General features: G+C 44.4%; 3 protein-coding genes, 1 long non-coding RNA gene and 2 pseudogenes across 10 annotated transcripts; 4 read left to right on the plus strand and 2 right to left on the minus strand.

Moving 5' to 3' along the window:
- Positions 1-12,422: 12,422 nt before the first annotated feature.
- Positions 12,423-54,209, plus strand: CYP2E1 (cytochrome P450 family 2 subfamily E member 1). Of its 3 annotated transcripts, XM_034951455.3 has the most exons (11): positions 12,423-12,468; positions 41,422-41,499; positions 41,984-42,200; positions 43,109-43,268; positions 46,213-46,362; positions 46,752-46,912; positions 47,320-47,496; positions 48,384-48,525; positions 52,178-52,365; positions 52,865-53,006; positions 53,891-54,209. In XM_034951455.3, the coding sequence occupies exons 3-11, from the start codon at positions 42,024-42,026 to the stop codon at positions 54,073-54,075; spliced, it is 1,482 nt and encodes a 493-aa protein (XP_034807346.1). In that variant the 5' UTR covers positions 12,423-12,468; positions 41,422-41,499; positions 41,984-42,023; the 3' UTR covers positions 54,076-54,209. The 3 variants fall into 3 exon arrangements, with proteins under 3 accessions (XP_034807346.1, XP_063463992.1, XP_054949502.1); XM_063607922.1 differs by lacking the exon at positions 12,423-12,468 and having other exon boundaries at positions 40,871-41,891; XM_055093527.1 differs by lacking the exons at positions 12,423-12,468; positions 46,213-46,362 and having other exon boundaries at positions 40,872-42,200.
- Positions 38,764-38,812, plus strand: LOC112441069 (U7 small nuclear RNA; annotated as a pseudogene).
- A 2,000-nt stretch (positions 54,210-56,209) lies between the features above and the next one.
- LOC117978635 (uncharacterized) lies at positions 56,210-75,981 on the plus strand. Of its 2 annotated transcripts, XM_034951457.3 has the most exons (3): positions 56,210-60,474; positions 73,735-73,787; positions 75,531-75,981. In XM_034951457.3, exons 1-2 carry the CDS (start codon positions 59,619-59,621, stop codon positions 73,758-73,760), a joined length of 882 nt encoding a protein of 293 aa, XP_034807348.2. In that variant the 5' UTR covers positions 56,210-59,618; the 3' UTR covers positions 73,761-73,787; positions 75,531-75,981. The 2 variants fall into 2 exon arrangements, with proteins under 2 accessions (XP_034807348.2, XP_034807347.2); XM_034951456.3 differs by lacking the exons at positions 73,735-73,787; positions 75,531-75,981 and adding an exon at positions 60,998-63,108 and having other exon boundaries at positions 56,214-60,474.
- Positions 63,133-86,999, minus strand: SYCE1 (synaptonemal complex central element protein 1). 4 transcript variants are annotated; one of them, XM_003805536.8, is made up of 13 exons: positions 84,525-86,999; positions 79,181-79,243; positions 78,389-78,448; positions 77,965-78,039; positions 77,254-77,301; positions 76,951-77,005; positions 76,154-76,243; positions 75,844-75,907; positions 75,065-75,131; positions 74,864-74,987; positions 74,680-74,790; positions 74,434-74,521; positions 63,133-73,401 (listed from the first exon to the last, which is right to left on the minus strand). In XM_003805536.8, the coding sequence occupies exons 1-13, from the start codon at positions 85,324-85,326 to the stop codon at positions 73,363-73,365; spliced, it is 1,686 nt and encodes a 561-aa protein (XP_003805584.3). In that variant the 5' UTR covers positions 85,327-86,999; the 3' UTR covers positions 63,133-73,362. The 4 variants fall into 4 exon arrangements, with proteins under 4 accessions (XP_003805584.3, XP_024786302.2, XP_024786303.2 ...); XM_024930534.5 differs by having other exon boundaries at positions 84,522-86,999; XM_024930535.4 differs by lacking the exon at positions 63,133-73,401 and adding an exon at positions 73,921-74,212.
- Positions 87,000-87,145: 146 nt separating this feature from the next.
- LOC100982888 (shadow of prion protein-like) lies at positions 87,146-87,534 on the minus strand (annotated as a pseudogene).
- Positions 87,535-88,874: 1,340 nt separating this feature from the next.
- LOC134731156 (uncharacterized) lies at positions 88,875-108,347 on the plus strand. The gene is made up of 2 exons (XR_010113287.1): positions 88,875-89,014; positions 90,919-108,347. It is a non-coding gene; the product is annotated as an uncharacterized LOC134731156 (long non-coding RNA).
- The last annotated feature ends 35,832 nt before the right edge of the window (positions 108,348-144,179 follow it).

A 144,179-nucleotide genomic window follows, 5' to 3' on the forward strand; every position in this document is an offset into this window, starting at 1 on the left:
ATGTTAGTCTAGGTAATGGTTTATCAACTTTTTCTTTTCAAAAACCCAACTTTTCATTTTTTATTATTTTGTATTGTGTTTCTGTTTAATTTTATTTCTGCTCTGATCTTTACTATTTCTTTTCTTCTACTAATTTTGGGTTTGGTTTGTTCTTGCTTTCCTAGTTCCTTGAGGTGCATTATTAAGTCATTTATTTTCTTTCTAGTCTTTTTTTAATGTAGGCATTTATTGCCGTAAACTTGCCTCTTAATACTGCTTTTCCGTTGTGTTTCTATTTTCATTTGTTTCAAGAAGTATTAAAATTTCATTCTTAATTTCTTCCTTCACCCATTGTTTGTTCAGGATTATGCTGCTTAATTTCCATGTATTTTCATAGTTTTGAATGTTTTTCTTGTTATTGATTTCTAGTTTTATTCCATTGTGATCAGATAAGATATTTGATATAATTTTGATTTAAAACATTTGTTGAGACCTGTTTTGTATCCTAGTATATGACCAGTCCTGGAGAATGCTCCATGTAGTGATGAAAAGAATGTGTTTTATGTAGCTGTTGGGTGAACTGTTCTGTAAAGGTTTATTAGACCCATTTGTTCTATGGTGCAATTTAGAGCCAATGTTTCTTTGTTGATTTTCTGTCTAGATGATCTGTCCAGTGCAGAGAGTGGGGTGCTGAAGTCCCCAACTATTATTGTAGTGGGGTCTACCTCTCCCTTTAGATCCAATGATATTTGCTCTATATATCTGGGTGCTCTAGTGTTGGGTGCATATATATTTAAAATTGTTATGTTCTCTTGCTGAGCTGATCCCTTTATTATTATATAATGTCCTTTTTTGTCTCTTTTTACAGTTTTTAGCTTGAAATCTGTACTTTCTGATATAAATACAGGTACTCCTGCTTGTTTTTTTTTGTTGTTTGTTTGTTTGTTTTTTGTTTTGACGGAGCCTCATTCTGTTGCCCAGGCTGGAGTGCAGAGGCACTCTCTCGGCTCACTGCAACCTCTGCCTCCCAGGTTCAACTGATTCTTCTGCCTCAGCCTCCTGAGTAGCTGGGATTACAGGTGTGTGCCACCATGCCCAGCTAATTTTTATTTTTGTATTTTCAGTAGAGATGGGGTTTCACCATATTGGCCAGGCTGGTCTGGAACTCCTAACCTCGTGATCTGCCTGCCTCGGCCTCCCAGAGTGCTGGATATATGGATGTGAGCCACCGTCTCTGGCACTTTTGGTTTTCATTTGCATGAAATATCTTTTTCCATTCCATTCTTCACTTTCAGTCTTTGTGTGTCTTTATAGGTAAGGCAGCGCATATAGTTGGGCCTTTTTTTTTTTTGTCCTTCAGCCAGTCTCTAGCTTTTAAATGGGCAATTTAATCTATTTACATTCAAAGTTATTACTGATAGGTGGCAACTTACTCCTGTTATTTTACTGATTGCTTTCTGGTTGCTTTGTATATTCTTTGGTCCTTGCTTCATCTGTTATTATTTATTTTTGCAGTTGGGTGGTTTTCTGTAGTGATAAGGCTTGATTCCTTTATCTTTCCCCTTTGTTATATCAGTTAGTTTTATAGTTTTGCATGTTTTCATGATGGGTTATTGTCTTTTCACTTCCAAATGTAAGGCTCCCTTGAGCATTTCCTGTAAGACTGCTTTAGTGGTGATGAATTCCCTCAATTTTTCCTTCCCAAGAAAAATTGTTTCTCCTCCATTCTTGAAGGATAGATTTGCTTTATATAATATTCTTGGTTGACAGGTTTTTTAAAAATTTATTTCAGTACCTTGAATATATCATCTCATTCTCTTCTGACCTGTAAGGTTTCTGCTGAGAAATCTGCTGTTAATCAAACTGGGATTCCCTTATATCTGATTTGATGCTTTTCTCCTGCTACTTTAAAAATTCTTTATGTTTGACTTTTGACAGTTTGACTATAATGTGCCTTGGAGAGGACCTGTTTGGGTTGAATCTATTTGGGGTTCTTGGAGCTTCCTGGGCTTGGACATTCATCCCTCTCCCAAGATTTGGGATTTTTCTGCTGTTATTTCATTAAATGTGTTTTCCATTTCCCTTCTTTTCTCCTCCTGGAATGCCCAGAATATTTGTTTGCTTAATGGTGTCCCATAAATCCTGCAGGCTTTCTTTATTCCTTTAAATTATTTTTTGTCTGCCTGTATTATTTCAAAAGACCTACCTTCAAGTACAGAAGTTCTTTCTTCTCCTTTGTTTAATCTGTTGTTGAAGTGCTTGATTGTATATTTTAATTTCATTCATTGAATTCATCAGCTGAGGATTTCCATTTGGCTCTTTTTAATGATATCTACCATTTAGTTAAATTTCTTATTCAAATCATAAATTATTTTCTAATTTCATTGAATGTTGTATCTGTATTCTCTTGTAACTCACTGAGTTTCCTTAAGATTATTATTTTGAATTCTTTTTCTGGCATTTTATATATTTCCTTATGATTGAGATCTGTCATAGGAGAATTATTATTTTTCTTTGGAGGTGACATGTTTCCTTGCGTTTTCAAGGTTAATGTGTTGAGGTGTCTCTATGTTGATTTCTATACATCTGGTGGGAAAAAAAAATCACCTCTTTTGCTTGTATGGAGTAAGTTTTGAAGCGAAAGACTCATTCATGTGAATGGGCCCCAGGGCATCAGTTCAGTGGGGTGCATTGCCCTGGGCTCTAGATGGATGCAGTAATGTAGTCTCTGTGTAGTCTTTTCAGCTGTAATCTACATTAGTGGTGTTTCAAGTTTCTCAGTGGCCTAGTCTGAGAGAGTCTGTGGCACTGGTGGTGCAGCTTTCCCTCTCCTTTTTAAAGAGCTTGTGCACTTAGGTCAGGCTTACCAGGCTGTTTCTCAGGTTGGGATGTGTGTGCATATGCACAATGGGCTGGTCAACTTGAGGTCTGGCTCCCTGGGGTTGGGGCCACTGGGCTGTTACTCTGGCCAGGAGCATGAGCATAGATATTTGGCCAGCTTATGGGCATGCTCACCATGGGTGGCTGACAGGGCTGTTTCTCAGGCCTGGTATGCAGGCACAGGGCTGCTTGACTGGCCTGGGGGTGTGTCTGCTGCAGGCAGCCCATGGGACTATTTCTCAGACCCAGGACACAGCTGCATGACTGCTCAGCTGGCCTGAGTGTGTGTCTGCTGGGGGTGGGCCACCAGGCTGTTTCTTGGACCTGGGATGTGGGTGTGCATCTGCTCAGCTGGACTGGGGATTTGCCCACCAGGGTTGGCCAGCTGAGCTGCTTTTCAGTCCCAGGGCACACAACTGCTTGGTTGTTCTGGGGGTGTTTTGCAAATGGCAGCCCCTAGAGCAGTTTCTCAGCCACTGATTGTGGACATAGGGCCATTGGACAAGTCAGGGCCTTGTCTGCAGGGAATAGGGCACCTCAAAACTGTTACTCAGGCCCTGAATATAGGCACATAGCCACTCCACTGGCCTGGAAGTGTGTCAGCTACTCAGAGGCTTGAGGGCCTCTCCGACTTGGAGGAGGGCATGCAGCAGTGTGGCTGGCTCAAGGGCAGTTTTGCCCTGGGTGGGACTGCCAGACTTTTCCTCTGTCTGGAAGTGAGGGTGGTAGGAGTTGGTTTTTCTGCTCTCCAGGGTCACAGCCAATCCTGGGCCCAGGCTTCATGCTGCTAGCATTGTGGTGCTCGGCCACCAGTGTGGGCTTGGTGGAACAAAGACAGAGCTCCAGTGCTGGAAAGGTGCAGTGGATACTGGCCTCCAGAATAGGGTGCACTCCAGACATGACTCTGGTCTCAAGATGGTGCCCTGCTGCAGCAGACTGGCTTACAGGGGATAGTTGGGGGATGGGGAGTGCACATATTGTGCTCCTAATCTAGGGCAATGGAGCTGTGTGAATGCCCTGCAGCTCTCCAAACTGGGTGACGGTGGGATTCTCCTGTTGTAAGGACTTTAGGTGTTTGCAGTGGCAATCAGGGATGGTGGGGATCTTTTGTTTATCCGCAATAAGTGACTCCTGACATTAGGCAGTTCTGATCTGGATGAGGGACAAGGGGTTGCAGAGGCCAAGTGCTTCCACACTGCCCTCCTGGACTTCTAATCACCACAGGTGCATTTCCACTCCTCTTTTGCATACCAGCACTCTTCCTTCAACACTCCAGTCAACACTGAGCTGTTTATTTTTTGCTTTGGTTCCTTTTTGTCTGGGGTGGCGGGTGGGGAGGAGATGAATACCAGGCATCTCTAGTCAGCTATCTTATTCCCAAGCTTAGAGGCTCTCTAATGCTAGGTCACATAGGCCTCCTTTGTGGCTCTAGGTGGTACCTTAAAAACAAGCTCCCCTTGGCTCTAGTAAATGGTGAGAGCACTGCTCTTCTCGAGTTAGAGGTGGGGAAGTCCCAGAGGGATATCCCAGTAGTGTGGGAAGGCTGGCTAGGGCTTTGTACCCAGAGGACCTGTGGGATGAAACTCCTACAGCTGCTGAACATCCACTGTAATTCGCATCTCCTGTGGCTGAGCTTCAGAGCAGAGTTTCCAGGGCTGGAGGTGGTCGTCCCACCTCCCCACTTTGTCTCTGCCTGTCTTCAGGGATACTTCTTGATGCTTCCCATGGGCTAAGGTAGGGACAGTTCTCCTGCCAGGGAACCCAAAATGGTGGGGAAGCTGTTTGTCTCCTCTATTTTGCTTTTCTCAGTGTAGAAACAATGAGTTGGGGAAATTTTTCAACACATGTGGTGCCAGGCAGAATGGGGGAGGGGGCATTGCAAATGTGGGTGTCTAGTTCTCTTACCAACTACTCAGAGTGTTTTCACTTCTCTGTGGGCCTGGAAGTGGTCTCATCTTTTTATTTGAGTTCTGGGATATTTCTGGTGATAATCTTTGTTTTTGGTTTTCTGTGGGAGAGAGTGAAACCAGTTTGCTTCTATTCTACATTGCCTTTTGAAACTAGAAAAAAAAACTCTCTTTTTTAAAGAGCTTGTGGGCTTAGGTCAGGCTTACCAGGAAAATCTCACTGTCTTAAGGTTAACTATGCCATGTAATGTAACATAATCACATGTATGTTAAAAGTGCTACTTGAATTAATGAGTTTACCAAGGTCACATAAAGTAAAACATACAAAAATAAATAGTGTTCTATGTACTAATAACAAGGATTGGAAATTGCAATCAAATAAACACCATTTGCAATTGCATCAAAGGCATGAAATAAGGATAAATTTAGCAAAATGTGTTTAAGACTTAAGTACTATGATCACAGCATTGTTGATAAAACTCAAGGAAGATAAAAATAAGTGGAGATACACGCTATGATTGCAGAGTCAATATTGATATTTCAGTTCTTCCAAAATTGAACTAGTACCTAGAAATTGACATTTGATTTTAAATTTTACATGGTTATTCAAATGTCATATAGTATTTTACACAATTTTGAAGAACAAGAAAGAACAGAATTAGGGAAATAAAATCACTTGATTTGAACATTTACTTTAAAGCTATTTTGGTAAAGACAGTCTGCTATTGATATAAGGATAAATATGTAAGGATAACTATTCAGAAATGAATAAACCTATACCTAAATGGTCAATTATCTTTAACAAAGGATCAATACAGTTTAATCTAATCAGGGAAAAGATAGTCTTTTTTTTTTTTTTAATGGAGTCTTGCTCTGTCACCTAGGTTGAAGTACAGTGGTGTGATCTCAGCTCACGGCAACCTCTGTCTCCCAGGTTCAAGCAATTCTTATGCCTCAGCCTCCAGAGTAGCTAGGATTACAGGTATGTATCACCATGCCCAGCTAATTTTTGTATTTGTAGTAGAGACAGGGTTTCACATGTTGGCCACGCTGGTCTTGAACTCCTGACCTCATGTGATCTGCCCACCTCGGCCTCCCAAAGTGCTGGGTTTACAGGCATGAGCCTCCATGCCCAGCCAAAAGATAATCTTTTCAAAAATGGTGTTGAAACAACTGGTTACTTATACATAGAAAAGAAATAACTGGTTATGTATATAGAAAAGAATGAACCATAATCCCTATCTCAAACCATATATGAACATTAAACAGATCATATACCAAAACAGTAAAGCTAAACTAAAAGCTACTAGAAAAAATATGCAACTTTTGGGTATACAAAAATTTTGTAGGTAGTACACACACAAAAAGCACAAACCACCAAAGAAAATAATTTACAAAGTAGGCTTTATAAAAATTAGAAACCTCTGCTTTTTGAAAGACATAGATAAGAAAATGAAAAGGCAAACCACAAACCTGGAGAAAATATTCATAACATATATATTAGACAAAAGTTGTATTTCCATATTATATAAATAATTCTAAAAATTCAATAATAGGGAGACAATCAACCTAATTGTTTTTTAAAATGGTCAACTGATACAAACAGACCCTACATAAAAGAACTTATATGCATAGCCAATCAGCATGTGAAAAGATGTTCAACGTCATTAGTCATCAAGGAACTAGAAATTATAAGCAAAATGGGATACCATTAGAGACCCACTAACATTAAAGAAACTGAGAATTTCAAGTGTTGGAAACAATGTAGAACAACTGCAACAACCGTAAATTTCTGGTGGAAATGTAAAATGGCAAAACTACTTTGGGGAAAAAATGACTTTTTTTAGAAAGTTGAATGTATACTCCTAGGGATTTATATAAGAGCTTGAAAAACATATATCAACACAAAGGCCTATGTATTTATGCTTACCCCAACTTTATCCAAATTAATCTAAAGCTAAAATTAAGACAAATATCCATCAATAGATGATGGACAAAACAATTGTGATATATCTATATAATGGAATAGGATTTAGCAATCTATATAATGGAATATAATTATATAAATGTGATACATCTATATAATGGAATAGGACTTAGCATGCATTCATCCATGCACCAACATGGATGAATCTGAAAAGTGTTTAGATTAGCAAAAGAAGATAGATACAAAATAAGTTCATATTGTATAATTCCATTTATATAAAACTGCACAATAAGAGAACTAATGTAAAGTGAGAGAAAAAATAGTGATTGCTTGGGGCTGAGATGAAGGATTTGTATCAAAAGGGCAGAGAAGAGCTTGTTAGGGTAATTGAAATGTTCTGTATCATGATGTGGAGGTGTTTACATGGGTGTATAAACTTTTGAGAACTTATCAAATTATACACAAATATGTATATTTTATTATATGGAAATTATATCTCATTAAAGTTGATACAAAACAAGAATCCAGAACTCTATTTTGACATCTGGTGGACATCGCTCCAATCATGATTCCATGTCTTTCTGCATATACAGAAAGAAAGCTAAATCGTGTATAGCTAGAGAACTGCTAAATCGTGTATAGCTAGAGAACTGCTTAGATTAGGTTGAAAGATAAAGTTTTATGAGAATATCATATATGTTTTAAAAGCAAGTTTTAGCTATATTTACTAATAAAAAGAAAGGAAACTGATGAAGCTAAAGAAGTTCAGGAAAATATTTCTTATAAAGATTAGTTTCCAAGAAACTACATTACTACATATCCTCACCCTGTGAGGGCACAAAACGCCCTGACAAACCTCATTTCAGTTTTTCCTTCTTGGAGATTAGTCTGTTATTCTTAAATCAGGGGCTTATCAGGGTCTCTGTGTTTCTTCCCAGGGAAAGAGTGGGCATCTAGAATGTGGGAGGTAATACATAATACCTCCAAATCTCCAGGGCATATTTATTTCTTCAGACATCATGCTTACTGCCCCCCACTTTTTTTTTTTAGAAAGAAAGAAAGAACCAAAAGAAGAGAAGGAGAGTAAATTCTTGTTTCCAAGTTAGACAAGAGAGTTATGATTAAATGCCACCTTGGGTCCACAAGTCTTCCATAAGAAAAACAATGAAAGGATTTCTGGATGATTCTACTATGACATCACAACTTGCAGCAGAGGCAGATGTAATGAGGCAATACTTGACATTGTTTTCAGGGCATTTGGTAGGTTCAATGGGAAACAAAACTCTTAAAACCCATATCTGCTGGCTGGTGCTTAAAGTTTCTATCTCAATTGTCTTAGTCCACTTAGTGTTGCTATAAAGGAATAGCTGGGGCTGGGTAATTTGTAAAGAAAAGAGGTTTATTTAGCTCATGGTTCTGCAGGCTGTACAGGAATCATGGTGCCAGCATTTGCAAAGGATGATGGCACAGGCTGCTTTCATGCATGGTGGAGGGTGAAGTGGAGCTGGCGTGCAGGGATCACATGGCAAGGCAAGAGGGGGAGTGAGTGAGTGAGCAAGACAGAGAGAGAGGGGAAGTGTATTAGTCCATTTTCACGCTGCTGATAAAGACATACCTGAGACTAGGCAATTTACAAAAGAAAGAGGTTTAACTGGACTTACAGTTCCACGTGGCTGGGGAAGGTCTCAGAATCATGGTGGAGGGCGAAAGGCACTTCTTACATGGCAGTGGCAAGAGAGAATGAGGAGGGAGCAAAAGCAGAAACCCGTGATAAACCCATCAGATCTTGTGAGACTTTTTCACTACCATGAGAATAGCACAGGAAAGACCAGCCCCTATGATCCAATTACCTCCCACTGGGTCCCTCCCACAAAACATGGGAATTCTGGGAGATATAATTCAAGTTGAGATTTGGGTGGGGGCACAGGCAAACCATATCATTCCACTCCTGGCCCCTCCCAAATCTCATGTTCTCACATTTCATAATCACTCATGCCTTCCCAACAGTCCCCCAAAGCCTTAACTCATTTCAGCATTAACTCAAAAGTCCACAGTCTAATGTCTCATCTGAGACAAGAAAACTCCCTTCTGCTTATGACCCTGTAAAATCAAAAGCAAGTTAGTTACTTCCTAGATACAATGTGGGTACAGGCATTGGGCAAAAACAGCCATTCCAAATGGGAGAAATTGGCCAAAACAAAGGGGCTACAGGCCCCATGCAAGTCCAAAATCCATCAGGGCAGTCAAATCTTAAAGTTCCAAAATTATTTCCTTTGACTCCACGTCTCGCATCCAGGTCACACTGATGCAAGAAGTGGGTTCCCATGGTCTTGGGCAGCTCCGCCCCTTGGCTTTGCAGGATACAGCCTCCCTCCCGGCTGTTTTTATGGGCTGGTGTTGAGTGTCTGTGGCTTTTCCAGGCACACAGTGCAAGCTATCAGTGGATCTATCATCCTGGGGTCTGGAGGATGGTGGCCCTCTTCTCACAGCTCCAATAGGTGGTTACCCCATTAGGGATTCTGTTTGGGGGCTCTGACCCCACATTTCCCTTTTGCACTGCTGTAGCAGAGGTTCTCTATGAAGGCCTTGCCCTTGCAGCAAACTTTTGCCTGGGCATCCAGGCATTTCCATACATCTTCTGAAATCTAGGCGGAGGTGCCCAAACCTCAGTTCTTGACTTCTGTGTACCCACAGGCTCAACACCATGTGGAAGGTGCTAAGGCTTAGGGCTTGCACCCTCTGAAGCCATGGCTGGAGCTTTACCTTGGTCCATTTTAGTCATGGCTAGGGGCAGCTGGGACACAGGACACCAAGTCCCTTGGCTGTACACAGCATGGGGACCCTGGGCCTATCCCAGGAAACCATTTTTATCTTGTACACCTCCAGGCCTGTGATGAGAAGGGCTGCTGTGAAGACCTCTGACATGCCCTGGAGAGGCATGTCTTTTCCCCATTGTCTTGTGAGTTAACATTCTGCTCCTTGTTACTCATGCAAATTTCTGCAGCTGGCTTAAATTTCTCCCCAGAAAATGGGATTTTCTTTTTCTATTGCATTGTCAGGCTGCAAATTTCCCAAACTTCTATGCTGTGCTTTCCTTATAAAATGGGATGCCTTTAACAGCACCTGAATCACCTCTTGAATGTTTGCTGCTTAGAAATTTCTTCCACCTGATACCCTAAATCATCTCTCTCCGGTTCAAAGTTCCACAGGTCTCTAGGGCAGGGGAAAAATGCTGCCAGTCCATTTGTTAAACATAACAAGAGTCATCTTTGCTCCACTTCCCAACAAGTTCCTCATTTCCATTTGAGACCACCTCAGCCTGGACTTTATTGTCCATATTGCTATCAGCATTTTGGGCAAAGTCTCTAGGAAGTTCCAAACTTTCCCACATTTTCTTATCTTCTTCTGAGCCCTCCAAATTGTTCCAACCTCTGCCTGTTACCCAATTCCAAAGTCAATTCCACATTTTTGGGTATCTTTTCAGCAACACAACACCCCACTCCTGGTACCAAAATCTGTATTAGTCAGGGTTCTCTAGAGGGACAGAACTAATAGGATAAATATTATATGTGTATATATATATATGTATATATGTAAATGGGAGTTTATTAAATATTAACTAACATGATCATGAGGTCCCCACAATAGGCTGTCTGCAAGCTGAGGAGCAAGGAGAGCCAGTCCAATTCCCAAAACTGAAGAACTTGGAGTCTGATGTTCGAGGGCAGGAAGCATCCAGCATGGGAGAAAAATGTAGGCTGGAAGGCTAAGCCAGTCTTGCCTTTTCATGTTTTTCTGCCTGCTTTATATTTGCTGGAAGCTCATTAGATGGTGTCCACCTGATTAAGGGTGGGTCTGCCTTCCCCAGCCCACTGACTCAAATCTCCTTTGGCAACACCCACACAGACTCACCTAGGATTAATACTTTTTACAGTCCTTATTTCTGCAGCTGGTCATGTGGTCGTAGCTGGTATTGATGACTACCTTCTTCTGTCGCCCACTGTGTATTCCCTTTGCCTTCTGCAAGCACCTCATCAGATCAAGGTTTTTTTCCTGGTGGAGTGACTTAAACCTTCATTCCTGAAGGGTCTGGACCATTTGTAGTCCTCCCTGGATTGGGCTGTTGTAGTTTCTCATTGACCTTAATCACAGGGCATGGTAATACTAAGTGACGTCCTAATGGATCTCCTGTATTCCATGCATGCTCCTCCTTACCTCTGTTATGGAGTAGTAGACTGATTTCATCTTGATAGTCTGGGTCAATCAACCTAGCCAACACTGTAACTCCCTTCTTAGCCTGTTTACTTAAAGGTAGGAGGAACCTGAAGTGTCCAGGTGACAATCTTAACTTTCAGTTTAATGGAATTGTTGTTGTGTCTCCTGGTGGCAGTGTTACTCCCTCTGGAACTAAGATCTCTAGGCTAGCAGAACGTAATGTTGCAGGAACAGGAAGCAAAAATTTTGCTACTGGATCATTAGGGGTGATGGTGAGTGGTGCCACTTCCACTTCCACCCCTTGATTCCTGGACCCGTGAATCCTGGCTATGGGAGAAACAGTACCATATATCAGATGCTGATTCAGTGCATACACAGCCTTCTAGAGTACTTTGCCCCAGCCCTGCAAAGTATTGTCACCTAATTGACATGGTAATTGTAGGGTCCAGCCCCACAGGAGAAAATGTTGGTGCATTTTCTCCTTCTGTGTGGAGACAAGAGAGCGTAGAAATAAAGACACAAGACAGATAAAAGAAAAGACAGCTGGGCCTGGGGGACCACTACCACCAAGACGCGGAGACTGGTAGTGGCCCCGAATGCCAGGCTGCACTGATATTTATTGGACACAAGACAGAGGGGCAGGATAAGGAGTGTGGGCCATCTCCAATGATAGGGAAGGCCACATGGATCACGTGTCCCCTGGACAGGGGGCCCTTTCCTGCCTGGCAGCCGAGGCAGAGAGAGAGAGGAGAAAGAGAAACAGCTTACACCATTATTTCTGCTTATCAGAGACTTTTAGTACTTTCACTAATTTGCTACTGTTAACTAAACGGCAGAACCAGGTGTACAAGTTGGAACATGAAGGCAGACTAGGAGTGTGATCACTGAAGCACAGCATCACAGGGAGACGGTTAGGCCTCCGAATAACTGTGTGTGGGCCTGACTAATGTCACGCCTTCCACAAGAGGTGGAGGAGTAGAGTCTTCTCTAAACTCCCCTGGGGAAAGGGAGACTCTCTTTCCCGGTCTGCTAAGTAGCGGGTGTTTTTCCTTGACACTAACGCTACTGCTAGACCACGGTCTGCTTGGCAATGGGCGTCTTCCCAGATGCTGGCGTTACCGCTAGACCAAGGAGCCCTCTGGTGGCCCTGTCTGGGCATAACAGAAGGCTCAGACTCTTGTCTTCTGGTCACTTCTCACTATGTCCCTTCAGCTCCTATCTCTGTATGGCCTGGTTTTTCCTAGTTTATGATTATAGAGCTAGGATTATTATAATATTGGAATAAAGAGTAATTGCTACTAATGATTAATGTATATATAATCATATCTAAGATCTATCTCTGGTATAACTATTCTTATTTTATATTTTATTATACTGGAACAGCTCGTGTCCTCGGTCTCTTGCCTTGGCACCTGGGTGGCTTGCCACTCACAGCAATTGTGACTTTGAAAGGCCATTCCACCGTTCTATCAATCCAGCTGCTTCAGGATGATGGGCAACGTGGTAAGACCAGTGAATTCCACGAACATGAGCCCACTGCTGCACTTCTATGGCCGTAAAGTGAGTACCTTGGTCAGAGGCAATACTGTGTGGAACACCATGATGGTGGATAAGGCATTCCCTGAGTCCACAGATGGTAGTCTTGGTAGAAGCATCATGTGCAGGATAGGCAAACTGATATCCAGAGTAAGTATCTATTCCAGTGAGGACAAATCTCTGCCCTTTCCATGATGGAAGAGGTTCAATATAATCAACCTGCCACCAGGTAGCTGGCTGACCACCCTGAGAAATGGTGCCATATCAAGGAATCAGTGTTGGTCTCTGCTGCTGGCAAATTGGGCACTCAGCAGTGGCCATAGCCAGATCAGCCTTGGTGAGTGGAAGCTCATATTGCTGAGCCCATTCATAACCTCCATCCCTGCCACCATGGCCACTTTGTTCACGGGTCCATTGGGCAATGACAGAGGTGCTTGGGAAAGAGGCTGAATGGTGTCCACAGAAGTGGTCATCCTATCCACTTGATTATTAAAATCCTCCTCTGCTGAGGTCACCCATTGGTGAGCACTCACATGGGATACAAATATCTTCACAGTTTTTGACCACTCAGAGAGGTCCATCCACATACCTCTTCCCCACATTTCTTTGTCACAATTTCCAATCATTCTTCTTTCAAGTCCCTGACCATCCAACCAAACCATTAACTACGGCCCATGAATCAGTATATAATCGCACATCTGGCCATTTCTCCTTCCATGCAAAGTGCACAACCAGGTTCACTGCTCTTAGTTCTGCCCACTGGGAAGATTTTCCTTCCCTACTGTCCTTCAGGGATGTCCTAGAAAGGGGCTGTAGTGCTGCAGCTCTCCACTTTTGGGTGGTGCCTGCATATCGTGCAGAACCATCCACGAACCAGGCCCAACTAATTAAAGGGAACTTCCCATGAGGCCATCGGGGCAGGCTCGGGGAGAGAAGGCAGGGTGGCAGGAGTGGAGACCATGGGCATTTGAACCACTTCCTCATGTAACTTACTTGTGCCTTCAGGACCTGCTGGAACCTGATCACATATATACCACTTCCATCCTGTGGTCATTTCCCTAGTGCCACTTCCATTTGATGACGGAATGCTGCTGTGCACAACCCACTTAATGGCTAGATGGGTCAGAAAGCACCCAGTTTATGATAGGCAGTTCAGGTCGCATGGTGACTTGGTGACCTACAGTCAAACGTTCAGTTTCCACCAAAGCCCAGTAACAGGCTAAGAGCTATCTCTCAAAAGGAGAGTAGTTATCTGCAGAAGATGGCAGGGCCTTGCTCCAAAATCCTAGAGGCCTCCACTGTGATTCACCTATGGGAGCCTGCCAAAGGCTCCAAACAGCATGCCTATCTGCCACTGACACCTCAAGCACCATTGGATATGCTGGGCCATATGGCCCAAGTGGCAGAGCAGCTTGCACAGCAGCCTGGACCTGCTGCAGAGCCTTCTCTTGTTCTGGACTCCACTCAAAACTGACAGCTTTTCAGGTCACTCAATAAATGGGCTGGAGTAGCACACCCAAATGAGGAATGTGTTGCCTCCAAAATCCAAATAGGCCCACTAGGCATTGTGCCTCTTTCTTGGTTGTAGGAGGGGCCAAATGCAGCAATTTATCCTTCACCTTAGTCAGAATATCTCTACAGGCCCCATACCACTGGACCCTTAGAAATTTTACTGAGGTAGAAGGTCCCTGAATTTTAGGCAGATATACTTCCCATCCTCTGGCATGCAAATGTTTCACCAATAAGTCCAGTGTTTGCTACTTCTTGCTCACTGGATCCAATCCGCATAATGTCATCAATGTAATGGACCAGTGTGATATCTTTTGGAGGCAAAAAGCGATCAAGTTCTCTCTGAATAAGATTATGACACAAAGCCAGATAATTCATATACCCCTGAGGTAGGACATTAAAGGTATATTGCTGGCCTTGACAGCTGAAGGCAAATTGTTTCTGGTGGGCCTTATGGACAGGAATGGAGAAAAAGGCATTTGCCAAGTCAATGGTTGCACACAAAGTACCAGGAGATGTGTTAATTTGCTCAAATAATGAAACCACATCTGGTACAGCAGCTGCAATTGGAATCATCACTTGGTTAAGCTTATGGTAATCCACTGTCATTCTCCAAGATCCATCTGTCTTCTGCACAGGCCAAATGGGAGAGTTGAATGGGAATGTGGTGGGAATCACCACCCCTGAGTCTTTCAAGTCCTTGATAGTGGCACTAATCTCTGCAATCCCTCCAGGGACACAATATTGTTTTTGATTTACTATTTTTCTAGGTAGAGGCAGCTCTAATGGCTTTCATTTGGCCTTTCTCACCACAGTAGCCGTCACCCTACCAGTCAGGGAGCCAATGTGAAGGTTCTGCCAGCTGCTAAGTATGTCTATGCCAATTATGCATTCTGGCACTAGGGAAATGACCACAGGATGAGTCCAGAGACCCACTGGACCCACTGTAAGTCAGACCTGAGCTAAAACTTCATTAATTACCTGACTCCCATAAGCCCCTACTTTAACTGGAGGACCACAATGACGTTTTGGGTCCCCTGGAATCAATGTCAGCTCAGAGCCAGTGTCCAGTAGTCCCTGAAATGTCTGATCATTTCCCTTTCCCCAGTGCACAGTTATCCTGGTAAAAGGCCAGAGGTCTCCTTGGGGAAGGATGGGAGAAAGATTCACTGCATAAATTGCTGGTAATGTAGTAGGGTCCTTCCTAATGGGAACTTGGCTTTCCCTTCATTCAAGTGGTTCTGGATCTGTAAACTGGCTCAAGTCTGGAAATTGATTAAGAGGCCATGATTCCATGTTTTTATAATTCAAATTAGTCTTTTATCCATTCGACCTAGAAGTTTTCTGCTTGTATAAATTAAGTAGGAATGCAGTAGGCTTTCTATCAATTTCACTTCTAGGAACACCATGATTAATTAGCCAATGCCAGAGCTCTACACGAGTCAGACTATTCTGATTGCCGCTTTGCCTCTGCTGTCCATTATGATAGCTATGCTCACCTTGCTTTGGATAGCTGAGTGCCACCACTTGGCCCCTGCCGCCTCAGGATCCAATTGTTACCATTGTATTTAAGTTTTGTATTTGAGTGACTGTGGCTCCCACCATTAGATCTGACATACAGAGAAAAGCAATTGCAAGCCTCTTCAAAGATTCAGGTGTTGCCCTCACAAATCTATTTTGCAAGGCGTTGGTCAAGGGTGTATCTTCTGGACCCTCCCAGCTGGGATGAGTAGGTCTAAAGTGACTAATCCACTCCACCATCCCAATCTCCCTAAGCCTTTGGATCCCTTCCTCTACATTAAACCAAGGGAGATCAGGCATTTCCACCTCGCTCACAATGAGCCATCTTTTAATCCATATTTCAGCAAACCAATCAAACAAACTATTAGAACCTTTTTTAATTCCCCAAGCTGCAACATTAAAAGCAGAGTTCCTACTTAGTGGGCCCAAATCAATAAATTCAGCCTGATCCAACTCTATATTCCTTCCCCATTATCCTATACCCTTGATATCCATTCCCATGCCTGTTCTCCAGATTGCTGTTTATATAAATTAGAGAACTGAAGCAGATCTTTTTGAGTGTAGTGCACCTCCTCATGGGTCACACTCTCAACCTCACCTCTAGGGGCCCACCAGGACTTTAATCTAGTTACAGGTCTAGAAGCAAACAGAGGTGTTGGAGGGTAGCTCCTGAGGAGAATCAACATTATCTTGCCTGGCATCTGCCTCAGGGGAGGCCATCACTGTTGTCTCAGGCAGCACAGGGTTTATCTCTTCAGACAAAGGTGGAAAGACTGATGGCAGCATGGGTCGGGGAGGGGATGTTGCCACTACTGGGGATGGGGAAGCTGTTTCTTCTGGCCAAAAAAGTTCATCAGCATTTATGAACTCAAGTGTCTCCAGCTTCATCAGGGTCCTCCCACACGTCCCCATTCCAAGTTTCAGGGTCTCATTTTTTTCCAGTCAATGCACTCACTTTAACAGTAGACACCTGGTGAGGCTGTGCATGCATCTTTCATTGCAGGTCAGCCACTCAAATGATAAGAGCTTGCATCTGTTTTTCCACAATTTCAGCTCTTTACTGAAAGAGATGAGACTCTCATTCAGGGCAACCTTAGCAGATTTGAGGCTCAGTATCTGCCTCTGAAGCCAGGAGACAGAATCCCTGAGTTCATCATTTGCTTTCATCACTTTGTCCACTGAACTTAGGAGCAACTAACCAGTTTCATTATGTTTCTTGGTTCTCCACATACGGTCAAAGGTATTATGTACAGAGTGACTAACTCCTTGCCTCTCACACGCGGTGAATCAGGAGTGTCAAATGCATTTATTTTGCATAACTTACTAAACAGTTTATGCCAAGGACTATCAGTGTTTTACATACTATTAGAAGTATAGGCCTTAGCATTTTTGCACCTAATCATATTAAGCAGCCAAATCCAGAAACCCAAAAACCAATGAAAGAACTCCATCCTTAATATTCTGTTCCTCTAGAACCAATCCTGGTACCAAAATCTGTATTAATCAGGGTTCTCTAGAGTATATATACAGACTATATATACATATAAAGGGAAGTTTATTAAGATTAATTTACATGATCACAAAGTCCCACAATGGGCTATCTGCAAGCTAAGGAGCAAGGAGAGCCAGTCTGAGTCCCAAAACTGGAGAACTTGGAGTCTGATGTTCGAGGGCAGGAAGCATCCAGCATGGGAGAAAGATATAGCCTGGGAGGCTAGGCCAGTCTCACCTTCTCATGGTTTTCTGCCTGCTTTATATTCGCTGGAAGCTCATTAGATGGTACCCACCAGATTAAGGGTGGGTCTGCCTTCCCGGCCCACTGACTCAAATGTGAATCTCCTTTGGCAACACCCTCACAGACACACCCAGGATTAATGCTTTGAATCCTTCAATCCAATCAAATTGACACTCAGTATTAACCATCATGGGCAGGCTCTTTTCAACAGCCATCTCTTGGGCGAACTAATAAAGTGAGAAGTCACTACACCAGGGCATTAATGTATTCATGAGGGATCCACCTCCACAACCCAAACACCTCCCATTAAGCTCCACTTCCAACACAGGGGATCACATTTCAACATGAGGTCTGGAAGGTCTAATATCTAAACTATAGCATAAATATATCTCAAAAGAAATAAAATATGGCCATTGACTTAGGCAAGGAGCTCCCTGATTGTTGCTGCGTCCTAGAACATACACTGAAGTTTACAAAAACATTGAAGAGTAGTTGTATCTAAACAGATTTTAATTTTAGACAACATGAACGCATTCCTTGCCATGAAAAATGAGGAGGTGGCTGCCTATGTTATCTTGTCAGAATTCATATCATTTACAGTCTATGCCAAAATTGTTTACTCTCATATTGTATAAATATAGTGGCTACCAGTATATATGATCAGAAACCTCTGATCCTAGCTTCTTTATTTCTAAGTTTTATTTATTTTATTATTATTATTATTTTTTAATTTTTAATTTTTTTATTTTTTAGTATACTTTAAGTTTTAGGGTACATGTGCACATTGTGCAGGTTAGTTACATATGTATACATGTGCCATGCTGGTGCGCTGCACCCACTAACTCGTCATCTAGCATTAGGTATATCTCCCAGTGCTATCCCTCCCCCCTCCCCCCATCCCACAACAGTCCCCAGAGTGTGATATTCCCCTTCCTGTGTCCATGTGATCTCATTGTTCAATTCCCACCTATGAGTGAGAATATGCGGTGTTTGGTTTTTTGTTCTTGTGATAGTTTACTGAGAATGATGATTTCCAATTTCATCCATGTCCCTACAAAGGACATGAACTCATCATTTTTTACGGCTGCATAGTATTCCATGGTGTATATGTGCCACATTTTCTTAATCCAGTCTATCATTATTGGACATTTGGGTTGGTTCCAAGTCTTTGCTATTGTGAATAATGCCGCAATAAACATACGTGTGCATGTGTCTTTATAGCAGCATGATTTATAGTCCTTTGGGTATATACCCAGTAATGGGATGGCTGGGTCAAATGGTATTTCTAGTTGTAGATCCCTGAGGAATCGCCACACTGACTTCCACAATGGTTGAACTAGTTTACAGTCCCACCAACAGTGTAAAAGTGTTCCTATTTCTCCACATCCTCTCCAGCACCTGTTGTTTCCTGACTTTTTAATGATCACCATTCTAACTGGTGTGAGATGGTATCTCATTGTGGTTTTGATTTGCATTTCTCTGATGGCCAGTGATGATGAGCATTTTTTCATGTGTTTTTTGGCTGCATAAATGTCTTCTTTTGAGAAGTGTCTGTTCATGTCCTTCACCCACTTTTTGATGGGGTTGTTTGTTTTTTTCTTGTAAATTTGTTTGAGTTCATTGTAGATTCTGGATATTAGCCCTTTGTCAGATGAGTAGGTTGCGAAAATTTTCTCCCATTTTGTAGGTTGCCTGTTCACTCTGATGGTAGTTTCTTTTGCTGTGCAGAAGCTCTTTAGTTTAATTAGATCCCATTTGTCAATTTTGGCTTTTGTTGCCATTGCTTTTGGTGTTTTAGACATGAAGTCCTTGCCCATGCTTATGTCCTGAATGGTAATGCCTAGGTTTTCTTCTAGGGTTTTTATGGTTTTAGGTCTAATGTTTAAGTCTTTAATCCATCTTGAATTGATTTTTGTATAAGGTGTAAGGAAGGGATCCAGTTTCAGCTTTCTACATATGGCTAGCCAGTTTTCCCAGCACCATTTATTAAATAGGGAATCCTTTCCCCATTGCTTGTTTTTCTCAGGTTTGTCAAAGATCAGATAGTTGTAGATATGCAGCATTATTTCTGAGGGCTCTGTTCTGTTCCATTGATCTATATCTCTGTTTTGGTACCAGTACCATGCTGTTTTGGTTACTGTAGCCTTGTAGTATAGTTTGAAGTCAGGTGGTGTGATGCCTCCAGCTTTGTTCTTTTGGCTTAGGATTGACTTGGCGATGCGGGCTCTTTTTTGGTTCCATATGAACTTTAAAGTAGTTTTTTCCAATTCTGTGAAGAAAGGCATTGGTAGCTTGATGGGGATGGCATTGAATCTGTAAATTACCTTGGGCAGTATGGCCATTTTCACGATATTGATTCTTCCTACCCGTGAGCATGGAATGTTCTTCCATTTCTTTGTATCCTCTTTTATTTCCTTGAGCAGTGGTTTGTAGTTCTCCTTGAAGAGGTCCTTCACATCCCTTGTAAGTTGGATTCCTAAGTATTTTATTCTCTTTGAAGCAATTGTGAATGGGAGTTCACTCATGATTTGGCTCTCTCTTTGTCTGTTGTTGGTGTATATGAATGCTCGTGATTTTTGTACATTGATTTTGTATCCTGAGACTTTGCTGAAGTTGCTTATCAGCTTAACTAGAAAATCTAGAAGAAATGGATAAATTCCTCGACACATATACTCTCCCAAGACTAAACCAGGAAGAAATTGAATCTCTGAATAGACCAATAACAGGATCTGAAATTGTGGCAATAATCAATAGCTTACCAACCAAAAAGAGTCCAGGACCAGATGGATTCACAGCCGAATTCTACCAGAGGTACAAGGAGGAACTGGTACCATTCCTTCTGAAACTATTCCAATCAATAGAAAAAGAGGGAATCCTCCCTAACTCATTTTATGAGGCCAGCATCACTCTGATACCAAAGCCGGGCAGAGACACAACCAAAAAAGAGAATTTTAGACCAATATCCTTGATGAACATTGATGCAAAAATCCTCAATAAAGTACTGGCAAAACGAATCCAGCAGCACATCAAAAAGCTTATCCACCATGATCAAGTGGGCTTCATCCCTGGGATGCAAGGCTGGTTCAATATACGCAAATCAATAAATGTAATTCAGCATATAAACAGAGCCAAAGACAAAAACCACATGATTATCTCAATAGATGCAGAAAAAGCCTTCGACAAAATTCAACAACCCTTCATGCTAAAAACTCTCAATAAATTAGGTATTGATGGGACGTATTTCAAAATAATAAGAGCTATCTATGACAAACCCACAGCCAATATCATACTGAATGGGCAAAAACTGGAAGCATTCCCTTTGAAAACTGGCACAAGACAGGGATGCCCTCTCTCACCACTCCTATTCAACATAGTGTTGGAAGTTCTGGCCAGGGCAATTAGGCAGGAGAAGGAAATAAAGGGTATTCAATTAGGAAAAGAGGAAATCAAATTGTCCCTGTTTGCAGATGACATGATTGTATATCTAGAAAACCCCATTGTCTAAGTTTTATTTTGATTCACTTCTTGTTGTTCTAGGCTTTATGGTCAAGTAATTTGTTTTAGAAAACTTTACTGGGAGGTGACATCAGCAACATGGTGGCACAGGAGACTTCCACCTCTCCCTCCACCCATGGACACGTGGAATAAACACCTACACATGGATAAATTTTCTTTGAGAGAAAGTCAGAAAAAGTTGAGAGTGTCTTACACAGCATACAACTGAGAAAATATTCACATCAAGCAGGTAGGAAAAGCTGAGGCACACGCAGGCACAAATATCACCCTGGGTACTGCACCATAAACCAGGAAAAACTCCCAACACATAACTTCTCCCTAAGGAGAGAAGGGTATGGACCACATGTATATGACCCTAGCTCCAAGGTTCCCATGGTTTGACTTTTAATTCACCTAGCTCTGGTAGTGGAAGGGACTAGGCATACACAAGTCTCCCTAGACCACAGAACAAAGTGGCAAAACCCTAAAAGGAGTTTGTCGGTATACTCCTCCAACTTCTGCTAACAGCAGAGCTTCTAACTAGCCTGAATTAGGGAGTTAACCGGGCTGACAAACTGCAATATTCCTCTGTTATTGATGGTTTTTCTTTCCAAAGTTTCAGTTAACTATGGCCAACTGCAGTCTGAAAATATTAAATGGAAAATTCCAGAAATAGAGAGTTTGTAAGTTTTAAATAACTGTTGTCACCATATGTTGTTATAATTGTTCTATTTTATAATTAGTTATTATGTTTCCTTCATTATTGTGCCTAATTTATAAATGAAACTTCATCATAGGTATGTATAGGAAACAAAGCATAGTATATACAGGGTTTGGTGCCATAGTCAGCTGCAGGAATCTGCAGAATGTCTTGGACTGTATCACCCACGGATAAGGGGGACTAGTATATAGCCCTCCGGGAGGCTAAGCAGTAGCTCAGCACATCTTAAGCCTTCTCCTCTCCTGTGGTTCACCTGTGATATATCCAGATCTACCCATTCTTTCTGGAAGAGGTTTGTCCACACACTGACTGCCCCAACTTTTACAGCTCCCACCCAAAAGACTGCATCCTAAACTGTCTAACTCTGGGAATGAAAGCGTCTTGGCATTTGCTAGTCTCCCTAGATTACGGTACAAAGAGGTAGTTTTAAATGGGCATGCAAGGTTGGGCACGGTAACACTTTGGGAGGCCAAGGTAGGTGGATCACCTGAGGTCAGGAATTCGAGAACAGCTTTGCCAACATGGTGAAACCCTGTCTCTACTAAATATACAAAAATTAGCCGGGTGTGGTGGCGGATGCCTGTAATCCTAGCTACTCGGGAGGCTGAGGCAAGAGAATCATTTGAACCCAGGAGGCGGAGGTTGCAGTGAGCCGAGATTGCACCACTGCACTCCAGCCTAGGCGGCAGAGTGAGACTCCGTCTCAAAAAATAAAAAATAAAAATAAGAAAGAAAAAAAATGGGCATGCAAGCACTTATAGGAGTTACACCCGCAAGGACCAATGCAGACAAGAGGTTAAATACACGCCTTCCAGTTTCTCCCTGGAAGGGGTTAGTCTGCACAATTTTCCAGTTACTGCTTAAGGATCAGGCTCCTATCTAGCCTGCATCTGGGAGCCAACAGGGCCGACAAACGATAGACCTCCAGGATTCTGAATGAGAGTTCAGGCACTTCCCAAGCCTTTCCCTCCTCCTCACCCCAGTGATAAAACCAGCTCTGTAGATTCCTTTTAGAAGTAGTTTGTGCACCAAGTGCCACAACTTCTACAGCTCCCACCCAGAGGAGTGCCTCCTTAACCACCTAACTTTGGGAATTGGTGGGTCTCTGCATTTCTGAGTCTCCCTGGACGACAGAAAATAAAGAAGTGTACATTCAACAATCCAACTTCTAGTGACTATCAGAGGGTGCATTCTGCATGAAAATGCAGACACTTGTCACAGATCCTTCTTCTGACATAGTGCATAGAGAGTGGGAGATAAACTCTTGCTCTTAGCTTCACCCTGAGCAAAGAAGAAACTGGAACATATATTTAACACTCCAATCTTTCCAACTGCATCTAGTTTCTATCTTACCTATCTCAAGGCACTGACAGGACTTGGCACATTGTAAAATTCTATGGTGGGAAGTCGGGGGGCACTAAAATCAGAGACAGTGGTTTGGACAAACCAGGATTTAAGAGGCACCTCAGAATCTCTGGACCAATTGGTGAGGGCCTTCTCCTACACTGACAGAACTGGAAGTCTCACAGTCTGACAGAACTGGGAGAGGCTGTTGTCTTATGTAATGCACGGACACTAATACAGAGAATCAAAGGAAATAGAAAAACAGGGAAATGGGTTCCAAATAAAAGATCAAGATAAATCTGCAGAAACCAACCCTAGTGAAGTGGAGATGTATGATCTACCCAATGAGGAATTCAAAATAATGGTCATAAAGATGTTCACTAAGGTCAGGAGAAAAATGCATAAACAATTTCAAAAAAGAGATAGAAAGTATTTCAAAAGCAGCCAATAGAAATTATAAAACTGAAGAATATAATAACTGAACTGAAAAATTCAATAGAGGTGTTCAACAGCAGACCAGATTAAGTGAAAGAGAGAACGAGTGAGATTAAAGACATGTCATTGGAAATAATCCAATCCTAGAAGTAAAAAGAATGAAAAAGATAGCTTACAGGACTTCAACAAGCAGAACAATATATTCAGAACTGGTAGACCAGGAGGAAGAGAGGGAGAAAGGGACACAAAACATATTCAAAGAAATGATGGGGAAAAAACCTCCCAAGCTTAGGGAAATAAATTGAAATCAAGATTCAGGAAACTCAGATGACACCAAATAGGAAAAATCCAGAGACACACATTTGAGACATATTATAATCAAATTGTTAAAAATTTAGACAAAGAGAGAATTTTGAAAGCAACAAGGGACAGCAACTAGTTACACAAAAGGGATGCCCACTGTGTAAGATATCCATGGATTTTCTTTTTCCAGAAACTTTATAGGCCAGGAAGGAGCTGGATGATATATTCAAAATCCTAAAAGAAAAAAAAATTACTGCCCAAGGATACCATACCTAGTAATACTATCTTTCAAAAATGAAGGCAAGAATAAGACTTTCTCAAACAAACAAAAGTCGAGGAAGGATATCACCATTAGATGTGCCTTACAAGAAATTCTAGGAATTCTTCAAGCTGGATAAAAAGGATACTAATTGATACGATAAAAATACAAAAATAAAAAACTTACTGGTAAAAGTAAGTACATTGTCAGATTCAAACTACTAATCAGGCAATGGTCCTCTGTAAAACAATTCTATCTCTAGTATGAAGGTTAAAAGATAAAACAATTAAAAACAACCATAGCTGCAATAATCTGTTGAGAGATACAAATGATGAAATGATATAAATTGTGACATCAAAAGCATAAAATATGAGGTGGGGGAGTAGAAATGTAGAGTTTATTTATGCAATCAAAATTAAGCTTTTATCAGCTTAAAAATAGCTGGTTATAAACATAAGATGTTTTCTGCAAGCCTCAAGTAACCACAAAGCAAAAATCTGTAGTAGATACACAAAAGATAAGAAGAAAATAGTCAAAGGATATCACTATAGACAAGCGTCAAACCATCTAAGATCAAGAATAAGACAAGGATGCCCACTCTCACCACTTCCATTCAACGTAGTACTACTGTCAGTCTTAGCTAGAGTAATTAGGCAAGAGCAAGAAATAAAAGGCATCCAGATTGGAAAGGAGGAAATAAAACGGTCCCTGTTTGCAGATGACATGATATGACATACAGAAAACCATAAAGACTACATCAAAACTACTAGAACTGGTAAATAATTGCATTGAGGGAATTGTTTTGTACCCGTTTATGATGGGAGTTACATAAAATATAATATATACTACAATAAATATAAATATACTGTATATTATAATAAATATACTGTATATTATAATAAATATAATATATATAATACATATAATAGCATTATATTTCATAGATCTGTACACCAAAGGAAAATCAGTCTATTTTACATATGATGATTTTGAAAAATAAAAGAACGGAAAGTAGTATGGAGACTTCCGTTTAATGATAGTAGATGCGTGTCATTTTTATTATACTCTCCTCTTTTGAAACTAGCCAAGAATAACAATGGAACAAAAAAGAAAATTCCAAAATTAGTGCAGCAGGGAAATTGCCATGAGCACCATCACATCCTGAATCTTAGCTTTGAACAACTTGTCTGCAACAAATGAAGAGAATGCAGAGACCCCAGATATGCCTTTCGAGGCCTTTGGTAGGTCACAGATTTCTCCAAATTCATTTCAGACCCAACAGTGCATGATTAAAACAGTGAGCAACCAATGCAAGGAGGTGTCTGAGAAGGTGCTCCTGCCAGGGTCATGAGGACACATGTGTCAGCTCCTCAACTGTTCCAAAAAGCATGAGAGATGTGAAGCAGAGCCACACAAGACCTGCAGGAAGGCAGGACCACTCCACCCACCCCACCTGCAACAGGCCACTCATCCCAGCCCAGTCTGGATTCGGAGAGAGTTCTGGGAGTTTCCTTGCACAGAAATAACTGATACCATGTTTATGAATTAGAGCAGTCATTGTTGCAACATATCCGTTCTCCACAAATTGATCTATAGATTGAGTGCGATTCCAGACATTTCAGCAGTTTTTGGTAGAAATGGACAAGATGACTTTAAAATGTAGGTAGAAATGCAAAGGGCCAAGAATATCCCCTAGGAGAGGAACAAAGTTGGAAGAGTTACACTATCAGATATCAAGAGTAATTTTTAAAATGTTCTAAATAAGACCGTGTGGGATTGGTGCAAGGAGGGACAAATAAACCAATGGAGCCACACAAAGTGCAGACTCACACATGCATAGAAGCTTGACTTATGACTTGTGCTTACCTTACGTTATAGCAATTTCACTTTTAGATATATAAACAATAGAGGTAAGCAACACATGTGCATTAAAAGGCAGGCACTGAAATTTCATGACAGCATTATTTGCATAGCGAAAAAGTAGAAAAAACAGTATTGTTTGGGATATAATTGATGCATCATGCTATACTCACAGAGTGGAATAATATATAGCAGTGAAAAAGAATGAACTACTTCTACAAATAACACAAACATGAAGTTAAGTTCACAAACATGAGTGAATCACACAAACATGAAGCTAAGTAAAAGAATTAAGACACAAAGAATGCATACTGTGTGATTCAGTGAATGTTACATAAAGTCTAAAAATGGCCAGGACTATTCTGTGGTATTAAAAGTTAGGATAAACTCCCCTAGGACTAGGGGAGGAGTTGGTGACAGCAAGTGATGTTTTTCCGAGGGCGGGTGATGTTTCTACTCTGAAAGCCCTTCGGCATGGCCACACTCATGTTGTGATAACCCATCAGGCTATACACTTAGCATACTTTTCCTTATGTATTTGATAGTATTGAGATTACAACAGCTGCAGTATTTATAGATAAATGCACTAAACAGGACACAGAGAGGTAGTAGACAATTATAAAAGGCATAATTTATGAAGAAGATGTAACAGCCACAAATCTCTATTTACCAAAAACATGGAACTAAATATTTGAACTGAGATCTACTAGAAATAAAAAAAGAACTAGACCATAGTTCTATGACAGTGGCAACCTTCAAAACACAGTTTCAGAATTGGACAAATTTAGTACAAAAAGCAAATATGGAAAAAACTGAATAATGTAATAATTAAACTTACTTTTTAAACAGAAGATAACGTTTTGTTTGTGTGTTCATGTCCCAATTACAAAAATCAATTTTGTACTTGGGAACAAAGTAAACCTTATCAAATTATAAAAAGTAAACACTTTACAGTCCACATTCTTTGATCTTAAGTCAACAAAGTTAGAAATAGTTAAAAGGTAACTCCCCCAATCTTCATTAATTAGAAATTGAAATCAGATTACTGAAAAAAGTAAGAACTTTTGAAACTGATGTGCACTGGTGATGTCCTCATACCTATTATTGGAAGTGCCTTATTGCCAGCTTTTCACATTGTGCTGTCGTCATCATTTAACGGACTCTTTTGCAAATTGATCTAACTCTTGCAACATATTATCATTCGATTTCATACAAAGGTTATTCCCTGGCATGCACTTGAGGAGTCTGGGCTCTGTGGGAGTTGTTTCTGGGCATATATTAACCTACAAAATATATGACACAGAAGATTGTCCTTGTAAATAGAGTTTTAAGTTTAAAAAACACAAACTATGGAGTGTTAGACGGGACTCTATTTCCTAGGCTATGAATACAACTGACATATCTTCTGCATATGAAACTTCCAAATGAGATAAATATATTAAAAGCACCACAACTTCCACATGATTTAAATCCAGAAAATAATTCCCCAGGTTTCTGAAATGCTTCTCACAGTCTTGGCAATTTCAAGATGCCACTGGAGTATTATAGGATGTCTCCATGCCATGATTGTCCTTAAAATCTCAGAAACAGATGCTAGAAAATTACTTTAAAAGATGTTGCATAAGTGGAAGTTACTGATTCTCTCCTTATCTAGTGCTCTGTGGAGGGACACAATCAAGGAGGAACTTCTGCCTCTGAAAATTACAGGCGATCCCACAGCATTCCTGGAGCTTGGAAGGGCTGGAAAGACAGGGTCTGCCGAAGACTGAGGCTAAATTAGAACCTCAGGGAATGCTGTCCTCCTCCACACTCCATAATCTCACTGACAAGCATCATATAAAAATATCAGTGGAATAGAGCTGGTGGAGCTGCAAGAGAGAGCCTCTCTCCCAGGAGCAAAGGGAGAGCGAAAGCGATGCATGCAGACAAACTCGAAGTATGTCTAGGGGAATCAGGAGCTGCTGGTACATGTTCACACAGAAACAACAAACTTGCGACTCAGCCTAACCCACATTAAGATGAGCACAAGCCCCCACACATAAAGAACTAGCAAAATAAAATGTGTGCTCTTCTCAAAGCATAAAACACTTTTGACCTTAGTATCTATTGTCTTACACAAGATGTCCAGTATGCAAAAAAGCAAGGAAAAACAGAAGACATAAAAGAATCATTACTGCTAGACTCGGATATGACACAGGTGGCGGAACTATCAGAAAGGGAATTTAAAACAACTCAGTAATATGCTAATGGTCCTAATGAAAAAGACAGACCATACGCAAGATCAGGTAGGTCATTTTAGCAGAGAGCTGGAAACTATAAACATGAACGTCATGGGAACAATAGAAATTTTAAACCACAGCACTAGAGAAGAAAAATGCCTTCAAAAGGCTCATCAGGAAACTGGCACAGCTCAGGAAAGACTAAATTAACTTGAAGATAGAGCAATAGAAACTGTAGGACTCCATTTACATGAAATAGCCAGAATAGGTCAATTCCTAAAGACAGAACACAGACTGGTGATTGCCAGGGACTAGGAGCATGGAGAAATGGAGAGAAGCTGCTTGATGGGTATGAGGTTTTATTCTGGAATGATGAGGATGTTTTGGAAGCAGAGGTGGTGGTTGCACAATATTGTGTATGTACGAAATGCCACTGAGCTGTTCACTTTAAAATGATCCATTTTCTGTTAAGTGAATTTCACCTCAATACATTTTAAAAAATAATAAATGGGAAAATTAATGTAATTTTCTGTATTAACAGGCTGAATAAGAAAAATTATATCGTCTTTTCAAAAAATACTGTAAAAACAATAAAATTCATCCTCCATTCCCACTAAAAAGTCACAGCACTCTAGGAATAGAAAAGAATGTCCCTACCTTAACAAAGGGCAACTACAAAAACTTACGGCTAACGTCATACTTGAAGATAAGTGGGTAAATGCTTTCCCCCAAGACTGGAAAAAATGTCAACAGTTTCCTCTCGCACCACTTGTATTAGTGTGCTCTCACGCTGCTAATACAGACATACCTGACACTGGCTAATTTATAAACGAAAGAGGTTTAATGCACTCACAGTTTCACGTGGCTGCGGAAGCCTCATGGTCATGGTGGAAGGCGATGGAGGAGCAAAGTCACATCTCACATGGTGGTAGGTAAGAGAGCTTGTGCAGGGGAACTCCCATCTGTAAAACCATCAGATCTCGTGAGATTTATTCACTACTGTGAGAACAGTCTGGGGGAAACTGCCCCCTGATTCAGTGATCTCCACCTGGCCCTACCCTTGACATGTGGGGATTATTACAATTCAAGGAGAGAGTTGGGTGGGGACACAGCCAAACCATATCACCACTCCTATTCGATACTGTGCAGTAAGTCAAGAAAAAGAAATAAAAGGCAGGCAGATTGGAGAAGAGGAAATAAATCTGTTTTCATTCATAGGTTATATAATTATCTATATAGAAATCCCTACATATTTACCCCCCAAAAGCTACTGGAACTAATAAATGGGTTTAGCAAGACTAGAATATAAAGTTAATGTACAAAAGGCAATTGTATTCCTATGTACCAGCAATGAATAACTAGATAGGAAACTAGAATTTTTAAATAAAATTAAATGTTTAAAAAACATTTACGATAGCAACATATGAAGCACTTAGATATTAATTTAATAAAATATATGCAGGACATGTCATGTTCATGGGTTGGAAAAGATTCTTGTTAGTGCATCAATTGTCCCCAGTTTTATCTATAAATTCAATGCTATTCTAATCAATATCTTAGCAATCAGATATTGATCAAATAATTCTAAAATTTATGCAGAAAGGCAAAGGAACTAGAATGGTCAAAACAACTATGAAAAAGAACAAAGTTGTAGGACTCTCATTACCTAATTTATTCCCGCTGCCCAATTTAAAGATGTAAACTGGGTAGCGAGAGTCCTTCAGCTTGAGGTACAGTAAAAAAGAGTATGATTTTGGTGAAAGACAAAGACAAGTTAATGGGTCAGGATAGACAGCCCAGAAATAGACCCAGACAAATATACCTGAGTTTTTACATAGGTGCAGTAGCAACCTGATGGACAAAGGGTAGTCTTTTCAACAAACAGTGCTGGGAAAATCGAGTGTCCACATGCAAAACAAATAAACCTTGACATATACGTCATACTTCATTAAAAATTAAACTTTCCCAGTGCTTTGGGAGACCAAGGTGGGAATATCGCTTGAGGCCAGGAGTTCCAGACCGGCCTGGGCTACATAGTGAGACCCTGTCTCTAAAAAAAAAAAAAAAATTAACCAGGCTTGGTGGCACGCACCTGTAGTCCCAGCTACTTGGGAGGCTGAGGTGGGAGGATTGCTTGAGCCTAGGAGATTGAGGCTGCAGTGAGCCAAGATCTCACCTCTGCACTCCAGCCTGGGCAATAGAGGGAGACTGTGTCTCAAACACACACACACACACCACCTGGTTTTTCTTTTTTTTTAAAAAAAATAACAAGATAAAAGTAGGGAAGGCAGGAGACCTTTGAGCCCGAGAGTTTCTATCCTGAACTTTGATTGTAAGGATGTTTTAATTCAGGTGATATTTGGACATACGTATGCAACTTTAACACTGAATTATGCCAACATTCATGACTTTTCTTTAAATTCTCTTAAGCTATTTAATATCTTATCACGTTTTTACACAGAGTAGTTGAACTGTCTGACTTTTTTGCACTTTAATTTTACATTAATGGTTTTAATCTAGATTAGTTTCTCTATTTAGATTATCCAATGAAGATTTGGTTCCTTAGTTTTTTTGTGGGGGGTTCATATCCATTATTTTTAACTCATTATGACTTCTGCCAATGTGAATTTTCCTTTGTGGCCAATATTTCTTCCAATCCTATATTTAAAGGAAAAACTTTATTAGACAAATTAAATTTAACAGAGTTTAATTAGGCCAGAATAGGCTCAGAGAGACTGCAGTGGAGCCACGTGGTGGAAGATTTATGAACAGAAAAGAAATGTAGAGAAAATGAAAATGAGGTCTAGAAACAGCTGGATTGTTGACAGCTCTGTGTTTGCCGTATTTGAACACAGTTTGAACAGTTGCCTGCTCTCAATTTCTGTACAGCCTCGTCACCGATGGTCTGCATACCACACTCTAGGGAGCACTGTGCTAGGCCATACAGTAAGTTCAGTAAACTGTACAAAATTTATATACACACCACATTCTCTGACAACAATGGAATTAAATTAGACATCAGTAAAAGTATAAACTAACAATCTTCATAAAATTATTTTATTTTTAGCTGTGATATTGGCATTGTAAGTAGTTTGAGAGAGATTAGAGAGAGTAAGGTCTTAACTCTAAAGATGCAACAAAATTAACTGCATTTTGACCATTGTTGAATTTGAGTGTTAGCTATGTGGGGGTGCTTTATCTTTCTCTCACTGTTTTTTCACATTTGAAATTTTCTCTAATTAAAAAATAATTTCTATATATTTTGAAAAATACCCCATTTGCACAAGAATCATGAATCAAGGGATGGAGATTAAGAAAGCACACAGAGCTCAGTGAATAATGGAACCGTTAAATATCAGCACTTGAGGAAACAGTAACAGAAGATCTTACAGATAAATATATAATCATAAGTCCTTGTACTAAGAAAGACGGACTGAAAATTAATAAGCCAAATGTCCAACTGAAACTAAGCAGCATACTGGACCCAAAGAAGGGCAAGGGGCAAGATAACAAAGGCAGAAATCATGAAATACAAAATAGTGAGGAAATACAGAGGAACACAACCAAGGCTTGCTCTTTGAAAAAGATTAATAAAGTAGAGAAACTGCTTCTGAGACTACTTAAGCACAAAAAAGCACAAATAAACAATGTTTGGGATGTAAAAGGAACATAATGATAAATACAACCATGATTGTAAACATAAGACAATACTAAAACAAATTTATGTGAATAAATTTGACAGCTTACAAGAAATCACAATTCCTAGAAAAAATGTAGTTTTCATAATCAATTCAAGAAGTGTAGAGCCTGACCAGTTATGCTACTCTTAAATACATTGAATTATTAATTCTAAATGTTTTCACAAATAAAAATACCATATGGTTTCAAAAGTGAGTTCTTCTAAACCTGTTAGATCATTTCAATCTTACATAAACTCTTCAAAAGGATCAAATATGAATGAATGGTCATCAAATCATTCTTTGGAGCCTGGATAATTTTGATATTCAACACAGAGAAAGACAGAAGAGAAAACTATGGGCCAGCCTCATACTGAACATAGATGCAAAAATCCAAAACAACCTGTGAGTAAACCAAATGCAGCTGCCAGCCAGCCCTTCCTCTGGGTGCAAATCCGTCAATACATTAAAAAGACAAAGTGTCAGGACCAAACTGTGTTTATTCCAGGGTCTCAACAGTGGTTCAACAGTGGAGAATATATAAATTTATTCACCACTTTCACAAATTAAAGGGGAAAATCATCTGAACATTTCAAAAGAAGCATTTAGTACAATTCAACATCTATTATTAACTTAAAAATTCTTAGTAGACTAGAAATAAAAGGTAATTTCCTTAAACTCAAAAAGTATACCTATCAAAACCTTACAATAAACATCATTCATAAAGGGGCAATGGCTACTGAGCGTCCTCTTAGAGAACTTCTGAGATATTTCCCATTAAAATAAAAATCAAGGCAACAGTGTACTGAGGCTCTGCTTGTGCAATAAGACAAGAAAAAGAAATTACAGGAATAAAGATTGAAAGATATAAAGCAAAACTCTCCTTGGTCACAGACGACAGGATGGTCTACTGAGAAACCACAAAAGAATCTGCACAGGAATTACTGGAAATAAGAGAGTTTAGGAAGGGGGCTGCCTCTAGGATCAATAAGCAAAAATCATTTGTATTGCTATACACTAGCAATAAATAGTTGGAAAACATAATTTATCAAGAACTCTGCTTAGAAAACTCAACGTTAACTAAGAGTAAGGTTAACAAAAATGTGTACAATTTACATGCGGAAAATTATAAAATTTATTGAAAACATTTTAAAATGGCCTAAATAAATGGAAACAGATTCCACATCATGGATAGGAAAAATCAGTATTTTAAAGATATTTAATTCACAGAGTTTATGTGATTCTGATCAAAATCTCAAAAGACTTTTTGAGGAAATTTAACTGAGTCTTAAAATTTGTATGGAAGAACAAAGACCCAAGGCACTCTTGAAATAAAAAACGGTGGTGGGACTCGAGGTATTGCTCCTCACAAGAGGGCATTAGCTGCGGGGGTGTGCCTGCAGACCCTGACCCAAACGATGGATGAATAAAACGTACACTGACACAGAGATATTCTGCTTTGCCAGTCCAGCTCAGTGTCCGACAGCCTACACACCAAGAGAGGTTTGTCACTGTGGCTGGCTCTGAGCAGCTTGCACTTCAGGCATTTATTTAGTATACGCTTAACAACAGAAGCTCTGAGTCAACACACTTGTGGATAATTAACATGGTTAAGACGGTAGTTCTATGAATGATTAAAGCTCAGGTACCACGGTTTAAATACCATTAGGGGGCAATTTCCCTGGTCAACCTCCTCCGCACCAAGAGGGCCATCTGGCTCAAAGGTTAGTTAATGGAGGTAGGGTAAACAGACTTTAACTGGGGAAGCCTCTATTGTCCCTAGTATTCACCCTATGACCTAATGCTCTAAGGTAAGAACCCGCTGCCTTCAGCCTGTTCAATTATTACAAGCTATGTAACCTTTCAGCCTTCCAAAAAGGTTTGTGACTATTCCCTATAACTTTCCCTAATATTTCCCTTTAATATTTCTGCCACCATCCTGAGTGAATCACCACAGGACTTGCACTATTTGATATCAATACTACTATAAAGCTATATTAATTAAAATGCTGTGGCATTGGACCAGGGAGAGACAGGCCTCTGATGCATCCCCTGTGTAAGAACTTTGTCTTGTTCTGGAAGATGATTTGGGGATCAGAGACAGGATCCTGGGACAATTCATATCTATATGGGAAAACAAACTTCCTTAGTCCTTACTATGTACAAAAATAAATTCTACATAGATTTGGGGCATAAATGGGAACAGTAAAACCTTATAAATAAGCAGTTATCTTTATCATCTTTCTGGCTAGGAAAGGATTTTTCTTTTTGAGTCATGGTCTCACTCCAACACCCAGGCTGGAAGAAGGGATTTTTTTAAGCTCAAAAAGTGCTAATCCAAAAATGCAAGACTGATAACTTGAGAACATCTGTTGATAAAAAGAATGCCATAAATAGTATAGAAAAGTAACCTAAAGAATGGAAAAAATTATTGCAACACATAGAACTGAGGACGGATCAGAATAAAGCATTCCTGCAAACAATGAGAGACCAAAACCCCAAGGGAAGAGGAGAGCAAAATACATAAAATACATGAGTAGGCATTTCAGAGAAAAGTATGTATAATTTTGACGAGAGAGAGAGAGAGAAGGAGAGAAAGTTTCTCTACTTTATAATCAGGGAAATGCAAAATGGGACCACAGTTAAATATCATTTTATATTGACTAAATGGGAAAATATTAAGAAATTTATTAGTACATACTGTTGGGAATAACAGGAACACTTAGACACCACTGGAAGCAGGTAAATGGTTCAAATACTTGGAAAACAATCTGGTTCCATGTCTATTAGGTTGCCCAGGTATACACTTGGCCTAGAGACATTCTTACACAGTGCTCCAGGAATCATGTTCAAAAATGTTCCTAGTCTGCAGTAGCAAAACCTTGGGAATAATCGGACAGGACAGTGGTTAAACAAAGTGCCACATATTCATATCTGTGGAGTCACAAAGTCGAGGAACTGCAGCAACACCTCACGACGTGGTAACGAAAAACGATGAGCAAAAAAATTCAAGCCTCCGGGAATATAAATGTTATGAAATCCCTTTAAAAATCCAATTACACAATATAAAAAAGAAAATCACAGGGAACATTCAAAGCACAATTCGGGACAGCGGCTACCTCTGGAGGGAGGCAGTTGGATGTGAGAGCTTCTGGTAGACGCAGCTTGAATGAGATGTTGTTTGGGGTTGGGAGTGGGCTGCCTGGTGTTCCTACGTCACCACACTTGATAGTTCACAGAAGCCTTTCACACGTTTTTTCCTGTGTCTCAAACGGGGTACCAGGAGCCTCAGGGAAACGGCGCAGGCGCCTCCCCGGTGGCTTCTCTCTGGCGCCCTCTGGTGGGCGGGGCCCAGGTGAGCGGGGTCCCCTCGGGGCCTCAGGGAGCCGCAGCCCCAGCGGAACCAGGAGGGCGCCCTCCTCCGCCCAGCCGCGCTGCCACTTCCGGGTTGTTTGCTCCCGGAGCCATAACCGCAGCTCAGCGTGCGGGCAGAGCCGGCTGACAGGAGACAGGACACAGCACAGAGCCCCGCGCCCTCTGAGGCGGGAGGCTTCGTTCCTGCACCAGCGTGGCTTGCCCTTTGGACGCGGCGAGGTTGTGTGTTCTCTGCTTTTGTTTTACTTGGAACAGATGTTTGGCTTTTGTCAAGGTCGTTATTTCCAGTGAAGTATGGCATCGAACATCAGATACTTGCCCACACAAATGTCTGTTTTAAGGTTCTCAACCCTTTTGACAATACAAAACAAGAGGAAGTTTCCGGGGGAAAGCCCTCAAATCAGCCATTCTGAGCATGTTTTCAGCCCCATCCGTACTCTCCTCCCTTCTTATCCAGAGCCTTTTGGGTGCCCAGAAGAGTAATATTCTTCTGCCTCGTAGCTCTGTGGTCCAAGGGTTTATGGCTACTGATTGTCCTCCTAGAGCACTTCTGAGATGTTTTATGCTTCCTACTTGTGAGTGTGAAGGGAGGAGAGGCAAGTTTGCTGTCAGTCTGACAACATGTTTTTGCCACGTGATCTGCCACTGAAGAGAAGTTGGCTATGGAGGGAGGTCAAGTAGCCCAGGGAGGTGGGCATTCCAAGTGTACCTCCTCGTGCAGCCCACCCTCTCCACATAAAATTGGGTCCTGATTTTATGTGGAAGATGTTGTGCGTCTAGGAGCAGGAATCCATGGAAGACAAGATATGATATAGAAGAAACAGGCAAAGGGACTGGTACAGCATATATTTGAGGGCAAATAATCACTCGATAGGTGGCTGAAAATATGAATGCCTTCGATAAAAATTAATTTATAAAACAGAAGAAAGTATATTTGAACAACTTTAAAACTAATATTCTAAAACTAAAATTCCTGAGATTTGGGGTAGAGTGTATATTGCAAGAGAAGTAGAGAAGAACAGTATGCTAAGGTCCCTTCTTGTTCAGATCAGAAGATATTGACAAATTATTCAAGTGAATAAAAAAACTATAGGTCTATATGTGTTTTCAGATTCAAGGGTAACCACTGGTAGAATAACAACAGGATTCCAAATCATCAATCAAAAAGAACAAACAAAAAATGATCAATCCAAACATAGGGAAAGGAAACACACATACACACATACATATACATACATACACACATGCACACACACATGCACACACATACACACGCGTACACACACACATACATTCACATCATAACAGCCAAATTTAGTGATCGTGATAAATATGACCGTTTAATTCTATAAAAAGGAAAAACTTTCTGTTTATGTCAAAGCTATAGAATGTTTACAGGACACCTATCAAGAACAAAAATAACATAAAGATACTTTAAATATTATGATGAGCAAAGATAGACCAGGGAAATACTACGAAAAGCAAACACAGGTAGCAACAGTTATCAGGGGAGTCAAAAAGATGTTTATATAACAGTAAAAGGTACAATTAGAAGATTAATTGCCAATTTTTAATACATATTAACATATCTGAGTAGATTTTTAAAATAAAAGATAATGTAATAAAACACGATTCTCGTCAGAGAAATCAAGGCACCTTACCTAGAAATGACAAGATCACATAGATCTTTTCTAAAGGCGACTTTTTTTTTTTTTTTTTTTGAGACGGAGTCTCGCTCTGTCGCCCAGGCTGTACTGCAGTGGTGAGATCTTGGCTCACTGCAAGCTCCGCCTCCCGGGTTCACGCCATTCTCCTGCCTCAGCCTCCCGAGTAGCTGGGACTACAGGCGCCCGCCACTTTTTTGTACTTTTAGTAGAGAGGGGGTTTCACCGTGTTAGCCAGGATAGTCTCGATCTCCTGACTTCATGATCCTCCCGCCTCGGCATCCCAAAGTGCTGGGATTACAGGCGTGAGCCACCGTGCCCGGCCATAAAGGTGACTTTTAAATTAAAAATAATTGATGGGGAAGGTCTTTTAGAAAACATTGTCTAAATTCCAAAGGCCATAAAGGAAAAGTCTGAAAAGTTTAACTGTATAAAAATCTAATTTTCTACATGGGAAATCAAACAAGAGACTGGGAGGAACTTCCAAACCATCAAACATGAAAACAACTACTATTTATTTGAAAGACAAAGAGTCCTTAAAATCTGAGAGGAAATATGTAATATCCCAATATGAAAAGGGAAGGAATTGTTTCATTAAAAAAGAAATTCAAATAAATAATCAGTAGATGAAAAGATGCTCTACTTCTTTATTGACCAGAGAAATGCAAATTAAAGTAATGACATATGAATTTTCAGTTATCGGTGACTGACAGTATCTAGTGTTGGAGAAGATGTGTAGAAATTGGCACTCCCATCCTACTGTGGGGGGTTTTAAGTGTTTCAACCTTTTGAGGAAGCAGTTTTATATACCTATTAACATTGTAAATCCACATATCCAGTGACCTAACCGTCCCACTCCCACAAAACTGACTTACAGAGATAGGTGCATGTCTGAACAAAGATACATCTACAGGGCACCATTGTGGCACCTTTTGTAACATAAATAGTTGGGGAAACCATTTGAATTGTTCATCAACTCAAAATAGACAAATTGTGAAATACAAAATGTAGTATGTGTGTGTATGTTTATATAAATTGTTTTTGAAGTTTGGAAGAATACACAGAATACTTATAACCATAGTATGGTACACACTATTGATTAGTAATCAATCCCATTCCTAATTCCCTTAATATTTTGACACATTCACTTAAAAAGTCTTTCCACTTTCCAGCCCCTCTTGCACAGAGGAGTGGTGACATTCTAACCAATAATTTAAAAAATCTCAGATTTTCTGGAAATTTCTTGGAAAGCTCTCATTTTCCTGATAAATAGGATAGACAAGAGAAGCACTTCTAGAATGGCAGGATAAGAAGCTCTGAAAATCTGTTCCTCCAGAACTGCAATGTGAACACCAGCTAAAGTGTTGAAAAATGAATGGAGCCTCAGAGACCTTTGGGACATCATCAAGGGTATCTAACAGGTACAATGGGAATCACAGAAAGAGAGAAAATAAGGGGACAAAAATACTATTTGAAGAAATAATGGGTGTAAATTCCCCAAATTTGATGAAAAAGATCCATCTACATATCCAAAAGCTTAATAAATGAATATTCATTTATTGTCATTTATTCATTTATTCTCAAAATAGAATAAATGAAAGGAGAGCCATACCTGCACACACTGTAGTCAAACAATCAAAGGGAAACTGGGAGTCCTGGAAGCAACAAGAGTGAGATGAGTCGTCAGGTAAATCAGCCCTCGATAAAATAGCAGGAACCTGTTCACCCGAAACCGAAATGAGTCGTCAGGTAAATCAGCCCTCGATAAAATAGCAGGAACCTGTTCACCCGAAACCGAAATGAGTCGTCAGGTAAATCAGCCCATGATAAAACAGCAGGAACCTGTTCACCCAAAACCAAAATGAGTTGTCAGGTAAATCAGCCCTTGATAAAATAGCAGCGCCTGTTCACCTGAAACCGAAATGAGTTGTTAGGTAAACCAGCCCTTGATAAAATAGCAGCGCCTGTTCACCTGAAACCGAAATGAGTCATCAGGTAAATCAGCCCTCGATAAAATAGCAGGAACCTGTTCACCCGAAACCAAATGAGTCATCAGGTAAATCAGCCCTTGATAAAATAACAGCACTTGTTGACCAGAGGCCACAGGACCAGCAGGCAGTGAGATGACACAGTCAGGGCACTGAAGGAAAACACTGCTAACCAAGAATTCTATATCCAGAAAACATTCTTCCAAAAAGAGAGAAGTATTACAGCTCTTTAGAATTTGTCTAGCAGGTTTTCTGGTACCCTCCCCCATTAATTTATTAATTAAAATTTAAAATATGTCAGCCTTTTGGCTAAGATCAAATGTCAAAAAGAAAGAGAAATTAAGACATTCTTGGATAAACAACACCGAGAGAATTCACAAGCCTGTCATAAGATATACTAAAGGAAGTCTCTTGGGTCAAAGTCAAAGAACACTAGTGACTCAAATGCACATTATACACAGAATTAAAGTAACTGCCAAAAAGTGTTTTAGTAGGTACAAAATTAAAACTGCAAATAATAAAAAGAGAATTAGCAGAATCTTTCCTTCTCAATGGGGTTTAAAATATGGAAGCTGCCTTTGTAGGGTGAATTTGGGACTCGCAGTTTCCACTTCACCCACTTTCGTGTTGTTTACATTTGTTAAAAGGAGATATTTTACTTCCCCAATTAAAATTATCTTTCTAATCTTTATAAACAATTATTTAATTCCAGTAAATCTTCTCTATATTGCTTTACTAGTGAGTTCTATTAAAATTTTGAAGCACAGAAAATTCCCCTACAGTATAAAGTATCCCCAGTCACAGAGAAGACAGGGGTTTTGCAATGATTTCTAGAATAGTGCAATTTTTATGCAAGAACCTAATATAACACAAAAATTATAGCCCGATTTTATTTGTGGGTATAGATGCAAAATTACTCAAAATACTATTAACAAGTTGAATCCTTAGGGTGTTCAAAGAGTATCACTCCATGAACGAGTTGGTTGTGATGTGGAACTATGAGGTACTTTTATGATACAATATAAAAGTTTATGGTAATTTTATGGTACATTGTGAGACAGTGTTTTCTTCTAGCATCATACGAGCAGGTCTACGGAGAAAAATCACAGGATTGTCTCAATCAAAAAGAGATTTCATTAACCCAACTCTCATCCCTGATAAACACTGTTAGTTATCTAGAGAAAGAAGAAAATTGTCCCAATACAGTCACCTCTTTGCCACACCCAGCCAACAGCAGACGTGATGGAAGCCTGAAGAACACCCTGCCACGGGCACAGGCAGAGGCAGAGGCAGAGGCACAGGCACTCTGTCATCCTGATTATTTCACCTTGTCACAGGCCGAGGCACAGGCAGAGGCACAGGCACTCTGTGGTCCTGATTATTTCACCTTGTCACAGGCAGAGGCACAGGCACCCTGTCGTCCTGATTATTTAAGCTTGTCACAGGCAGAGGCACACATACTCTGTCATCCTGATTATTTAACCTTGTCCTAGAGTGTCCTGCCAATGTGACAGATGCAAAACAAATAAAAGCCCCGGCTTCTGAAAAGAAGCACACAGAAATGTCATTATTTTCAAATGAGGTGTTCCCATATATAAAATTTGATGTTGGTCGGGCATCTAACAGTATTATGGCCAGAGGACTCAGACCACAGCTGCATCCCTGTGAGGCACAGACTCTCCAGGACACGCGGGTCCCGCCTGGGATGTGCACACTCAGGTGAGCTGCACAGACAAGGCGTCCTCAGCCCAGGGGAGCCGGAGGCCTGCTCTGCCTCTCCACCCTGATGCTTCCTGTTCTCACCCCACCAAAGCCAAGGCTTCAATTTCAGCCTGCGGGGAGCTGACTCTGCTGCTCTCAAGCACTAGAAGAAGGAACCAGTAAGCGAGGAAACTTGTGGACCCCACTGGGTGTCTGTCCCAGCCAGGCCTGGCTGGGCCCACACAGGACAACAGGGTGCAGGGGTCTGGACAGCTGTTTCTGCCCAGGGAATTGTCCCTGCCACCTCACACTGGCCACTGGAAAGGAAAGACAGGAGGAGGGGGCAGGCTAACCCACCCGTGAGCCAGTCGAGTCTACATTGTCAGTTCTCACCTCGAGGGGTGCCAAAAACCAGAGGGAAGCAAAGGCCCCTGAAGCTTCTGCCAGAGGCCAACGCCCCTTCTTGGTTCAGGAGAGGTGCAGTGTTAGGTGCAGCACAACCAATGACTTGCTTATGTGGCTAATAAATTGTCAAGAGAAAAACTGGGTTAGAATGCAATATATAGTATGTAGTCTCATTTTTGTATAAATACAAGTATAGAATGGCATAACTCAAAATCCACAAGTGATTTGGTTGGATTGTAAATGACTTTTATTTTCTTCATTTCTCATCATATTTTCTATTATACATAAAGATTCATTGTTAATATAAAAGTACAAAATTGCAACCTATGAATTAAGAACTTCTATATATTGCCAGTTAGAAGACAGAATGAAAAACATTCTCTTCATTCTAACCACACACACAAAAAAGCTCCACAAAATACCTATGGACTACCTTCATAGAAGGTGGAAGAGGGTCTGTATGAAGAAAATAATTAATACATGAAAGAAGAAGCTAGTCAATGTGGAGCTCTATTGTGTCCCGGGATCAACAAAGACAAGATATCTTTAAAATCGTCTTCCAAATTTACCCTAATGTAAAACAAATCCAATAAAACTCTAATGTAATTTTTTAAGAATTTAAATTTGGAATAATTCCAAAGAACAATTTTTCTTAATTTTCTACAGCCAGAATATATACCTTTAAAAAAATGAAAACAGAGATTAACTTTCTCAGAATTGGTTGACTCTTTCTTTCCTTTTATTTTTCTTCCATGGAATTTTCCAGTTAACTTGAGAAAGTGGAATCGAATTCCGATGTTGAATTTTCCTTCTGGCCCCATTCATGTGGCAGGTGGTGATTCAGGTACTACTGGGGGTTGCTCAGACAAACCTCCTCATCAGACATCAAGAGGCTGTTGCACCAGGAGGGCCGGTACCGTGTCTAGAGGTGGTCGGCATGGGGTTGGAGTTGTATTACATAAACCCTACTCCAAACAAATGCATGGGGATGTGGCTGGAGTTCCCCGTTGTCTAACCAGTGCCAAAGGGCAGGACGGTACCTCACCCCACGTTCTTAACTATGGGTTGGCAACATGTTCCTGGATGTGTTTGCTGGCACAGTGACAGGTGCTAGCAACCAGGGTGTTGACACAGCCCAACTCCATCCTCACCAGGTCACTGGCTGGAACCCCTGGGGGCCACCATTGCGGGAATCAGCCTTTGAAACGATGGCCAACAGCAGCTAATAATAAACCAGTAATTTGGGATAGACGAGAAGCAAGAGGGCATTGGTTGGTGGGTCACCCTCCTTCTCAGAACACATTATAAAAAACCTTCCGTTTCCACAGGATTGTCCTCCCGGGCTGGCAGCAGGGCCCCAGCGGCACCATGTCTGCCCTCGGAGTCACCGTGGCCCTGCTGGTGTGGGCGGCCTTCCTCCTGCTGGTGTCCATGTGGAGGCAGGTGCACAGCAGCTGGAATCTGCCCCCAGGCCCTTTCCCGCTTCCCATCATCGGGAACCTCTTCCAGTTGGAATTGAAGAATATTCCCAAGTCCTTCACCCGGGTAAGAGAAATAGTGTTGATTTTAGGGAGAATAACTCAGGAATTGGATCTGGTATGTGTGTATTCAACTCATTTGCAGACAAATTGTGGTTGTTCAATACCAGCCTTTTGTGAATTACCTGAATTGATAGCATCCTGGAGCGACACTCAAAATGTGTCGCCTGTGGTGCAGCTGGAGCCCGGAGCCTGCGTGCCAGGCCCCGGAGGCCCCCGCCGGTGCCTTGTCCTGGGGCTGATGATGGGGAGGCCGGCGAGGCCGGGCTGCTGCGACGCCAGGATAACCGGGCTGGCGGCCAGATGCGCACTCGCTGGGCGTCAGCCTGTGTTTGCCAAAGCACGAGTTGAAACGTGAAGTGTTGGGCCAGCCCGTGTGGCACCAATACCTGCCGCCTACGACTGTTGTGAACACTGAATGGGCCAACAAATCTAAACGTTAAATGAACTGATAACGCCGTCAGCACGGAGCAGGCGCCGGGTGTTTGCGCTCTTGCGCGTGCGCTCTGTGGGGCGCAGGCTGGCGGCGGGCGGGGGTCGCCTGCTCCAGCTCGGGCTCCCGCGCCAGAACCGGGTCCAGAACCTTGATTCCGGAAGCGGGCAACGGGGTGGTTGGTGGGCGCGCCTGAGGGAAGGGACGTGAGGAGCCGGAGTCCGCGGAGTTGCCGCGGAGTTGTCCGCGGAGTCCAGGCGGGTGGGGAGCAGAGCAGCTGGAACCCCCCGAGCGCCCTGCAGACGCAGCAGCCTCTTGAGGGGAGGGTCTCCCCCACCTCGGGCTGGACAAAGACAGCTTCTCCCCACATCCCTCTGGGTTCTCTAGAGCAACAGCAATACCCGCCCGGCAGGGGTGTGGCTTAGAGCCCCGCACCTCCTCGCCGCGCGGCGGGCCTGACTTCTAGCCACGGGTCTCCGCAGCTGGCCCAGCGCTTCGGGCCGGTGTTCACGCTGTACGTGGGCTCGCAGCGCATGGTGGTGATGCACGGCTACAAGGCGGTGAAGGAAGCGCTGCTGGACTACAAGGACGAGTTCTCGGGCAGAGGCGACCTCCCCGCGTTCCATGCGCACAGGGACAGGGGTGAGTCCGCGTCCCTGGCACGGAGCGGGGGGCGCATAACACGCCCCGGGACAGTTACGGGCGCTAGCCACGTCGGCGATGGCCAAATAATAAACTAACAGTAATATTATAGTAACAGCATCCGAAGGATGAGATCAGGATTAGGGCGATGGCCCCCGCGCGTTGCCTGCGGAGCGAGGCGCACTGAGTCGCCCAGGAATCCGGCCTCTCGGCGACTGTGCGGGAGAGTTTATGGGGATGGGCGGGGCTGCTTCTGAGCAGGAGTCGCCGCCCCCACCCCCACCGTTCCGCCTCTGGGCCCGCAGGCTCCTCCCGGGAGCGCTTTCCCCTCCTGTTCAACCGCCTGGGTACAGGTGGCTTCGTCCCCCGAGGTCCCCTCACCCACGCTGAGGCGTCGGAAGCTGCGGACACTGCTCGCTTCAGGGCTTTGCTCAGCTGCAGCTGGTGACCTCCAGAGAGGGAGTCTCTGATGTCCCGCTGGGGTGGATGTCCTGAGACCGGGAAGGGGGAAGAGACCCACTGAAATCCTGTCTCCCAGCCTCACCTCTGCTGTCTCCTCCACGCTTCCTGACTCCAGAGCCCCGAGTTCAGCATCAGCAGAAAGCGGCCTGTTCCCTCTCTAGGGAGAGGAGGGTTGGGGTCTGGAGGTCTGGCTCGTCTTTATCTGCGCTTTCTCCCAGCCTCCTGGCTTCAGACCCCAGCAAGGCGGCGGCTGCCGGCCGGCTCTCCTCTTCCTGCTTGCAGACCTGGGCTGCTGCTTCTTTCTCCTTCCTCCCTCCCTGCCCTGCGGTTTCAAAGTAGATTAGAAATAACACAGCGTCCCACATGGAAGCCTCTACTTCTTCCTGGGTCAACTTTGATGACGAGGCTCCAGAAAACCTTTGCAATGCTGTGTGGAATTTTTAAATCGGTGAGCTCGTGCTCTTGCCCTATTTATTTGTCCAGCGTACATTTCTGAACATTGTGAACGTCGAATGGGCCAACAAATCTAAAAATTAAATGAACTGATAAAGAATGCCGTCAGCACAGAGCAGACGCTGGGTGTTCGCGCTCTTGCGCGTGCGCTCTGCGGGGCGCGGGCTGGTGGCGGGCGGGGGTCGCCGGCTCCAGCTCAGGTTCCCGCGCCAGGACCGCGTCCAGAACCTTGTCTCCGGAAGCGGGCAACGGGGTGGTTGTATCACAATTAGTGGCATTTGGTTTTCCTTCTTCTGCATTGTGGGTTTTACTTCTCTGGGGTTGCCAAAAACAAAATTAACCATCTCAGTCCTTGTCGTTAACGCAGGAGAAGCATTACTGGAGGAGGCTCTGGGGTTCCGTGGTTGAGGAGCTCAGTTCTGGTTCCGGGGAGCCCTTATCTGCCACCCACGGGTCCAAGGCACAGTCGGAGGCAGCAGGGAGGGGAGCGGAATTCACATCAACACAGATGGGGCTCAAGGGGACTTTGCTGCCTCTGCCTGGAGGGTCTGAAGTTTCATTTTCATATGACCCGCAGGGCGCAGACTGGCGGAAAATTAGCAGAGCCCTGGGCATGGGCTGCACCTGGCCCTTGAGGGACAATGATGGAAATATTCCTTATTAGCACAATACTGAGCACAGGCTGTGTGATAACGTGTCAAGGGAACTGCAGACATCCTTTCAGAAAAAGTTCATAAAACGGAGAAAGTTTGGTTCCCAACCTAGATTTTGAACCTGTTGAACTCTGTCTAAATGGGTCATCTCGGGATGTCCTCCACTCGACATGACCACGTCTGCCCCTCTGTCCCACCTGTCTCCTCAGTCCTTCCTCCCCACCTTTCAGGATGAAATGAAACCCTCAGTCCAGCTGCACCCCTGCCTCACCCACCTCACCTCATGTGCCTCCCGCCCCTCTCAGGCCTGACAGCCTTGCTTCTGGAACACACGAGCACAGCTTCACCAGGCACTTTCTGAGCACCCTGCAGGCGCCTCCCAGGAGTGGTCAGTGGTCAATCAGCTAATGAAGCTGCATAGGACATGACCCTTGTTTACCGCAGAATGCCCAGAGCTGGCAGGATGTCTTAGATGCAGGAAGTACCCGAAATGTATTTATTGAGGAAGTGATGATGGATAAGAGGAAGTCAGAGAGCGAGGGAGAGAGGGGCTGGGGCCCCTGAGGTGTAAAGGGGGTGTGGCTGGGAGTGTGCAGGGGAACAGGGATAATTTCAAGGTTCCCATCTGGGAGAAAATAAAAAGGTTTACAGTTAGTTGAGATAAGGTTGGGAATATGTGAACATTTTTAAAGAATAAAAAGTTTAGCTTTAAATTTGTTGATTCCAAATGTGTTCATACTCCCAGGAGGATCCATCAGGCAACCCTTGGGAGGAGAGACAGGGCAGGGCCAGGCCTTGACAGCTCAGAAGGGCGCAGTAGGGACAGTTCTTGGTTTTCCCAGCTCTGATGCTTTGCACAGTCAGGGACTTGTTTGACCTGCCAGATTTTAGTGAAGAAACTTGCTGTGGAGTCGGAAAGCTGCAAGTTGAGGTGTGTGTGGTATGAGGGTTAAAAATCTGTGAGAACAGAATGAATGGCTTTTCAAGAATGTTGTCGATAGACAGGAGAGAGGTGGGAGGTGTTCTTGGAGTGGCCATATGTGGTTTTATGTAGCATGGGGAAGACTCAGCAGAAAGGAAAAAGAAAGAAGGTAAATTGACAGCATGAAGAAGAGCACCCAGGAGAGGCTACATGTGATGAAGAAACCACAGTGCAGACTGTGAGGACCCCAGAAAGGCTCCTCCCCAAAACCTGACCAGTGGCCGGTGCTGGCAGCTCCCAGGCTGGGACATCCCTCTGTCTCTCTGTCGCTCTGCCCCCTCTGTCACTTCTTTACACACCTATAAATTCTGCCCTGCTCTCCAAGGCCCTCTGTAGCCCATTTCTCCCCAAAATGGGTATTTAGAATAACCTTCTGCTGGCCCCTCTGCCTTAGGAATCATTTTTAATAATGGACCTACCTGGAAGGACATCCGGCGGTTTTCCCTGACCACCCTCCGGAACTATGGGATGGGGAAAGAGGGCAATGAGAGCCGGATCCAGAGGGAGGCCCACTTCCTGCTGGAAGCGCTCAGGAAGACCCAAGGTGCGTATCTGCTGCCTAGCAGGGCCCAGTCCTCTTGCAGACCAGCGGCGTGGGGAGCCCTGGCTGGGACTCCTAGACTGCATCTGAACCACAGGGACCTACGGACAAGGAGAGGGTCTCGTGAGTCCCCAGATACTGCATTTTACAACTCTAGTTTCCAGCTACACAGTTCAGGGAGCAAGGGTGGCCATTAAACACGTGACTTGTATCCTAAATACTGTTGAAAAGCAAAGGAAACTCAAACAGGTTCAGACATTCACTATCTTTCGTAAATTGGCAGTTTTCAGGGCACCTTCTCACAGGCCTTGGTGAACCTCAGCGGGTGACTGAGCCGGTGGAGGAGTCTCCTCACCCCCATCTTCTGATTGCCCTGACTGCCTGTTTCGTAGGCCAGCCTTTCGACCCCACCTTCCTCATCGGCTGCGCGCCCTGCAACGTCATAGCCGACATCCTGTTCCGCAAGCATTTTGACTACAATGATGAGAAGTTTCTAAGGCTGATGTATTTGTTTAATGAGAACTTCCACCTACTCAGCACTCCCTGGCTCCAGGTGAAGCCACTTTCCTCTTTCATCAGTCATCAACTGTAGAGTTTACGTTAGAAAAAGAAGGAAAATTCAGGTTATATGTGATAGACAGGACTGCAAAAGCCAAACAACATAGCTTCCAGGGGTGTTTGATTAGACAGCCCAAATATTCCTCCCAGAGACATCTCTGGGGCCCCACGCACCCCCTTTCCTAACGTCAGGATGTGTATCAACCTGTGTGTGCACATTTGCCATGCAGAGTTTGCACTGCTGAGGAGAATGGTGCCCAAGAAGGATACTGTTGACCCAAAATATTCCAAATAAACAATGATTACAGCCACAAATTCAGGTTTGGAGAAAGTTGTTGGTCCAACACACACAATTATGTTGCATCCAGAAAAAAGTAGTAAAATATTTTTTTCCCTCTCTAGCTTTACAATAATTTTCCCAGCGTTCTACACTACTTGCCTGGAAGCCATAGAAAAGTCATAAAAAATGTGGCTGAAATAAAAGAGTATGTGTCTGAAAGGGTGAAGGAGCACCATCAATCTCTGGACCCCAACTGTCCCCGGGACCTCACCGACTGCCTGCTCGTGGAAATGGAGAAGGTAGGCTCGGCCCTCCCATGATGTGGGCTCTCCGGGGTGGGCAGAGAATGCACAATTTCAGATTTACAGTGTGACCTGCACTCGCTGGTGTCCAGACCTCCCACCGCAGCACGCTCTGAGTTTCATACACACACTCTTGGCTTCAGCATGACCACTGGACGCAAGTCAGCCTGCCTGGCTGCCAAGCTGGCCTGGGGCTTTGGGGTCACATGGGCGGGACGCTTAGCTCTCTCCAGGCCCTGCTGCTCAACCGTTTCTAGTCTGCAGACTTTGAAAATTGCATTTTGTCTGAGGAGAAGCCCTCAGCCTTCCTTGTGGGCATGTACTCCCCAACTGCATGCAACTGCAGGGCTTCCAGGCCTCCCCAGCTTCATCCACCTGCAGGTGCTCAGGATCCTGATCCCCTGCCCCCTTCCCAGCTTGGTGAAAGTTCTTGTATCCTTGTCTTGTCCTTTCCTATGGCTTGTGGCTCAAGAACAAATGTGGAGCCCACACTGATTTCCCAGGACTGTCTGAGCGTCTTCTCCACCAGTTTGGCCCCTCGTGGCAGCAGACACTAGCCCTGTAGCAGGAGGGGTTGGCAGGAGCCGTTTAGCTCCTGCCTGAGCTATGACCAAGGTCAGGGGGATCTCACCTCTCCCAGGATGGCCCTCATGCTGTGGAGGGAGACAGAGCCCTGGGCTGCCCTCAGCAGATTTCTGGGAGCCTCAGTTTCCCTGGCTGTGAGGTGGAGATGACTCTGTCTGTCACAGCTCCAAGTCACAGTTCCACTGGGAGAGCCTCTTGGACACTGTCTCCTGTGTCCCTGTGGAGCTGGGAGGTGGCTGGTTCTGTGCTGAAAGGAGACAAGCAGCTCCTTCTCCTCCGGTCTGTCTCCGGCATCACAGGAAAAGCACAGCGCAGAGCGCTTGTACACAATGGACGGTATCACCGTGACTGTGGCTGACCTGTTCTTTGCGGGGACAGAGACCACCAGCACAACTCTGAGATATGGGCTCCTGATTCTCATGAAATACCCTGAGATCGAAGGTAGGCAAGTGACTGAAGGGACACCGTGCATGCGGCTGCATCTCCCTGGATGGCCAGCCTTGCACATTTTAGGCTGCAGCTTTCTGTTTGAAGCTGCTTGTTAACCCTCATGGTGATGTGGTGAGATGGCTGGATGCACTGCTGTGAGGGGAGGTGTTATGGTCTGTGCTGGACACCTGGTACTCTTGCACACTGGTTGGTCCATACCCCACTAAGACACCCCTGGTTGCAGAAAAGAACATCCCAACACCAGAGCAGAGAGAGATGGCAGGGTCTGCATTCTGCTCCATAAATAACCTCTTTATGACAGAGAAGATAATGTCCCAGTTCCCCCCAAGTAAGACCTGGTCTTCTAGGCAGAGCAGGTGGGGAGGTTGGAGCTGGAGGGGAGGGTCCTTGCTGGGGCGTCTTCCTCAAATGCGGACGTGAGGAGGGAAGTCCAGGAAGAAGCAGCTACAGCTGCCCTGGGCCCTCGTCGTTCCTTCCACAGGGCTCCTCCCAGCGGCACCTGGGGCAGCTGGGACTCTGTGCCTGGAGGAGGTGTGAAAGGTCTGGGTCTAGGTGGGCAGAGGGTCGTGCCCTGAGAAACACCCATCTGGGCCAAGTAGAGGTGATGTGAGGGCACCCGCAGGCCAACAGGCCGGTCAGGGCTGGGTCCAAGTAAAGGGGAGGAAAGGGAGCTGCAGCCTGGCTGGAGAGTGCCGGGGGGCCCAGAGCCGCTGCCTCTCGCTGGGCTGGAAACAGGGCTGGGCAGCCTCTGCCCGAGGCAGTTCACAGCCTGAGTGGTGTGTGCCGCCCTCCTCATGAAGCTGCTGCTAATGGTCACTTGTGGTCTTAAGGCTTGTCAGTTCCTGAAAGTAGGTATTATAGGCTATGAAGTTATTTCCCCCAAGAAAGTCGACATGTGATGGATCCAGGGTCAGACCCTGGGCTTTTCTTGTTCTTTCCTTCTTCTTCTTCTTTTTATTTATTTTATTTTTTTTTTGAGGGGACAGGGTCTCACTCTGTTGCCCAGGCTGGAGTGCAGTGATGCAATCATGGCTCACTGTAGCTTCTACCTATTGGGCTCAAGTGATCCTCCCACCTCAGCCTCCCAAGTAACTGGGCCACAGGTGCTCACCACCACACCCAGCTGATTAAAAATTTAAAAAAATTATTTTGGCTGGGCACGGTGGCTCATGCCTGTAATCCTGGCACTTTGGGAGGCTGAGGCAGGCGATCACGAGGTCAGGAGTTCGAGACCTTCCTGGCCAACATGATGAAACCCTGTCTCTCCTAAAATACAAAAAAGTAGCCGGGTGTGGTGGCACGCGCCTGTAGTCACAGCTACTCAGGAGGCTGAGGCAGGAGAATCGCTTGAACCTCAGAGGCACAGGGTGCAGTGATCCGAGATTGCACCCCACTGCACTCTAGCCTGACAACAGAGCAAGAATCAGTCTAAAAAAAAAAATTGTAGAGACAAGTTGTTACTATGTTTTGTAGGCTGGTCTTGAACTCCTGGGCTCAAGTCATCCTCCTGCCTTGGCCTCCCAAAGTGCTGGGGTTACAGGTGTGGCCACCGTGCTCCATCCCTGGCCTTTGCTTTCTCAATCACATGGAAATGTGAAGGGTGAAGGAGCCAAAAGTTTAGGGAAGGAATCATTGTATGGATCTGCAGTGATTATAAGAGAACTTTCGACTACTCTGCACTAGGGGAACCATGAAATCAAAAAATGTTTTAAATTATTATTTATGAGGAGGTTCCAATATAGACAAAAGGAAAATAAATATGATTGACATGTATATATCCATTGCCAAATTGAACATTTATTAACATTTTGCGATACTTACATCAGAGCTCTTAAAAAGAAAATGTGTTACAGAGCCAGCCAAAGTCTACCTCCTCACATCTCCCCACCTCTCTCACCAGAAATGGCTTCAGAATTGCTGTGTGGCTTTGCACTTTTAACAGTTGTTAATTATCAGCACAATATTCATATTATTGCTCTATGTGTTTAATATTTTACCTGGGTACTGTACATAACATTTTGCAGCTTGGTTTTTTCACTCAACATATGATGATGTTCCATGGGAAACTCCAAACATGGGAAGGCTAGGCAACTTGCTCAAGGCAGCTGTTACCTCTGTCAGAAAGACAGAGACTTTCAGACTTCAAGAAGTAGACCCTGCATGTCTGATTCTGTTCTGTAAACCCCCTTCATACTCAGAAGCATGCAATAAACAAGCCTGGGGTAATTATCAATGCAAAGGTTACCCTCCCAGAAGAAATTTCCAAAACACTTTCATTATTCTCTGCTCTTGACATGAAGAGAACTGAATAAGCCATCATCAACTGAGATAATGGATGCCAAAACATCCTGTAAATAACCTCATAGAGCTTAGCTCTCACTAAGTTTTTGGAGCATATTCCAGTAATTCAAAGGACCTGGGGAACCTTAAGCACTGCTTAGGATGCTCCATAAACATCTTCTGCGTGGGTAGGGGAGTGGATGGATGGCTGGATGGGTGGGTGGATGGATGGATGGATGGATGGATGGTTGGATGGATGGGTGGGTGGATGGATGGATGGGTCAATGGATGTGTGGATGGATGGAAGCGTGGGTGGATGGGTGGATGGTTGGATGTATAGATGGGTGGATGGGTGGATGCTTGGATGGATGCGTGGGTGGGTGGATGGAGGGATGGCTGGATGGATGGGTGGGTGGGTGGGTGGGTGGGGGATGGATGGGTGGATGGGTGGTTGGGTGGATGGATGGATGGGAGGGTGGATAAATGGGTGGATGGATGGATGGATGGGAGGGTGGATAAATGGGTGGATGGGTGGATGGTTGGATGGATGGGTGGGTGGGTGGATGGATGGGTGGTTGGATGGATGGGTGGGTGGGTGGATGGGAGGGTGGGTGGATGGGAGGGTGGATGGATGGGTGGTTGGATGGATGGGTGGGTGGGTGAGTGGGGGATGGATGGGTGGATGGGTGGTTGGGTGGATGGATGGATGGGAGGGTGGATAAATGGGTGGATGGATGGATGGGAGGGTGGATAAATGGGTGGATGGGTGGATGGTTGGATGGATTGGTGGGTGGTTGGATGGATGGGTGGGTGGGTGGATGGGAGGGTGGATGGATGGGTGGTTGGATGGATGGGTGGGTGGGTGGATGGGAGGGTGGATGGATGGGTGGTTGGATGGATGGGTGGGTGGGTGGATGGGAGGGTGGATGGCTGGCTGGCTGGGTGGGTGGGTGGATGGATGGGTGGTTGGATGGATGGGTGGGTGGGTGGATGGGAGGATGGATGGGTGGGTGGGTGGATGGGAGTGTGGATGGATGAGTGGTTGGATGGATGGGTGGGTGGGTGAGTGGGGGATGGATGGGTGGATGGGTGGTTGCGTGGATGGATGGATGGGAGGGTGGATAAATGGGTGGATGGATGGATGGGTGGGTGGATGGGAGGGTGGATGGCTGGCTGGCTGGGTGGGTGGGTGGATGGATGGAGGATGGATGGATGGATGGAGGGGTGTGTAGATGGAGGGGTGGATGGATGTGTAGGTGGGCAGATGGAGAAAAGCGTGACTGAATAGATGGGTGGATGATGGGTGGATGCCCAACTGGCCAGGAACCAATCCCTGAAATTTGTCCCATTCATATCTTGGCAGAGAAGCTCCATGAAGAAATTGACAGGGTGATTGGGCCAAGCCGAATCCCTGCCATCAAGGATAGGCAAGAGATGCCCTACATGGATGCTGTGGTGCATGAGATTCAGCGGTTCATCACCCTCGTGCCCTCCAACCTGCCCCATGAAGCAACCCGAGACACCATTTTCAGAGGATACCTCATCCCCAAGGTTAAGCGTGAGCCTGCAGCACACAGCATGAACACCATCCTATCAGCTAATCGCCTTCCTGCCAGGGAGCAGGATGGGGGCCCCAAGACCCTTCCCTTTGGCAGGGGTCACTGAGTGGAAGGGCTGGCCCCACTCCCACCCTGTGGGATACTGCATCTCCAGGAGTGCTCACATTGGCCTGGTGACCAGAGAGGTGGAGGAAATCTGGAAAAGAGCCTCAGCAGATAGTGCCTGGGACTGTAGTGAATTCTAATGCCAGGAACAAACTATCACAACCAGCCCTGGGGTTAATCCTGTGAGAAGATTAGGGCTTTCATCTTCATTTAGACCTGACCCCTGACTGCTTTCTATCTAATCCTTCACTAAGCAACTCCTTCAACTGGAAATATACTATCCTATATAGCATAATATTCAAAACAACATTCTTCACTGGGGGTTTCCAGATGAAAGCCCACATTTTGTTAACATGACTCACTGAGACAGTCTTTGTTTCTCTTAGGGCACAGTCGTAGTGCCAACTCTGGACTCTGTTTTGTATGACAACCAAGAATTTCCTGATCCAGAAAAGTTTAAGCCAGAACACTTCCTGAATGAAAATGGAAAGTTCAAGTACAGTGACTATTTCAAGCCATTTTCCACAGGTGAGAAAGATCAGAGGCAGTACCTTCCCTTGAGGAGCAGCCCACACTCCTCATCTCCCCTCCACATGTGCTCTGCCCTCGTCCCAGGCACCCACTGAGACCCTAAACCTCACTGTGTGCCCTGTTTCTATTGACAACATGACCCAAATGTGCTCTTCCCTGTTCAGAGAAGTTACATAACATCTTTTAGCAGCAATCCTGGGAATGAAGTGTTGTAGGTGGATTTTTTTTTTCCCAAAGACTAGACATTTTACATCATTCATTGCTAAATTTCGTTTCTATTTTAACAAGACTTAGTGAAAAGCTCTCAAAGCCATATTACCCAATTCTCCCTAATTTTAAACCAGAGCTACTAAACAAAACCTAACCTTTGGTTACCTAGAATCATCACAGAAAGCATCAAAGCCTTCCTGGGATGTGACTCAGTGATTTTCTTTGAGGCACTTGTCCTCCTTCCCAGGGCCTCATCTTAGGGATTGTTGTGGGAAGATCATACAACCAACTCCATACTTTTCACACCCAGTGCTGGAGCCCCAGCTTCTAACAGGGCAGTATTTCCCTCCTGTAGGCATCACTGATGAGCACTGGGGGTGCCTTCTTTACTGGGCAGACACGGTCTTCCCAACTTAACACCGGTTTTTGCAGTTGAGCTCTGGATAATTGAGATTGCATGAAGGCTGGTCCCCGAATTAGTCAGTGTCGCTGGTATCCTTCCACTCAAGTACATTTTGTGCTTCTTTTAATAGGCAGAGAGGGGTGAGTCCTGCCTTGTGATGGCCGTTTGCCCACAGCCTCCTCCTCCCCGCTTCCCCTAGTCTCACTGTTAACAGTGTCGTGTCTCTGAAACTCCCTCAGTGTCTCATCAATACCATTGTTACTTCTAGGAAAACGAGTGTGTGCTGGAGAAGGCCTGGCTCGCATGGAGTTGTTTCTTTTGTTGTGTGCCATTTTGCAGCATTTTAATTTGAAGCCTCTCGTTGACCCAAAGGATATCGACCTCAGCCCTATACATATTGGGTTTGGCTGTATCCCACCACGTTACAAACTCTGTGTCATTCCCCGCTCATGAGTGTGTGGAGGACACCCTGAACCCCCCGCTTTCAAACAAGTTTTCGAATTGTTTGAGGTCAGGATTTCTCAAACTGATTCCTTTCTTTGCATATGAGTATTTGAAAATAAATATTTTCCCAGAATATAAATAAATCATCACATGATTATTTTAACTATATGTTAAGTCATGGAATATCTTAATTGTTCAAGTGATTCTCACAGAGAGGTTTTTTTTTTTTTTTTTTTTTTGAGAGTTTTGCTCCTGTTGACCAGGATGGAGTGCAGTGGCATGATCTTGGCTCACTGCAACCTCTGTGTCCTGGGTTCAAGTGATTCTCCTGCCTCAGCCTCCCGAATAGCTTGGATTACAGGCACCCACCACCATGCCAGCTAATTTTTTGTATTTTTAGTAGAGACAAGGTTTCACCATGTTGGTCAGGCTGGTCTTGAACCCCTGACCTCAGGTGATCCACCTACCTCGGCCTCCCAAAGTGCTGGGATTACAGGCATGAGCCACCGCGCCCAGCCAGAGAGAGGTTTTAAATATATATGTTTACTTTAATATTAAGTTATAACATAATTTTCATGTTATTGAAAAGCTCTTCCATCTAGGATCACACCACTTCAGTGTCAGAATCATATTGAGGTGGGGAATTTGTATTAGTCAGGTTTCTCTAAAGGGACAGAAACAATAGGATAGATGTATATACGAAAGGGAGTTTATTAGGAGAATTGACTCACATGATCATAAGGTGAAGTCCCACAATAGGCTGTCTGCAAGCTGAGGAGCAAGGAAGCCAGTCTGAGTCCCAAAACCCTAACAGTAATCCTTTCCTAACGTCAGGATGCGTATCGACCTGTGTGTGCACATTTGCTGTGCAGAGTGTGCACTGCTGAGGAGAATGGTGCCCAAGAAGGACACTGTTGACCCAAAATATTCCAAATAAACAATGAGTACAGCCACAAATTCAGGTTTGGAGAAAGTTGTTGGACAACTCACTTTATGGGACAAGTTAATAAATAAGATTTTGCAAACCCAAATGCACTATCATCCTCACTATTCTGGAAAGGTTGAATGGACTAATGGTATCTTGAAGCTAAAATTAGTTAAACCAACAGAGTCAAGTGTTTTATCTTGGTCAAAAGTTTTTACCACTAGCCTTGATGGTAATTAGATTAACCCCTATGGGAAAACACAAACTAACCCCTTATGAAATAATTACTGGAATATCTTTTCCTTTGATAATACTATGTTGTGTATTCCCTGTACTTGTTAGCTCTGATGTGACTCGACAATGCAAGGCCTTGATGCATTTTGCAAATGTACATTTCCACCAGTTGAAGTAGGCTTTCTATGAACCACCAATTGATAATGTTCAGATCTTCCATCACCTAGAACCTAAAGATTGGGTCTTTTGGAGATGACACTAGAGAAAAACTGCCCTTGAGTCTCACTGAAAAAAACCATACCAGGGTCTTCTTACTACTCAACACTGCAGCAAAGCTTCAGGGTCTTGAGTCTTGGGTTCATGTCTCTGAACCAAAGAGAGCTCCCTTAGATTCTTGGACTTGTCAACCCATAGGTGACTTAAAATTGAGAATATCCAAGGGAAATCTTTTTTAGAAACAGATGGCATCGCCAAGTTGACAGCTTTCCCAAAACAGTGCACGGAGACATCATTTGACTCTTTTTCATTGACTAAGATTTGTTTTTGTTTTGCATTAATGTAAAGATGTTCAAACTTCCTCTTTTGTTAGGAACTTTCACTACTCAAACCAAACATCCTCTAAGGTCTACTGTGCAGAGTATAGCCACTCTCACTAACTGAAGCAATTGCTGACTATGTCATCTAGTTATATGGGAAGAATCAAAAGTAATATTAGAACCTCATCCCATACACATTTGGGTGAGCAATTCAGGAAGCTGACTTTATCAAAACGTTTGGTATCCTTCCCTTGGCAGATTGGTTGATTTTTTTTCAATGTATAAATATTATCATTCTGTGTTTGTTTCTTGATTGTGAAAACATTTGGAGAGAACTGATTATTATAATCAGAGCTAGGAAGATTATCAAATAATGTTGCTGCTGCTATTTGAAGGGGTGGCCTGCCTCTCCACACTTGTGGGCGTTTCTCGTTGGGTGGAACGAGACACTTAAGAAAAGAAAGAGACACAGAGACAAAGTATAGAGAAAGAAAAGTGGGCCCAGGGAACCAGCGCTCAGCATAAGGAGGACCCACGCCGGCACCAGTCTCTGAGTTCCCTTAGTATTTATTGATCATTATCAGGCATTTCTCAGAGAGGGGGATGTGGCAGGACAATAGGGTAATAGTGGAGAAAAGGTTAGCAGGAAAACATGTGAAGAAATGTCTCTGCATCATAAACAAGGTAAAGAAAAAAGTGCTGTGCTTTTGATGTGCATATACATAAACATCTCAATGCCTTAAAGAGCAGTATTGCTGCCAGCATGTCCCACCTTCAGCCCTAAGGCGGTTGTCCCGTCTCAGTAGATGGAATATACAATCGGGCTTTACACCGAGACATTCCATTGCCCAGGGACGAGCAGGAGACAGATGCCTTCCTCTTATCTCAACTGCAAAGAGGCCTTCCTTCATCTCTTAATAATCCTCCTCAGCACAGACCATTTATGGGTGTCGGGCTGGGGGATGGTCAGGTCTTTCCCTTCCCATGAGGCCATATTTCAGACTATCACATGGGGAGAAATCTTGGACAATACCTGGCTTTCCTAGGCAGAGGTCCCTGCGGACTTCTGCAGTGTATTGTGTCTCTGGGTACTTGAGATTAGGGAGTGGTGATGACAAGCATGCCGCCTTCAAGCATTTGTTTAACAAAGCACATCCTGCACAGCCCTTAATCCATTTAACCCTGAAGTGACACAGCACATGTTTCAGGGAGCACAGGCTTGGGGGTAGGGTTACAGATTAACAGCATCTCAAGGCAGAAGAATTTTTCTTAGTACAGAACAAAATGGAGTCTCTTATGTCTACTTCTTTCTACATAGACACAGTAACAGTCTGATCTCTCTTTCTTTTCCCCACACTATTGTATTTTACTTTTTATTTTTAAAATTTTTTCATCTCCATAGGTTCTTGGGGAACAGGTGGTAGGTATTTGGTTACATAAGTAAGTTCTTTAGAGGTGATTAAAAAAAAAAAAAACTTGCTCATGCATGTTTATAGCAGCACATTCACAATTGCAAAAATGTGGAACCAACCCAAATGCCCACGATTCAACGAGTGGATAAAGAAACTATAGTATATACATACGATAGACTACTACTCAGCCATAAAAAATAATGAGTTGATACAAACAAGGGCGAGGAGGGGCTGAAAAGGTTCATCAGAGGGGGAGGTCCCCAGGCAGTGGGGACTTTTGCAAGCGTGTAGGGAGAGATGAGAAGTTCCAAGGAAAAGGAAAAGGGTGTGAGGTCTTTGGGGCCAGCTTTGAGCTGGCAAGGCTAAATTATAGGAAGAAGGCAGCGACGTGGGCAGAGACCAGATGTGGGAGGACTTCCTGCATCAGGCCAAGGAGTCTGGACTCCACCCTGTACACGACGGGAGGCAAGAAAGGGCTTGGCACAAACACATGGCACATTTGTGGTTAAGAAACATCTTCCTTGCTTCCTTGTAGCCTTGAGGAATGAATTAAGGGGCTGGAAAATTGGGAGCAGGATGGCCTGTGCCCATGGTTCAGGTGAGAGCCGGGTGGGTGGCAGGGGCTACGGAGAAGGTGGCTGAGTTTAGCTCCAGTCCCCAAAAGGTGCTGTGGGGAGGAAGAATTTCCAGCTGCCAAGTCAGCCTCTTAGATCAATTTCTTTTTTTTCTTTCTTTCTTTTATTTATTTATTTTTTTGAGACGGAGTCTCACTCTTGTCGCCCAGGCTGGAGTGCAGTGGTGTGATCTCGGCTCGCTGCAACCTCCGCCTCCCAGGTTCAAGCAATTCTGTTGCCTCAGCCTCCCGAGTAGCTGGGATTACAGGCGTCTGCCACCACACCCGGCTAATTTTTGTATTTTTGTAGAGACACGGTTTCCCCATGTTGGCCAGGCTGGTCTCGAACTCCTGACCTCAGGTGATCCGCCCGCCTCGGCCTCCCAAAGTGCTGGGATTACAGGCGTGAGCCACCGCGCCCGACCTCTTAGATCAATTTCTTCATGCTTAAAATGAAGGAAACGTGAATCATTGATAAGGTGTCCCCTCTTTAAGAAAGCACGAGATGGTTTATCAGGGCCTCTCTTTGCAGGCAGTGGGGCCTCATCCACAACCCTGGAAAAGAACTGGAAAGCCTTGCTCAGCCAGGTGCGGAGGGCAGGGCCACGTGGGACCCCCGTCTCCAGGCCCCCTCTCCAGCTCCCGTTTCTTTCTTTCTTTTTTTTTTTGAGATGGAGTTTCGCTCTTGTTGTCTAGGCTGGAGTGCAATGGCGCAATCTCGGCTCACTGCAACCTCCGCCTCCCGGGTTCGAGCGATTCTCCTGCCTCAGCCTCCCGAGTAGCTGGGATTACAGCCATGTGCCACCACGCCCGGCTAATTTTGTATTTTTAGTACAGACGCGGTTTCTCCATGTTGGTCAGGCTGGTCTCGAACTCTGGACCTCAGGTGATCCGCCCACCTCGGCCTCCCAAAGTGCTGGGATTACAGGCGTGGGCCACCGCGCCCGGCCCAGCTCACATTTCTTGTCCTCCCCAGGGGAAGTGTCTGAGGCCGCAAAGAGGAGATGGAGTGGGGGGGTCTTCGTAGACACCCACGCGGACCCTCGGCCAGGCCGCGGCCCCTGCAGCCACGGTTGGACTCAGTTCCCCGGGAGTCCAGCTTTGAGGTCCCGGGCGCCTCTAGCAGAGCCGCTTGGCTCAGTCATCCTTGAGTGTTTTTCCCGGAAAAGCTTCAGTGAGAAGAGGAGAGAAGCTTACAGGGGCCGACAGAACCCCGAAGCGTTACCCCCAGATTTGGACTAAACTGCTCCGTGATCTTCGTCACGTGAGTTTAAGGCACGATCGCGCCACTGTGCTCCAGCCTGGGCGACAGAGCGAGACCTGGCCTCAAAAAAGGAAAATCAATCAATCAATCAATCAATCAATCCATCCATCCATCCATCAATCCCGGCGCAGGGCGACCCCGCGGGTCCGCAGTGACACCAGCCACGCCGCCTTCAGCCCCCACGTCTTCCCCCGGCCCGGCAGGAGGGTGTCCGGGGCCCCGCGCTCGGGTGCAGGGAGCGGGGCCGACAGGGGAGCGGGGCGGGCGGGGTCCGGGGCCGGGAGCGCGCGGCGGGCGGGGAAGGCTCGAGTCCAGGCCCCGCAGCTCCCGCCCTCCCCAGGCGGCTCCGCGGCCCGAGCTGGCTGTGGGATGCCCGGGGCGGGTTCTCATCCCCCGGGCGCCCGCCCCCGCCACGAGGAGCCGCTGACGTCAGGGAGGCGAAACCCAGGAGGAGAAGAAAAGAGGAAGAAGACGGGGAAGAGGCGCGAGGGCGGAAGGGGACACTTGATTTTTCCTCTGGTCTCTTCCGGGGCCGCGGGGAAGGGTCGGCGCGGACGGAGCTCGGGGCATGTGGGACCCCCGCGCGTTCCAGCGGCGCTGGCGGGCCGAGTTCCCCGGGGCGGAGGCGCCGGTCCAGAGGCTGGAGTCGGTGCGGGACGCGGAGCGGGAGCTGGAGCGCTGCAGACTCAACCTGGAGCGGCTGCAACAGGTGCTGGCGGAGGAGCAGCTCAAAGCCTCGCTCCTGCAGGCCGCGTTGGCCGGGGGCGGCGGCGGAGACTCCGGGGACCCCGGGCGCCCCGACCCCGAGGCTGAGTCTCCCCGCGGGGACCCCGGGCGCCCCGACCCCGAGGCTGAGTCTCCCCGCGGGGACCTGCCCGCCGGGCCCGGGGCGGCCGGAGAAGCGGGCGGGGGAAGGAGCTGGGCCGACGCCGTCCACCAGCAGCTCCTGCAGCCCCAGCTGCGGTTCCGGGCCCGGGAGGACGACGCGCCCCTCGGGGACCCCCAGGCGGCTCCCGGCACGGACGAGGGGGGCGACGGCAGCGACCACGACTTCGAGATGGTGGATTTCAACGAGAAGTTCATCCTCAGCCACTGGCTGGTGGCCCCTTGCCGGTTCGGGACCCGCGAGCAGGCGCAGAGGCCGGGGCGGGCGTGCAGCCCCCACCGCTGGATGCACCTGATCCCCGGGGGGCGGCGGCCGCAGCGGGGGACCCGCGACCTGGAGCAGCGGGAGGCCGAGGCCAAGGACCGCCCGGGCTCGCCCCTCGCCGCGGCGGAGACCCCCAGGCGCGAGCACCTGCCCCCGTGGAGGCGCCACAGGTTCCTGCGGGTGCCCGAGCGGGACTCGCCCGGCCACAGCTCGCCGGAGAGAGACAGCGACGGCAGCCGGCACAGCTCCGACCGCGAGGAAGACTTCTCCGCAGGTGGGCGCCCCCCCCCCCCAGACCCCGCTCGACCCCGCCGCGCGCCCCCCACCCCGGGCTGCTGGGACCCCTTCCCGGCCGACTCCGCGGCCCTGTTTAACCTCGAGCTCGGGGCCGCGGAGCGGGCGGGAAGGAGGGTGAGCTGCGCCTGTGTACCCCAAAGCCACCTGTGGAACTTAGAAAACACGTGCAAAGCGACGTTAAGCTCGGGCGACTCTATGAAAATGAACTTGCGGCGGCGGCAGGGCTGGCGGAACGGGGCGTGTGGCCGGCGCGTGGGAGGAGCCCAGGCCGTTGTGCTCTGTGGCCCTGACATCCCTCAGCCCCTCCCTCCGGCCTGGCCCCCGCCAGATTCCTTGGCACCACCGGGTGCTGTCACCCTTCTGTCTGTCACCCCTCTCTGCACACACCCCAGGGGCTTCCCATTTCCCGGAAATTCCCGATCCTTCTGAGCTCCCCTTTCCTAACCGTGGAAGGCCGAACCTTCCACTCCGTTTTCTGAACTTAGTCTCCTCTTCTCCAGGCTGCTCTGTGTGTTGGGGCCACGTGCAAACTTCAGGGAAGGGCCACGGCCCTCACCAGCCCCCTCTGCGGACTCGTTTTCTTCTTAGAAGGCGGCGCCCGGCCTCTTGGCTTTCTAGGAGTCTGGGAGCAAGAGGGGAAGGGGAGGCTTAGGCCCATCTCGTTTTCCAGCTGGCCTGGTGCCCAGAGACCATGTCTAGTCCAGCGTCTTCACTGGATAAAAGAGGAAACTGAAGCTCAGAAAGATTAAGTGCTCGTTGGGGTGAGCTGAGACCTTCACCGGGTCTCCTGTCATCTCTCTCCCCTCGCATCTGCTCTCTTTTCTGAGGACAGGGCCTGGTCTTAGTCATCTTTGAACCCCCTTCTGGTGGTATGGACGGTGCTTTGCAGCAGTCAAAGCTCAACGAATAATGGCTGAATAAATGATTGCTTGGAAAAAAAAAAAAAAAATAATGAGTTAATGGCATTCACAGCAACCTGGATGGTATTGGAGACTATTCTTCTAAGTGAAGTAACTCAGGAATGGAAAATCAAACATCGTATGTTCTTACTCATGAGTAGGAGCTAAGCTATGAGAATGCAAAGGCATAAAAATAGACTTTGGGGACACACAATGGACTTTGGGAACTCACGGGAAAGGGTGGGAAGGGGGTGAGGGATAAAAGATTGTAAATTGAGTTCAGTGTATACTGCTCAGGAGATGCGTGTACCTAAAATTTCACAAATCACCACTAAAGATTGGTTGATATTTATGATCAACTAGTTTGACATTGGGAAGAAGCTACAGAACCAAAGGGATAGCCTATAATTACTACTGGTTTTCTTTCTCTCCCTTTCATTCTTTCTTTCTTTCTTTCCTTTTCTTTCCCTTTCTTTCTCTCTCTCTTTCTTTCTTTTTCTTTCTTTCTTTCTCTTTTTTTGAGACGGAGTCTTGTTCTTTCACCAAGCTGGAGTGCAGTGGCTAGATCTCTGCTCACTGCAACCTCCGCTTCCCAGATTCAAGCGATTCTCTTGCCTCAGCCTCCCGAGCAGCTGGGACTACAGGCAAACGCCACCACACCCAGCTAATTTTTGTATTTTTAGTAGAGACAGGGTTTCACCATGTTGGCCAGGATGGTCTCGATCTCTTGACCTCGTGATCCGCCCACCTCAGCCTCCCAAAGTGTTGGGATTACAGGCATGAGCCACCGTGCCCAGCCTACTACTGGTTTTCTTAAAGTATTCATTTGCTCTTAATGAAACTGCAAAAGGTTTTCATTTTTAGTTCTGCAATCTGTGTCTTTTTGAAACATCTCAGATTTAGATCCCAGGAATTCAACTTTTGTGATACCTCACTGAATTCCAATTTGCAGGCCATACATATTGCCTTCTGTTCTTTATCCCTTTGAAAAGGTATGTTTTTTTCCCTCGACTGTGATGATAACTCTCTCCTTCCATCTTTTTTGTCAACTCCTGTAACTTTTTCTCTGGTTATAATTCTGCTGTTATGGCCTGACACTGAAACGTTTATTTTCAAGGTCTAGAAAAAGCAATGTTTTCCTCCAGTATCACTTGATTCTGTACTCTTGGCTTTTCTTGGTATGTCTGAATTGTTCAATGTAATCAGGAAACTTACCATGCTGTTATTAAGAGCCATGTATTCCCTGAGCAAGGTACTTGTTTTCTTGTTTACATTCCTCTATAATATGGTGTACACTCATAACACTGGACACACTCTTCCTGTGTCTGGTTAAAGTACCCTTTTCATCAGGTTTGACTTCCAGGTTATCTAAATGGGCCTTTGGCATTCATATTTCTAGCAGGAACCTTAAAACTTTCAATCTCTACTTACCTATTACCCAGTTCCAAAGCCATTTCCACATGTTTAGATATTATCACAGCAGTACCACATTCCTGGTAACACAATTTGTCTTAGTCTACTTGAGATGCTATAACAAACTATCATAGGCTGGATGGCTTTAACAACAGAAATATACTTCTCATAGTTCCGGAATCTGAAAAGTCCAAGATCAGGAGCTGGCTGATTTGGTTCCTGGTGAGGGCTCTCTTCCTCGTTTGCAGATGGTTGCATTCCTATCATGTCCTTAGATTGCACTTCCTTGGTTCATGCATGTGGGTAAGGTGGGGAGAGGTGGGAGAGGGGAGATTTTCCTGCTGTTATAAGGCAACTGATAAGGGTCCCACCCTTGTGACTTAATCTAAGCCTAATCACCTTCCAAAGACCATACCTCCAAATATTACCACACTGGGGGTTAGGATGTCAACATATGCATTTAAGGAGGGACATAAATATTCAGTCCTTAACACAAAGGGGGTGGTTGTGGCCACGGTCAAATACTCAGGACAGGAATTCATGGTGGAAAGCTGCAGTAGGGAAATAGGAGAGGCACTGGGAAGCGGGCTGTCCTCTCCTCAAGGACAATTTCCTCCTTGTGAAAGCAATAGTCTTCATTAAATGTTAAAAAAGAGATGGGTAGCAGTAACCTCTACCAGGTTTCCTCTTAGGTCTGGGAGTGTGGGGTGTAGGTTGTGGCAGAGAGCCAAGCCAGGATCATGACACAGTTGTGTAATTTGAAGGTTTCTTACTTAGTCTGTTTAGTGTTGCTATAAAGGAACACCTGAGGCTGGGTAATTTATAAAGAGAAAAAGAAGTTTATTTGGCTCGTGATTCTTTAGGCTGTACAAGATGCATGGCACTAGCATCTCCTTCTCATGAGGGCTTCAGGCTGCTTCCACATATAGTGGAAGATAAAGGGGGAGCTGCTGTGTGCAGAGATCACATGGCAAGAGAGGAAGCAACAGAAAGGGAGGGAGGTGCCAGGTTTTGTTTTCTTTTAACAAGCAGTTCTCATGAGAACTAATGAGTGAGAACTCACCCACCCCAAGGGAGGACATTAATCTATTCATAAGGGATCTATCCCTATGGTCCAAACACCTCCCATTAAGTTCCATCTCCAACACTGGCAATGAAATTTCAACAGGAGATTTGAAGAGGTCAAACAAACCAAACTACAACAGAAGGGAATATTGGGCCTGGGAGTCTGACTGGCAAATATCTTTTAAGTCAAGGAGCTGTGTGGGTGCACAGCTTGCAAAGGTAACAATGACATCTGCAATACCGTCATAATGAACCAAGGTGCAGTAACCCAACTGGCAAAGTGAGAGCCCCAATTAAGGGTGGGCAAGCAAACAGTTTTCCACATTCCAAGGTTTTGCCCCCATATGGGTGATGTTCTATTGCAAATAGGTTTTAAATCATATGGCCTGATTTGGGCGTGTGTTGTTAATAGGCTGTGAAGTTGTTTGTCAATTAAAACATTGGCCTGTGGGCAGGCCCTGTGGCTCAGGTGTTGGTTTATTTGGTCACACGCAAGCCAGGAAAATCTCTAGGTTGTAAGGCTTATAGTAGCCAAAATTGATGGCTTGTGGTCCTTAGCATTCATGGTGTTGTTTAAACAATGGCTTACCTGGAAGGTTTTAGCCTCTGGCTTGCAAACCAATGAAAGCACCCAGACCAATATAGTAAGGAGATCAATAGTACACAGAACAGTGTGCAGCTGTGTTTGACTGGCTTTTGTTGTTTATTATTGAATTTCCTCCAGAATGTACTACTGCCAAGAAGGGGTTGTCTGGTTTTTTCATTATTGTATATGATGTTGATTTTATTATCTCCAAATTTTTATTTACTAAGTGGAGTTTTCTACCTCCCTTTTTGATAGTCCATACTGATTGTGGGAATGGCCCTGTAGTACTAATTTGAAACTTCTTGAAGGGAATCAGAGGGAGATCCTGGATTATTTATCTTCTTATTACTGAAATATTCAGAAAGTGGGGGAGGGGCCAAGATGGCCAATTAGAAGCAGCTCTAGCCTGTGGCTCCCACCTAGAAGAACAAAAACGGTGAGTGAATCCTGCATCTTCAGCTGAGGTATCCAGGTTCTCACTGGGACTGACTTGGCGATTGGCGTGATCCACGGAGACTGAGGAAAAGCAGGGCAGAGTGACGGCCCACCCAGAGGCTGCACAGGGTAAGGGAAACTCCCACCCACAGCCAAGGGAGGTGGTGAGTGATTGTGCTACTGCATCAGGGAAACCACGTTTTTTCCATGGATCTGTGCAACCCACAGATCAGGAGATTCCCCTCATGAGCCCATGTCACCAGGGTGAATCCCAAGCACAGAACTGTGAAGGCTCTTGGTGGCTGCTTGGGTTGCAGCCAGCAGCAGCACACTGGAGACTGCCTAAGATGACTGAGTTTCCGGGGGAGGAGTGGCTGCCATCACTGTGGCTCCATGTGGCCGTTTTACCCTGCCTGTGCCAGGGAGACTGGATGGTTTGGACCGGGAGGAATTCCCCACAGTGCAGCACAGAGGCTGTGGCAGACTGTGGCCACACTGCTTCTTTAGATGGGACCCAGGTCCATCTCTCCTCACTGTATGAGGCCTCTCTGCAGGAATTTCAGCAACTCCAGCCAGATGTTTGCAGACAGAACTCTGATCTCCCTGGGATGGAGCCCCTGTGGGAAATGGCGCCATGGTCTCCAGTTCAGCAGACTTAGTCTTTCCTGCCTGCTGGCTCTGAAGAGTCCAGGCAGTCCGGATGAGGGGGATTCCAACCAGTGCAGTGCACCCACTCTGTCAAGGGGCAGCCAGAGTGCTTCGTTAAGCCAGTCCCTGATCCCGTGCTGCCTGACTGGGTGAGATCTCACAACAAGGTTTGCCAGACACCTCATACAGGAGAGTTCTAGCCGGCATCAGGTTTTTGCCCCTCTGGGATGGAGCTTTCAGAGGAAGGAGCAGGCAGCCATCTTTGCTGTTCTGCATCCTCCACTGGTGATAGCTCCAGGTGCAGGAGGGACCCCAGCAAATAGGGTCTGGAGTGGACCCCCAGCAAACTGCAGCAACCCTGTGGAAGAGGGGCCTGACTGTTAAAAGAGAAACAAACAGAAAGCAACAACAACAACATCAACAAAAAGGACCCCACAAAAACCCAATCCAAAGGTCAATAACATCAAAGATTGAAGGTAGGTAAACCCAAGAAAATGAGAAAGAAATCAATGCAAAAAGGTTGAAAATTCAAAAAGCCAGAGTGTGTCTTCTCCTCCAAATGATCACAGCACCTCTCCAGCAAGGGCACAGAACTGGGATGAGGCTGAGATAGATAAATTGACAGAATTAGGCTTCAGAAGATAGGTAATAACAAACTTTGCTGAGCTAAAGGAGTATGTTCTAATCCAATGCAAAGTTCTCTCAGTGGAAACCCTACAAGTTAGAAGAGATTGGGGGCCAATATTCAACATTCTTAAAGAAAAGAATTTCCAACCCAGAATTTCATATCTGGTCAAACTAAGTTTTATAAGTGAAGGAGAAATAAAATCCTTTTTAGACCAGCAAATGCTGAGGGAATTCATCACCACCAGGCCTGCCTTGCAAGAACTCCTGAAGGAAGCACTGAATATGGAAAGGAAAAACTGTTACCAGTCACTACAAAAACACACTTAAGTACACAGACTAATGACACTATGAAGCAACTACATTAACAAGTCTGCAAAATAACCAGCCAGCATCATGACAGGAACAAATTCACACATATCAATATTAACCTTAAACGTAAATGGGCTAAATGCCCCAATTAAAAGACCCAGAATGCTAAGCTGGATAAAGCGTCAAGACCTATTGGTGTGCTGTATTCAAGAGACCCATCTCATATGCAAAGACATACATAGGCTCAAAATAAAGGGATAGAGGAAAATTTACCAAGCAAATGGAAAGTGAAAGAAAGCAGGGGTTGCCATCATCATTTCTGACAAAACAGACTTTAAATCAACAAATTCAAAAAAGACAAGGAGGGGCATTACATAATGGTAAAGGAATCAATTCAACAGGAAGAGCTAACTATCCTAAATATATATGTACCCAATATAGGAGCACCTAGGTTCATAAAACAAGTTCTTAGAAACCTACAAAGAGACTCAGACTCCACACAATAATAGTGAGAGACTTTAACACCCCACTGTCAATATTAGACAGATAATTGAGACAGAAAATTAACAAAGATATTCAGGATTGAACTCAGCTCTAGATCAAGTGGACCTGATAGATATCTATGGAACTCTCCACTTCCAAACAACAGAATATACATTTTTCTCCACACCATGTGTCACTTATTTTAAAATTGATCACACAATTGGAAGGAAAACACTCTTCAGCAAATGCAAAAGAGCTGAAATCATAACAGTCTGTCAGACCACAGTGTAAACTAGAAGTCAAGATTAAGAAACTCACTCAAAACCACACAACTACATGGAAATTGAACAACCTGCCTCGCAATGACTCCTGGGTAAATAATGAAATTAAGGCAGAAACCAAGAAGTTCTTTGAAACTAATGAGCACAAAGAGACAATGTACCAGAATCTCTGGGATGCAGCTAAAGCAGTATTAAGAGGAAAATTTATAGCACTAAAATGACCACATTGAAAAGCCAGAAAGATCTCAAATTGACATCCTAACATCACAACTAAAAGAACTAGAGAACCAAAAGAAAATGGATAAATTCCTGGACACATACACCCTTCCAAGAGTGAAACAGGAAGAGGCTGAATCCCTTTATAGATCAGTAATGAGCTCTGAAATTGAGGCAGTAATAGCAGACCAAAAAAAAAAAAAAAAAAAAAAAAAGCCCAGGACCAGAGAGATTTACGGCTGAATTCTACCAGAGGTACAAAGAGGAGCTGGTACCATTTCTTCTGAAACTATTCCAAACAATTGAAAAGGAGGGGCTCCTCCCTAACTCATTCCATGAGGCCATCATCATCCTGATACCAAAACCTGGCAGAGATACAACAAAAAATGAAAACTTCAGGCCAATATTCCTGATGAACATTGATGCAAAACTCTTCAATAAAATAATGGCAAACTGAATCCAGCAGTGCATGAAAAAGCTTATCCACCACAATCCAGTTGGCTTCATCCCAGGGATGCAGGGCTGGTTCAATATATGCAAATCAATAAACATAATCCATCACAAAAACAGAACTAAAGACAATAACCACATGATTATCTCGATAGATGCAGAAAAGTCCTTCCATAACATTCAACATCCCTTCATGTTAAAAACTCTCAAAAACCTAGGTATAAAAGGGACATACCTCAAAATAATAAGAGCCATTTATGACAAACCCACAGCCAATATCATATTGAGTGGGCAAAAGCTGGAAGAATTTCCCTTAAAAACCAGCATAAGACAAGGATGCCCTCTCTCACCACCGCTATTCAATGTAGTATTGGAATTTATGGCCAGGGCAATCAGGCAAGAGAAAAAAATAAAGTGTATTTAAATAGCAAGAGAGAAAGTAAAATTGTCTTTGTTTGCAGGTGACAAAATCCTGTATCTCAAAAACCCCATGATCTCAGCCCAAAAGCTTCTTAAGCTGATAAGCAACTTCAGCAAAGTCTCAGGATACAAAAATCAATGTGCAAAAATCACAACCATTCCTGTACACCAACAACATACAAGCAGAGAGCCAAATCATGAATGAACTCCCATTCACAATTGCTACAAAGAGAATGAAATACCTAGGAATATAGCTAACAAGGAAAGTGAAGGACCTCTTCAAGGAGAACTACAAATCAGCTCAAGGAAATCAGAGAGGACACAAAAAAATGGAAAAACATTCCATGCTCATGGATAGGAAGAATCAATATCATGAAAATGGCCATACTGCTTTAAGTAATTTATAGATGTAATGCTATTCCCATCAAACTACCATTGACATTCTCCACAGAATTAGAAAAAACTACTTTAATTTTCATACGGAACCAAAAAAGAGCCCATATAGCCAAGACAATCCTAAGCAAAAAGAACAAAGCTGGCAGCATCAAGCTACCTGACTTCAAACCATACTACAAGGCTACAGTAACCTGAACAGCATGCTACTGGTACAAAAACAGACACATAGATCAGTGGAACAGAATAGAGAACTCAGAAATAAGTCCACACACCTACAACCATCTGATCTTCAAGAAACCTGGCCAAACAAAAAAGTAATGGGGAAAGGATTCCCTATTTAACAAATGGTGCTGGTGGCCGGGCACAGTGGCTCACACCTGTAATCCCAGCACTTTGGGAGGCCAAGGTGGGTGTATCATGAGGTCAGGAGATCGAGACCTTCCTGGCCAACATGGTGGAACCCCGTCTCTACTAAAATACAAAAAATTCGTCAGATGTAGTGGCGCGTGCCTGCAGTCCCAGCTACTCAGAAGGCTGAGGCAGGGGAATCGCTTGAAATTGGGAGGTGGAGGTTGCAGTGAGCTGTGATCACACCACTGCACTGCAGCCTGGCGACAGAGCAAGACTCTGTCTCAAATAAATAAATAAATAAAATTGTGCTGGGACAACTGGCTAGCCATATGCCAAAAATTGAAAGTGGACCCCTTCCTTACACCTTATACAAAATCTAACTCAAGATGGATTAAAGACTTAGATGTAAAACTGAAAACTATAAAAACCCTAGAAAAAATCCTAGGCAATACCATTCAGGACATAGGCACAGGCAAAGGTTTCATGACAAAAATGTCAATAGCAATTACAACAAAAGCAAAAATAGACAAATGGGATCTAATTAAAGAGCTTCTGCACAGCAAAAGAAACTATCATCAGCACAAACAGACAACCTACAGAATGGGAGAAAATTTTTGCAACCTATCCATCTGACAAAGGTTTAATATCCAGAGTCTACAAGGAACTTAAACAAATTTACAAGAAAAAAACCCATTAAAAAGTGGGTAAAGGACATGAACATACACTTTTTGAAAGAAGACATTTATGTGGCCAACAAATGTATGAAAAAAAGATCAACATGACTGATCATTAGAGAAATGCAAATCAAAACCACAATGAGATAACATCTCATGCCAGTCAGAATGGCGATTATTAAAAAGTCAAGAAACAACAGATGCTGGTGAGGCTGCAGAGAGATAGGAACACTTTAATACTGTTGGTAGGAATGTAAATTAGTCCAACCACTGTGGAAATTCCTCAAAGACCTAGAACCAGAAATACCATTTGACCCAGCAATCCCATTACTGGGTATATACCCAAAGGAATATAAATCATTCTATTATGAAGATACATGCATGTGTATGTTCATTGCAAGACTATTCACAATAGCAAAGACATGGAATCAACCCAGATGACCAACAATGATAGTCTGGATAAAGAAAATGTGGTACATATACACCATGGAATACCATGCAGCCATAAAAAGAAATGAGATCATGTCCTTTGCAGGGACATGGATGGAGCTGGAAGCCATTATCCTCAGCAAACTAATGCAGGAACAGAAAACCGTATATTCTCACTCAGAAATGGGAGCTGAACAATGAGAACACATAGACACATGGAAGGGAACAACACACTCTGGGGCCTATGGGGGGGTGACATGGTGGGAGTGAGAGCATCAGGAAAAATAGCTAATGCATGCTGGGCTTAATACTTAGGTGATGGTTTGATAGGTACAGCAAACCACCATGGCACACATTTACCTATGTCACAAACCTGCACACACCCTGCACACATACCCTGGAACTTTAAAAAAAAAAAAAAAGAATATCCTTAATATTGGACCTTAATTGAAAATGCCACATATCTTTAGTAAAAAAAAATTTAAAAAAGAGAAATATTCAGGAAGGACTTAGGGATGGTGAAAGTTAAGCTTACGTGGGTCCTATTGCAGATGGTCAGCTACCTGGTCCATAGGACATTCTACCGTCAATGGATCTTGCCTCTAGCCCTTATGGGATGGGGACAGGAACAAAATTTTATAAAGATAGGAGACATTATTAAAGGTCCTCATTTATAAACAGTCTTTATATACGTAGAGATGAAACATATCCCACTTCAAATATAGGAAAGGGTGATGGGAAGGTTTTTCAAGTTGGTATAAGGTGTGAGTCTACAAAAAAACCCTTCAATTAAGAGAGTAAGGTTTGTGGCAAGACAGAGACCTATTTAGGGATCCATTACCGAATTGAAATTTGAAAAGGGGTTATTTTAGGAGACCACTATGGCTCTTTGTTAAATCAGCTATCTTGGGCCTAGCAGGGAAATTAAAGTTTTATTGAATGCCTCTTTCAAGAGTCCAGCGTTGTGTATCCTGACAAGTGAAATTGTTACTACAGTGCCTTGGTTATTATCAGTAGTGACTCCAACTCCAGAAGGAATAATGAATGATAAGGATATATCTGTATACACATTTGCTTGCAGACAATGCTTCTGCCATTACTACTACTGGTGGACTTACAGAATGCCTTTTCCACAACCATGGTATTACAACACAGCATTGCTGCTGATCAAGGAACTCTCTTCACAGCAAAGGAAGCACCTCAGTGGGTCCATGCTCATGGAATTAACCTGTCTTGCCATGTTCCCCACCACCCTGAAGCAGCTGGTTTGACAAACTAATGGAGTGGCCTTTGGAAGACCCAAAGTACTAGCTAGGTGGCAATACCTTGCAGGGATGGAACAAGATTCTCTAGAAGGCTGCATATGCTCTGAATCAGTGTCCAATATTTAGTAGTTTCTTCTGTAGCCATAATTCACAGGTCCAAAAATCAAGGGGTAGAAATGAGTGGTGTCTGCATTATTACTTCTAGCGACCCATGAGTAAAAGTTTTGCATCCTTTTCCCATGATTGTGCTCTTAGGTCTTAGTTCTAAAGGAAGAAATTCTTCCACTCAGACACCCTAGTGATTCCACTGAACTGCAAGGCTGCCACTGGCCACTTTGGGCTACTCATGCCTCTGAATCAACCAGCAAAGAGGGAGTTACTCGCTGGGGTGATCGATGCCGACTACTGAGTGGAATTTGGACTACTCTTTCATAAGGAAGAGAATGTCTGGAATACAGATTTCTGCAAAATTTTATTGAAATTATAATGGACTTATACGTCCTTAGGCAGGAAGGACATCTTTACAGTAATGAGTTTCCATTAATGAACATGACCTTTCTCTCCATTTATTCAGATCTTTTAAATTTTCTCTAAAGTTGTTTTGGGGAAATAATATACATCTGTCACTATATTAATTCCTTGGTACATGGTATTTTTATAATACTGCATTTATTTTAAAGTTTATTTTTGCTTTTTGTAGCTGGCTATTAGTTCTAGCAGGTATGCAATGGGCTGAGCTCTTTTGCTGGAATGAGATGTACCTGCATGGCAGTGACCCCTAACTGAGGTGTCAAAAATACAGATTAATAAGTGAATCCAAGTTGAGTTTGGGTGTGGTTGGTCACATCTTATCACCATTACTATTGGTAGTAGTAAAACTGATGCTTAAATAGTTCCCACCTGGTCTTGGTGAAAACATAGGAGGGGATCTTCTGTTGGGAGCTGGTTAACTGTGAGAATATGTCTACATGATCAGCAGGGTATATAAGAAGCCCGGCTTACACTATACTCCTACACTACGCTCCAAATAGAGTGTAGAGAACCAGAACAGTTCTCCCGTTCTGAGGTATTCTACACACACAGCTGGTTTCTTATCTGAGGAACATCCTGGCAGAATCCTGCAGAGAGAAAAAAATAGAGCTTGTGCCAGCCTCTCCTGACCCTTCACTGAGGCAGCCTTTGGCTGAGATGCTTATCCTTATCTGATGCATATCATTTTGTTACTGGTTTATTGTATCCTTTTCTATCAACCAACCGTAGATTCCTAAGTGATGTGTTTTGTGGGTCCTGTGCCCTAGCATTGAGACATAAAGGTGATTTTAAAATATTGACCTGTATTTAGCAAACTTTTATACTCATTTAGACATTCTGAAATTTATCTGTAGATTGATTCACAAAGCATATAATCATAAATCTGTCTTAACTATTTCACTGTATAGAACTTCCAGTATAATGAACAGTATTTGAATATTGCAGACATCCTTGAGTTATTCCCAACATGAAATTCTTCAAACATCTCACCAATAAATCTAAGGGAAGCTGACTATTTATTAGTCTTTTTTTTCACATGAATAGGTGAACTGTGTCAAAGGCCTTTTATTCATTAACTGAACAATCATTGGTTGATTTTTAAAAAAATTGTGGTGAACCAATAAAAGCTAAAGTTCCTTCTAATTGTGGGCTTAACTGAATTACAGTTTTAAAATGTGGTGTCTTCATTGCCACTCAGTTCAATATATTTTCTAACTTCCACTTGATTTAAAAGTCATGTTTGATAGTGTATTCCTAGTTTGTTTAAGACAGGTACGATTAACTGCATCTTAGAGAACTCATCTGTCCTGGACTGACTGAAGAATTTCTGCACTTTGCCATGTTCCATTTTTCCATGGAAACAGTGCTCTGCAGTGAGCCTCTCTCTTCAACTCCACCATGTCACTGGTCTACCTGGTCTGGGAGCCTGTCAAGAAAAGGGATCGCTTTGTCATTACTTCAATGCATTCTGACTCAGGAGATGCAGACTTTGACTTCCACCATTGGTCTTGATTGGGTCAACGCATTTCAGTGAATTTGAAACATGTATCAGATGCACATGACTTACATCCTAGTTGACTGACTCCCTGCAAGCTGAGGATTTCTATCCTCTTCCTGTCCAAAAGTGCCTGAGTTATACATTTTGTGTTCTTGAGAGCACAAACTACACAGCTAACCAGTGGGGACTACCATATGGAACCGACTGATTTTGAACCCCAGCTCACTGATCCTCATTTTTATTTATTTTTTTTAATTTCAGGGAGTCTGTGTAGTCCAGACCTGTAATGAAGGAATTGAAGAAATAATCACAAGGTATGTGTATGTGTGTATGCAGGTGGGTTCCAGACCTCCTGGGCCCACTGTGAGAGCGTCTCGGGCCTGCATCCCTCTGCCTACGGACCCAGAAGAAGCTGGCAGGTCCCAGAGATGAGCAATCCAGAGACCAGGAGGTTAAGGAAGCATTTATTGAAAACCTGTGATGTACCTCTGGCCCAGACCAAGAGGCAGAGTCAAGCCAAGGCTTCAATCAGTCACAGGAGACTGGGGGTCTTGGGCCCGACCCCTACTCCTCACCAGTAGACTTAGCTGAGACGGGCCGTATCAAAATAGCTCCTTTATTTCCTGAAAGCCCCTGGGCTAAGGTCGGGGTGGAGCGTGTCCTCCTGGCCTATGAGGACATCAGGCCCTGCTTGGAGTGCAGCTCCAGGTCTTTCTCCTTTTAGGGGCTTGGGACTGGCCTGCAGGAGGTTAGTGTCCAGGGTGGGACTTTACACCCATCCCCATGGCCACATGGTCCCCTCCTGCCCCATTACCACCTTGGGTGGACCCACTATGGGAAAGCCCCTCCCCATAGACCATCCTCTGAGGAGTCCCAGGTCCCCCTCCCTTGTCCTCCCGCCCCTTCCGCGGTCCCTTCAGTAGCTGTCTCTGTTCCCTGACGCCCACTTCTGGGGCTTACCACATCTCCTGGGCCAGCCTCTTCCTCCTGTGTGCTCTGGGCTTGGGCAGGGACTTGCATTCCATGCTTTTCCAGCTCTTCCTTCAGCCTGGACAGGAAGAGGTAGGATGGGGGAAGGAAGAGGAGGAAAGGGTGGAGGAGGGACAAGAGGTTTTTAAGAGTCAGAGAGACAGAAGGTGGAGAGAGGAGATACAATATCGGTCACCTTCCTGGTGGGGGTTGCGGGGACAGGGCCTCCACACGCACCTCTGCCGCTTCTGCTGCTGTTGTTGGCACTTCTGCTGCAGCTGCTGGTGGCGCTGGGCAGCAGCTGCTAGGAGCTCCTCAGCCTTCCTGTGCTCTTCCTGAAACAGCTGCCTGGGGGGGCCCAGTAGGGGGTGGTCAGCACCGGCCACTCCCTCCTCCCACCCTCTTCCCCTCCACATCTTACACTGTGGCTGCAGCCTCCTGGCTGCGGAGAAAGAGTCCCTCATCAAGGGTGGAGGGGCCCTCAGCCCCACACAGGGAACACAGCTGATGCTTCATGTCTTCCAGTGTCGCCTTGACCAGCTTCTCTGCAGCACAAAGGGGCAGGTGAGCACATGAGGGCACGTGAGGTCAGATATGGGCCATCCACCTTCCCTGGTCTCACCTTCCTTGAGCAGTTGCTCCTTGCTGCTGTCCAGGGCACAAATCTCCCTTGCCAGCCGCTCTGGCCTCTGAGGGGGCAGAAAAGAGGCCTGTCCACTCCTCTTGGCTTTCCCCCATGCCTCAAAGAAGGCTATCTGGATCTTGTTTCGTACTTACTCACTATGCCTCACTTCCAACAACTCTGCCCCTCTGTGCACACCAGCTACAGTACAGCCTCAGGGCCATGGCACTGGCCATTCCCTCCCTGTGCACTTCTGTCATCCCACATCTCTGCGGTACTGCAGTGGGGATGCTCATGGATTGTTATTTACAACAGATAAACCTGCAAGCACTGTGAGTCTTGGCTGTTTTCTGGAGGATCAGGTACCGATTTAGCTCTGCAGCTCCTCCCCACTCCCCTCTGTCCTGGTGTGACCTCCTCACTGAGCCCTTCCTTCCTAACACTCACTGTCTATTTTCTTGTTCAGTGCCTAGGATCCTCCTGGGGGACAAACACAGACTGCTTATCCTCGTTGTCTCCTTTGTGCCCGTGATGGTCCCAGACACATCCACGGACAGTGATGGAAGACTTGACCTTGGTCTCATCAGAGATCCCCCTGACCACTGAGCAGCAGGGTCACAAGGAGGTGACAAGGGACTGGATTCAGGCAATGTCGATCTTAGCACCACCAGGGCTTGCTTGGCGACTGGTTGTGGCAGGTGAGAGGAAGAAGTGACCGTTTGGGCCTGGTGCTGCTAGGGAAGATGTGGAAGGGGGAGGAGTGGCTTTGCGAGACTCACGTGGAAGTCCCAGAGGTCCTTGTGCTGGCCCATCAGATCTTCCAGCTGTTCCTCGAATGCCAACCTGGGGGCCAACCACAGGCATGAGGGGATATGGGCTGAAATCATCACCTTCACAGCCTGTTCAAGTCTGTGGTTCTTCAGGCACAGACTTTGGGGTGCTTTGCCCATGGTCTCTGCTCCACTGGGAACATCTTCACCACCTTGAACCTCCATGGCTCAGTGTAGCCAGCTTTTCTAACCCCCATCTTTGACATTATATCCCAACTACTGGCCATCCAAACCCCCTGCCTTAGATGCTAAGGTTTACCTCAGCTGTCTCTGTTTGTTCTTCTCTTCTTCAATCTGCAAGTTCAGGGCAGAAATTCTCTCCTTGCACTCCTGCAACATGGTGTGCTTCCTGGGAGAGGCGAGGCAGCCCTCAGCCATGTTCTCTTAAGCCCCAGGAGGGCACTGGGCTGGGGCTTCTGCCTCCCTCTATTGAGGCTATTTTTTCCCTCTACATTAAGGTCCTTCTCTGTAACATGTGGTAGGTAGGGAGTGACATGACCATTTGCCCCCTGGAAGTATTGTTGTCAGGTTAAGAGAGATTAATGTGGACATGGTCAGGTGAGCAAATGCACACACATCTTAGTAGCATCTCGTTTTCCCAAAGAGCTGAAATCTCAGTGTGCCAGGGCCTGGGGCCTCTGGTAACAAATGAGCTAAATCAGGAGGTGGAGAAATGGATGGACAAATCGATGGGTGGATGAAAAGATAATGGATGAATGGAGAGAGAATGGACAAATGGTTGGCTCAATGCCTAAATGAACAGACAGATGAGTGAATAGACATCCAAGGAGTATGACAAAGAGTAAAAGGCAAAAAATAAAAACCAGCTGAAGAAATTTAATTGATAATTTAGCAAATGAATGTCTTGCCATTGAGAGAGTTACCCTTAACACTACTGCCAGCTGTTGGAGCCGAAGGGGAAAGACATTCTTTGGACTCTCCATTGTTTAGAGGGAAACAATGAGAGCTGTGGGTCTCAGATTCATCTTCCTGCCTCTTTCTGCTCTACCAGAATAAAGAGGTAGTGCACAGTTAGGCTCAGCTGGAAGCTCTTACCTGTGTGCCTCACTTTCCTTTTCCTGGCAATGCAGCCGGAGGATCCTCAGGGTCTCTGTAGGGAGAGCAACAGGGCCCTATGAGAACCTGTCAACGTATCGGGTTTTGGCAGGGGGAACACAGCCAGATCATGTCAGGTCTGTGGACACCTGATTGAGCTTTAACATTTACTACATGTCTGGTGGAAGCCACAGGAGAGAGGCAAGCTGGGACAGGTTTCAAAAGGCTTCAGCTGCCATAGGGAGAGTGGGCTTCTGTGGGTTGGCAAAGGCACATGCCTGGAGACAGGGGAGCGGCAAATACCTTGTTTTTTGCTCAAGATCTCCTTCAGGTGTACTTTCTCTCCATGCACTAGAAAACAGTGACACATTTTGGCATCAGGGACTATGCACTGCACCCTCAGGGATGGGGCTTGCTCACGGTCACATGGGAAGTTGGGCACAGCCTTGGCCCCAACCCAAATGTGAACCACTTGAGGTGAGCCCCTCCCTACCCTCTGGTGCCCACATTCCCTGTAAGCACCAAAGGGCCTTCACATTTACAGAGGGTGGCTGTGAGGGCCCTGGAGGATGCCCATGCTTTTACATGGGGAGGAGAGAAAAAATACCAACACCCATGAAGTGGGATAAGGGCTATAAAGAAACACATCAAATAGGATGGGGCATGTGACCAGATGGAGGCAGGGTGCCATCTTTAAATGGGATGATTGGGGAATGCCAGTCATCCTGTCTGGGGACATTCTAACTTAGAGCTGATGATGTAAGGAAAGAGGAACCTGTATTATCTGAGGAAGCACAGACAGCGTCTGGCAAAAGCCCTGAGGTGGGAATGAGGTTGGAGGGTGTTTCCTGAACAATCCCACAAGCAAAGAGGAGAGGGGGAGATTGGCAGGACATGAGGCTAGAGAGGGTACGGGACCCTTGGCCATGGCAAGGATGCTGATCATCTGGAATACAGGGTTAGGGGAGGCTTAAGACACTGTGGGGACCTCTGGGTGACCCCCGGCTCTCTTACGCAAGTCCAGTTCCTTCTGCAGGGCCTCACAGATGGTCCAGGCCTCTCCTAGGTCTTTATTGGCTTTCTTTTTTGCTTCACCAAAGAGCAGAAAAACATTGTGTGAGTGCAGCCTCTATTCTCTTGCCAACAGTGACATTTCTCATTTGCCTTCAGGTAAATCTATAGTGGCCTAGATTTTATAGAGTAGGAAACGAGGCTTCCAGCTCTCCTTGCCAGGCTCTGCTGATAGCAGGGCCAGGATCATGGGCATGTAACTATGGCAGTCGCATGCTGAAATGCCCTCTACTTAATTTAAGGCTCTGCTGTTGCTGTTGTGAATAACCAGTAACTTTGGAACAAGGGACGCTGCATTCTCACTTGGCACTGAGCCCCGCAAACCATGTAGCTGGTCCTAGCTGGCAGCCAAGGACCCTGAACTCACCTTGCTGGACCTCATTAATCCGGTTAATCAGGACCTCAACTCGGGGCTCTAGGCTTCCCACTGCAGGGAGGAAAGGAGGTTGAGTTGACAGGGCAGGCAGAGGTGGGGCGGTTGCCAGCCTTGTGTCTCTGCTGCTTTCACGCAACACAGATCTATTGAGTACCTCCTGCAAGCAGGTGCTCTGTGGGGCCCTCACGGGGCTCACATTCTGGGTGGGCAAGACTGGGAACAGACACAATAAGATACTGAATGGGGCTGTGGTAACCGTGTTCAAGAGAAATAAAGTAGGGCAAGGGGGGCTAAAGAGCAAAGGAGTGGGAAGTGCTCCTGAGATATGGGAAGGTATCATGAGGGCCCCAAATCAAGCGGTGGGGGGGCAGGCCCTGCAGCAATTTGGGTGGGGTTGGGAGGTAGTCAGTGCAAAGACCCATCATGAGGTGGGAACATGGCTGGCAGGAGCCTAGCGAGCAAAGAGGGAGTAGCGGGTGAGGGGGAAGGAAGGGAAGTGAAGGTGGCAACTTCTGAATCTAATGGACTGCAGTGGAGCCAGATGGGTGACCAGCGAGAGGTTTGGGACAGGGTTTTGGGAACACATTTTGCCTTCTATACCCTTTTGCTTCTTTAATTTTGAATCATGGGGCCCTATTTTTAGTTTAAGTAATTAAGTTTTAAAAGAAAGAGAAGGTGAAGAGGATTATTTCCCAAATTCGTACATTGTGGGGCCTGAAATTAAACCCACATCTGTCTGGCCCCAAACCTCAGGCTGTGCCTCACACAAAGGAGACACATGACCTTTCTGCAGCTTTTGCACCATTTCCATCAAGTCTTCAATTTTCTGTGAGGACGTGTCCTGCCCTGTGGAGACAAAACCAAACATTTCAGAATCAAGCAGGGCGAGAGGCCACCCCTGGGCTGAGACTGAGGTAGGCTGAGGGCAGGTCTCCAGCCAGAGTGGTGCCCCTTCTCCTTGTCCTGAGGTGGACAGTACACTAGATGAATCGGGCTCCTCCATGGTCAGCTTTTCCCTATAAGGTAAAATTATACCAGATATCCTCTTTGTAAAACTCTGGGTGAGGGCAGGGGTGCACTCTCACTGCTGAGGCTGTTCAAAGTAAGGTCAAAGCTCCTGATATAATTCAAGAAAAAAAATGAGGGTATAAAAAACTGGAGCAAGGAGTCAAAAATCACTGTAACTGGCAGATGACATAATCTAGGAAGTTCTTAGAGAGTTTTCTACAAAACCATAAGGATTAGTAACAAAATGCATTAAGATGTTAGGTTAAAAACATACATAAATACAAACAAACTTTCCTACATACAACCAATACTAACCCTGAAATTTCCCCATAAAATATTTCATGTTAATTTTTTATAATCACTATTGGAAGCTATTTTTAACATTAAAATTAGTAGATCTAAGAAATTACTATTTATGGCATTAACATTGTGAAAGGAAAATAAATCTTTTTATAAATAAATCTTTGAAAATAAATCAATTCAAAGTCATCCCTCTGCTCACTGAGATAAATGCATATCCAATTTTGTAAAATTAATATCTGAAAATAATTCAGTCATCCTTCTTCTTACTCAGATAAATGCATATCTGATTGCCTCCTTTGGAAAGGCTAATCAGAAACTCAAAAGAATACAACCATTTGTCTTTTATCTACTTATGACCTTGAAGCCAACCCCCCTGCTTCAAGTTGTCTCATCATTGCTTTGAGTTGTCCTACCTTTCCAGATCGAACCAATGTTCATCTTACATATGTTGATTCGTGTCTCATGTCTCCCTAAAAAGCATAAAACCAACCTGTGCTCTGACCACCCTGCCACCCTGGGCACAGGTCATCAGGACCTCCTGAGGCCGTGTCACAGGCATGCATCCCTAACTTTGGTAAAATAAACTTCCTAAATTGGCTGAGACCTGTCTCAGATTTTTGGGTTTCACATTTTGGCAACCACAAAGGGATTCTGAGTAGAGGTGCCCCTGACCTTTGACAAATATCCTATCAGTGCTTGCTAGCAGCTTGAGCTATCTTTATGGCTCAAACTAATATGACAAGTTGCTGAGTTCTGGAAGTCCCCCGTCCAGGGAATCCCTCATTTCCCAAAATTCGCTCCAGATCCAAAGTTTATTTTTCTAATCAACTCTACTCTTTTTTTGGAGTTTTACTTGCTTCCAACAAGGAAGGCAAGTTTTCCTGCTTCCATGAAAGTTCCTTTCTGGAGTTTGAACTCGCTCCCAACAAGGAAGACAAGTTTGAGGGTTTTTTTCCTGCTTCTAAGATGATAGAGAGCAGTCTTCAGCCTAAGACCCATCCCTAGGTAAGTAACTGAATTGGGGTTTGTCTTGGCTAAAGGTAAAATTAACCAGCTGGTCTTAATTTTTCCTTACCATTAGAGTGTCCAGTAACCATACAAGTTGTGTGATCATTTGTTTGTTTTGCTTAACTGGTATTTTTGTTGTTGTTGTTTCTTTCTGTTTTTGTTGTTTTGGTCCTTTTCCTATTGGGTTTGGCCAATTCTGACTTGATCAAATCCAAAGGAAAGTTCCAAATTATGTGGAACAAGGCCTCTGAAGTGGCTAAATTCCCACCAGAAAAGGGGTGGTGGGGGAAGAAAAAACAGCCAGCCAAAGGAAAAAAGGGGGGGAAGATTTTTGATTTTGACTACTTAAGGGGATTTATTTACATAACAAGGCCACCTTTTTGCTAGCCAGGCCAAACTGAAAGAGAAAGGATTGTCACCCCAACTGCAGTTCCATAGCTAAGGTTCTGTCTTGTTTTTTCCATGACAGCCTGGGTTTGGTTCCTAAATCAAGACCTTTCTGGTTTGATACTTGGTACTTCTGAAATAGCAGCTATTTGTCCTAGCTGAAATATGTTGATGAGATTTTAAAAATTTTTTAAAAAGAAACTCAAATGGTTAAAAGTCATCTTAATTAAAAGCTAACATCCAAGATATGTGTGTGTGTGTGTGTGTGTGTGTGTGTGTGTGTGTGTATTTAAAAGGGCTTCATGATTTTTCTTTTTTCTCTCTCCTAGGACCTTGTGTTTTTTGGGCAAAAGTTTTTTTTTCTTTTCAGTTGACTGAATGCTATTTTCTTCATTTAGTTCTGCTGTCTCTCCTTTCCCTTGCACCCTCTGCTGCATGAGGGACCTAAAATAGTTTATAATAGCCTGAGGTTCCTTAAAGAAAATGGAGAAGGCACCAGACTCCCTTTTGTGGAGAAAATTGTTTTTCCTTATGTATCCCCAAGAGTGTAAACACACAAGTTCATGTCAGCTCTTAAACTGCTTGCTTTTGTATTGTGTTACCTGATTTTTTTGTTTACTAATTATTGCAACAGAAGCTACTCCTGCATTTTTAAGGAAGAGTATATTTTAGACACTTAGAAATATTTTTTTAATGTTTTTTAAGTACACTGTAAAAGCATCCATGTGGTCGAGCCTCATAATAATTCTCCCTTTTTGGAGACCCAGGATTCAGTGTGGCCTCTTCCCAGAGCTCAGAGATCCAGTTAAAAGATAGGTAGTCACTATCTAAATAAAACTGGTCTCCTGTGATCCAACCACCTCCCACCAGGCCCCAACTCCAACTCTGGGGATTACAATTCAACATATTTGGGTGAGGACACAGATCCAAACCCTATCACAGGCCAAGGCCGAGGCATGGTTGAGAAGGCTCAGAGGCACCTGACCAAAGTTTGTAACAGTTTTGATTGACAATACCAAATTACCTTCCACTGATGTATACAAGATGCCCAGTTTTTCATTTTTACCAATCACCTATGTTTCCAAATGTGTTTATCTTTGTCAACCAGATATGCAAAATTAAGGTGTCTCCTTACAAACTTTCTGATAGTAAATATCAAAAGTTTGGGTGCATCTTATTTTCTAAGACTATGTCCTAAGTAATTCTGGATATGGCTAATGGGCAAGGTGTTCATCACTATATTGTTTATAATAGTGAAAAACTGGAAGAAGCCTAAATATGCCTTAGGGGATTTGTTAAATAAATTATAGCACATACACAGGATGAAATCATTTACAGCCATTAAAAATCATGCATACATGCATAAGGCCAGGCTCAGTGGTTCACATCCATAATCCCAGCACTTTTGGGAGGCTGAGGCAGGAGGACTGCTCGAGCATAGGAGTTCAAGAGCAGCCTGAGCAATGCAGCAAGACCCTATCTCTACAAATAAAAAATTTAAAAAAATTATCTGGGCATGGCGACATGCACCTGTGATTCCAGCTACTCAAGAGGCTGAGGTGGGAGAATCTCTTGAGGCCAGGAGGTCAAGGCTGCAGTGAGCAGTGATTGTACCACTGCACTCCAGCCTGGGCAACAAAGCACAATCTCGTCTCAAAAAAAAAATCAAGCATAAAGTTTTGTGAAATGCTTATTTTTGAGTTTATGGAGTCCCCTCATTTTGGTCTCACCTGAAATCTTACAAAAATTACTGCTCATAAATTTTTGCATTAAGTTTTAAATTATTCAAGTAATTGGCATGTGTGAAAAAGCATGAAGAAAAAATTGAGACACCAACATTCCCTTTCCCCAGTCATTCCCCTTTCTAGTAATAACAGCAGCCAGTTAGGTGAAGACTAATAGACCTTTTACTAAAATGTATCTAGTGTCACTGACGCTAGATAACATCCCTACTTCCTTTTTAAAACAGATAGACTAAAACTGGAATCTTGTCCTTTAAATTTCTTCTGTAGCTGGTCACTATAGACTGAATGTTTGTGCCCCCATCCATAGTCCGTATGTTGAAATGCTAACCCCCTAGTGTGACTGCATTAGGAGGTGGGGCCTTTGGGAGGTGATTAGGTCATGAGAGTAGGGCCCTCAGCAATGGGATTAGTGCCCTTATAAGACCAGAGAGGTCTGCAGCAACTTCCCCAACATGAGGACACAATGAGAAGACAGAAGTCTATAGCCAGGAAGCAGGCCCCCACCAGACGCTGAATTGCACCTTGATCTTGAACTTCTAGCCTCGAAAACTGTGAGAAATAATGGCATTTCTGTTGTAGCAGTTTGAACTAAGGCACAAGTGACATTGGTTAAAACTTATCTAAATATACTAGGTTATGTGAGGAACATGGAGCCATGATACTGAAAGGCTAGCACACTGGCGGGCCAGCAGGTGCTTAATGAAAGGGATACGTTTGCGTCTGTCCTGTTTACTTGCTTTGTCCTTCGCTGGGGCTTTCACTGTGCCACATCTCACTGTAGGGATGCTTTCTGTGCTAAGCTTGTTTCAGTATTCAAACCTTCATTTTGTAAGAACACGACAGAGCACCTGCCATGGCATTCACGCAGGTAGGGCTGGAGGCAGCCACTGACGTTTGTTAATTGCAGCGTTTTAACTCAAGGGGGACAGATGATCTCAGGACAGAGTGACAAGCTGAGTGACAGCAGGAGGGACGTCACCGTACAATTCTCTCCACTTTTCTGTAAGTTTGAAAATCCTCACAAAACACCCAGAGGCACACAGTGTCCTGAAGTGGAAACGGCCAGGACAGTGTCCTTTCTCTTTGTTGAGCTGCAATTTCTGGACTTCTGTACAACTCTGACCAGCTGCCTGTCCCTCCCTTCCCAGGGTGAGGTAGGAGCCACTATGGCAGGTCGGGGTCAGGGAGAAACAAACGGGGGATCTGCGTGGAGTCGGCCTCCCCCGGCTCCCCGGGGCGTCGGGATGCTGGGTGGGGGGTCCCACTGTCAAGAACCAGTTTAGTGCGACTGGGAAATCTGGTCACTTGCTGGTTCTAGGGAGAGGAATGTGGAATTAGGAATTCCCTTGGGATTGGGAGCGTCAGGAAAATGTCCTTTTTGTTTTAAGAGGTGTGTATGTAAAGTCTGTGGGACAACGGGAAGGGATGTCTTTTGACTAATTACCTAAACCAAAATTGGAGCAACTATGATAACAGTTCAATGCTTTAAGACAAAGTGGGGGGTGTGCGGGCAAGCACTCCCTCATCTTGGCCGAAATTTTTCTGAAGAAACCCGCTAAGTCTCAATCAGCAGCATCAGGACTGACAGGAAGAAGCAGCCGCCACCCCCGCCCCAACCCTGCCCCGCCTCGGCGAGGTCAGACCCTCACACACAGTTCCCTGCCTCCCACCACTACCTCCGGCCTTCTCAGCCCTGTCCATGGCTCCTGCGGTGGGCTCGGCCTTCGACGTCAGGGACCTCCCCGCCATTTCCTCTCGGCTCGCCAGCGAGGGTGCCCCGGGAGGGAGCCTCCAGTGGTGATTGGAGCAACCGCTGCTGGGGGCAGGACTCCAGGCAGCGCGCCTGCGCAATGCACTCCTGCGCGCGCCTGGAGATGTGAGGTAATTCTCCCGCAGGCCTGCCTGGCAGCTAGTGCGCATGCGTAAAGGCGCGAGGGCAACAAACGCGGCGGTAAGCCCGCCAGGGCCATGTGCGGCCGTCCAGGCTTGCGATTGGCCCGCTGCCGGGTGCCCCCGCGCATGTGCGCTGGCTTCCGAGGGGGACAGGCCCTGGTTCTGGAGGCCCTCCCCACCAACGAGCAGTACGCATGTGTAGCGCCGAAGCTTCCTGTGAAGTGTGCGTGTCTGACGGATGACTCCACAAGGCGCTGTGGCCCCGGTGGCCTCATGAGGTTGCGGCTCTGCGGGACCACACCGCCGCGGGAGTGCACGGGCCCCAGCGAGTGAAATCTGCGGCAGCCCCCGCCGGGCCCGCTGTTCCTGCGCGCGCAGAGGAGCGTAGCCTGCCCCTAGGCCGCGTTCCCGTGAGCTCCATGCCCACAGTGGCCGAGGCCGGCCACAAGCCCACGGTCCCTTCTGCACGGTCCCTGCCGCGCTGGGGACACCGTGGAGGCCCAGAGGGCCCTGGGAGGAGGGAGGAGGAGCCGAGGCTTTCTGGAGAACCCAGCCCTTCACCGGCCAGGGGAGGACGCGATGCATCGCGACTGGTTGTGAAGAGCCAGGGGAAGAACTTTACCATGCAGGTGAGTGGGAGACATCAGAACACCTGCCTGTCCTAAACACGAAGCCTCGAATCCTAACCTATAAAAGGTTACCTTAGGGTTTAGGGTTAGGGCTACAGATTAGAGCTAGGGATTAGAGCTAGGTTTGGGGTTGGGGTTTGTGTTAGGGTTGGGATTAGGGTTTAGGGGCTAGAAGTTAGTTTTGGGGTTAGGAGTGGGGTTAGAATTAGGGTTTGGGGTTAGTGTTAGGGGTAGGGGAAGGATTGGGGTAGGATTAGGGTTGGGCTAGGGTCGGGGTAGGGGTAGGGTTTTACGGTTAGGGTCAGGGTTTTAGTGTTGGGGTTAGGGTATTAGGGTTAGGGTTTGGGATTAGGGTTTGGGGGCTAGGGGATTAGGGTCAGGGGTAGCGGTTAGGGTTTGGGATTTGGCTAAGGTTTGTAAGGGTTAGGGGTTAGGGTTTTAGGGTAGGGGATAGGGGTTAGGGTTACATGTTGGGGTTGGGATTAGGGTTAGGGGTTACAGTTTAGGGTAAGGGGTTAGAGTTAAGGGTTAGGGTTAGCATTAGGAGTTATAGTTGGGTTAAGGGTTAGGGCTTAGGCTTAGTGTTGTTATGGTTAGGGTTAGCTTCAGGGTTCGGTGTCAGGGGTTAGGGGTGGGGTAGTGGTAGGTGTAGGGGTAGTGTTGCGGGTTACGGTTTGTGGTTACGGTTCGGGTTAGGGTTTTAGGGGTTGGGGTAGGTTCGAGTTTGGGTTCGGGGGCTAGGTTTATGGCTAGCATTAGGGTTAGGGGTTAGGTGTAGGAGTAGGGGTTGAGGTTATGAGTTGAGGTTAGGGTTAGGGGTCAGGGGTCCAGTCAAGGGTTGGGGTTGGATTTAGGGGTTAGGGCTAGATTAGGGGTTAGGGTTAGGGGTTTGTGTTGGGGTTGGGTTGGAGGCTTGGGTTCAGGGTCAAGTTTAGGGTTGGGGCTAGGGCTTAGGGTTATGGGTTAGTGTTAGTGGTTAGGGTTAAGGTTTAGGCCTAGGGTTTAGTGCTTGAGGTAGGGGTAGGTGTTAGGGTTTAGGGTTAGGGGTTAGGGTTAAGGGTTAGTGTTTTGCGTTAGTGGTTAGGGTTAAGGGTTATGGTTAAGGGTCAGCGTTAGGGTCAGGGGTTAGGGGTAGGGGTTGTGCTTAGTTTTAGGGTTAGTGTTCCTCGATGGATGGTTTTCCTGCTTGGGAATGTTCCTGGGCTGTGAGATCCACTCTTCTGGGCAGGTGGTTAGCACCTAACGTTTTCCCCTCACTTCCCCCCAAATTCTTAAGTCCTTTGGTCCATTTCATTACTTCTTTTGGGGAGGGCCTGATTCCTCAGGGCCTCAGTGGCAGAACCAGCCTGCGGTCACCTCCCTGCCCATGGGTTACCACGGCCCCTGGGCAGGCGAGGGGAGCTCGGGTGGCTTGGGTTCCTGGCCTTGGCACCTCCCTTTGGGCGGCGCTGGAGCGTGGCTGGGCTATTGGTACAGGAGCCACAGGCCACTGCCTTTTTGGCTGAGGGGACCCTAACATCCTGGAGCGGGTGGGGCAGGGCCCATGGTCTCCTCTAGGTGGGAGGTGGGAGGCTGAGGCAGCATGGGCAGGCAGGTGGATGGCGAGGCGGCATGGGCAGGATGGTGGATGGCGGGTCCACAGGGACAGCCACCAGCTCCTGCACCCACTGGGACTCCAAGACTGTGGGCAAGGGAGGAAGGGGGAGCCCAGGCCGGAGGATCCTGGGGGACGGTGCGGCCTGGGGGCCAGATGTGGTCCCCGAGCCCAGCCAGACCTAGGGCCGCAGCAGCCCCAGGGCACCGAGGGCGCCACCCAGCCCGACACAGAGGCACAGGCCACGCGTGGGTCCAGCGCCTGAAGTCCGCATACAGTAGCTGTAGATGCCGAGCCAGTCCTGTTGCCTCCGGGAACCCAGTCCTCCTCGTCCTCCAGGCTGCATTCCCCGGGTCCCACGGCCGTTCTCCAGCCTGAGCCCGCCGCCCCGGCCGCAGCCATGCGCAGGGAGGAGCCCGGGGCACCATAGCACAGCGCCGGCCTCACACACACCCTCAAGGCCCCTCTCAAGCCCCCGCGGAGCCCTCCGCGGCCGCACGCAGAGGAAGGCGGCTGCCCGTAGCAGAGCCCAGCCATTCGCGGGTGCCCAGTTCATCTTCATGGGGCTAAACCTGCGGGAAGAGAGGGAAAGGGCCCTTAGTTTCCATGGAGATCGGGTGCCCAGGGGCGGAGGGCTCAGGGCTGGAGAGCAGAGGGACCCTCGTCTTTTGTGGGATCAGGGTGCCCCCAGCATCTTGGAGGCCCACTGAGGCCTGGGGGGCGTGGTTTAACCTCTAGCATCAGGGACTTAGGCCTAGGGGAGGCGCTGGGAAGTGGCGGGTGGGGCAGGAGGGTTCTGCACCTGAAGGTTGTGCACCTGGATTGGGGGCGTAGAAGCGGGGCAGGAGCGCCGCGTTGGGAGCGTCCAGGCCTGGGGGGGCGTCCAGGCCCTGGGCTGGGGGTGCAGGCCTGGGGAAGGGAGCTCTGCACGCGTTGCTGGGATGTGGGGGGCGGGGGGAGGCGGCATGGGGGGAGGGGCATTGTGTTTGGAGGATGCCGTAGCGGGGACCAAGAGCTGGCTCAGATCGGGGTCTGGAGCGGGGACGGGCCGTGCCTGGGCCTGCTGCCCACCTTTGGGGCCAAAGCCTGGGTGCGGGCCTTGCGGATGCTACGGAGGACAAGCGGCTGCTGACACCGTGCGGACTCCGCCCCAGCAGACCCGTACCCCAGGGACAGTCCCTTTTGCGCGTGCCTCGTGCTCCATGCCGTCCCCGGCCGCCTAGTTCAGCAGCTGGCGGCGGACGGGCCGGGGTCGAGTCGCGGGGCGGCGTCCGGACGCGGCTGTGCGGGCGACGGCTGCATCCCCTCCCCGCGCCGCCCCTCGCTCCCGGCCCCGTACCCGCCCCAGCCTCCCGGCCTTACCCGCCACGGGCCTCGGTTGGAACCACACGCTGGAGTATCCGCCCAAGGGGCCGCGGTCGGCGGGAAGGAGCGGGCGGGCGGCGGCGCGGACACTCAGCCGGAGCGCGGAGCCGCGGCGCCTGGGTTTTGCGCGAGGCCTCCGCCCTGGGATTGGGGCGGGCAGTCGCGGAGGCGCATCCCCGGTGAGCCGGTGGGAGGGGAAAAGGACGTCGCGTCCCCCATCCTTGCGGCCTCCCGTCCTCCGTCACCAGCCCCCTCCGTCTCCTGCATCACAAGGCCCCGTCCCCGCCGTCCCCCATGACCCCCGCACCCGGCCCCGCTCCACCCGCCGTGCTTCCTGCCCCTCCACACCCTCGTCCCCACCCGGGCCCGTCCCCCTGTGAGCCCTGGTGCCCTGGGATGAGGGCCGAGGTCCTGAGCAGAGAGGGTGCTTGTACCAGCCCCATGGTGGCTCAAGCCCACCCTGTGGCCCCTCCTGTGGCAGGTGCGGTTTCTCCACCGGTTGTCAGCTGCGGGGCGGGGCGGAGACCTCCTCAACCTCCGGCCTTGTTTCAGGGAGGATGGGGTCGACCCTTGCCATCCCCAGAGGCCCCCCATGGCTCCTCCTGGGCTGGCTGTCTTCCTCCTGTGGGTTCTGATGCCACCTGGGCCGACGGCGTCTTCCCAGCCCAGGGCGGCCGCGCCTCCGGTGAGTTTCAGCTGAGGGCGCGCGGCCAGCTCCGAGCCTGGCTCCAGGTGCAGCACCGGCCTGGGACCTCTGCTGTCCCGCGTAGGGGTGCCCTGCAAATATGTGATGAATAAGTGAAGAAATACGTTCTATCTTCTAACTTGCCGGATGTTAGAAGGAAACCAAGCTTATGCTTCTCATTTATAGCTACCGTTAAGGATTGGACAGAAGCTTAGCTTTTTGGGTGAGACGGACAACAGTGTTTTTAGAACCTTTGGCAAGGAAGAGCTGGAAAGAACATGTATTTGAAAGTGACTGACAGGTCTTCTGGCCCTAGGGGGCCACCTGAGCAGGTCCACCCAGCTTCCCTCCAAGACAGAAAATAAATTAACAAGGAGAGCAGGAAGGGCCCCGGCAGACTCCAGACGGGAGGGGGTGCTGCCCATCAGGCAGAAGGAGCTTGGAAGGGAGGGGCCGTGGCCATGGGACGTGGAGGTGGAAGTGGGGGTCATCATAGGTCTGCACACTCTGGTTGAGTCCCCCTTCCCGGTCACACACACAACAGCCAGCAGTGAGCTGCTTACACCAAGGAGTCAAGGGGGTTCTTGGGCAACCCCTGGTGCTGGAGCCGGCAGTGGACAGCACCACAGCCAGACCTTGCTTATTTTTGGCTCATGAGGAACATCTGTGACCGTTCCCTCCCCTGGCCCTGGGAGGGGATGTGTGACCTCCACTCAAGACAGCCATGCAGCTTCTCTGGCTGCGGGCGGGGAGGGCATGTTTCCCAGCACAGGCCCAGGACTGCCAGCTGAGAGGCTGGGAGGGGCCCCTCACCCCTAGACTCTGCGTGTGAAGCCAAGCGTGGAGCCTCACAGGGAATCTGAGATGGGAGCCAGTGAGATGGGGGCAGGACCCAGAGGGGAGAAGAGGTCCTGGGGATGCTGTGGATCTGGATCCAGTGTGCGGGAGCTGAGGTTCCGGAGTGAAACACTGCCTTTCATGGAAGCACGTCTTCCTGTCACCCATCGGCTTCATTGTAAAGGATGAAAATGTATCAGACATTCAAGGAGAGCTGCATCACATAAAAGAAAGACCAGGCAAAGAAACAGAAAATAAATGGATTGAGAAATTTGAATGACTCAGAGGAAAATTAAAACAAAACAAAACTCCAATCCATGGACTCAGATTAGGGAGATATATAATAAGAACAGGAAACTGTGAAGATGAAATAAGACAAAAAAGACAGTTTTGAGATTAAAAAGTTACTGCCAAAAAAAAAAAAAAACAACAGAAGGATGGAATTGTATATTTAAGGAAATGTTTCTGGCAAAAAGGCAGCAAATATGAAAGAAAAGGGGATAGACCCAGGGGATCCATTTTGGGCTCTAACATCTAACAGTTGTTCCAAGGCCGAGAACACAGAATGGGAAAAGCAAGGGGGAGGCGGTGCTCCAGCTGATTTTATGATTCCAGAAGCCTTCTATCTTAAGATGTATAGGATGTATCTTAGGGTGTAGAAGAGAAGTGCAAGAGAAACATTTAGGCTGTTTTATGTTTGATTAGAGACATGAAAGTTTTAAATAAAGCAGGAGCAAAATGAGTCCAGCGGTGCATCAGAAAGCAAATCACCACGATCAGGTCAGGTTCAGGGTGGTTTTATATCATAACATATGTCAGTGTGCTTTACCTATTAGTGGACCAAAGGCGAAAAATACGGTTTTCTGCAGAGAAAGACAAAGCATTTGATTTCAATCAACATTTGTTTGTGGTGAAACATGTTGAGAAAACTCATCATAGAAATGAAATGTTTTCTTTGATGAAGGCTAATCTCAGAAGACATACGTAGTGGAGAGCTTTTAAATGTATTTTTAAAAATACGAACCAATGAAAAGATTGCTTACTTTCACCACTTCTGTTTAACACAGCATTGGCAGAGCTGCCACCAAGAAGAACACAGCACGTTGAAGGCACGGTGGCTCCTGAAGCTGCAGCCCTGAGACCTGATTGTACCATGGAAGGTGGGGTGGCTCCTGCAGCTGTAGCCCTGAGACCTGATTCCACCACAAGTGCTGCAGCTGGCAGAGGCCACAGGACATAGGCATAGCTGGTGAAACCTGCAACTGGGGTGTCGGGGGCTCCTGGGAGAGCCTCTGTCCCCCCTAAGGAGAGGGGCTGCGCAGAACCTGTGTGCTATTGTCCTTTCCCCCTTTTTCCTGCTGGGAGTGGGACTTGGTGCCGAGGGTGGCTCCTGCCGTCGGAAGACCCCAGGATGCTGGGTCAGCGGCTAGGCGGGTGGAGGGTGGGGTTGTCCCCGGCACACGGCGGTGCTGCTCTGCCACTCTGCACTGCTGGGTGTCTCACATCTCATCCCTGTATTAAGCAGGTACTCCCTAGACTTGCAGCCAGATGTATACCTTTGATTTAAAAGATGGTAGAATTTCTCTACCAGAACAAAAAATAGCTTTAAAAAATATAAGATAAAAAGCCATTCATAGTCTGGCATGATGGCTCATGCCTGTAATCCTAGCACTTTGGGAGGCCAAGTCGGGCAGATCACCTGAGGCCAGGAGTTCAGGACCAGACTGGTCAAAATGGTGAAACCCCATCTCTACTAAAATTACAAAAATTAGCTAGTCATGGTGGTACGTGCCTGTAATCCCAGCTACACGGGAGGCTGAGGCACGAGAATCACTTTAACCCAGGAGGTGGAGGTTGCAGTGAGCTGAGATTGCACCACTGCACTCCAGCCTGGGTGACAGAGCAAGACTCCTCCAAAAAAAAAAAAAAAAAAAAAGCCATTCACCACAGTCCACAATATAAAAGACCTCTATGAAGAACATCAAAAAGTTATTAAAGAATATAAAAGAAAATCTGCATAAATGGAGGATGCACAGGATATTGTGAAGGTGACAGTTCACCACAAATTGATCCATAAATTTAATGAAATTACAATAAAACTTTTTGCGTAATTTTTAAAAGACTGTTATGAACTGAACCGTGTCTCCCTCAAATTCATGCATTGAAGTCCCAACCCCTAATACTGAGGGGGTGGGTGCATTTGGAAATAGGACCTTAAAGAGGTGACTAAGGTTAAATGAGGTGAGGTGAGCTTGATGTCGTTAACAAGAGGAACTTAGGACCCAGACACCCACTGTGGGATGGCCCTTTGAAGACGTAGGGAGAAGATGGTGTCTACAAGCCAAGAAGAGAGGCTGCAGAAGAAACCAACCCTGCCAAACTGTGAGAAAACAAATTTTTGTTGTTTAAGCCACCCTGTCTGTGGCACTTTGTTATGATAGTAACAAAATAGCACAGAACCAAAAAGTTTCTAAAGTCTATATGGAAAAATAAATGCCTAAAATAACTATTAACAAAATAATTTTGAAAAAGATCAAAGAAGAGTAACTCACCATGTCATATTAAGACGTTGTAGAAAGCCATAATAATAAAACAACCAAGTCTTTGCAAGGATTAGACAGAGACCAACAGGAGAACAAGGATACCATTAAGAAACTCATGTAGGAACCTGTCCATGTCTACAGGAATAAAAGAAGATTGAGAATTTTGGAAGAGAATGGGAAACTAAAAGGACAAAAAGGAAAGTCTAGCATCAAAAAATACATTTTAAAACACAGAAGATTAGACATGGCTAGAGAGAGAATTAGTAACCTGGAAGATCAGAATATCCAGAAAAAAAAAGGGAGGCAGAGGGTAAACTGTAAAAAGGCCTGCAATGCCATGTAATAGAAGCAATGGAAGAAGAGAATGAGGTAGGTGTAATATTTAAGGAAATAATCACCAATCAGTTCCAAAAACTGATGAAAGAAATTAAATCATGAATTCTAGAGGCATTACAAACTCCAAGTGCAATAAATACAAAAAAAAGCCTACCTAGGTAAGACAGCTTTAAACCAAACAAATTCCAGAAGTAGGGGAAACTCAAATTACCTGCAAAAGAGTAAAAGTAAGACTGGCAGCTGGCTTCTCAACAGAAAGAGGCAGTGGGTGACAAAGCAGAAATGCAGTTTGTCAAGTCCCTGTCCCAGTGTCACAGAGCTGACTGTGAAGGGTGGTTAGAAGCTAAGAGGCAGCAGATTAATAATTGGCATAGATAAAAAAGTTACCATGCAAATACTAAAAAGAAGCCAGTGTAGCTGTATTAATGCCAGACAAAGTAGACTTTGTGACCTAAAGGTTGAGATAAAAGCACTACTAGGGACAAAGAATAATGCCTCTTAGTGATGAAAGGTTAAATTTACCAAGATGATAAAACATTTCTAAATCTGTATGCACTTCATGACATAACCTCAAAATATACAAAACAAAAATAGTAAGAAAGGAGATTTAGAGTGAAAACTCATTGACATAAATTTAAAACTCACACACAACACCACACATCTGTTGAGTACCTCTCTCTCCAAGGACACATGCTGAATGCATCACACTGGGTGGCTGTGATGAGGAAGGTGGGATTGGGGCATGGAAAAACCGTGAAATCAAGTGAGAGATACCTCCCCACAACCAGGTGCCACAGCCCAATAGGAAGAGACGTGCTCGGTCAACTTAGTTTCTGCCCTCAAGCACCAGAGAGAAAAGGCAGAGAAACCAAGTAAGGGCACGTTGTCTATTCATTAGACCCATCGAGTTTTCAATAAAAGGACACAAAATGACATTCCTGTTTCTGAGTAAAGGGGGCACCTGTGTGTTTGGTGGTGCTGCCTGGATGTGCCAGAGCCCTTTGCTCACCTGGCCTCAGGCTCTGCTCTGAGGAGCTGGGACCTCATGGCAAGGAGACCATCCCTCTGGGCCTGGAGGACTGGGCAGAGTGGCTGGCGTCCATAGCAGCTGTTCATTCGAGAGGGTCAGGGGAGAGGCCGTGAGAGGGGGCTTCTTGTGAGCTCCAGGCCCAGCTTCTCCTGGGCTGGAGGCTCCCAGCTGCCGTGGCGAGGAGCTGTCCTGGCAGTGCTGAGGCCCAGGTCTGGCATCTCTGCCCCTCCACTGCTCAAGGAGATGCTTGCCTGTGGCCACTCTGTGCTCTTGGCAACTCTGGGTGATATGGGCGAGGGCAGGACTTGCTGACTGCCCTGGTGGGAGAGGGCTGTGGCTGCCTTGGGTGGTCACCAGTGTCTGTGAGCACAGGGAAGGAGGAAGAGGGATTGGGCAGCTCTCCCTCCTGCAGCTCTAAAGGCGAAGGGCCTGGAGGAGTTTGGCCAGGGCCTCCCTGATGTTGCAGTTCCCCAGGCAGTAGATGATGGGTTTGAGCAGAGGGATCCCAACCAAGTAGACCCCTGACACCAGCTTGATGAGGTTAGAGGAGCCGCCACCCCAGGTGGGAGGCACAGGTGGGGAAGGCCTTTAGCTGCTGGGCCTTTCTGGAATCCTCAGCAATCTGGCCAGGATGTGGGTGTAGGAGACCGTGGTTGCCTGCAGGGAAGCCGCAAGGATCACCTGGGCTGCCTGAGTCCGCATTTCTATGGTAGTGGTGCTAGAGCAAGAGAGCCATAGTGGGGGTGGGATATCACGGAAGTGGTTGAGGACATCGGGGCTGCGGAGCCTCAGGCTGGAGTTGAGAGCCATGGACACAAAGGAGGCTGGGAAGCTGCTGAGCTGGGCGCTGATGGCCAGGTGCAGGCAGAGCCAGGTGCATGGAGTCCATGATGGGCTGGGTAGTGCAGCAGGTGGCAGATGACCGGGTGCCAGTCACAGTCCATGTTGGCCGGGAGGACGCACTCAGAGGAGCTGAGTGAGAGGAAGAGGAGCAGCCAGGTGAGGTGCCCCGAGAAGGAGATAGATGGTCCTCGCTCGTGCTAGTAGTCCAGCCAACAGCTTCGGGACGGTGACCGAGGTGTACAGGGTCTCCAGCACCGAGAGTTTGGCCAGGAAGAGGTGTGTGGATATGTGCAGGTGGTGGCTGGCTCTGATGGTCCCCATGACAGCCAGGTCCTCTAGGATGGCCACCACATAGATGACGAGGAGTGACCAAATAGCAGCCCTTGAAGATGGCGCAGCTCTGGGAAGCTCAGAAAAACAAACTCTGTCACCACAGTATTGCTGGAATTGTACATGGCCCTCCTGGTCAGGCAAGTCACTTCTGAGCACTCCAGAACAGTGGGGAGACTAGGCTGTGGTGTGTGATGGGGTCAACAGCCCTGCTCCACTGGTGAGAGCTAGGTAAGAGCACTGTAAGCCCTCCTGGGATCTTAGGGCAGGGGCTCAGGCTCACAGACTGTCCCACCATGCACCTTTGGGACCTGCTGCAATACTTATCTGTCATCCCCACCTCTCAGCCCAACATGCCCACTTACCCAGAGCTAACGCCTGGCCAAGGGGCCTTGGGACCTGTACACACTCATATGATCAGGTATACCCCCTCTTACACCTATACACCCTGAGGTGCATAATCTTCCCTGCCCCAACACGCAGGTACATGGCCAGGTGCACACATATACACTCAGTGCACGTCCCTCCCCAGGTGCACACACACCCTGGTGTACACACATGCACCCAAGTGAACACCCCCAGATGTACACACACAGCGCAAGGGAAGACCCATTCTGCCTGGCGTGCCTTCTCGGGGCTGTGTGCCTTGGGGCCCTTCCTGGACCTCAACCCTGCTGGCCCCCAGGGGCCAGGGGCACCCTGTAGGGGTGAACAAAGCTTCCAGGGCTTTTGCACAGGGGAGGGAGGCTCCTCCCCACCTTTTAGGTCCTGACATCTTTATCTTGTACTTTCTGAGCCAGCAAATGGGCGGACGAGGGAAGGGCGGGAGCTGTCCACTCAGAGCCTCCAATGGGTCTGTGTGGCGTGGGGTTTTGGTTCCTGGACTTGCCTGCAGTTGGGTGTTTGAGGGCAGGATGGGGGTTGGAGGGTGAGCTCGGACAGTGGTGGGAGAAGGAGCTCTGCAGGCCTGTGCAGCAGCTCCTCTGGGAGGTCCCCGCCCCTCTCGGGGGATGTAAGCCCCAGACCCCTACCTCGCACTCTGCCTCTGGGTCTGTCTGCGCCTGGGCAGCGGCCGGGTCCCCGTGGACAAGTGGAATTCCCGGGTGACCCTTGACCCAGCCTTCTACCACCCCTTCCTCACTGGCGCTCGGGGGTCGGAGCTGGCGGCTGCTCCAGGCCCACCTGGTGAGGCGACTTCAGAGACCCCCACCCATGGTGGGGGCGAGGACGGAGCGCTGGGGGGGCGCCACTGGGCAGCCTCAGGAGACGAATGGGCCCTGCCCTGGGTGCAGCGTGGGCGGCTGCGGGGAGGGGCTGGGCCGACGAAGGCTCAGCACTGAGGACCCTCTGCAGCGCCCCCGTCCACCCCCCCCAGCCCCCCAGCACCCCGAGCGACGTGGACCAGCCAGCGAGGCACCTTGGGGCTCAGGGCTGGGGCCCTGGGTGCATCCGCGCAGCCTCCCCGAGGTCTTTGCGTGGAGACCAAGGTCACGGCGGGCCCCGCCTCCCTCGCAGGTGCGTGTCCCCCGGCCCCGCCTCTACCTGCCTCCGCTGGTGTTTCTTATTCGGTTCCTTTGTGACCTTGCCCTCCCCACCCCCTATCTGCTCCCCATCCTGGAAGTCTCTCATTGCAAATTTTCACTCCGATGGGACTGCCAGAGCGATTTGTAAGGTGCTCTGCAGGCCCATGGAGGGACCTGCTGAGCTGGGAGGCCTCCCCACGCTCTGCTCAGCCGCAAATAGAGCTTTCCATGCAAACTTCCCTCCCGGTGCCCTCACCCCGGGGACGCCAACCTGGGACAGGTCACAGACTCGAGGCCCTTCCCTTGAGGGTGGGGGCTGCTGAATGCTACCCAGTAGGCTGCCTTTGGAACACCCATTTCATTTATTTTTCGATGCATGGCATTTATTCATCTATTTATAAAATAATACAAAGAGCACATGAACCTCCCCTCAGCACAGGACATAGACAATTACTAACCCCTGAGCGTGTCTCCTCCCCTCTCCCACCCTCAGAGACCATTCGTTGGGATTCTGTGGTTGCTTTCTTGAAAGCACGTTGATGACCCGAAACACAGGTGGGGCTTTGTTGGATTCAAGCTTCATAACCCAGAGCCCCGGGCTGTGCGCTGTCCTCTAGGTCTTGCTCTTTCATGTCAAGACTCTCCCTCTTCTCAGCAGCTGCCCTCCACTCAGTTGGACACCTGTGTAATATTCCGTGGTGTGACTACACCGCAAGTCATAACACATTCTTTGTTCACGGACACTTGGAACGATCCCCAGTCCTCTGTTATTGCGAATGGCACTGAGTGACATTCCTGTGCCTGGTTCTTGGTCGTCATTTGTGTGAATATTTGTCTTGTAATCCACCCTTAAGAATGGGAATGCTGAGGTCAAACTTTACTCAAAACCTCCTAAGAAAATACCAGATTCTTTTCCCAATGTGGCTGTACTGCTCCACAGCTCCTATGGCTCTCCCACCCTCTCCAGCAGGTGGACTCGTGGAATTCTCAGTCTTGGCCACTTTAATGGGTGAGAAGCAGCGTCTCACTGTGTTGGTGACTCGTATTTTCCTGCTTGTCCCACAGGTTTGGTATCAATGTGTGTTTCTGCTTCTGTGTGTCTTTTGTACATTTCTCCCAATGGGGTCATCTTTTAGTTATTGATTTGTAGGAATTCTTTAGCCCTTTCTAAATTTCTTTGTGGAGGCACAGTTTACACAGTAATGTGCTTAGTGTTGAGGTGATGGGTTTTGATAAATGTGTGTGTGCCTGGAACCCAGACGCATCAGGATGCCAACTTCCGTCACCCCACAGACATCCTGCATACCCTTTCCCAGTTTATCCCTGACTGTCAACCTTGAGGCAACCACTGCTGAGATTCTTTCCTTCATAGGTTTTGTTCATTCTAGAATGTAATATAAGTGGAACACACAACGTCCTCTCTTTTGTCTCCAGTTTCTGCTCAGCACAATGTTTTTGAGGCATATCCAGAGTTTGTTTATTCCATTATTAGATAGTTTCCAGATGATCTGGAAATGTGTTATTTAGTTTCCAAATGTTCAGAGATTTTCTGGAGACATTTCACTGTTGTTCAGTTCTATTTTAATTCCCTTGAGATTAGAGAACATACTTTGTTTTAAATTTGAGATTTATTTTATGGCCTGGAATATGGGTCTATATTGGTAATTGATCTGTGTTCTCCCAAAAGAATGTGCATTTTGTGTTACTGGATGGCACATCTTAGAGATGTCAATCAGGTAAGCTGGTTAATAGTGATGTTCAATCTTTATTGAAATCTGTGGTTCTAATTGTGGATTTGTCTATTTTTCCTTGATGTTATATTGTTTTTGCTTCATGTATTTTTAGGTTGTTATTAGGTGCATACCTATTTAGGATGATTTTGTCCCTCTAAAGAATTAACCCCTTAATATTATGAAATGATTTCCTTTATCCCTGGTAAAGGGATAAAGGGAAATTTGTTGTTCTAAAATCTATTTTGTCTGATATTAGCTCCAGCTTTCTTTAAATAGTGCATGATATACCTTTTACCATTATTTTACTTTAAACCTACTTGTGTCTTTCTTTTTGAATTGTGCTTCTTGTAGGCCACATATAGTTGGGTCTTGCGTTTTTATTCAATCTGATAATCTCTGTCTTTTATTTGTGGTATTTAACCATTTACATTTAATGTCATTATTATGATTACACTTACATCTACCACATTATTATTTGTTTGCTATTTATCCTGTCTGATTTTTGTTCCCTTTGTCATCTTTTTCTTCCCTTTTTATGATTACATTTTATCTCCTTTGCTGACTATGACCTGTAACTCCTTCTTTTGTTACTTTAGTGGTTGTTTTAGGGTTAGTGTATTCCTTTAACTTGTCATCCTCTACCTTCAAGTGATAAGTTATTTCTTCACGTATATTATACAAGCTGTACAATAGTGTACTTCCGTTTCTCTCCTAATGACCTTTGTGCTACTGTGATCATGCATTTTGTGTTCATGTGTTATAAATTCCACAATAAATTGTTATTGGTTTTGTTTATACAGATACTTATCTTTTAAATAATAAGGAAAAGTGTTGTATATTTATTCATATTGGCATTCACTGTGCTCTTTATTTCTTTTTATAGATCCATATTTCCACTTGGTATCATTTGCCTTTTACCTGGAGGATTTCTCTAAATATTTTTTGTAGTGCCGGTCTGCTTGTGATATATTCCTTCATCTTTTGTATGTATGAACAATTCTTTATTGAACTTTTGTTTTTGAAAGATATTTTTGGCTGGGCATGGTAGCTCATGCCAGTAATCCCAGCACTTTGGGAGGATGATGTGGGTGGATCATCTGAGGTCAGGAATTCTAGACCAGCCTGGACAACATGGCAAAACCCCGTCTCTACTAAAAATACAAACAATTAGCCAGGCATCGTGGTGTGTGCCTGTAATTCCAGCTACTGGGGAGGCTGAGGCAGGAGAATATCTTGAACCCAGGAAGCAGAGGTTGCAGTGAGCCGAGATCTCGCCACCGCACTCCAGCGTTGGTGACAGGGCGAGTCTCCATCTCAAAAAAAAAAAAAAAAAAAAAAAAGGAGAGGAGCCAAGATGGCCAAATAGGAACAGCTCTGGTCTACAGCTCCCAGCGTAAGCGGCACAGAAGACGGATGATTTCTGCATTTCCAACTGAGGTACCGGGTTCATCTCACTGGGGAGTGCCAGATAGTAGGTGCAGGACAGTGGGTGCAGTGCACTGTGCGCGAGCTGAAGCAGGGCGAGGCATCACCTCACCCGGGAAGCACAAGGGGTCAGGGAATTCCCTTTCCTAGTCAAAGAAAGGGGTGACAGAGGGCACCTGGAAAATCGGGTCATTCCCACCCTAATACTGCGCTTTTCCAACTGGCTTAAAAAACAGCACACCAGGAGATTATATCCCACACTTGGCTCGGAGGTCCTAAGCCCACGGAGCCTCACTTATTGCTAGCACAGCAGTCCGAGATCAAACTGCAAGGTGGCAGCGAGGCTGGGTGGGGGGTGGGCGCCCACCATTGCCGAGTTCGTTGTTTGATTAGGTAAACAAAGCGGCCGGGAAGCTCGAACTCAGTGGAGCCCACCACAGCTCAAGGAGGCCTGCCTGCCTCTGTAGGCTCCACCTCTGGGGGCAGGGCACAGACAAACAAAAAGACAGCAGTAACCTTTGCAGACTTAAATGTCCCTCTCTGACAGCTTTGAAGAGAGTAGTCGTTCTCCCAGCATGCAGCTTGAGATCTGAGAACGGGCAGACTGCCTCATCAAGTGGGTCCCTGACCCCCGAGTAGCCTAACTGGGAGGCATCCCACAGTAGGGGCAGACTGACACCTCACACGGCCGGGTACTCCTCTGAGACAAAACTTCCAGAGGAACGATCAGGCAGCAGCATTTGCAGTTCACCAATATCCGCTGTTCTGCAGCCACCACTGGTGGTACCCAGGCAGACAGGGTCTGGAGTGGACCTCTAGCAAACTCCAACAGACCTGCAGCTGAGGGTCCTGTCTGTTAGAAGGAAAACTAACAAACAGAAAGGACATCCACACCAAAAACCCATCTGTACGTCACCATCATCAAAGACCAAAGGTAGATAAAACCACAAAGATGGGAAAAAAACAGAGCAGAAAAACTGGAAACTCTAAAAATCAGAGCGCCTCTCCTCCTCCAAAGGAACGCAGCTCCTCACCAGCAACGGAACAAAGCTGGACAGAGAATGACGAGTTGAGAGAAGGCTTCAGATGGTCAAACTACTCTGAGCTACAGGAGGAAATTCGAACCAATGGCAAAGAAGTTAAAAGCTTTGAAAAAAAATTAGATGAATGGATAACTAGAATAAACAACACAGAGAAGTCCTTAAAGGACCTGATGGAGCTGAAAACCAAGGCACGAGAGCTATGTGATGAATGCAGAAGCTTCAGTAGCTGATGCGATCAACTGGAAGAAAAGGTATCAGTGATGGAAGACGAAATGAATGAAATGAAGTGAGAAGAGAGGTTTAGAGAAAAAAGAATAAAAAGAAACAAACAAAGCCTCCAAGAAATATGGGAATATGTGAAAAGACCAAATCTACGTGTGATTGGTGTACCTGAAAGTGACAGGGAGAATAGAACCAAGTTGGAAAACACTCTGCAGGATATTATCCAGGAGAACTTCCCCAATCTAGCAAGGCAGGTCAACATTCAGATTCAGGAAATACAGAGAACGCCACAAAGATACTCCTCGAGAAGAGCAACTCCAAGACACATAATTGTCAGATTCACCAAAGTTGAAATGAAGGAAAAAATATTAAGGGCAGCCAGAGAGAAAGGTCGGGTTACCCACAAAGGGAAGCCCATCAGACTAACAGCTGATCTCTCAGCAGAAACTCTACAAGCCAGAAGAGAGTGGGGACCAATATTCAACATTCTTAAAGAAAAGAATTTTCAACCCAGAATCTCATATCCAGCCAAACTAAGCTTCATAAGGGAAGGAGAAATAAAATACTTTACAGACAAGCAAATGCTGAGAGATTTTGTCACCACCAGCCCTGCCCTAAAAGAGCTCCTGAAGGAATCACCAAACATGGAAAGGAATAACCAGTACCAGCCAATGCAAAAACATGCCCAACTGTAAAAATCATCAAGGCTAGGAAGAAACTGCATTGACTATTGAGCAAAATAACCAGCTAACATCATAATGACAGGATCAAATTCACACATAACAATATTAACCTTAAATGTAAATGGGCTAAATGCTCCAATTAAAAGACAGAGACTGGCAAATTGGATAGAGTCAAGACCCATCAGTGTGCTGTACTCAGGAAACCCATCTCACATGCAGAGACACACATAGGGTCAAAATAAAGGGATGGAGGAAGATCTACCAAGCAAATGGAAAACAAAAAAAGGCAGGGCTTGCAATCTTAGTCTCTGATAAAACAGACTTTAAACGAACAAAGATCAAAAGAGACAAGGCCATTACATAATGGTAAAGGGATAAATTCAACAAGAAGAGCTAACTATCCTAAATATATATGCACCCAATACAGGAGCACCCAGATTCATAAAGCAAGTCCTGAGTGACCTACAAAGAGACTTAGAGTCCCACACAATAATAATGGGAGACTTTAACACTCCACTGTCAACATTAGACAGATCAACGAGACAGAAAGTTAACAAGGATACCCAGGAATTGAACTCAGCTCTGCACCAAGCAGACCTAATAGACATCTACAGAACTCTCCACCCGAAATCAACAGAATATACATTCTTTTCAGCACCACACCACACCTACTCCAAAATTGACCACAGAGTTGGAAGAAAAGCACTCCTCAGCAAATGTAAAAGAGCAGAAATTATAACAAATTCTCTCAGACCACAGTGCAATCAAACTAGAACTCAGGCTTAAGAAACTCACTCAAAACCACTCAACTACATGGAAACTGAACAACCTGCTCCTGAATGACTACTGGGTACATAATGAAATGAAGGCAGAAATAAAGATGTTCTTTGAAACCGATGAGAACAAAGACACAACATACCAGAATCTCTGGGACACATTCAAAGCAGTGTGTAGAGGGAAATTTATAGCACTAAATGCCCACAAGAGAAAGCAGGAAAGATCTAAAATTGACACCCTAATGTCACAGTTAAAAGAACTAGAAAAGCAAGAGCAAACACATTTAAAAGCTAACAGAAGGCAAGAAATAACTAAGATCAGAGCAGAACTGAAGGAAATAGAGACACAAAAAGCCCTTCAAAAACTTAATGAATCCAGGGGCTGGTTTTTTGAAGAGATCAACAAAATTGATAGACCACTAGCAAGACTAATAAAGAAGAAAAGAGAGAAGAATCAAATAGACGCAATAAAAATTGATAAAGGGGATATCACCACCAATCCCACAGAAATAGAGACTACCATCAGAGAATACTATAAACACCTGTACACAAATAAACTAGAAAATCTAGAAGAAATGGATAAATTCCTTGACACATACATCCTCCCAAGACTAAACCAGGAGGAAGTTGAATCTCTGAATAGACCAATAACAGGCTCTGAAATTGAGGCAATCAATAGCTTACCAACCAAAAAAAGTCCAGGACCAGATGGATTCACAGCCAAATTCTACCAGAGGTACAAAGAGGAGCTGGTACCATTGCTTCTGAAACTATTCCAATCAATAGAAAAAGAGGGAATCCTCCCTAACTCATTTTATGAGGCCAGCATCATCCTGATAACCAAAGCCTGGCAGAGACACAACGAAAAAAGAGAATTTTAGACCAATATCCTTGATGAACATCGATGCAAAAATCCTCAATAAAATACTGGCAAACTGAATCCAGCAGCACATCAAAAAGCTTATCCACCATGATCAAGTGGGCTCCATCCCTGGGATGCAAGGCTAGTTCAACATACGCAAATCAACAAATGTAATTCAGCATATAAACAGAACCAAAGACAAAAACCACATGATTATCTCAATAGATGCAGAAAAGGCCTTTGACAAAATTCAACAACCCTTCACGCTAAAAACTCTCAATAAATTAGGTATTGATGGGATGTATCTCAGAATAATAAGAGCTATCTATGACAAACCCACAGCCAATATCATACTGAATGGGCAAAAACTGGAAGCATTCCCTTTGAAAACGGGCACAAGACAGGGATGCCCTCTCTCACCACTCCTATTCAACATAGTGTTGGAAGTTCTGGCCAAAGCAATCAGGCAGGAGAAGGAAATAAAGGGTATTCAATTAGGAAAAGAGGAAATCAAATTGTCCCTGTTTGCAGATGACATGATTGTATATCTAGAAAACCCCATCATCTCAGCCCAAAATCTCCTCAAGCTGATAAGCAACTTCGGCAAAGTCTCAGGATACAAAATCAATGCACAAAAATCACAAGCATTCTTATACACCAATAACAGACAAACAGAGAGCCAAATCATGAGTGAACTCCCATTCACAATTGCTTCAAAGAGAATAAAATACCTAGGAATTCAACTTACAAGGGATGTGAAGGACCCCTTCAAGGAGAACTACAACCACTGCTCAATGAAATAAAAGAGGATACAAACAAATGGAAGAACATTCCTTGCTCATGGGTAGGAAGAATCAATATCGTGAAAATGGCCATACTGCCCAAGGTAATTTATAGATTCAATGCCATCCCCATCAAGCTACCAATGACTTTCTTGACAGAATTGGAAAAAACTAAAGTTCATATGGAACCAAAAAAGAGCCTGTATTGCTAAGTCAATCCTAAGCCAAAAGAACAAAGCTGGAGGCATCACGCTACCTGACTTCAAACTATGCTACAAGGCTACAGTAACCAAAACAGCATGGTACTGGTACCAAAACAGAAATATAGACCAATGGAACAGAACAGAGCCCTCAGAAATAATGCCACATATCTACAACCATCTGATCTTTGACAAGCCTGACAATAACAAGCAATGTGGAAAGGATTCCCTATTTAATAAATGGTGCTGGGAAAACTGGCTAGCCATATGTGGAAAGCTGAAACTGGATCCCTTCCTTACACCTTATACAAAAATTCATTCAAGATGGATTAAAGACTTAAATGTTAGACCTAAAACCATAAAAACCCTAGAAGAAAACCTAGGCAATACCATTCAGGCCATAGGCATAGGCAAGGACTTCGTGTCTAAAACACCAAAAGCAATGGCAGCAAAAGCCAAAATTGACAAATGGGATCTAATTAAACTAAAGAGCTTCTGCAGAGCAAAAGAAACTACCATCAGAGTGAACAGGCAACCTATAGAATGGGAGAAAATTTTCGCAACCTACTCATCTGACAAAGGGCTAATATCCAGAATCTACAATGAACTCAAACAAATTTACAAGAAAAAAACAAACAACCCCATCAAAAAGTGGGCAAAGGATATGAACAGACTTCTCAAAAGAAGACATTTATGCAGCCAAAAAACACATGAAAAAATGCTCATCATCACTGGCCATCAGAGAAACGCAAATCAAAACCACAATGAGATACCATCTCACACCAGTTAGAATGGTGATCATTAAAAAGTCAGGAAACAACAGGTGCTGGAGAGGATGTGGAGAAATAGGAACACTTTTACACTGTTGGTGGGACTGTAAACTAGTTCAACCATTGTGGAAGTCAGTGTGGCGATTCCTCAGGGATCTAGAACTAGAAATACCATTTGACCCAGCCATCCCATTACTGGGTATATACCCAAAGGATTATAAATCATGCTGCTATAAAGACACATGCACACGTATGTTTATAGTGGCACTATTCACAATAGCAAAGACTTGGAACCAACCTAAATGTCCAACAATGATAGACTGGATTAAGAAAATGTGGCACATATACACCACGGAATACTATGCAGCCATAAAAAATGATGAGTTCATGTCCTTTTTAGGGACATGGATGAAACTGGAAACCATCATTCTCAGCAAACTATCACAAGGACAAAAAACCAAACACTGCATGTTCTCACTTATAGGTGGGAATTGAACAATGAGAACACATGGACACAGGAAGGGGAACATCACACACCGGGGAATGTTGTGGGGTGGGGGGAGGGGGGAGGGATAGCATTAGGAGATATACCTAATGCTAAATGACGAGTTAATGGGTGCAGCACACCAACATGGCACATGTATACATGTGTAACAAACCTGCACGTTGTGCACATGTACCCTAAAACTTAAAGGTATAATAATAATAAAATTAAAAAAAATAAAAAGAGCTTTATTGAGGTATAATCAATGTACAATAAACTGGTGTATATGAAGTGGACCATCTGATGAGTTCCGATGTGCACATGCCAGTGAAGCCATCACCACAATCAAGGCAGTGAACATCTCATCATCACAGCTTCCACTTCCTGCCCCACTTTTACCCTCCTTTGTGCCCCTCCCCACACCCCATCTCCCACGACCACTGATGTGCCTCTGTCACCACAGGTCAGTCTGCGCTGTCTGGAATTTATAGTCACAGAATCATCGCCTGCACCCTCTTTCTTCCGGCTTTCACGACACAATATTTTTAGATTCATCCATGTTACTGTTGTATTGCTTGTTCGGTCCTTGCCATTCCCGAGTTGCATTCCATTGTATGGATGCCCCACAATGTGTTTAATCCATTCACCTGTTGGTGGACATTTGGGTTGTTTCAGTTTGGGGCTATTGTCAGTAATGCCGCTGTGAACATTCACATACAAGTCTTTTTACACGCAGATGTCTTAATTTCCTTGGGTGAATACCTAGGAGTACAATGGCTAGATCATATGGTAGGTGCATGTTTACCTACTTAGGAAACCTCCAAACCATTTTCCAAAGTGGATTTACTATTTTGAGTTCCAGATTCTCGACATCCTCTCCAATAACTGGTGTGGTCCATGTTTTAATTTTAGCCACTGTACTAGAAGTGCAATGGTTTTAATTTGCATTTCCCTAAAGACTAATGACCCTTGCCTAGTTGCCATTCATGTGTTGTCTCTGGTGAAGCTCAAATATTTTGCCTATTATTTTATTGGGTTATTTGTTTCCTTATTCTTGAGTATAAGCATTCATTGTATTTTCTGAATATAAATCCTTTATTAGATACATAATGTGCAATTTTTTTCCTAGTCTATGGCTTATCTTTTTGTTTTCTTAATCTTTTTTAGGAGGAGGTTTTCATTTTGATGAAGTACAATCCATCTATTGATTCTTTTATAGTTTGTATTTTATATTCAAGTTATAGTCAAGAAATCTTTGCATAATCCAAGATCACCAAGATTTTTCCCCATATTTTCTTCTAGAAGTTGTATAATTTTAAGAGTTTTTATTTAGGTCCTTGATGTATTTTGAGTTCATTTTTGCTTATGGTATGAGGTATGGCTCAAAGTTCTTTTTTCTGTACTGAGTTGTCTTTGTCCCTTTCACAAATATTGTCCATATTTTTCTGAGTTGATTTCTGGTCTCTCTATTTAGTTCCATTATTTTATTTGTTTATCTTAACACCAGTGCCACATTTTCTTGATAACTCTGGCTTTATATGTCTTTAAATCTTATGGTATCAATCCTCCAAATTTGCTATTCTTTTTCAAAGTTGTTTTGGCTATTTTAGATCTTTTGTATTTCCATATGAATTTTAGAATAAGTTTGTCAATTTCCACAAAAAAACTTCTGGGGTTTTGACTGTCATTGAATTTAATCTGTAGATCAGTCTTATGAGAATTGACCCATTAACAGTATCAATTCTTCTGGTCCATGAACATAGTGTATCTCTCCATTTATTTAGGTCTCTAATTAGTCTCAGCAGGTATCTGTAGCTTTTGGTGTATAGATAGATCTTTCATGTGTTTTGTTGGATGTATCTCTAAGCATTTCATATTTTTCGTGGTATTGATGCAGGACAGGCAAGCCCCAAAACTGGGGCTTAGCCCAGGAGGGTTCTTGGTGTTGCCCAGGAAAGAATTCAAGATCATCACAATCGATGCAGGAAATCCATGTGACAAAATTCAATACTTATTCACGCTGAATCTAAGATTTACGTGGACATACAAAGAACCTAGAATGGCCACAGAAAAATCTTGAAAAAGAACAAAATATCAAGACTTAGAATAGTTAATTTTAACTTTTATCATACAGCTACACAAGCAATGACAATGTGGTATTTGTGTAAAGATGGACAAGTAGACGAATGGAACAAACAGAGGTCCGTCAATAAACTCACGCAGGACACCCAGCTGATCTTCAGCCAGAGAGCAAAGGCATCTTAGCAGGGGAAAGGAAAGACCCAGCTGAACTTCAGCTAGAGAACAGGGGAAAGGAAAGACTCAGACACACTGTGTTAGATATCCACTTGGGAAAAGCAAAAACCCTGACATCCACCTCACACCATGCACAAAAATGCTCTGAGATGGATCCTAGACCTTAACGGAAAGGCTGAAACTAAAGAGTATCTGGCAGAAAATGTGGGAGAATACCTTCACAACCTCAGGAAGGCAAAGTTTTCTTAAAGAAAAGATGAAAAGGAAAGCAGTTGACAAATTGTATACTTACTGTGCATTGGGTTTAAGATAAATTATACCTCAATTTAAGAAACGCTTTTTGGCCGGGCGCAGTGGCTCACGCCTGTAATCCCAGCACTTTGGGAGGCCGAGGCGGGCGGATAACGAGGTCAGGAGATCGAGACCATCCTGGCTAACACGGTGAAACCCCGTCTCTACTAAAAATACAAAAAATTAGCTGGGCGTGGTAGCGGGCGCCTGTAGTCCCAGCTACTCGGGAGGCTGAGGCAGGAGAATGGCGTGAACCCGGGAGGCGGAGCTTGCAGTGAGCCGAGATCGCGCCACTGCACTCCAGCCTGGGCGACAGAGCGAGACTCCGTCTCAAAAAAAAAAAAAAAAAAAAAAAAAAAAGAAACGCTTTTTGAGGTATTTATGTTTCTGTATTTCCAAGCACATGGGAATTTTCTGGTTATCTGTTGTTGATTTCTCATTTAATTGCATTGTAGTCAGAGGCTATATTCTGTATGATTTCAAAGCCTGACAGTTTGAGACTCTGGCCTGATGACACATTGCTATGGTGCTTTTATTAACGTCTGCATGAGTTTGAAATGAATGTGTATCTGCAGGTGCTGGATCCAGTGTCCACAAACATTACTCTTTCTTAATTGCTTCATTCAAATCTTTTGAATAGCTACTGATTTTTTCTGTGCTTGCTGTGTAGCTTGCTGATAGATGTGTTAAAATCTCCCACTATGACCACCTCTTTGTGTTTCTGTCAGTTTTTAACACACACACAAACACACACACAAACACTCACGAACACACACACAAACATAAACACACCTACAAACACACACACAAACACACAAGCACACAGACACATTTTTAGGTCATTCCCTTATGTGCTTGTAACAATATAATTATCATCTCTTGGAGAATTGAACCTTTTTAATTATTGTAAAATAATTATTTTATCCCTAGTAATGCTTTTAAATTACTTTGCATGATATTAGTATCTATACAAATTAACAGCTACCCAAGTTCTATCTAATTAGAGCATCTAGCTAGTCCAATGTTAATGAAGTTGCAACTGTGCTGAGTGAGGCTTCATCTTAACCGCCTTCTCTGTGTTTCACCTATACTGGCGGCCTCTCTGCTTTCCTGGGACACCATTCACTCCATTACTCGTCCCTGACTTACATTCCACTGTTACCACGGTTAAAAATTTTTAAATGTGTTTATGTTTATTGATATATCACAGTTGTATACACTGGGAGGCCACATGTGAGATTTTGGTCCATGTATACAGTGTGTTATTATCAAATCAGGGCAATGGGGTATCCATCCCCTCAACCGTTTATCTTTTCTCTGTGTTGGGAACATTACAGTTCTTCTCTAGCTATTTTATAACATATTTTTAAATCACACATTTTCATGCTCTAAATATTTCAAACTCCGAAATACATAAGTATTATTGTTCTAGATGGCCCTTGTTCACTGTGATTTGCTTACTCATCTACTGCAGGAAAAGGGAAGGCTGTTCTAAAATGCAGCACCCTGAAATCCTGAGGGTGAGACAGACTGCAGAATGTTCACAGTAGGTACTAGGCAAGGGCCCTGCCTCCTGGTCACCCAAAGGGCCCATGTCCTCCGTGAGCCTGCTGGGGGACCTGTTCCCACTTTCACAGGCAAGAAGCAGCCCCAGGGCATCTCCCTGAGCCTTCTGATTCCAGCCCCAAGGCCTGGCCCTCTCCTGGGCAGGGCCTCAGTGGTTGCCTCTGGGGTGGACGGCACCCCACATGCTCCCGGTGGCCGCCCCTGCCTGGCGGGTTGCACTGGGGGCTGCCCAGAGGGCACCAGGGCTGTCCTTGGACACTGTAGGTTTATTCCAATCCCACCCAGCTCTGCTGTGTGATAACTGCACCTCTAGAGTGCACGGAAGCCGCCAGGCAAGCGTGTCTGTGGCATCCTGGAGCTGGGACCATGTGGGCCCTGGTCTGGCCTGGCTTTGATGGAAGTGTCCAGAGGCCCAGGAACTGGTTTCCTCCGGGTTTGGAGCCTCTTCCCCACTGCATGGGACTAGACTGACAAGGACCCTTCCTGCATCTTCTGCTCCACGGGGCTGGAGCTGCTGCAGGGCTGCTCCCTGCTCCACAGGGGCTGGACGCTGCTGGCCCCTCACAGGGGCCAAGGGGCTCACACCCCGGCTGCAGGAGGACACCCCCACCCAGCCATTGTGCCATGTACGGCAAAGGGGGATGCTTGGGTGACTCCTGGCCACCTGCCACCCCGTTTGTCTCCACTCACCCCGACAGAAAGAAATCTCACCCTTGTAGAGGCTGCAGGAGTCAGTGCTCACTTAAAACATTCCCGGCCACGGGAGAAACAGCCTCTGCGAGATGCGAGGGGAAGGGGCATGCTGAGTCGGGACCGTCAATGACAGAGGTGGCCCAAAGCCCACCTGCCCACAAGGGTGCAGGGACAGCCGGGGGAAGGCAGTGGCTTGGCTATCTCAGAGGCCCTGGAGGCTTAGGCAGCACTCGTTTTCTGGGAGTGTCCTGGGTGTCTCTCAGCAACACAAGACAGCACATTGTTGGGGCCAGCGTGGAGTCTCTTTGAAACTGGCCTCGTTGTCCCATAGAATTGATGTTTATGGTTTCTTTTGAATACACATAGAAACTGACCCTGCTAGTCTTAAACTTGAGAAACTTACATTTGTCTCATCTGAGTTCCTTTCTCAGAAACCGACCATCAGGCCCCTGGATAGCATCAAGAAGCTGAAATTCCCCAGATCACTGCACTTGGACAGTGAGACTCTGGGCCCCTCGCCCCTCATGATTGTCTAACTGACCACTGGCTGCCTGCTGACTGACTCCTCTTCCTCACCCCTCCGTTAATTCCTGTTTTCTTACACATCATTACATTTCTTCCCTGCTATATAAGCCCCTCATTTCAGTTGGTCGAGGAGATGGATTTGACACTGATCTCCCATCCCCTCGGCTGCAGCATCTGATTAAACCCTTCTTTCCTGGCAGTCCCTGTTGTCTCACCGACTGGCTTTCTGTGCAGTGAGCAACAGGTCCTAGACCAAACCCTTGGCATTTTGGTAACATCTTTCTGCAGCACCTCCACAGCTCCAGGGAAAGTGGGTTTAGGGGTTCTCCTGGTGATTACTGACCCAGCGATGCAGACCTCAGCGAAGGGAACAGTGGCTCTGAGAGGGCTCTGGTCTCAAGGGCTCAAGGGAAACCATCCCTGGAGTGGTGGTGACTCCAGGCCTGATACATACCTGCCTGCTGTGTGTGTGTGTGTGAGTATGTGAGTGTGCAAGACGTCAGTCCAGAACTAGCTGGACCCAGAATTGGCAAAGGCACCTTTCCTGCCTGGATGCAGTTATTTGCCTCTCAGTTCTGCATTAAATGCTGGAGTTGCTGCTGCCACGCTGGGCTGAGTGAGCCAGCCAGTTTCTTGGTGGCCTTCTCCATGTTCCTGGCACAGTATTAGCCCAGAGCACAGAGACTAGAAATGTGAGCAGTTATTTCTGCCATGACAACGTAAGCCCGATGGAGAGGCCTGGAGGTTGATAAACACTGTTGTTAGTAGGTTTACATTTGGAAGAATCTACTCCGACCCTATACCTTACTGCAAAAAAGGCTCTCGTGAATCAAATGTCTAAATATGAAAAGAAAATATTAGAAAAGTAAGTAGAAAATATAAACTTATGTGGAGGATGATAATTTTCTTAATTTCAGAATTTTGAAAGCCACAAAAATGTCAACACCTTTGAGGAAAACTCTAAAGATGTTCAGTGATGAAAAAATGTCACAACGAAAGCCAAATAAAAAGAGGATGCCAGGAAAAGCTTGGTTATAGGTGGTACAGGTGCCAGAGGCAGGGGATGTGTGCTCATGACATCTGAGCAGAGGGAGAGAAGGACCCACTCACTCCCACCCGCGCCCATGACACCTTAGCAGAGCGAGAGAAGGACCCAGCTGCTCCCACCCACAGAAACACTGGTCCATGATCAGAAAAGAGAGCCGAGAACAGCATGAAGCCGTGCCACTTGTCTAAAGTGAAGCTAAAAACCAACATTAACAAAGTTGTGTCAATAACTTTTTTGAGTATTTAAAAAATATTTTTAAAATTTAGAGTCAGTAAAATTCACTCTTTTTGGTGTCCAGTTGTAGGACTTTTGACACTTGCAGAGTCGTGTAATATTCCCATAATCAAGATGTAGACCAACCTCACTGCCTGCCCCCTGCCGCCACGCTGGCAGCCTCAGCTCTGTTCTCCATCCTGGCAGTTTGCCTTTGCCAGAAGTCACATACATGGACTTGTTCTGCACATAGCCTTTTGAGACTGGCTCCTTTTATGTATTATGGAAAAATCGCCATTAAATGCATGCCCTTTGTTTACTGACTCACCAGTGAAGGACATTTGGAGTGTTTTCAGTTTTTGGTGATTATGGATAAAGCTGTTATAAACATTTGCATACAAGTTTCTCTGTGAATGTAAGTTTTCATTTCTCTTGAGGTATGGGATTCTTGGGACATATGGTGGTGGACTTTTAATGTTCGAAGACACTGCCAAGCTGTTTTCCACAGTGGCTGGACAAGTTTTTCATTCCCACCATTAATATATGAGTGTTCTGGTTGTTCCGTGTGCATGTTACCACTTGATATCGTCAGGTTTTTTTTTGTTTTGCATTTGAATAGATGTTTAGTTGTTTTAATTGGCTCTTCCCCAAAGGCTAACAATGTTGGACATCTTTTCATGTGTTTATTTGCTGTCTGTGTGTCTTCAGTGAAGTGTCTGTTTAAATTTTTTGCCCATTTTTCTTTTGGGTTTGTTTTCTCATTAAGTGTTGAGGGTTCTTTAGGCAGTCTTTTGTCAGATGTGTAATTTCCAGATGTTTCTCTCTGTGGTTTGCTTTTTTTTTTTTTTTTTTTTGAGATGGAGTCTCACTCTGTTGCCCAGGCTGGAGTGCAGTGGCGTGACCTTGGCTGACTGCAACCTCTGCCTCCAGAGTTCAGGTGATTCTCCTGTCTCAGCCTCCTGAATAGCTGGGATTACAGGCGTGTGCCACCGTGCCTGGCTAATTTTTTTGTATTTTTAGTAGAGATGGGGTTTCACCATGTTGGTCAGGCTGGTCTTGAACTCCTGACTTCGTGATCTGCCTGCCTCGGCCTCCCAAAGTGCTGGGATTACAGGCATGAGCTACTGCGCCCGGCCGGTTTGTCTTTTTATTTACATTGAGAGTTTCCTTTGTAGAACAAAAGTTTTAGATTTTGATAAAGTAAATTTGGATTCATTTTCTTTTCTTTCCTTTTTTTTTTTTGTTTTTTTGAGACAGAGTCTCACTTGGTCACCCAGGCTGGAGTGCAATGGTGCGATCTCCACTCACTGCAAACTATGCCTCCCTGGTTCAAGTTATTCTCCTGCCTCAGCCTCCGAGTAGCTGGGATTACAGGCATGTGCCACCACACCCAGCCAATTTTGTATTTTTAGTAGAGATGGGATTTTGCCATGTTGGCCAGGCTGGTCTCGAACTCCTGGTCTCAAGGGATCTGCCCGCCCCAGCCTCCCAAAGTGCTGGGATTACAAGTGTGAGCCACTGTGCCTGGCTGATTTTTTTGATTCATTTTTAATTGTTGCACAGCCTTTTATTCTTGGGATAAATCCCACTTGGTCATAACATATCATTATTTATTTTAAAATAGATTTATTACAATATAAATTACATACTACAATTTGTCAATTTTTTCTTATGGATTATGTTTTGGTGTCTTACCTAACAAGTGTTTGCCTAATCCATGGTCACAGATATTTCTCTAGTATTTTCTTCTAAAAGTTCAATCTTTTTTTTGTGTGTTAATTTTTGCATAAAATGTGATTTATGAATCAAGTTTTATTTATTTATTTGCATTAAGTCCAACACCATTTGTTGACTCATTTTTCCAGTGAACCACCTTTGCATCTTAAAGAAAATCAATATACTATAGTTGTGTGGGTCTATTTCTGGACTCTGTATGTTTCATTCACTTACATGTTCATTCATTTACCAATAGATAGGTCTCAGTGCTGCAGTTTTATGGTAAATCTTGAATTCAGGCAGTGCGAGCTCTTTAACTTTGCTATTCTTATTCAAATTTATTTAGAATATCCTAGTTCCTTTGCCATTCCATAGAAATTTTAGAATCAGCTCATTGGTATCTATGAAAAACCCTACTAGAATTTTGGTTGGGATTACATTATGTCTGCAGATAAGTTTGGGGACAATAAGCATCTTAACTATCTGTGTCTTCCATAGTTGTCCAATCAATGAACCTGGTGTATCTTATTTATTTGGATTTTTAAAATTTATTTTATCAGGGCTTTATAGATTTCCACATACAGATCTTGCACATATCTTGTTAGAGTTATCCCTTAGGAGTTCATTTTTAAGTGCTATTGTAAGTGGCACTTAAAGCAATTGTTCATTGCTAGTATATAGAAATAAAATGGCTTTTTGTGTTTTGATCTTGTATTCTGTGAGCTTGCTGAACTCACTTATTAATTCCAAGAGTTTTTCTGTAGATTCCTTGAGATTTCCTATTTAATTATTTGGTCTGGGAATAAAATGTTTTATTCCTTCCTTTCCAATCTGTAAATTTTAATTTTTTTCTCTCTCTTTGGTACTGTTTAGGACTTCCATTAAAATTTTGAAAACGAGAGATGAGAGTGGCTATCCTTGCTTTGTTCCTTATTTTAGGTGGGAAGCATTCAATATTCCACCATCAGGTGGGATGTTGGCTGTAGATTTTTGTAGTGCTCTTTGTCAGATTAAGTTAGTTCCCTTCTGTTCCTAGGTTGCTGATGGTTTTTTATCATAAGTCAATTGGTGAACTTTGTCAAATGCTTTCCCCACATCTCTTGAGATGGTCACATGGCTTTTCTTTTTTAGAGCGATAGTGTGGTGAATTATATTGATTCAGTTTCAATTGTTGCATGGCCTTTCATTCCTGGGATAATTCCCACTTGGTAGTATTGTATCATCTTGTTTATTTATTAAAAAACAGACTTACTGCAATATAAGTTACATACCATGAAACTCATCCATTTTAAGTGTCCAATTCAATGATTTTTAAAGTAAATTTATTGAGTTATGCATCTATTGTCTCAATCCAGTTTTAGAATGTTGCCATCATTCTTGTGTTATTTCTTAAGATACTACTGGACTTGATTTGCTAATATTTTGTCAAAGATTCTTACATCTTTGTTCATCAGGGATAATTTTTGTAATTTTTTTCTTGTAATATTTTTGTCTGGTTTTAGTATTAGAGTAATGATGGCTCATAAAATGAGGTAAGAATTATTGTATCTTTTCATATTTTCTGGACGAGATTGTGTAAAATTGGTATTTCTTTCTTAAATATGTGATTAGAATTAACCAGTGAAACAATGTGGGCTGGGAGTTTTTATTTTTGGAGGGATTTTAGCTAAGAATTCAAATTTTGTGATAGCTATAGGACTATTCAGGAAATATGTTTTTTCTTTTGTGACTTTTGGTAGTTTGTGTCTTTTAAGAAATTGGTCTATTTCTTCCAAGTTGTCAAATTTATGGGCGTAGAGTTGTTCCTAGTATTTCCTTATTATCTTTAAGTGTCTATAGACTCTGAAATGATTTCATCTCCTTAATTCCTGATGTTGGTAACTTGTGTTTTCTCTCTCTTTTTTTTTTCTGTTCAACATTCTGGCTAAAGGTTTATCCAGTTTATTGATCTTCCTTAAGAACTGATTATCAGTTTCATCAATTTTCTGTATTCTACTGTTTTGAGTTTTGCAGATCTCTCCTCTTATGTTTATTATCTACTTCCTTCTGTTTTTCTAGTTGTTTAAAGGAAGAACTTAAATGATTGATTTGAGAATTTTCTTGTTTTTGAATATAATTATTTTATGCTATGAATTTTCTAATCCTGCTTTATCTGTATCCCACACATTTTGATATGCTGTATTTTCATTTTTACTTACTTCAAAAGGTTTTCTGATTTCCCCTTACGTTTCACTTTTGACCCATGGATTATTTAGAGGTGAGTGGTTTAATTTTCAAATATTTGAGGGATTCATCGGACATCTTTCTGTTATTAAGTTTAATTCTGATAGGATCAGAGAATACACTTTATACAATTTCTATTTCTAAAAATTTGTTTTTGAACTTCCGTTAAGATTTGTTTTGTGACCTAGAGTATATTCTATACTGGTGAATGTTTCATATACACTTGAAAGAAAGCATAGTCTGATGTTCTTAATGAATGATTTGACCAAATAAGTCCAATTGAGTGATTGTGTTGGTCAGGTCTCCCATATTCTAGCTGTTTCTCTATATGCTTGTTCTATTGGTTACTGAGGCAGGACTGTTAAATTCTCCAAATATAATTGTGGATTTGAATATTTCTCCTTTGAGTTATTGGGTTTTTTTTGTTTTGTTTTGTTTTTTGAGACAGAGTCTCGCTGTGTGGCCCAGGCTGGAGTGCAATGGACCTATCTTGGCTCACTGAAACCTCCACCTCCTGGGTTCAAGTGATTCTCCTGCCTCAGCCTCCTGAGTAGCTGGGATTACAGGCATGCACCACCATGCCCAGCTAATTTTTATATTTTTAGTAGAGACAGGGTTTCACCCTGTTGGCCAGGCTGATATTGAACTTCTAACATCAAACGATCTGCCCACCTTGGCCTCCCAAAGTTCTAGGATTACAGGCGTGAGCCACTGCGCCCAGCCAGATTTTTTTTTTCATGTATTTTTAAACTCTGTTAATGATAGGTGCCTATGCATTTAAGCGTTCTGATATCTTCTTGGTAAATTGATTTTTTTATTATATGTAATGCCCTCTTTGATCTCTTGTAATATTTTTTATCTCTTTTAATATTTTCTAAGTTCTGCTTTATTTGACTTAATACAGCTAGCCCACATTTTTTATTAGTATCTCATGGTTTATCTTTTTTTATTCTTACATTTCGATGTATGTCATTATACTTAAAGTGGGTGTCTTTAGACAGCATATAGTTGGGTCCTCTGTTTTTTTAAAAAAATGTATTTTGGAAGATTGTAGAGTCATTGGAAGTTGCAATGAAATATACAGGGAATACCCAGGCACATTTTACCTATCCTTCTCCAATCTTAGCATCTTGTATAACTACAGTGCAATGGAAAACCAGGAAATCAACATTGATACAATCCATGGAGCTTATTCAGGTTTCGCTATTTATGCATGCATTCTATATGTGGGTATAACTTGTGATTTTTAACATGTATAGCTTCATATAATCAGCATGACAATAAAGTTATTTAACTATATCATCATCATCAGACCTCTCCTCATGCTACCTCTTTACAGTCACACCTCCATCACCGCTGCATACCTAATCCAAGGAAACCACTAATATGTTATCCATCTCTGTAATTGTGTTATTTAAAAATGTTATATAAATGGATTCATGAAGTATGCATCCTTTTAAAATTGGCTTTCCCACCCATTCAACATAGTTTCCTTAGGTTCATTCAAATTGTCACATGTATTAACAGTTTATTCCCTTTTATTGCTGAGTAATATTCCATGATGAGGATGTACCACAGTTTATTTACCCCTATGCCCACTGAAGGACATTTAAGGAGTTTCCAGTTTCTGGGCACTGTGCATAAATCTGCTATGTAGAGTTTTTGTATGAAAACAAGTTTTCATTTAATTGGAATAAAAGCTCAATTGTGCAATAGCTGGGTCATAGGGTGAGTCAAGTTTTAGCTTTAAAAAGAACAGCCGAACTATTTTCCGGAGTGAATATGGCTGTACCATTTTGCATTCCCACCAGCAATGAATGAATGACTTAGTGATTCTCAACCTCCTTGTGAGCATTTGATGTTATCACTATTTTTAAAACGTCTTTCTGACAGTTCTGCTGCGATGGTTAATTTCATGTGTCAATTTCACCAGCCCATGGGGTACCAGATACTTGGTGAAACACTATTCCGAGTGTTTCTGCGAGGGTGTTTTTGGATGAGCTTAACATCTAAATTGATAGACTGAGCGAAGCAGATTGCCCTCCCCACTGAAGGTGGGCCTTGTCCAATCAGACAAGTGTCTAAATAGAACAAAAATGGACCCTCTCCCAAATCGGAGGGAATTCCTCCTGCCTGCCTTTGAGCTGGGACATTGTTGTTTTCCTGCATTGAGACTTGAACAGAAATATCAGCTCCTCCTGGGTCTTGGGCCTGCTGACCTTCATGTAGAAACCCCACCATTAGCTCACCTGATTTTCAGGCCTGTGGATCAAACCACACCATCAGCTCTCTTGGGTCTTCAGCTTGTCAGTCTCCATAAGTGCATGAGCCAATTCCTTATAATAAATGTTTACACACACACACACACACACACACACACACACACACACACACACACACCCCTATTGGTTCTGTTTCTCTGGAGAACCCTGACTAATGCAGATTTTGGTACTGACACTGGAGTTCTGCTGTGAAACATACCTAATGATAGGGACCAGCTTTGGAACTGGGCAGTGAGCAGAGGCTGGATGAGTTTTGAGATACATGGTGGAAAAAGCCTAGATTTCCATGAAGGGACTATAGGTAGGTACATGGACATTAAAGGCAATTCTGGTGAGGGCTCATGAATAAAAGACAAGAGCTATAGAGAAAGCCTCTACCATCTCAGAGAATAACCATATCATCATGAAGAGAATGTTGGAAGCAACATGGACACACTGTTACAGACTACCGGGCGAGATCTCAGGTGGCAAACCCTAACCCTCTCTCTTAGACGGTTTTCTTTTTTTTTTTTTTTGAGACGGAATTTCACTCTTGTTGCTTAAGCTGGAGTGCAATGGCACGATCTTGGCTCACTGCAGTCTCCGCCTCCTGAGAGCAGAGAACACAAATTATTTGGAATTCAAAAGATTTGTCTTTTCTCCCCATTTATTTATATTTATTTGTTCATTCAATCATTTACTTAGATTACATGGCTCACAAATATTTATTTCATATTTTTGGTTATAATCCAGTACTATTTTATTATTTTGTTACTCAAATTAATTCAATTTTTTGCCACTTGGAAATCTTTCAATTACCTTTGACATATCCCCATCACTTTTTTTTTTTTTGAGATGGAGTTTCGCTCTTGTTGCCCAGGCTGGGGTGCAATGGCGTGATCTTGGCTCACTGCAATCTCTGCCTCCCAGGTACAAGCGAGCCTGAGATATGGCCTCATGTGAAGGGAAAGACCTTACCGTCCCCCAGCCCAACACCCGTAAAGCGTCTGTGCTGAGGAGGATTAGTAAAAGAGGAAGGCCTCTTTGCGGTTGAGATAAGAGGAAGGCCTCTGTTTCCTGCATGTCCCTGGGAATGGAATGTCTCAGTGTAAAGCCAAACATTCATTCTATTCTGAAATAGGAGAAAACCACCCTGTGGCTGGAGGTGAGATATGCCAGCGGTGATACTGCTCTGTTACTCTTTGCTACACTGAGATATTTGGATAAAGAGAAACATAAATCTAGCCCATGTGCACATCCGGGCACAGTAGCTTTCCTTGAACTTATTTATGACGCAGATTCCTTTGCTCACATGTTTTTCTGCTGACCTTCTCCCCGCCATCACCCTGTTCTCCTGCTGCACTCCCCTTGTTGAGATAGTGAAAAGAGTAATCAATAAATACTGAGAGAACTCAGAGACCAGCTCTGGTGCAGGTCCTCGCATGCTGAGTGTGCCGGTCCCCTGGGCCCACTGTTCTTTCTCTGTACTTTGTCTCTGTGTCTTATTTTTCTGTCTCTCATCTCCACCTGATGAGAAATACCCACAGGTGTGGAGGGGGAGGCCCCCTTCACCTGTATTAAGCTAAACATGAGTTCATACTGATTCTCCAACTTGAATCCATTAGCACTTGGATCATACTAACCTCCTCCTGTTCGTTATCTATAAATGCTCACCCCAACAGTGAGACCCTGGACTCAGAAGCATTTTAATTACCAAATTTCATTCTCTTACTGGCTATTCAGGTTATCCGTTTCACTTTGGCTGAGCTTTGGTAGTTTGTGGCTTTCAAGGAATTGGTCCATTTCTTCGAAGTTGTTGAATTTATGAGTTTAAAATTGTTAATAGTATTGTCTTATTATCATTTTAATGGCTTAAGGGTTTGTTATGATGTCACTTTTTTGTTCTTGATATTGGTATTCCGTGTGTGCTTTTTTTTAATGTTTGTCAGTCTTGATTGAGCTTTATTATTATTTTTTATTTTTTTCAAAGTATTGGCTTTTTGTTTAATTTTTTGTTTTTCTGTTTTCAATTTCATTGATTTATAACTTAATCTTAATTTTTCCTTCCTTATGCATACTCTGACTTTTTGTAGATATTTATTTTTTAGTGCTTTTTGAGATAGGAATTTGGATGACTGATTTGAGGTCTTTCCTCTTAGGTAAACTTCTAGTGCTATAAATTTTTCTCTCAGTGTTTGAGAGTTTTTCTCTCAGTGTTTTTCTCAGCACAAATTTTGATGTGCTGTATTTTCATTTTCATTCTGTTCTGTGATTTTTAAAGTTTCATTTGAGACCATGGATTATTTCCTTTGACCTACAGATTATTTAGAAGTGTGTTTAATTTCCAAGTGTTTGGAGATTTTTCTTTTGTGTTTCTGTTATTGATTTCTTGTTTCATTCCCTTATAATCAGAAAACACACTCTGTATGACTTCTCTTCTTCTAAATGTGTTTTATGACCTAGGATATAGAGAGTCATTTTGATGAATGTTCCGTGTGTACATGAAATGAATGTGTATTATGCTTTTGTTGTATGGAGAGTTTTATAAACCTCAGTTAGGTCTTACTGGCTGAAGATGGTGTGTTTAATCCTTCTAAATCCTTGCTGACTTTTTGTCTAGTAGGTCTATCAATTACTGTGAGTGGGATGTTGAAATCTCCAACTAAAATTGCGTATATGTCTATTTCTCCCTTTAGTTCTCTCAGTTTTTGCTTCATTTACGTTAATGCTCTGTGGTTTGGTGCATATACCTTTAGGATTGCTCTACATTTTTGGTGGATTGCAACTTTTATCATTGTGTAATGTCTGTTTTTTCTCTCTACTGCTTTTCTTCTGTCTGAAATCTTTTCTTTGACATTAATATACCCACTTGTGCTTTTTGGGTTAATATTTACTTTTTTTTTGCATCCTTTTACTTTCAACCTACGTATGTCATGTTGGCAGAGAGTTTCTTGTAAACAACACATATTTTGCTGTTTTAAAAATTCATGCTGCCAATATCTGCCTTTTAATTTGTATATTTAGACCACTTATATTTAAAGCAATTATTGAGGCCAGACATAGTGGCTAATGCTTGTAATCTCAGCACTTTAGGAGGCTGAGGCAGGAGGATTGCTTGAGGCCAAGAGTTTGAGACCAGTCTCAAACTACCACCCTTTTGTAGAGACATAGCAAGACCCTGTCTCTACAAAAAATGAAAAAATTAGCCAGGCAGGGTGGCATGAGCCTGTTGACCCAGCTACTTGAGATGCTGATGTGGGAGGATTGCTTGAGCCCAGGAGTTCCAAGCTGCAGTGAGCCATGATTGTGCCACTGTACTCCAGAATGGGCAACAGAGTGAGAACCTGTCTCAAAAAAAAGTAATCATTGATATGTTAGGGCTTAAGACTGCCATTTTACTTTTTGTTTTCTATCTGTTTGCACCATTTTTTATGCCTCTTTTTCTTTTTTCTCTTATCAGCCTGTGGGTTATGTGGACATAGAGTTCCATTTTGATGCATTTTTGACATATTTGAGGATACTATTTGCAAAATTTTCTTATTGCTTACTCTAAGTATTACTATATACAAATATAACTTTCACAGCTTACAGCTATTGATGTTTTACCAGTTTGAATTAAGTATAGAAACATTAATCACATTTAGGTTCTGTGATGGTTAAAATGAGGTGTCAACTTGATTGGGTTGAAGGATGCCTAGATAGCTGGTATAATATTGTTTTTGGGTGTGTCTGTGAGGGCTTTGCCAGAGGAGGTTGACATTGCAGTCAGTGGACTGGAAGAGGAAGACCCACCCTCCATTTGGGTGGGTACCTTCCAATCGGCTGCTAGTGTGGCTAGAACAAAGTACGAAGTAGAAGGTAGGATAAGCTGGCTTGCTGAGTCTTCTTGCTTTCATCTTTCTCTCATGCTGGATTCTTCCTTCTATTCCTCCTGCCCTTGGACATCAGACTCTAGGTTCTTTGGAATTTGGACTCTTGGACTTAAACACCAGTGGTTTGCAGGAGCCTCTTGGGCCTTTGGGCACAGACTGAAGGCTGCACTGTCAGCTTCCCTGCTTTTGAGGCTTTTGGACTCGAACTGAGCGACTGCTGGCTTCTTATTTCCTTAGCTTGCAGAGGGCCTATCATGGGACTTGGCCTTTTGATCATGTGAGCCAATTTTCCCTAATAAACTGCCTTTCATATATACATAGATCCTATCAGTTCTATCCCTGTGGAGAACACTGACTAATACAGCTTCCTTTACCTTCCCACTTAAAAAAGTATAATTGTCCTGGGTATTTCCTCTGTATACATTGAATACCACATGAGGTAGTATTATAACTTTTGCTTCAAACATAAAACATGATTAAAGAAACACATAAAGTGAAGAATATTCTATCATGTATACTCCTCCTTTTACCAATTTCATTATTTTCCTTTATGAAAATTCTGTCTTGCTGTTTTCATGTTCTTTCTGTTTTCATTTTATTTCTGTTTGGAGGGATTTCTTTAGCCAATCTTGAAGGGTAAGTCTGCTAGCAACAAATTCTCTTAGTTCTCTTTCATCTGAGAATATCTTTATTTTTCCCTTCACTCCAGCAGCATGGTGTTGGTAGAAGAGCCGAGCCAGGACTAGCTTGTCTGTCATAATGTAAAAAAGTCTTGGAACATGTGCTGGGTCCAGGGTCTAAACCCCCTTGTGGCCTTTGGAACACCAAGCTCTGTGCCAAAGGGTGGAAGGCTGCCCTGTGGCACCACAGTCTAAGCCCAGGGCATAAAACCCCTCATGGCTTGAATGGAATCCAGGGCTCAGGGCGTCAAAACCCTCATAGCCTCAGGAATGTGTCCAGACTTGCTGGCTCCTTGCTTCTTGCTCTCCCAGGATCATAAATTGATTGTATCTTGAGTTGGAAGAACATGTTCTCTATTATCTCAAGTAGCAGAGCATGTTCCATGTGCTTCAAAGGAAATGCTAAACCGTCACAGCTATGCTTGATGCAGCGCTACCTTTCTACCCCCACATCTGCACATCCTCACCACCTGCTTCTTTGTTTGATCACCAATAAATAGTGTGGGCTCCCAGAGCTCAGGGCCTTTGCAGCCTCCATACCAGCATTGGCCCCCTGGACCCATCTTATGCACTCTTAACCTGTCTTTTCTCATTCCTTTGACTCTGCTGGACTTCGTAGCCCCCACAGCCTGGTATTGGGTCTGATCATGCCAGTATTCCTAGCTCCCAACATGGTGCTATGAATACCCTGGTGAAGGAACGCTAGAGCGTGTGGAGGTGGAGGACCCATCATCAGAGGACACCTGAGGACGACTGAAAGAAGCTAGAATAAATGTTACAGGAGAAAAATATCCTTCTTTCAGTTCTGTCCAACAAGGACCTAAAGAACCATATACTGATTTTATTGCTCGGCTCCAAGAGACTGTGCATAAAGCTGTAACTGACAGAACAGCTCAAGATGTTGTAATACATCTCCTTGCATATGATAATGCCAATATAGAGTGTCAAGCTGCTATTAAACCTATGAGACGGAAGGTCATTTGGCTGAATATATTAAGGCTGTGATGCATTGGGGGTAACTTACATAAGGCTACTCTTCTAGCTCAAGCTATGACTGGACTAAAGGTGGGAAAATATATGCCCTGTTTCTCAGGCTCTTGTTTTAATTGTGGGCAATTTGGACACACAAAAAAAAGTAATATAAAAAGGAAATCAACAGGCAAGGGATACTACCAGTAAGCAACAAAGAAGTCCTGGTATCTTCCCCTGATGCAAGAAGGGCAATCACTGGGGAAATCAGGGTCATTCTAAATTTAGCAAAGATGGGCAACCTTTTTTGGGAAATGGGAAGAGGGGCCCGCCTCAGGTCCCTCAACAAACCGAGGTGAATCCGGCACAGTCAGTGCCGTTACAAACGTACAATAATTGTCCCCTGCCACAGCAGGCTGTGCCGCTGCAGATCTTTGCAGCACAGTTCCCATTTCCTTACATCCTGGGGAGCCACCAAAGAAGGTCCCCACAGGAGTTAGGGGCCCTTTACCCTCGGGAACAGTTGGTCTATTGCTTGGAAGGTCTAGTTTAAATTTAAGAGGTGTCACTGTACATACAGGAATAATTGATTCTGATTATACCAGAGAAATTCAATTAGTTATTAGTTCCTCAACTCCGTGTCTGCTTCCTCAGGAGAAGGAATTGCTCAGTTATTACTATTACCTTACACCAAGCTAGGAAGTAGTACAGTAAAAAGAACAGGAGGCTTTGGTAGTACAGATCCAGCAGGAAAGGCTGTCTATTGGGTTAATCAAGTGTCTGACAAAAGACCTATTTGTACAATAACCATTCAAGGTAAAGACTTTGAATGATTAGTAGACATTGGAGCCGATGTCTCTATTATTGCTTTAAATCAATGGCCCCAAAATGGCCCAAAGAAAAGGCTTCAGTGGGTATTGTTGGCATAGAGACTGCCTCAGAAGTTTTTCAAAGTTCTTTAATTTTGCCATGCCAAGGGTTGGATGGCCAAGAAGGGACAATTCAACCCATTTACACCTATTCCTGTCAATCTATAGGGTAGAGACTTATTACAACAATGGGTTGCTGAAATATCTATTCCTGTGGATCAGTATAGTAATAACAGTAAAGAAATGATGAGAAAAATGGGATATCTCCTGGGGAAAGTACTAGGAAAAAATGAAAATGGCCAACCAGAACCTTTAGAATTAAAAGGGCACACAGATCGAACTGGATTATGGTATCATTTTTAGGAGAGGCCATTGCTGAGCCTCTGGCTCCCATTCCTCTTGTTTGGTTAGCTGCCAAACCAGTTTGGGTAGAGCAGTGGCTGCTGAAACAGGAAAAACTGGAGGCTTTAAAAGAATTGGTGCAGGAACAATTGCAAAAGGGACACATAGAGCCTACTTTCTCTCCTTGTAATTCTCTTGTGCTTGTTATTAAGAAAAAATCAGGTAAATGGAAAATGTTAACAGCTTTAAGGGCTATTAATGCTGTAATTCAACCCACGGGCATGCTGCAACCAGGGCTGCCTTCCCCAACTATGATTCCTAGATACTGGCCTCTCATAGTGATAGATTTAAAAGATTGCTTCTTTACTGTTCCTTTAGCTACCCAAGATTATGAAAAATTTGCTTTTACTGTTCCTGCTGTAAATAACAAAGAACTAGTGGACAGATACCATTGGAAAGTATTACCAGAAAGCATGTTAAGTAGCCCAACTCTTTGTCAAACTTATGTGAGACAAGCTATTAAGCCAGTTAGAGAACAATTTTTAAAATGTGATAGTATCCATTACATGGATATTTTATGTGCAGCTGAAACTAGGGAGGAATTAATGTTATGCTACAAACAATTAGAAAAGGCTGTAATGGCAATAGGGTTAATCATAGCCCCTGATAAAATCCAAACTTCTACCCCCTTTCAATATTTAGTAGTGAAGGTAGAATAAAGTTATATTAAGCCTCAAAAGGTTCAAATTCAAAGAGATAATTTAAAAACTCTAAATGGTTTTCAAAAATTTTTAGGAGATATTAATTGGATTCGTCCCACATTAGGCATTTCTACTTATGGTATGTCTCACCTCTTTGCTACCTTACAAAGTGATTCTGAGCTTAATAGTAAATGCTCTGTATCCAAAGAAGCATTAGAAGAACTTCAATTAATTGAAGAAAAAGCACAGGTGAAACGAATTGACCCTACACAGCCATTACAGTTTTTAGTTTTTCCCACTAAACGTTCACCTACAGGAGTTATTGTTCAACAGAATGATCTGGTTGAGTGGCTTTTTCTACTTCACAATGCAACTAAAACGCTCACCCTGTACTTAGATCAAATTGCTTTACTAGTAGGACAAGCAAGGCTGCACACAACAGAGTTAATGGGATATAATCCAAATCGGATTATAGTTTCATTAAACAAACAACAAATTCAGCAAGCTTATATTAATTCCCAGGAATGGCAAGTTAATTTGGCTGGTTTTATTGGTGTTCTTGATAGACATTATCCTAAATTCAAAATATTCCAGTTTCTTAAGTTAACATCATGGATATTGCCTTCCATTACTCAAAAAGCCCCTATTGAAGGGGCCATTACTGTTTTTACTGATGGGTTTGGTAATGGAAAAGACTCATTTGTAGGACCTCAACAACAAGTTTTTCAAACTGGCTTCACATCTGCTCAATGGGCTGAACTTATGGCTGTAATTATGGTGTTAAAAACCTTTAAACAGCCAGTTAATATTGTTTCTGATTCAGCTTATGTGATACAAGCCACACAAAATATTGAATGTGCTTTAATTCGCAATGTGACTGATGAACAACTTAATCTTTTATTTCATTCTTTATAGCGAGCAGTACAACAAAGACACTCCCCTTTCTATATCACTCACATAAGAGCACACGTTAACCTCCCAGGCCCTTTGACTAAACTTAATCAAAGGGCAGATACACTGGTTTCTGCAGCTTTTGATGATGCACAGACATTCCATTCTTTAGCCCATCTTAATGCCACAGGTCTGAGAAAAATATATAATTTATCATGGAAACAGGCTAAGGAAACTGCTCTGCCTGTCAAGTTTTACATCTACCACATCAAGGAGCAGGAGTTAACCCTAAAGGTTTATCTCCAAATTCCATCTGGCAGATGGATGTAACACATGTTCCCACCTTTGGAAAATTGTCTTTTGTTCATGTTTCAGTAGATACTTATTCACATTTTATCTGGGCCACATGTCAAACAGGGAAGCTACAGCTCATGTTAAAAGACATCTTTTATCTTGCTTTGCAGTTATGGGAATTCCAAAAAAAATAAAAACTGATAATGGCCCAGGGTATTGCAGTAAAGCCACGACTGCATTTTTTCAACAGTGGAATATTACTTATACTACAGGAATTCCATGAAACTCACAAGGACAAGCAATAGTTGAAAGAGCTAATCATACCTTAAAAACTCAAATACAAAAACAAAAAGGGGGAAATCAGACATATAAATCCCCACATATGCAATTACACTTAGCTTTATTTTAAATTTACAAAAAGATCAACCCATGACTGCAGCTGAACAACATCTGACAGGACAAAAGGAAAATAAAAGGCTGGACAAGATATATGGTGGAGGGATGCACATACAAAAAGGTGGGAAAAAGGAAAAATAATTACATGGGGAAGAGGATTCGCTTGTGTCTCTCCAGGTGACAATCAGTTGTCTGTGTGGGTGCCCACCAAACATCTGAAGATCCATCATGAGCCACACCAGGAAGAGAGGACCCTGGGACAAGCCAGAGCTCCCTATACAAGTGATGGCATGAATGAACATCTCAGAGACAAAGAAAAAGACTGCGAATACTCGCCAGGTGGATCTTCCAACATGGGGCCAAGTCAAACTGGCACAGATGGCAGAGGCCAACCTCAGAGCACAGAACAAACCAAAAACAACTAGTAAGTTAAAGGTGGCCATGCTGGCAGTACTGTCTGTGGCAGACCTTTTGGATTCAAAGTTGTGTCCAGCCACCTTTTATGTTAGCAATAGGAAATGTTACTCTTGACATAAATACCCATTCTATCACATGCCCCGAATGTCACTTGTTTAGTTGCATTAACTCAACCCTTGATAAAAATCAAACTTTCTTGTTAATTAGAGCCAGAGAAGGAGTTTGGATCCCTGTGTCTCTAAATAGACCACGGGATGCATCACCATCCATTCATATTGTAACTGAGATTCTTAAAAACCTGTTATCCCATTCAAAAAGATTCATAGTTGCTCTTGTATTTGCTATAATTGGCCTCATTGCTGTTACCACTACTGCTGCAGTAGCTGGTGTGGCTTTACACTCATCTGTGCAGACTGTTGAATTTGTTGATAAATGGCAAAAGAATTCTACGAAATTATGGAACTCTCAAGCCCAAATAGATCAAAAGATAGTCAAATCAGTGATCTCTGTCAGACAGTAATTTGGATGGGGGATCACATCCTAAGTTTAGAAACTAGAATTCAAATGCATTGTGGTTGGAATATATCCGATTTTTGCATTACTCCTCATAGTTACGAGACAGAACACCAATGGGAAAGAATTAAACGCCATCTAGAGGTCAGAGAGGAAAATCTCACCTTCAATATTGTAAAACTGAAAGAGCAGGTTTTTGAAGTCTCTCAGGCTCACTTGGCCCTGCTCCCTGGCACTGATATTTTAAACAAGGCAGCTGATGAGTTGTCTGCAATCTATCCTCTTAAATGGATTAAGACCATTGGAAACTCCACACTTGTAAACTTTGTTCTAGTAACTGTGTGGTTGTGCTGTCTCCTTTTAGTCTGCAGATGTGGAAGCTGCCTCTGGACAGGAAGCCCCTCTAGAGAACAAGCAATGATAGCTGTGGCAGTTTTGCAAAAATAAAAGGGAGACATGTTGGTAGAAGAGCTGAGGCAGGACTAGCTTGTCTGTCATAATGTAAAAGAGTCTTGGAACATGTCCTGGGTCCAGGGTCTAAACCCCCTCATGGCCTTTGGAACACCAAGCTCTGTGCCAAAGGGTGGAAGGCTGCCCTGTGGCACCACAATCTAAGCTCAGGGCATAAAACCCCTTGTGGCTTTGATGGAATCCAGGGCTCAGACCATAAAACCCCTCGTGGCCTTTTGAATGTGCACCGACTTGCTGGCTCCTTGCTTCTTGCTCTCCCAGGATCGTAAATTGATTGTATCTTTAGTTGGAAGAACATGTTCTCCATTATCTCACGTAGCAGAGCATGTTCCATGTGCTTCAAAGAAAATGCTAAACCGTCACAGCTACGCTTGATGCACCACTACCTTTCTACCCCCACATCCGCACGTCCTCACCACCTGCTTCTTTGTTTGATCACCAATAAATAGTGTGGGCTCCCAGAGCTCAGGGCCTTCACTGCCTCCATACTAGCATTGGCCCCCTGGACCAACCTTATGCACTCTTAGCCTTTTCTCATTCCTTTGACTCTGCCAGACTTTGTAGCCACCATGGCCTGGTGTTGGGTCTGATCACCTGTAGGGAAAAGAAAAAGAGATCAGATTGTCACTGTGTCTATGTAGAAAGGAAAGCCATAAGAGACTCCATTTTGAAAAAGAGCTGTACTTTAAACAGTTGCTTTGCTGAGATGTTGTTAATTTGTAGTTTTGTCCCAGCCACTTTGCCCCAGCCACTTTGACCCAACCACTTTGATCCAATCTGGAGCTCACAAAAACATGTGTTGTATGAAATCAAGGTTTAAGGGATCTAGGGTTGTGCAGGACGTGCCTTATTAACAAAGTGTTTACTAGCAGTATACTTGGTAAAAGTCATTGCTATTCTCTAGTCTCAATAAACCAGGGGCACAATACACTGCGGAAAGCCACAGGGACCTCTGCCCTTGAAAGTTGGGTATTGTCCAAACTTTCTCCCTATGTGATAGTCTGAAATATGGCCTCATGGGATGAGAAAGACCTGACTGTCCCCCAGCCTGACTCCCATAAAGGGTCTGTGCCGAGGTGGATTAGTAAAAGAGGAAAGCCTCTTGCAGTTGAGATAGAGGAAGGCCACTGTCTCCTGCCTGCCCCTGGGAACTGAATGTCTTGGTATAAAACCCGATTGTACATTTGTTCAATTCTGAGATAGGAGAAAAACTGTCCTATGGTGGGAGGTGAGACATGTTTGCAGCAATGCTGCCTTGTTATTCTTTACTCCGCTGAGATGTTTGGGTGGAGAGAAACATAAATCTGGCCTACGTGCACATCCAGGCATAGTACCTTCCCTTGAACTTAATTATGACATAGATTCTTTTGCTCACATGTTTTTTGCTGACCTTCTCCTTATTATCACCCTGCTCTCCTACTACATTCCTTTTTGCTGAAATAATGAAAATAATAATCAATAAAAACTGAGGCAACTCAGAGACCGGTGCTGGTGCAGGTCCTTGGTGTGCTGGGTGCAGGTCCTTGGTGTGCTGAGTGCCGGTCCCCTGGGCCCACTGTTGTTTCTCTATACTTTGTCTCTGTCTTATTTCTTTTCTCAGTCTCTCGTCCTACCCAATGAGAAATACCCACAGGTGTGGAGGGGCAGGCCACCCCTTCAATCACCCCAGCAGATGGCTTCACCAGATATAGGATTTAGCATTGACAGATCTTTTCTTTCAGCAGTAAAAACTGTTGTTCCTCATTCACTCCTGCAGCAGAGCTGTCCAGCATCCACATGCCCCCTCCACCTGGGCCTGATAATGCTGGTGACCCCACCCATTCCAGTGGCAGAGCCACCATGTGCCTTCTTGCCCCCTTCCCCCTTGTGCTCAAGGACTTGCCCACCCAGCAGCCTCTGCCCCAAGAAAAGACATGCCATATCCCCCCAAAACACCTACAATCTAGGCCACTCAGGCATTTGCAGACGCTGCTGACATTGAACACAGTAGAAGAAGTCTTACAGAGACTACACTACTGTGCCCACTCAGAACCAAAGCCAAAACACCCTATCCAATCAACATTATAGGATACATCTGCAGGAAAAATGCTTTCTCTATGAAAGCTACTCCATAAAATAAGAAAGCAACCATTCCATGAAATATGCAGACACCAATGTAGAAACATGAAAAGATACACGAAAAAGTAAGGAAACATGACACCTTAAAGGGAACACAATTCTCTCTCTAGTAGCAGACCCCTAAGAAAAGAAAATCTACAAAATGCATGAAAAGTAATTCAAAATAATGATCTCACAGAAACTCAGCAAGAAACAATGCAATATAAAGAGGCAATTCAATAAAACCAGAAAAACAATTCCTAATATGGAGAAATTCAACAAAGAGATAGATGTCATAAAGTGAACAAAAGTCTCATAACTGAAGAATTCAATTAATGAAATAGACATACAATCAAGAACTTCAACAATAGACTAGACTAAGCATGAGAAATAATTCCTGACTTTGAAGAAGACAGATCTTTTGAAATAACCTTCTCAGACAAAAAAATGAGTTTTAAAAATGAAAAAAGCCTATGGGACTTATGGGACAAGATTAAGCTAATAAATATTCACTTTATGGAAGGTCAAGAAGATGAAGACATGGAAAAAAGGGATAGAAAACCCATTTATGGAAATAATAACTGAAAACTTCTCATGTCTAGGGAGAGATATGAACATCCAGATACAAGAAGTTCAAATATCTCCAAATAGATTCAATACAAAAAGGTCCTCTCCAAGGTACATTATAGTCACATTGTCAGAAGTCAAAGAGAAATAGAAACTTCTAGAAACAGCAAAAGTATTGAGTAATATATAAAGGAATGTCAATAAGACTAACAGTAGATTTTTCATCAGAAACTTTGCAGTCCAGGAGAGAATGGCATGATATGTTCAAAGTGCTGAAGGAAAAAAACCTGGCCAGCAAGAATATTATAGCCAGCAAATCTGTCCTTCAGAAATGAAGGAGAAATAGTCTTTTCTAGACAAGCAAACCTTGATCATCATACTAGCTCAGCCCTACAAGAAATGCTTAAGGGAGTCCTACATCTAGAAGTGAAAGGATCTTAACCACCATGATAAAATCTCACAAAAGAATAAAAATCATTAGGAAATCAGATACACAAATGAGAATGAGAAAGAAATCAAATCTTATCACTACAAAAACCCACCAAACTGCAAAGATAAACCATAAGAGAGGAAGAAAGGAAAAAAGGATATAGAAAATGACAACCAAACAATTAACAAAATCACTTGAGTAAGTTCACATCTATCAATAACAACCTTGAATGTGAACAGTTTAAATTCCCTGATTAAAAGATCTAGAATGGCTGAATGGATTAAAAAATAAGACTCAACTATATGCTGACTATAAGAAACTCACTGTACCTGTGAAGACACATGTGGATGGAAAGTAAAGGAATGAAAAAATACATTACATGCAAATGAAAAAAAATGAACAGAAGAAGCTATATTTACAACAGATAAAGCAGAATTTAAGACAAAAAAATAAAAAGAGACAAGGTGATTAAATAATGGCAAAGGGCTCAACTCAGCAAGAGGATATAGCAGTTGTAAATATAGGTGCTCCCAACACCAGAGAACCCAGATATATAAAGCTAATATTGTTTGAGCTAACAGGAGAGCTAGATCCCAATATAATAATTGTTTGGGATTTCAGTACCCCATTCTCAGCATTGGACAGATAGTGTAGACAGAAAATCAATAAATAAACATTGGACTTAAACTGTACTATAGACCAAATGGACCTAACAAACATTTATAGAACATTTTACCCAACAGCTGCAGAACACACATTCTTCTCATCAGTGCATAAAACATTCTCCAGGATAGGCCATATGTTATGTCACAAAACAAGTCTTAACAGCTTTTTAAAAATAAAAATCATATCAAGTATCTTCTCAGACTACAGTGAAACTAGAAATCAACACCAAGAATAACTTTGGAAACTATACAAATACCCAGAAATTAAACAACATGCTCCTGAATGACCATGGAGTCAATGAAGAAATTAAGAAGACAATAAAAAATTTCTTGAAACAAATAAAAATAGAAACACAACATACCAAAACCTATAGGATACAGCAAAAGCTGTACTCAGAAGGAAGTTTATGACAATAAACCTCTACAACAAGAAAGAGAAAACTTCAAATAAGCAATCTAACGTTGCACCTCAAGGGACATAGGAAAGCAAGAGCAAAACAAACCGAAGATTAGTAGCAAGAAATAAATAATAAAATTGAGAGCAGAACTAAATGAAATAGAGACTAAAAAAGAATGCAAAAGATCAACACAGTAAAGTCAGGTTTTTGAAAAGATTATCAAAATTAACACATCACTAGCTAGACTAAGAAAAATAAAGATGACTCCAACAAATAAAATTAGAAATAAAAAAGGAGACAGTATAACTCATACCACAGAAATACAAAGAAACATCAGACATCATTAAGGACAACTATATGCCAACAAGTTGGAAAACCTAGAGAAAATGGATAAACTCCTGGATACATATAACTTACCAAGATCCAACCAAGAAGAAATACAAAACCTGAACAGGCTGTTAATGAGTAATGAGATTTGAATCAGTAATAAAAAGTCCCCCAACAAAGAAAAGACCAGGACTGCGTGGCTTCACAGCAGAATTCTATCAATCTTTTAAAAAGAAAAAAATACTCTTCTCAAACTATTCCAGAAACTCAAAGGGCGGAAATTTGTTCAAACTCATTCTATGAGGCCAGCATTACTCTGACACCAAAACCAGACAAGGACATAACCAAAAAAGAAAACTATAGGCCAATATCCCTGGTGAAAATAGGTGTAAAAATTCTCAACAAAATACTAACAAACCAAATCCAACAGCATATCAAAAAGATTATACACCACGATCAAGTGGGATTTATTTCAGGAATGCAAGGATAGTTCAATATATGAAAATCAATAAATGTGGTATGTCACAAAAGCAGAATGGACAAAAACCATATGATCATTTTAAGAGAGGCAGAAAAAGCATTTAATCAAATTATCCCTTCATGATAAATATTAAGAAATTAGATATAGAAGGAATGTACCTTAATACAAAAAAGGCCATATATGACAAACCCACAGCCAACATCATACTGAATGGGGGGAAAGTAGAAAGATTTTCTTTAAGAACTGGAACAAGACAAGGATGTCTACTTTCAACACTCTTGTTCAATATAGTACTGAAGGTTCTAGCCAGAGCAATTAAACAAAAGAAATAAAAGGCATCCAAATTGGAAATGAGGAAGTCAAATTGTCCCTGTTTGCAGATGACATGATTTTACATATAGAAAAACCTTAAGACTCCACCCAAAACTCTTAGTACTGATAAATACATTCAGTAAAGTTGCAGAATACAAAATCGACACAGAAATCAATAGCATTTCTATACAACAATAACACACTACCTAAAAAAGAAGTTAAGAAAGCATTCCCATTTACAGTAGCTGCAAACTCCCACCCCCAGTAATAAATTTAACCAAGGAGGTGAAAGATCTCTACAACGAAAACTACAAAACACAGGTGTAAGAAATTGAGCATGACACGAAAGAAAGAAAAGATATCCTATGTTCATGAATTAGAAGAATTAATATTGTCCAAATAACCATATTATCCACACAATCTGTAGATTCAATGCAATTCCTATCAAAATATAAATTACATTCTTCACTGAAATAGAAAACATATCCTAAAATTCATATTAAACCGCAAAGATCCTGAATAGCTAAAGCAATCCTGACCAAAAAGAGCAGTTAGAGGAATCACACTACCTAACTTCAAAACATACTACAAAGCTATACTAACCAAAACAGCAGGATACTGGTATGAAAACAGACAACACTGGGCAATGGAACAAAATGCAGAACCCATAAACAAATCCACATAGTTACAGACCTAACTGACTTTTGACAAAGGTGCCAAGAACACACTTGGGGAAAGTACACCCTCTACAATAAATGGTGCTGGGAAAACTGGATATTCATATGCAGAAAATAAAACTAGGCCTCTGTCTTTCACCATATAAAGATCAACTCAAAATGGATTAAAGACTTAAATGTAAGATCCAAACTATAATACCACCAGAAGAAAATATAGGGGAAATGTGTCAGGACATTGGTCTGGGCAAAGATTTTATGAATAAAACTTCAGAAGCACTGGTAATGAAAGCAAAAATGGACAAATGGGCACATATCAAACTAAAGTCCCTCTGCACAGCACAGGAAACAAACAAGGTGACAACCTACAGAATGGGAGAAAATATTTGCAAATTACGCATCTGACCAGGAGTGAATAATCAGAATATATAAGAAATTCAAATAATTCAATAGCAAAAAAAAATCAAATCGATTAAAAAATGGATGAAAGTTTCTGAATAGGCATTTATCAATAGAAAACATTTAAAGAGCCAAAATATATGGAAAAAAGCTCAGCATCACTAATTACCAGAGAAATGCAAATTGAAACCACAATAAGATATCATCTCACCCAAGTTTGAAAGGCTTTTATCTAAAAGACAAATAGTAACAAATGCTGGTGAGAATGTAGAGAAACAATAAGACTGACACACTGTTGGTGGGAATGTAAATTAGTACAACCATTATGGAAAACAGTATGGGGTTTCCTCAAAAAAAATAAACATAGAACGACCATATGATCCAGCAATCCCACTACTGGGTATTCAACCAAAGGAAGGAAAATCAGTGAATTGAAGAGATATCTGCACCCCCATGTACACTGCAGCACTATTCACAATAGACAAGACATGGAATCAACCTAAGTATTGATGAATAGATAACTATATAAAGGAAATGTAATATATATACACAATGGAATACTATTAAGCCGCAAAAAAGAATGAAATAGGCTGGGCATGATGGCTAACACTTGTAATCCCAGCACTTTGGGAGGCCAAGACCAGTGGATCACTTGAGTCCTGGAGTTTGAGACCAGCCTGGGCAACATGGTGAAACCCCATTTCTACAAAAAATACAAACAAATTAGCTGGGGGTGGTGGCATGCACCTGTGGTCCCAGCTACTCAGGAGGCTGAGGTGGGGGTATTGCTTGAGTCCAGGAGGCAGAGGTTGCAGTGAGCCAAGATTGTCCACTCCAGCCTGGGCAACAGAATGAGACCCTGGGGGTGTCTCAAGAAAAAAATAATGAAATAAATAAACTGTAATCCCAGCACATTGGGAGGCCAAGGCAGATGGATCACCTGAGGTCAGGAGTTCAAGACCAGCCTGGCCAACATGGTGAAACTCCATCTCTACTAAAAATACAAAAATTAGCTGGGTGTGGTGCCATGCATCTGTAATCCCAGCTACTCTGGAGGCTGAGACAGAAGTATAGCTTGAACCCGGGAGGCGGAAGTTGCAGTGAGCTGAGACTGTGCCATTGCACTCCAGCCTGGGCAACAAGAATGAAACTCCATCTCAAAAAACAAAAAAAATCCATTAGTGGCAGCGTGTGTGTGTGTGTGACATTATATTAAGTGAAATAAATCAGGTACAAAAACATCAATACTGCAATAATGCTAGTTCTCACTCATATGTCGGGACTAAGAAATTGACCTCATGTTAGTAGAGTAGAATTAGAGTTACTAGAGACTGGTAAGGGTTAGGGGAGAAGCAGATAGGGAGAGGTTGTTTAATGAATACAAAGTTACAGAGGAATAAGTTCCAGTTTTCTGTAGCTCTGTAGTGTGACTATAATTCACAATAACTTGTTTTGTATTTTCAAATAACTAGAAGAGAGGATCTTGAATGTTCCCAACAGATAAATGATAAATGTTTGAGGTGATGGGTTTGCTAGTTACCCTGATTTGATCATTATGCATTGCACACATGTATCAAAATATCACTATCCCATAAATATGTACAATTCTTACATGTCAATTAAAAATAAGCCACTTCCTGCTTGCTTCCATTTCAGACAAGAAATTAGCTGTAATTCACATTACTATTTTGTATAGTCAATGCATCCTTTCTGTCTGGCTGTTTTTAGGATTTTTTTCCTTTAGTTTCCAAAACTTTAATTATGATGTGTCTTGGTGTGAATGTCTTTGAATTCATCTTATTTGGGATTTGTTCAGCTTCTTCAATCTGTAGTTTTGTGCCTTTCTCCATATTTGGAGAATTTTCAGTAATTGTTACTTTAAATACATTTTCAGCCCCACACGCTCTCGTCTTTCCCGAATTTCTCATGATACAAAGATTATCATTGTCCCACAGATCCCCGAGGCTCTATGAATTTTTCTATTTTCTCTGTTGTTTGCATTGTGTAAATTCTATTGATGTATCATCAAGTTCACTGGTGCCATCCTCTGTCATTTCCATTCTATTAGTCCGTTCATTGAGTTTTTAACATTTCAGTTATTATATTTTCAGTTCTATAATATTCATTTATTTTAAAAACAACTTAATTGAGGTTCATATATCATAAATGCACTCTTTTAAAGTGTGTGATGCAGAGGATTTTAGTATATTCAGGATTATGCAACCATCACCACTAGCTAATTTCAGAATATTTTCATCACCTGAAAAAGAAATCCTGTAGCTGGCTGTGGTGGCTCACACCTGTAATCTCAGCACTTTGGGAGGCCAAGGTGGGAGGGTCCGATGAGGCCAGGAGTTTGAGACCAGCCTGGGTACATAGCAAGGCTTTCCATCTCTACAAAAAATTTAAAAAATTAGCCAGACATGGTGGCATGCACCTATAGTCCCAGTTACTCAGGAGGCTAAGGTAGGAAGATCACTTGAGGACAGGAAGTTGAGGCTGCAGTGAGCTACGATCATGCCACTGCACTCCAACCTGGACGGGAAAGAGACTCTGTCCCCCAATAAATAAATAAATATATAAATAAAATAAAAATAAGAAAAACACTATACTATTTTCAGTCATTTTCTCTTTCCTCCTCCTCTAGCCCCTGGAAACCATGAATCTAATTTCCTTTTCTATTGATTTGCCTATTCTGGAAATCTCATATGAATGGAATCCTACCCAGTATGTGGTCTTTTACGTCTGGCTTCTCTCACTGAACATGTTTTCAAGGTTGACGCACATCCAGCCTGTGTGGGTGCCTTGTTCCCTTTCTATGGCTGAGTGACATTCCATAATGTGGACATACCGCATTTTGTTTATCCATTTATCAGTTGATGCACACGTGAGCTGTTTTCATCTTTATTATGAATAATGCTGCATGGACATTCATGTAGAGATTTTTGTGTGGACATAAGTTTACATTCCTCTTAGATATGTACCCAAGAGTGGAACTGCCCCTCCTGGGCTCAAGTGGTATCTTCCAGGAATATCTCTAACATTTTGACAAACTGCCAAACTTTCTCAAAACAGTTCCAACATTTTCCAATCTACCAGCAAAATCTGAGAGTTCCCATTTCTCCACATCCTTACCACTGTTTCATTTTGTTTTTAAGACAAAGTCTTGCTCTGTCACCCAGGCTAGAGTGCAGTGGTGCAATCTCAGGCCACTGCAACTTCCACCTCCTGGGTTCAAGCAATTCTCCTGTCTCAGCCTCCTGAGTAGTTGGGACTACAGGTGAGTGACATCATGCCCGGCTAATTTTTGTATTTTTAGTAGAGATGCGGTTTCACCATATTGGCCAGGGTGCTCTCGAACTCCTGACCTTAGATGATCTGCCTGCCTCAGCTCCCCAAAGTGCTAGGATTACAGGCGTGAGCCACCACGCCTAGCCTGTTTCATTTTTATAACTTCTATTTCTTTGCTGAGATTTCTATTCTATTTTTCCATTTATTTCAAGAGGATTTGCAATTTGTTCTGGAAATATTTTTATGATGCCTATTTCAAAATCCTTGTCAGATAATTCTGACACCAAAATCTTCCTGGTGCTGGCCTCAGATGATTATCTGTTACTGAAATGGTCGTGTCCCTGGGTCTTCATATGATGAGTGATTCTTAACTATATCTTCTCTCAAGGGTTTTGGTTCCAACGACAGTTCAGTTCTCAGAGTTCTTGCAAAGCTCTTCTGTGTCATTCTTCTGGTGCTGCTGGGACTCCCACTGAAACCCTAATCTTACCCCTACCCCTACCCTTAACTCTGCTAGTGCCATCTGCCAGCACAGAGGATGCCTCCCTGGCTGTCTGGGGCCACTGCCTTCTGTGGTGGTGGCACGGCTGAAGCCGACAGGCCCAGGTGGAGGGCAGAGACGCAGGGCTTCACTGATGCTGTGCTGTCGGCAGCTTGGACCACCTGCCTGATGTTTGGGTCTACTCCCATCCCAGCTATCAGTGTGGGAAGAAACCCACTGCCTGCACCCTCCCCATGTCTGGTGATGCTCAGGCCAGCAAGGCATTGGCTGCTCTGCTCACGGATGAGAGGCAGAGCTGCTGATTCACTCTGGAAAGGCTGTGGCTGTCCCCATTGGCCCCAGGAGGTCCTTGGCAGCTCCCACTTCTGTATATGTGACTCTGGGCTGTGACCTATGCCATTGCCTCAGCTAAGCAGCGAGAGCTTGCTGAAGCCCAGAGGGCTGTGGGACCATGAAGGCAGCTCTCTGGACCCTGGGACTCGGGCCCCTTCTTCTCAATCTCTGGGGAGTCCCCATTGGTAGGTTTCTCCTCTCTTCATCCATGGAACTTTCTGGAGGCAGCAGCTCTGTTGATGCCCAGGCCCCGGAGCATGAGGGTCCCTGTAGTGACCTGCCGTCTGCCTGGGTCTCACTCAGCCCAGAGTGGGTGGGACATGCTGGGGCAGGAGGGAGGTGACTCCACATGGCCGGATCCCTGTGACCTCAGGGCCCCCAGACCCTAGCCCCACTTCTCGGAACCCAGGGTTCAGGGCTGGGTCAGGCCCTGGACAAAATGAGGGACACGGCCCAGTGTCTGGTCCCAATGACCCTGATCAACAGAGTCGTGAGGGGTCCTGCGGGGGCTGCTGCATCCACGTGCCCTGGAGCAGGGCTGAGGTCCTGGGAAGGAGGTGGGAGGGTTGGCTGCATCTGGCAGTGAGGTTGAGCATGGGGTCCCACGGAGATGCTGCACCCAGGTGGGGACACTGGGGTGTGAAGCCATGTGGAAGGGCTGCTGGGTCAGGGGCAGGGAGGTGTAGAGAGGGGGGTCTAGCTAGGAGGAACAGCAGGAGAGGCTGGAGGTGAGAGGGAGCCCCGGGGACCTGCGTACGTGGGCATGGAGCCATGATGTGAGTGTGGGGCTGGGTGGGAGGCAGGGGAGGGTGCCCTTGAGGCTGAGGAACACTTCACTGTCAGGGCTGGTCCAGGTGCCCAGCAGGGCGGTGACCTGGTGCTGGACGGAGCTGCACCCCCAGCGGTGGGGTGGGAGTCCGTGGGCAGCTGCAGAAAGCGCAGAGGAGGTTTGGATTTGAAGGTAAGGCAGCAATGTGGTCACAGATGGATGGAATCCTGGGGTTGAAGGGATTTGCTTTTGTGTTAACGATCACAAGCACAAAGGCCGGAATTCTCTATTACAACAAGAAATAGCTTTAGAAAATATAAAATGAAAAGCTATTCATAGCGGGCATGGTGGCTGATGGCTGTAATCCCAGCACTTTGGGAGGCTGAGGCGGGTGGATCACCTGAAGTCATGAGTTCGAGATCAGCCTGGCCAACATGGTGAAACCCCATCTCTACTAAAAATACAAAAATTAGCCAGTCGTGGTGATGTGCGCCTATAATCCCCACTACACGGGAGGCTGAGGCATGAGAATTGCTTGAACCCTGGAGGTGGAGGTTGCAGTGAGCTGAGATTGTGCCGTTGCACTCCAGCCTGGGTGACAGAGCGAGAGTCTGTCTCTAAATAAATAAATAAATTGATCGCAGACACCAGCACACATCCATGTCCTGAGAGGAACCAGGTGGGGAGGGTGATGAGGAGGCTGGGGGGTGTGGAGGGTTGGATGAAGACTGAGAGAGAGGGGATTCAAGGCTCTCCAGGAGGCGGGAGGGAAAGGTCTTCATCTTGGACCAGGCAAGGTCCCCCCTCTGCTCCTGACTGCCACCGGCTTTCCCGGATCTCTGCCTTGCAGATGACAGGCTGTGGGACATTGCAGCTTTCATGATCATGTGAACCAACACCTCACAGGAAATCTCACCGGAGCTCTTTCTCCAGTCTTCAGACAGAAGGTTCTCTGTTAGGCACAAGAACAACCTGTCCCAGCCTTGCTGTTTGTGATGGAAAGGGCCTTATCGGAGATGCTCCACGTGACAGAATCCACACTCCACGTTACAGAGTCCACACTCCACGTTAGAGTCCACACTCCACGTTACAGAGTCCACACTCCATGTTAGAGTCCACACTCCACATTACAGAGTCCACACTCCACGTTACAGAGTCCACACTCCACGTTAGAGTCCACACTCCACGTTACAGAGTCCACACTCCACGTTAGAGTCCACACTCCACGTTACAGAGTCCACACTCCACATTACAGAGTCCACACTCCACGTTCAAGCGCAGGCTATGTGTCCTCTTCCCTTGTTGCCCCAACACCTCCCTGCAACCCCCACTCTAAGTCTGAGGCTGTGGGGGTCTGGGTGGGGTCACACTGGTGTTGAGGTGGGGTGTGAGGTCACTGCAGTCTCCTGAGCAAACAGGCAGCCAGGGCCACTGCGGCTGCAGGGGAAGCGCCTTGCCTGAGGAGCCATGCTTCTCATCGTCCAGTTTCTAGGGATCTCCGAACTCTGCACCTTCCACACGGGCTGCGTATCAGGCATTTTCCAATTTTCTTTGTCCAGTAATCTTCATTTCATCTCAGACTTCACAGTGGAAAGTGGTCTGCAGAGATTGCCCTGTGAATCTCCGTTCTTGGGTCAAACTTAACGTTAAGAGCAAATTTCTAATCAGTTTGGCAACTGACCACTTTCTCCCAGGACTCATCTGCCTCCTGCGTTCCTCTGTTCTGGCCAACTCTCTGCCATCAGGGACCTCGATCATGTCTGCTGCAGAACCACAGAGCAGGAAAGTGCTGAAAGCTGGATCTGCAGCAGCAATTGAAAGGCAGTGCGGTCCCAGCGTTCTTTATACAGGTGGCATGGGGTTGGGGCATGCATTTATACAGTGAGGCAGCTGATTCTGTAAAACTTTTCCATGTGAGAAGACAGTGGCTTTGAGAAGTAGCAACAGGACTAACCAGTACAAATTTTTATATGCCAATCATGTCCCAATAAAGTGGTCTTAAAAAAGGCTGAAGCTTATGACAAAAATAAAGAAAGAAAGCAAAAAAAGAAAGAAAAGAAAAAAAGAACGCACCCCCAAGGTGAATTCCAGGCAGCAGCAGCAGCCGTGGTGGATGGGCTCAGACCAACCCTCAGTGGGAGGAGCTAGGGAAGACCCCGCAGCTGCCCCGCTAGGTAATGACTGTGGGAAGCTGGCCCTAATCCCAGAGTTCCCAGTGCCCTCACAGTTTGTTAACACAGGACACCCCTAACACACCAGTCTCATGAAAAGAGGGGGGTCCCTGAAGAGCACCCAGGTCCCTCCAGGCCACCCAGGTCCAGGGGTCGGTCTGGACCTGCCATCTCCTTCTTGTTCCCCCCAGCCCCTCCAGGGTCTGCCTCTGACACCAGCTGAGTGTGACCTTTGATGTCTCAGAGCTCCCGTGTCATCAGCTGTGAGGTCATCTCCTGTCTTTCTTTCCCTTGGTGTTGGAAACTTTCAAATAATGTCGCACTCAGAACTCAACTTGTAACACTCCCATAGCGACACCTTCAGTGATGCTGGCCGGTAGCTGCACCCCTCATCCTTCTGTCTGGGCTGCTTCTTCTAGTCCTTTCTTGGGATCTGAATTTTACCCCTAAACTCTGTGCCAGGGGCCGAGGCCACAGTGCATGCTGGATGAAGTCCCAAAGCTGCACTCAAGAACAGCTTATGCTGGCGAGGCACAGACCAAGTGCTGCCTCAGATGGAGAAGAGCCACCAGGACTTTAGACAAACCCGGAGAGAACCCCAGAGGTGAAGACGCCCGGTGCCGGCTGGGACCTGTGCTGTTCCCCACGGGCCGACACAGCAGGGCCTCAGATACAGGGCAGAAACATCCAGCCCTGCAGGGAATAGCCAACAGGCTTCCGTGGGGCACATGGAATCCTCTGCAGAGCTGTCTGTGTCCAGGGGCATTTTGTTCACCAAATGGTTCACTGAAGTGCTGTCCTGGAGAGATTTTCCAGCTTTAACGTATTTTTCAGTTGCCTTTTAGGAGAAATATCTGGTAGCGATCAAGAAAGCAGAGTTGTCATAAATCAATAACTTTTTTAATGGATTTTTTCTTTTAAATAGACTTTAGTTTTTAGAACAGTAACATTAAGTGGAAAGTACGGAAAGTTCCCATTATCCCCTCCCCTCACACGGCCTCCCCACAGTCAACGTCCCCCACAGAGCGTTGCATTTGTGATAGTCAATGAGGCTGAGTGAACATCCTTGTCACCAAGAGTCCACAGTTTACATTAGGGTTCACTCTGGGTGTTGTTATTTCTATAGGTTTGAACAAGTCTAATGATGTATATCCACTATTACAGCACCATGCAGGGTGGTTTCACTGCCCTAAAAATCCTCCGTGTTCCAACTGTTCATCCCTCCCTCCCAGCTAACCCCTGACAACCACTGGTGCTTTTACCGTTACCATAATTTTGCCTGTTCCAGAATGTCGTATTGTTGGAATCATACAAGTATGTACCCTTTTCAGGTTGACTTCTTTCACTTAAGAACATGCATTTAAGCTTCCTTCCTGTCTTTTCATGGCTTGACAGCTCATTTCTGTTTAGCCGTGAATAATATTCCATTGTCTGATGTACCACAGTTTATCCGTTCTCCTACTGAAGGGCATCTTGGTTGTTTCCAAGTTTTGGCAGTTATGAATAAAGCTGCTGTAAACATCTGTGTGCAGGTTTTTGCATGGACATGTGTTTTCAGTTTATTTGGGTAAATACCAGGGAGCATGATTGCTGGATTTTGTGGTAAAATGTTTAGTTTTATAAGAAACTGCCAAACTGTCTTCCAAAGTGGCTGCGCTGTTTTGCATTCCCACTCTGGAATGGATGAGAGTTCCTGCTGCTCCACATCCTCGCCAGGTTTGGTGCTGTCAGGGTCTGGATTCTGGCCCCTCTAATAGGGGCGTGGTGGTGTCTGGCTGACATTTTAATTTGCATTGCCCTGGTAACATATCATGTGGAGCATCTTTTTCATATGCTTATTTGTCATCTTTATGAATGTCAATTCAGTTTCCAACATTCTTAAAGGAAAAAAGAAGATTTTCAGCTAAACTTTTCTGGTAAATTGAAGATGTAACACATATCTATTCATATGGAAAGTGATGTCACCTCTAAAATATTGATAATTCTCAAGGAGAAGTTTCCACGGAGGACACAGCACAGCGAGCTCCAAGTATTCTAGCTTTGGCCAATTGTGAGAGGCTCCTTTAGGTTAAAGGCAGAATATGGTTATGAAAACCACAGGGAAAAGGGGGCATTCTCCA

The sequence above is a fragment of the Pan paniscus genome, chromosome 8, assembly GCF_029289425.2.
Source record: "Pan paniscus chromosome 8, NHGRI_mPanPan1-v2.0_pri, whole genome shotgun sequence".
Classification (NCBI taxonomy): Eukaryota; Metazoa; Chordata; class Mammalia; order Primates; family Hominidae; genus Pan; species Pan paniscus.

Coding starts and splice junctions, on each gene's coding strand:
- CYP2E1 (XM_034951455.3), top strand. CDS start 42,024: ATGTCTGCCCTCGGAGTCACCGTGGCCCTGCTGGTGTGGGCGGCCTTC. Junction 47,497..48,383: donor TGCTCGTGGAAATGGAGAAG/GTAGGCTCGGCC, acceptor CCGGCATCACAG/GAAAAGCACAGCGCAGAGCG. Junction 53,007..53,890: donor TTTCAAGCCATTTTCCACAG/GTGAGAAAGATC, acceptor TGTTACTTCTAG/GAAAACGAGTGTGTGCTGGA.
- SYCE1 (XM_057299020.1), bottom strand. CDS start 85,326: ATGCATCGCGTCCTCCCCTGGCCGGTGAAGGGCTGGGTTCTCCAGAAA. Junction 78,449..79,180: donor GGTGCAAAAGCTGCAGAAAG/GTCATGTGTCTC, acceptor TCCTCCCTGCAG/TGGGAAGCCTAGAGCCCCGA. Junction 74,988..75,064: donor GGAGCAACTGCTCAAGGAAG/GTGAGACCAGGG, acceptor TTTGTGCTGCAG/AGAAGCTGGTCAAGGCGACA.
- LOC117978635 (XM_034951456.3), top strand. CDS start 59,619: ATGTGGGACCCCCGCGCGTTCCAGCGGCGCTGGCGGGCCGAGTTCCCC. Junction 60,475..60,997: donor CGAGGAAGACTTCTCCGCAG/GTGGGCGCCCCC, acceptor CCTCTTCTCCAG/GCTGCTCTGTGTGTTGGGGC.